The sequence below is a fragment of the Coptis chinensis genome, chromosome 3, assembly GCF_015680905.1.
Source record: "Coptis chinensis isolate HL-2020 chromosome 3, ASM1568090v1, whole genome shotgun sequence".
Lineage (NCBI taxonomy): Eukaryota > Viridiplantae > Streptophyta > Magnoliopsida > Ranunculales > Ranunculaceae > Coptis > Coptis chinensis.
Window position 1 is genome coordinate 28,237,270 of NC_141458.1, and position 144,179 is coordinate 28,381,448.

The following is a 144,179-nucleotide window of genomic DNA, read 5'->3' on the forward strand; positions in this document are numbered from 1 at the left end:
AAGGTAGAAAGGCTGGGGGCAGAAAGGTAATTGCACGGAAGGTGGAAACCGAGGCGACAAGACAGTCAACCAGTCTAAAGGAGACACGTGGCAACACGAAGTACGAGAGTCGGCGAAAAGCGTGCGTGACGAGGGCAATCATCCTTACACGAAAACCGAGGGGCACGCGCGAAGGCGCGTGGGTAACGAGGAGAAAGGGGTTCTTGACTCCAGGCCCGCAAGTAGGACCGCGGAGTCAAGAAAGGGCATTTGTATGGGCTCGGTGGAGAAAAGGGCTGCCAGGTCAGCGGACCTCCTGGAGGAATCAGAGCAAGGGGATAGGGCGGGAGCACTGGAATCGAACCTAGGGTAAGACTAGGTCAGCGGGGCCTCAGATGGGGGGAGTAGCTTAGGAGAGTCCACCGAGTGGCAGGGGATCATAGCCGGGAAACCCTAGAGCGCGGACGTGGCAGGGGTACGGCAGAAAGAGGGATGGTTGGATGGGGGACAGATGGACGGATAAGACGTGCAGGGAAGGGATATAAAAGAGGAGGACGGTCGGTGTCCCAAAAGAGGGAGAGAAGAGTGACCATTGAGAGATCATTGTAGAGTGTGTGTGTAACCACAAAAAACATCACGCATAATTATTTTGAAATATGAGTACTCTTGAAATATCTGCATGACTCTAATCTTGTGATTAATATACTTGTGAAGAGGAGTCTAGCTTGATTTCCAGATTTATTAGTTAGAGATTACAAATAATTTTTACATTGAAACTTACTTCAACAATGACTGATTTCTCTCTTTTTCTTGTTGGTTCCGTTTCTTAGAATGTAATTCCAATTCAAAAACAACTTGAATACTTCACGGAGTACAAGGCAAGACTTGAAGATGTAATGGGAGCTGAGAAACTGGAAAATCACATTAGAAGAGCAGGATTTGTTGTTAGCTGTGGAACAAATGGCTTCGCCGCCAACTATTTTAGTGTCCCAAATCGACGAGCGCAGTACAATGTCACGGATTATCAGAACTTTTTGCTTCAGAAAACTCGTAATTTTCTGCAGGTTCGTTACATGAATGTTCATGAGCAAGGCGTTGAATGCACAAGACACATACTAAAATTAATTTGTTGAACAATTAAAGAACAAATGTGGTAACATCCAAAAAATGGGCAGGGTTTGTTGGACCATGGAGCTCAGAAAATCGGAATAGTTGGAGTACCACCAATTGGCTGTTTGCCCATTGTAATTACTACGAACTCAAATAATGCAATTTCTCATCGTGGATGTATTGAATCCTACTCTAGTGTTGCAAAAAAATATAATGCCAAGCTTCAAAATGTGCTACAAAGCATGCAGAAGAACCTGGGCAATTTTGGTGCTATAATTGTCTATGGCGAAATTTATGAGCCCCTACTTGATATGATCAAAAGCTACAAGAAATTCGGTTAGTAATCATCCTGCATCTTTATACATACGTCTTTTTATATTTGCAAGACTGTCTGTAACTTTGGATATCGCCTATTGATTTGCAAATTTATCAAAAGTTTGGGCCCTCATATTTCTAAAGATTTCAACATCTTGCCCCTTGACCCTTCGCCCAAAGTTATATAGGACGTTTAAATTTTTTTTTTTGCTAAGTGAGCTTGAAATTTTATTAATAAGAAGAAGAAAAGTTACATAATAAAAATGAAGGAGAAATAAAGTGAGATGAGAAAATCAACAGAACATGGAAAAAATCTATATAAACGGGACTGCATCATTGTAATGGATATGATGGAGAGACAGGATCTTGAAATAAGTCTATACTGACTCCCATCGTATCAAGTTGTTTTTTTTTAAAGGTAATTGGTATTATAGCAAAAATGAATTTGTTTTTAGTTTTTTACAGTGACATCAAGTGAGAGTCCTGGTAGTACTCTCCCATCATATCTTTCGGCCAGCCCATTTACAATACAAATTTGTTTTTGAAACATTTTTTTTTTGCTAAAGTTTGTTTTTGAAATTGGCTTACAACACCTTGTTCTCCAGGTTTTGAAGAGTGGAGGAGAGGATGTTGTGGAACAGGCTTGTTCGAGTTTGGCTATTTATGTAATCCCTAGTCGTTGGTCTGCTCCGATCCGTCCAAGTTTATTTTCTGGGATTCAATCCATCCCACAGAAAAAACATACCACTTCTTGTTCACTGCGTTACGCGATTTGATTGATAAATTCACTTAAGAATCCGCTTCGCATACTATAGGTGCAATTTGCATTTTATTTGCCTTCTGTATAAATTCTTATGTATTAACTGCATGCCTACATAAAATTGTATTATTTCGTAGTAACGTCCACAAGATTCGACAATGATTTTATATTTAGCATGAATAATTGGTCTCTTTGATTTCCATGAGATGTAAGCTCTAAAATGCAGATCAGCAGATGCTCAGCGTTTAAGAGCAGTCTTAGAAGTGTGTGATAGTTGTTAGTTAAGTCACTCTTAGGCTAACACAAAAGAGCCTTTCTTTATCAACAGCAATAAACAAAACCAAATAGGGAATTTTGACTTAACCGCCCACAGTTTGGTAGCGTTTTGACTAAACCCCATATTTTTAAAATCATTTGAATTTGCCCCCCCCCCCCCCCCCCCCCCACTCCGTCAATTTTGTGTGTAACAGACGTTGGTATTTTAGCTATTGACCATTTTACCCTTATGAAATAGACGTTACATTGCCCCCCCACATTAACACGTTAAACCTAGCTTTGCGAAAACCCCCCAAAAGTAGTCATTATTTAATTCTTGCACTCTCTCTCTCGTATTTTACACATTGGCCATTTTGCCCTTATGAAATAGCCGTTGGGTTTTATATTTTATTCCTTTTGTATAAATCTCATCTCCTCCTCGACTCTTTAGTCTGAAATCAACACAAATCTCATCTCATTTTTATGGGCGGTGGCACTTGCGAGGTTAGCAATACAAATCAACCATCTCATATTCTATTCTCACATTTAATCTTCTTCCTGACCTTCTTCTTCTTCTGCTTCTTCTTCTTCTTCTTCGTTTATTGTTTACTTAAACATTGGGGGGGTTATGCAAATAGCATATTAACGTTTGGGGGGTTTACACTAACTAATAATAAACCCCAAACTTAATTTGTTTTGTTCTGTTTTCAGATTGCAATGTCATCATCAAAAGCAATCAACTATGGGTCTTGTTTTCTTTGTGGGGATGCAGGGCACTGGAAGGTTGATTGTCATTGGCTTGATTATCCCTGTGTTTTAGGATGTCCAGATATTATGAGGGTTCGCTAGAGTGGGCAAGAACACACTAAAGGATTGAGATTCCTCAGATGTAATAGTGCACCAAGATGCAACGGTTACAAATGGATAGATGTACCAACTAAAGCAAAAGGGAAGGCTGTGGAAGTGGAAGTGGAAAGGAATGAAGTGAAGAACAAAGAGAAGTCTAAAGAGGAAGGGAAACTCAAGTTGTGTATTGATGGTGTTATTAAGATGGATATTAAAGGCAATGTGTCTGATGTAACTGAACTTGTGAGGAAATTAGCATTTTAATGTAATGGACATGTTCAAGTCTATTTTTAATTCTGACATAGTGTTCAAGTCTACATTTAAGTCTGACATGTTAATATGATCAAAAATGCATAACAGCAAACATGCCTTAAAATGATCAAAACACAGCACTTAAGTCATTGAAGTCTTACAACAAATCCATAACACAACACTTAAGCATACATAACACTTCTCTAACACTTAATAGAATAACAAATCAAGTACATTTTATATAGCACTTGACTTAGGTCTGACACAACAAATCAAATATATTTTACACACAAATCATTGAAGTCTTACAGCAAATCATTGAAGTCTTACACATAGCACTTAAGTTAACCTCAGTCTTACAACAAATCCATAACACAACACTTACAAAACCCCATAAAAAATATAGCATTAATGTAGTCAAGACTGCACTTTTGAAGAAGCTTGAGAGAGGATGTTGTACCCCTTCCCGGACCTCTTTCTTGGAGGTGGCATTGGTGGCATTGCGTATGTATGTGGGGGCTGGCCTCAATGGAGCAATACTTTCTTGAGTTTGAATAGGTTCAGACTGGCTAGGTTGTGGACCTTGTGAACTTCCAAATAAAAGTTCAGATAGATGACCTTGATCAGAAACATTTCCCCCCCTCCTACCCCTAGCACCTCCTCTGCCTCTTCCACCCCCATCCTCACTTGAAGTCCCCTCTTGGCTCCCATCTGTAGCATTTCTCCCCCTACCCCTACTCCTGCTTCTACCACCTCTACTTTCTCTCCCACTTGCAGGCAGTTGACTCCCATCTTCACTTGCAGTCACTTGGCTCTCATCCTCACCACTTGTACCCCTACTCCTGCTTCTACCACCTCTACTTCCTCTCCCACTTGCAGGCAGTTGACTCCCATCTTCACTTGCACTCACTTGGCTCTCATCCTCACCACTTGTACCTCTACCCCTACCTCTAACACCTCTGCCTCTACCTCTTGCTGGCAAATCACCTTCAACAACTTGACTTCCATATTCACTTGTAGGCAGTTGGCTCTCATCCTCACCACTTGTACCCCTACCCCTAACACCTCTACCTCTACCTCTTGCTGGCAAATCATATTCAACAACTTGACTCCCATTTTGTGCATTGATTGGTCTGAGAAGAAAGGGGTTTGGGAGTGGCCTTGTTCTTGGTCTCCCAGGCTTTCCTCTTCCTCTATAAGATGCTCTGGCAACAGTTGCAATGACATTATCTCCCACCTGACACTACAAAAAAAACGACTTTACCCGACAGACTCCAGAAAGATTACCCGACGGTTTATAACCATAGGAAGTTACCAACGCCTTTTATCCGTCGGGTATTAGTTGGCCATCCATCCCCGATTGTTTTATTCTGTCTGACGGTTGCACGAGAGTTTTTAGCTATCGGCTAGTTCGACGGGCTTTAACCATTGTTTGTTTCCAACGGACACCTAAACATGGCAGTTCTACTTAACCGTCGGCATATCTATTCAATTATCAGGCGGCAAAGATTTCACTTCCCACGCCCAAAATTTCATGAAAAATTAAACCACCCTAAAATTAAAATAATTAAGCCGACTCTAAAACTTCCGACTTTTCAGCTTCTCCTTCTTCTACTATTCGCTTTCTGCAATAGCCCTGCTGATTACACCATTACCTCATGAAACTCTTGAATTTCATTGGCACCACAGTCACTTCGTTCTCAACCTAAACAGGTAATTTCAATGTTTGAATATTTAGTTAATTTCAATGAGTTCTAGTCAACATAGTAGAAGTAGAAAACCAAATACAAAAAAGTACGTTTCTCTTAATTTCTTTGGTGAAAGAACTTAAGAACAAGATCTTTTTTATCAAAAAAAAAAAAGAATAATATCTTTACTATGCAAGTGATTCTACGAGTGTGCAGTTTGTCTGCAGCACTGCCATGACTCTTGCGTGCCTTTTCCTCACTGGAATTAGAGATCTTTGCTTGAAAGTTTTACTTTTGTGTTAGATGGAGGTATTTGATAATCATTTGGTTACTTTAACACCTTTCAAATTTCTTGTGTAGACAATGCAAGGAGGGTGTAATCATGAAGCGTACTTGTTGTTCCCCGTGTATTTGGATGGAACCTTATTGGACAATGCCAATTCCTTGAAAGCTGATGTTCTTCAAATATTCCGGCAGGTTGGCTTATTATTCCAAGCAATATCGCATAATTGGCTTAGCACAAATTAACAAAACCGTGTTGTGCATACATTTTCTGGGAGGTGTTTGAAGGGGAGAATTTGAAGGCTTTCATAATGGTGGGGGTTTGGTCCTCTTCTAGGTAGTTGAACTTCCTTTTCCTCCGTAATAAATTTGATGCTTATTTTGCATACCTAATGGGTCAATCAGAGCACACGGGGAACTTGTAAACTAAATCTTATCATCCAACAAATGTAGATAGGGGGCAGCCAAGTGTTCTCAGTATTATGCAGGGGTCCATTCTTCGTACTTTCTCTTCACATCAACATTTACGAGATGCTAAAATTGGAAAGATTTGTAATTTTCTCGAAAGTACCTTATATGCGGATGCTTTCCATTAATATTTATGTCGATCTTTGGATTTTTCATTTGCATCGACGATCTTCGCTTCGATTTCAGTTGTAATGGGAGTGTTTAAGGTATGCTCAAGGACACGCTTCCAAACCAAACTAGTATCTAAAAGCTTCCCGACATTACAAGTATCTTGTTCAAATAAGGACACTCGTTAGTCCCGATTAATCTTTGAAGTGGATTTAATGAAAAAATCTTTGAAGTTGATTCAAATTTGAGTAATGCAACTCTAAATATTTTTGGTCTTCAAGATGATTTGTTATTGATCTTTCTGCAGTTACTGATGACAGGAGTAGCTGTCCTAAAAGTTGATGAGCTTGGAAGGCGACCCTTACTGATTAGAGGTGTCAGTGGCATTGTATGTTTCTCATCTCTCTTCGTCATCTTCCTTCATGAAATGTTTTATGCCATTTCAGGATACTGATAGTTGAGAAATCTTGAAAGCTCACTTTATATCCTTCTATGTCACAGACGCTTTCCTTGCCGCTTCTCGCTGCTTACTATAAACTTCTTCAAGGTTTTCCTATCATTGCAGTAATTTCTCTCGCTTCTTTATGTTGGTCGCTACCGGGTAAAATTTTGTTGCGCCCTTCGAAACTTTCCTCTCGGGTGCTCGCCGTAACAAAAAAAAAAAAGTAAGAAAAAAACACATAAATAGGAATAAGAATACAGCTCTCTTGTTTGTACCTCGTCATTTTTGGTGAAGTCACAAGGAGAAACAAAGTAATCTTGATCTCTAATGAATCTATAGATCAATTGCAGATCTCTTTATATTCTCTCGCAATATGTGAAGGTTATTTTGATGACCGGACTTTGTTCTTTAATGGCTTCTTCAGATATCTTTTGGTCCTATTAGTTGGTTAATGTTGTCGAGATATTCCCTATTCGCACAAGAGGTCGTGGGATCAGTCTTTGCAGTTCTCACTAACTTTGGCTCAAATGCACTTGTAACTTTTGCTTTCTCCCCGCCCCATCGTTTTTCAATCCGCACTCCCTCACTATTATTTTCATGTATTTCCCCAAAGAGTTTTTCAAGGCCCGCTTCTTCCCAAACGGATGATATCCCCAATTTGCTCGCTAATGGCATGACCATGTATTTGATCCAATCATGAGAATCATCCATGTTTCGAAATTGTATATTCTTTTGGATACTACTTACTGCAAAAGACGAGGGGGATATAAACTTTCACTCTCATGGAACGACACAAAACAGTTTCACGTTTTGAGTTTTAATTTTAAATATCATAATGAACCAAGTGAGTTAATTGTTCTTAGTTTATCGATACTTGTACTTTTGTGCTTATATCCCTCTCCATGTTATGTAACTGAAATGATTTCTCCTTCCCTCAATTAATTGATTCCACTCTTCTATATGTAGCTACAAGATCTTGGGGTGCTTACAATAAACAAAGAAGTTCAAGCAAAGATGAGTTCTCGAGTATGCCCACATTGGATATTTGGCTTGAGTTGACAAAAACCTGCGCAGTGTGAAACATTATGTGTGAAACCATTTCGAGATGGATGTTCTATCGAGTTCTTGAGATTATGGTATGACCAACGTATATAATTATGACATTTTGATCGATGCTTTGTTGTAGCTCAACTCTTATGGTGATGACCGTCTTTGTTTTTGCAGCTCCGGTAGACTTTGCGGTGTATGCAAATGCTTTGAGGGATTGTCTTCACGGATTCCTTGAACAGTCTATCAAAGGTGTCAACAGCTTTTTTATTTTTAGATCAATTAAACCCGACTTTCTATTAGGTCTCCGGTCATCCGTCTTCACGTATCACAGACTTTCCTTTAATAAACATTAGGCTCCAACTTTATGTTTTTGATAACAGTAGTTTGGCGCAACAATTTAACTGTTTAGTAACTGGAATAATTCATCTTATGTGCGAAAACAAACAAAGAAGTTTAGTCCTCAAATCTACACATGCATTCTCTGTGAGGTCACATATGGATTAAGTGTTGACTTTGTTAGCTTTTTTTATGTTTATGATCAAAATCCGATAATCGTACGCTGAAATAGTTTAGAGCACCTTGATTTTACATGCATTATTCCTACATCATAATGTAGAGATCAGTTATGTGAATGCTTGTTGATTTGAGTTGTGTATTGTATATAGGAAGACACATATTTTGTCTATAATATCTTGAAGGACTGATGTTATGTGAAAATAAAAATGGTAATTTTTCTCTATTGATTCTGAATGATTTTATTTCTCCTCCAAAAACAAATTCTTAGGCACATGGAGTCATTGAGTTGCCAAATCCTCCTCCAGAGCTGCTAATATTTGAACCTTTTGTTGAAACTGATGAGATAATCATTTCATCGAAATCACCAAGTGAAAATTCACACCACCTCATATGGAAAGGAAACAGTAGATGGCCGGGTTGAAATTACTGTTGGTGTTGTTGGGAAACGTGGAGCTATGCAATCTCTAAGTCCCAAGTGTCCTTTGTTATGAATCTGGTGACATTTTATCTCTTGAGGAGAAATTTCAAGGTACTACTTTATGAATGTTGGTTCTTGATTGCACATGTTAAACTGATGCCTTAGTTGTATTACCTTCGTTTCTAATGGATTTGAAACCAAAATCATTGTCGCCTACTTACATATTGCTTGTTAGTCTATGAAAATTAAGGAAAAAGGAGAGAAAAAGCAGAGAAAAGAAAATGTTTGCGTGATAGTGGCACCCATTAGATGATAGGATTAAGCTCGGGCTTCAGAAACTTTGACAGATCTTTATACCTTCACAAATATGTCTTTGAACATATTAGGAGTTTCATCCTTGTCTCCCCCACACACACACACACAATAAAATGGAAGTATTTTTTTTTAATTCTAGAAGTACTCAACTAAGGGGGGAATGTATCCTCACCTCAGCTTGCATGTGCTAAAACTGGAGTAGGCTGATTGGCGTCTTTTTGTTAATTATGAATGTTGTGAAATAATATCTTTTGAAGATCTATGAAAGAGGCATTTAGAATTTATAAAAAGAAATTTTGTTGCGAATGGTCTAATTATATCAATTATGTAAATTTGGTTTTGTTCTATGTGCCTTAAAGTCTGCTGATACTTGATTTTACAGGTGGAACTGGCATCAATCTAACTCCGCCGCCATCCTCAATTATGAGGCTCATCAAGAAAACCCTTGATTTTATGGAAATTGAATTCCTTGTCCATAATTTCTTTTTAATTTAATATTTAAACAGAAAAGTTTGTCGGTTTAAATCTTTGAAACAAGTGCCTAGTGAAAATAATCGAAAAAATTTTCCAACCTGTTAACCCGATAAAATGTGGTGGGATTTGAGCACGAAAGCAGTGTAGACTCCACATGATTCTAATCATGCGTGATTGTTTCTTGAGAAGGCCCCTTATTAACATTTCTTGAACTTTTTGCCAAACACATCCTTTTTTTAGAGAGAAAATAGGAGCTCGATTAGCAACTTGTTCAACTATTCCCGATACTCCTTTGGAAATTTCAAGTTAAAAATTATATTATTCATGTCTACTCACATCCCAGCTTTGTTTTTTCTTCTCTTGTACCAGTAATGAAGCCCTAGAAAGATGTAAACAGAGAATAGAACTTATTGCAAACATTCTCGGACTAATGTAATGTTGGGATACCTGAAACAATTATTATAAGATTTTTTTTTTTAAATAAAGAACTAATACCCGACGGATAAAAATTGTCTAGTAGCAAACTACCCGACGACTAGTAGCTGGCATATCCGACGGTTGGTGACAGCTGGTCTAACCGACGGTTGGTGACAACTGGTCTAACCGACGGTTCATAACAGGAGAACTATCTAACGGTTTTTAACAGCAGCAACTATCCGACGGTTATTGACAGCCGGCATAATCGACGGTTATTAACAGCAGGAATGTCCGTCGGCAAAGATCCTCAACCCCGACGGCCTGTTTTGACCAATAAAAACCGTTGGAAGCCTATGCCGACCGAGCATTTTCTGACGGTCTTGCGGCAGTTTTGGTCTGTCGGGTAATACCTTTCGTGACAGCCATAGTCAGTCGGGTAAAGTCGTTCTTTTGGTAGTGTGACCTCCTTGACAACTTCTGGCATTATTCCCATAAACTTGGCACCTTGAACACCTTACTTCGTTAGATTCATCTGCACCTCTTCTTCTATTCACCCTTGGCCTGCCAGGCTGCCTTTGTCTGATTGGTGGATAGATATACTCTTCTTGAGTAGGTTGTTACAAACGCACTACTACAACTATAACACCAAACATGAAATGGAGTGCAACTATACTTACAATAGGTCATTCATCTTCATGCAAGTAAGGTACAATGTGACCAGCACAAGCTCTTTTGAAAGTTGCTGCAGAGAAATAAAGGCTACAATACCTAAAACAACACAAATGGAGGTATAATGATTCACAGAAAGACAGAATTGATTCACATAAATGACTCACAGAAAGAAGAAGATAGAAATGACCCCTTCACAGAAAGACAGACAGAAATGATTCACAGAAAGACATAAATGATTCACAGTATAGCAGAAATTATTCACAAAAATTATTTATAGAAAGACAGGACATAAATGATTTTAAAAATGGGGGGTTTAGTCAAAACGCTACCAAACTTTAGGGGGTTAAGTCAAAATTCCCCTTAACAGAAAGACAGAAATAATTCACAGAAAGACAGGACATAAATGATTCACAGAAAGACAGACATAAATGATTCACAGAAAGAGAAATTCAATGATCTTACTCAATCCATGGTTGCCTCCTTGGTTTAATGACAGCTACAGCATAAAGGCAAAGAATGTCAGTGACTTGCCATTCATGACAATCACATGTGTGTCTCTTTAAGTCCACATTCCACCATTTTCCAGTAAAGACATTAGTCACTAAAAATGTGCCTTCAATTGCTGAACCACTCACATTCAAATTTCCAATTTTGCTGCTAAGGTCAATAATAATATCCTTAACCCTTGGCACTAAATCATTATCATTCCATGGCTCACATTTCTCTTTCCTGTCATATAATAACTTCATTTGCAAGATCACCACTTGTGAAATCATTTTGACAATGGGTTTGTCCCTAGCCATCAATATATGACTATTTCATGCTTCTGAAAAGTTGTTAGACAAATGATCAGACTTACACACTTCATCAAAGTATGATCTTGCCCACAACCTTGGGTCTTCACCCATCAGATAGTCTTTTGCTCCACTGTCAAGCTTTTCCAGCTCATCCATCAGTTTTGCAAACTTTGACTCTGAATATGTTTTGGCAGCACCCCAGGCTTCAAGCTCAACTCCTCTGTACTTAGTTTTCATGTTCTTGACCATGTGTCTGAAACAATACCTCTAGTTACAATCAGGGAAAACAGTTGCAACTGCATAACACAATCCTTTCTACCTGTCAGAGATAATAGTCAACTTCTGAGGGTGCCTATTTAAGTGTGGTGCCATCTTCTCCAGAAAATCAGTCCATGTCTCTGTATTTTCAACAATACACAAAGAAAAAACAACAGGGAACAATTCATTGTTACCATCCAATGCAATAATAGATAGGCAGACACCTTCATGCTTCACCTTCAAGAAACAACCATCAAGTCCTATCATAGGCCTACAACCTTGCACAAAACCATCTAGACTAGCCTTGAATGCAATACACACAGTCATAAAACTATGGAAATTTTCATGTCTAGAGTGCTTTGCAACACTTCCTAGGTTAGCTTGCAAAAGCTGCCTACACAACTCAGGTAATTTTGCATAAGAAGTATCATAACAACCATGGATCTTCTCCATTGCCATGTTCTTTGCATGCCAAGCTTGCCAATACTTAATCCTAACCTGATATTTATCCATTATTTCCACCATAACATCATTAGGTGTGTATACCCTATGATGAAGCCTCATTTCTTTCTCAAGTCTGGTTGCTATCCAGCCTGCATTTGCCATTGGATTCTTGTCTTCCCTATCAGATTCACATGTGTGTGTGCTCACCAACTTCCTACACTTCATTGTATGTTTATTTGGTAACACCCTCACATAAATCATCTAGGGATAGCCATCAGCCTTGCATTTCCATTCAATCTTATTACTATCATTTCTTGTGTATTCAGCAACAAACTTATTACTAATAGCATAAAGTCTGACATAATCCCTACACTCATACCTATCCTTCCAGCACTGCCCAACCTCCAACTTCAAAGATTGTGGAACCCCAACCACTCCTTCATCAGTTGGTATGTTGTATGTTCTCTCCAATACCTCATTTATTCTACCAACATCCCTTTCATCTACAACATTATCATTTCCTCTCAAGTTTTCTTCAACCAACTGTTCTTCTTCACTATCACTCTCTCCTGCATCAGGTATGTATTCTTCATCTGATGAGAACTCACTATGGTAAGCCTCTTCTGCATCAATTTGATCCACATTTAATCTACCCCATTCTGTATGTGCTCCACCAATTTGGGTTTCATCTACATATGAAATTAAAACCAATGTAATTAGACACTGTAACATAAAAAGGTCACATATGAAATTAAACCCAATCTATTAATATACCATTATCAGTGGTCACATTAGCAGTACCAGCAGCATGGTCATCCACTCCAAAGTTTAGAAAATCCAAGTTGAAGTAGTCATCAACAACTTCATCTAATGAATAAGGGGTAATGAAATATGTAAGAAGAAGAAATGAAAAATAAGCTCAGAAGTAAGCCCAATAAATGAAGACGTACCTGCAACTTGAGAAGAAGAGGCTTGGGAAGTATAGTTTGCCTTACTTTTCTTTTGACTCTGTTTAGAGCTGCTTTGGGACTTAGAGCTTTCTGGTCTTCCTTCAGTAGACCAACTAGGTTGGGTTTCCACCCCACCCAAATGGTCCCCTCCAAGTGATTCACCACTTAAAGTCTGGGGCTGAGACCCACTACCATCAATATTGTATTCTAAAAGTTTTCTACCCTTACATGAACCACTTGTCAAGTCCACAATCCTATTAACTTCTTCCATAGTTGGCCACTCATCGAGATCAAATTCAATCCCCTTCTTGCATGGTTTCCCTCCTACAATTACAACATCATCATCACTTACTTCTTCCTCATCGTCACTTACTTCTTCCTCATCATCACTACTACTCGACAATTCCTCAACCTCAGTAATTTTCACATACAAATTAGTATATCCACTTCTATCAGCTTTTGCATGAACCCATATATACTTCAAATCATCATCAGAAACTAGCTGCTTTAGATTTCCTCGTTCATTCCAATTAATCTCCAATATATGGTTACAGTTACAGTCAACATGTTTTGTGATCCACTCAACTAATTCTGCCATGTTTGCCTTCTCGCCATCAACTAACTCTGTATTTAGTTCATGCCCACCCATATACACATTACGCCTAACACCATCCCTAGTAGCTTCTCTCCATTCACCATTAATATGCAATCTAAGAACTCGATACCTTAAAGCAGTCATTTTCTCTGAAACTACAACATACAACAAAATGAGAATTCCCCTTACAAGTAATCAACCTAAACCCTAAAACATAAAGGGTAGAAACACATAACAGAGAGAGAGAGAGACTGTGTGTGCAAAAAACGAAACAAAAATATAATCTTTTTAAACAAACAACTAAATTAAATGTAGATAAACGAGACTTACCAACAATCTCCACATACAAAGATCGAGAGAGATTCAAAGAGAGAGAGAGAGAGCGAATCGAGAGAGAAAGTGAAAGAATTAGATTAGGGCAATATTTGGGTGGTTTTCCCAAATGGGTATTACGCTTTAATGTGGCGGGAAACCCAACATAAGGGTAAAATGGCCAATATGTAAAATACGAGAGAGAGAGAGAGAGTGCAAGAATTAAATAATGGCAACTTTTGGGGGGGTTTTTGCAAAGCTAGGTTTAACGTGTTAATGTGGGGGTGGGGGGGGGGCAATGCAACGTCTATTTCATAAGGGTAAAATGGTCAATAGCTAAAATACCAGCATCTATTACACACAAAATTGACGGAGTGGGGGGCAAACTCAAATGATTTTAAAAATAGGGGGTTTAGTCAAAACCCTACCAAACATTGGGGGGTTAAGTCAAAATTCCCCAAACCAAATCACAGAAATTGTCAGTACTTGTGCCATCATATCGTTTTCTACGTACACTTTAGTTATTCAAACCGAGGAAATTATTGTCACATATGACATATCTAGGGTTGTCAATGGGTTTCGATAACCCGATAACCGATCCGAACCAAACCGATAAAAAATGGTTTCGGTTTAATAATTTAGTTTACTCTCTACCGTTCCGAAACCGAACCGAACCGATAAGATATTGGTTTGGTTTTGGGTTTGCCCTCTACCGAACCGATATAAATCCAAACCGATAAGATAGCATTTTAGTAATATTTATGATTAATTTTATATGTATTTATCAATTGTGTGGTTAAAATTAATTAATTTAATTTAAGATTTAATTGATTTTATAGTTTTCGATTTGGGTCGGTTCAGGTTCGGTTTGCAATATATCTTATCGGTTCGGTTTGGTTTCGGGTTCCTAATTTTATTATCGATTCGGGTTCGGATTTTTCAAAACCCGACCCAAACCGATCCATTGACAGCCCTAGACATATCTGTACGTTCTCTTAATTACCACACACACACCAAAAAAAAAAAAACGTCCTCTTAGAGCCAGTCCAATGAGAGCCTATAAGGGCTGCTAAAGGCAAATATAACACCTCAACCACAAAAATGTCATTTTAATGGGGCTACTAAAAGGGTCTTAAATTTAGAAGGAGTCAGAAACCCAGCCAAAGTTAAGACCTTCGCTAGCAGCTGTTATAATATGTTTGGGAGACGGACGCCATAATTTTTGCCATCCGTGTATTAAATTTTGACGGGTAGCAGAAACTATGTCATCCGTCTAAAAAAAATTCAACTTAAGTTGCAAAATATTGGACGGACGGCAAAAACTATGCCGTCCGTATCATTTAGCACTTCAAAACAGAAAACGTGATTGGATTGGTTTTTTTATTTTGGGGTGCCAAATTTGGCTGGGCAAGCTAAAAGCCTATGTGGCCCAATTTAGCAACTCTCCATTGGACTTTATAACACCCGACTATTTCTATTTATTATTTTTATAATATATTATTAATATTAATAATAAAAATAAATAAAATAAAATAAATAGGATAAAGATTAGTGGAGAGAGAGGAAACTGGGGAAAAGATGATAAACCCTCTTCCCTGTTTTCGGGGGTTTTGAAAAAAAAAATAAACACAGAGAAGAGTTCACATGGAAAGTTTTATACATAAGAAGAAAGAAGAAGAAAGAGGTGGATTTGTGCATCTCTTATCTAGCTTTCGATCGGATTTTTGGCGTTCTTTTCTATATATTTTTCTGCGGGATACAAGAGGTGAGTAGATTTATCTTTCAATGAATTTTCTACTTTCAATTGAATGTTCTCTCGAAACAAAAGGTTTTCTATTGAAAACAAAAGGTTCATTCCTCTCTGTTCTGGGAATACACATCTCAATAAAAGTGTATTGAATTCATTTAGCTACTTTCTTCGAACTTTTGATGTTGACAAAATCAAGAAAACTTGAGAACTTTTTGTTACTTCAGCAGTTCATATTAGTTACTGCTTTTGTTGTTGGCTGTTGACATTTCGTTTGGCAGTCCATTGGATTGCAGACTTGCAGACATGTCCTTTAGCATAAAACATTTTATATCAATTTGGGATCTTAGTTATTTGATCAAAGCATATTCTACCGCAGAACTATCTGCAGAACTATTGATAATAATAATTATGTGCTCATTAATAAGCTAATCTCGTTATGTATTTAGCAAGATTAAAATTAAAACAAGTAAGGCAAAAGGCCCACAAAATTTCTCTCAAAAAGATTGTTATTGGAGAAAATTACATCTGCTTGCTTAACGACACGGATAGGGTGTACTTCAATGTTCACTCTAAGTATACACATATGCGACAAGTTCTCACTAAGAGCCTAATAGTGCTCCAACAATGTTTGTATAACCTTTGAGCTTTAGGTTTTTATTGATAGCAATATATATCTTGGATTATAGGAGTTTGCTATTGACTTTTTATTTATTTTTTTAATTCTTATAAAGGGACTTAACAACTACTCATGGAATTTGAAGCACTTGTGGGTGCATCACTTTTATGGGCATATTGCCGTGCGAAATTGAGTATGTATGATGCAAAAAAGTTCAATTTAAATGTAAAAAAATAGTGGAAACACTTTTGATTTTTTTCCCAATAAAATTGGGGTTAAAATAATAAATTGACACGATTTTATTTTGCAAAATCCACTCATAATGACTCGAGTGGCGTAGCCACGGGTTAAATTCTAGTTCACATATATAAAACGATATTAATAAATGTATTAGAAAAAAGAAAAAAGAATCTAATCTTAACAAGTACATACTTGTTCATATAGTTGTCATTGGCGGACTTTTTTGTTATCATTCTTCATCTTCTGGAAGTGTTGCAAGATCAACTCGGTATCAATGCTAGCTATCAAAAGTTTCATTTTCAATGTAAGTTATTAAGCAATTATTCAACCATTCATCCCCTATCCAATTGCACATACACTACACCATAACAGCCTATTTGTAACGGATACACATCCGTTACAAAAAATATTAGTAACGGTTATCTTGCGTTGACACAAAAGCATGACAAATATTAGTAACGGATATTTGTAACACTTATTATCCGTTACAAAATTTACTAACGGTTTTAAAGTGTCACTGAAATTAATTTCAGTAACGGATACATAACCATTAGAATTTATTAGTAACGGTTACCAAATATGTTTAGCCTCAATTAGTAACAGATATAAGCATCACTTTGATTTTATGTTGCTAACAGTTCTGTATCCGTTACTAATGATTTTTCATTGTATAAAAAATATTTGTTGCTAACGGTTATGTATCCGATTACTAACAAATTTACTAACAAATTTTCATTATATAAAAAAAAAATTGGTTTCACTAGCCCTTTTTTATATGTGGGCCACCTGTACTAGTCACCTACTGCATCTTGTTCATAGAGCAAAGATGAAACCAAACAATCAAATCTTTTATTATTATTCGGATTTCAGAAACACATAGATAAAACCAAAGGTTCACCCAAATACATTAGGACTAAAAACCAAAGCCAAAACATACACGATACGCTCTGTTCCTCTCCAGGCTTCAAGGGTATTTTAATATCTTATTAATGATGGCTTAGCAGTACCCACTTCGCCCTATTGAATCACTACAGAATCATCCATCAATAAAACAACTGTAAATGAAAGAATGACCAATGCACACTTGCATCTGCGGTATAGTGCATAGATCGGTCAACTGTTTTTGGTTTGGGGATCCTCTTAAGCTGCCAAGGCTCCTCCAGACAATGCAACTGCTCCAGAGTTGAGGATGTTCGTGTCTGGCACTGAAGTTTGGAAAATACCATAAGTTGTTGATGTTACTGAGATATACATAATAAAAATTATTTGGCAATTACAATTTTTTTGAATAAGAATTACCAAGTGGAGCTTTGAGGACGAAGAAACATGCTCCAATAATAACATAGCAGCAAAGAAAAACCAAGCCTTTCAGATAGTGTGAAGTCCCATCCTACAAATAACATCGGCAAATGATGATTAACATATTAGCAACTAAGTCAAAACCAAGTAATTAATTATATTCATGGGAGGAAGCATAAGAAACTATGAAAGTATTAAAGGAAACAATGATTTGTATCACGTCCACAAGTTGCAAGATAAATTAGTATGCCACATATAATGCTCACTGTAATGTATGAAACTATGAATATCCAAATAAAGGAAAAAGAAGGAACATATACACCAGTAAAAAAGGTTTAAATATATATGAAGTGAAGCCTTCGGTGTTCCTAAAGAAAACTCATGCTAAAGAATATGGCACACACAGAGAGAGTCCATTTTTATTGGTTGTTTAAAAAGGTATGCCAATAAATCATCATCATTTTCCATAGTCGAAAGAAATATCATAAAATGCCACTTTCCATTCTTGTCCAACCAAACAAAAAAAAACGGGATTTTTGGGGGGGGGTTAAGTCAATCTACAACTATTAAATCACATGCAATAAATAGTAATCAAACTGAAGAATAAACTCAGTACCCAAAAACAAAACATCCTTCTATTATCTACTTTTAATCCCAGAGAACCAACTGAGACACCAAAGAATATAAAGTCCCCAAAAATGAGAAAAGAGTTTTTTTTTTTTTTTTTCTAATAAGAATTAGAGATGGGGAACTTTTCAATTGAGAAAGCTTTGGAACAGGCTACAGAGATTGAACACAAGAAAACGATGGTATATATGTGAAACAAAGTAAAAGTGGCATTATTTCTATGTTTTGAAAACTTAAATACCGAGATTAATATTGGCAGTCATAGTCTACTAACCCTGAGGTTAAACACTAACTGCCGTGATCTTTGGCTTAAAACTTTGTGCTATCAATAGTAATCATATCCCCGCCATCTCAAGAGCGACTCATCTTTGAACCGCGATCCTCGGCCAATGTATCGTTGCACCATCCTAGTAATGATATTGAAAACAGAATATGGTATCGGCAATAACAATAGAAATAAACCGGTGAACTAAACACTATCACCTGCAAAGAAATTATATCTTAAAGTTTCTTTAGTAATTTTGCCGCCCGGCGAGGTTTTATCAAAATGCAATAGGTTGCTCAAATAAATTAAAACAATTACGTGAAGATCCACATAGGCTAGAATAAGTTGAAATACCAGTGCACGGACACATAACCCCAACTACCTCACACCCCGTGGTATATAGGTGTGACCAAAACGTTATGTACACTACATGTTGATTAACTAATGTTTTTGGAAATTTATTAAAACCGCCATGCCTAGAGCCTAGATTTTAAGTTTTTGGGCGTTCTTACTTCTCTTCCCCAAATCCATCATGGGCTTCAAGTCTTTGGGTAGCCCTCTCTTGAGTACACCCCAGGTATATCCCTAAATCAACATTTGAGTAAAATAACATATTTTCTTATCTGTATCCAGACTATAAGTGCCCTTGCATCTTAATGTCTGATTATCTTATGTTTGTTATCATTTAACTTGTAATGATAACTTGATGATATAAGGCATTCTATTTTGTTATAATGATAACTTGTTACTTGTGAACCAATTCTAATCAATCATACAGTCTATTAGTAGTAATCAAACACGGTAACCACTAATCTAAAACAAGAAACAAAAAGAAAGCAAGAGTTGGTTTGAAGTATGAAAATGGATAGGATTATATAAAACACAAATTACGCGCCACAAGGAGGTGCTAAGTCACAAATTCAGGTTCAAAAGGAAACAAAAATTTTGCATGGATCATAGAAAGAAACAAAATACATGTATCACTACTTTAGATACAAAATATCCACTGACTTACACAGCTGCGAGAACCAACCAGCTAGTACCCTAGCTGGACAAAATATGGCGGTGAATACCCACTAGGCCAACAACAAGAATGGGTATAAGGGCATGGAATAAACTCCTAAGTCCCCATGTCCTAATCACAACCATGTAGTGTTTCTTTGCCATACAATATATTTACTGGCTATTATAAGCTCGAAATTATAAGCTCTTGATTGGTTTCTGCCAAATTACCCGAAAAAATCAGAGGGGAGAATGAAAAAACCTATGATTGATTCCATATTCGACCCCAAGAGAAACACCTGTAATCAAATTAGAATGAATAAGAGACATAAGATATTCACCATTCATTGCTAGGTTGGCAATAGCACCAGCTGCTACTCTACGTATCATCTCATCCTCTGAGCTTTTAAGAAGCAACAACAAGGATGTCAGACCACCAACTTCAACAATCTTCTCTTGATTTGCTTCTGCAGATACACAGAAAAAATAGCACATAGAACACAGGTGAAGGTGAGCAACAAGAGTGGTCTCTAGCATGTCGAGCCCGGCCTGACTTTTGCGAAGGTGAAAACAGGAGAAGCCTGGTACAATAAATTACATCCACATCAGCTTTTACATCCGTTAAATATTTCGGCCAGACCCGGGACTTTGTCAGTTAGCTAAGGTTTATCAGTTTATGTCAGAAACAGTTGGAAGCGTAGGCAACCGTGACTCGTGCCTCTTATGTTTCTCCCTATGTCTGTTCTGTTCTCTATCTCTTCTAAGGAAGTATATTTCTCAGTAACATTATCTGTTTCGAAACACATACTCATCCACAATTTGAAGGTTAGAAAATATTAACAGTTTTTCTGTAGCTGTGTCATTTGTAGTTACTATGAATGTGTACACACATATATATGGTGCATTGGTGCATATTATGAGTATCATTTCCAAGTATCAGGAGTCTGGTAAGAGTAGCATAAACTAGTTAAGTACTACATTGACACAATGTCAAACATAAACCTACATAGTAACTTTGCTACTTACTCTACACAGTGCTGCTTACTCTAGACGCATGAACCTACATTACCCAACCTACAAATGCATGTCAATGAAACATCCAGTGGTGGTGAGAAGTTATTACAAACCTGTAGCTCCTACAAATCCACCATGCTAGCGTGACAACCTTAGGAGACCCAGGCAATGATTTTGGCTGGGAGCTCAGCCTGGATGGGGAAATAGCATTCACAACTCTCTGAACAGAACCCACAATGCTCCTTACATATTGCCGAGCCATGGCTAGCTACCACACTGTCTTGATAGTGGTTCTCAAAAGTGAACTGGAATGCAATGGTCAGCACTAACCTTAGGCTATATATAGTTGTTCAATGTGGTTTCAGCAGCCAGACGTCCTCCACTAGGACCCAATTCCAAGGAGGAAGCCAAATCCAGTGTACGGGCAGCTGCACTATCATCCTGCAGTACCACAAAAAAATGTTAAGTAGCACAAAATATATCACAATCTGAATAACCATAAATTGAAGTTTAAGGCTGGTACTCAACTGTTTTAGGGTCCAATGGTATGACACGGAAACCTGATGGTAACAATGTTACGTTTTCAGCAAAAGATTCATCAAAAGGTGAAAAGACAAGTTGAGCAAAGGCACCCGCTGCATTCTCGTCCAATCCACTACAAAGCTGAAAAAAAATAGGAACTAATAAGACAAGGGATAGCTATGTTTCCAAACATCAGCCCGGATAGCTATGTAACGACTACCAGAGTGTTGTTGCCTGGAAAGGTTTGGAACATTCCTTCATGGGTTTCCTAGGGGAAATCTTCTAACAACTACCAGAGTGTTGCTGGCACCTTATTAGTAAAAAATACCGAGTAAACAAGGTAATGAACCAGATTACGTATTTACTTCAAACCCATAACAAATATATAATGGTACACTCCTAGATTGATATGCGCCAACCTGTAATAAATACGTATCTTGTAGTAGAACATCATCTTGGGGAAAAGAATGGCCTTCAAGGCTAATTTGCTCATCCAAACTTTTCTGAATTTGCTCACTCATTCTACAATAAAACATGTTTATATATAGTTAAGGCATTTAAGACAAAATAAGTAAATAAGTTCCAATCATCTGATTATATGCAAACGTACATGTAACACTTAAACACTCATCTGTAATGTTAACTACCATACTATACTATGTAACCACAAAAAAAAATGGGGAGTTTTTTTCCCTGTAATACTTAACAGTTAAAACTTTAAACATTAAGTGAGACCAAAGGGGTACTACTGCAATTGAGAAAACTTCGGAGTTTGGTTGACTCCGGATTAGACGACAGGGTACACGGCTACGTTATTTGGTAGTGTTAATTTATGTTGTCTTCGCTTGTACAAGGAAATCATTGACTTGGCTAAATCACCTTCAAGTGCAGGATTTTCAAGAGACAAGAAGCATATAAATATTCCTCTCAAGAATGATGGGATTTTAAGTGAAAATCTCCTTTAAGGAAATTGATCGAGCAAGTGCAAAGGTAGACAAAAACTTCCTATCTAACAAAAAATGAGTGTAATTTTGAATTGCCTAACTCATCGATGAGGTCTGTGAACACAATGTGTAACATACAAAGTCCATTTTTATTGAAGGTTGGGAGGTTTCAGAAGTTCAGCAGAGTGTGACATAGAGAGTCCATTTTTATTCACCCAAGCTTTTCATTTCAGTCATATTTAACTTGACAAATGAAAATGCACAGAGTGCATGGTTACTGTGCTGGTGAACAAAGTTGGACTTTTCAATCAAATATAATATATCATAATAACCAGCATTTCAAAAACAAAAGGGGAATGAAACAAACAAACACACAGACATACACGCAGAGAGAGAGAGACGAGTTCTGGACTCGACCACAAAGATGGTTCACTTTCATTGTATTAATAAATTTGACTTGAACAAACCAAAGGGTTACTACTGCTAATTGTAAAACAAGACAAAATATTAAAACAAGTCGATATTGCATTTAAGTTTCAAAAATAACACTATGAACCATTAATAGTGTTAGATAAAACATCGATCTAACACTAGCATCGAAAGTAAATCAAGTCACAACACATGAGAGTAAACAAATCTAATAAAACAAGCAACTTTTATATAAAAATGATTCTTTTATCTCAAAATCGAAAGTTGGACAAAACCCATAAGCAAGAACCTCACTTTTTAAAAAAAATTGATGAGTAAATTAGTTACCTTGAGCAGATCGTGTGACAAAAGCAGTGACAGCTCATTTAATCTCTGAAATAAAAAATTTAATTAGAACCCGAAATCAATCAGGAGAGAAGAGGAACAAGAAGGGGAAGAACATAAGAAAAACAAGAGAGAGGAAGAGAGGACGACTTACCCAGTGAGAAATCGAAACCTGCCGGCAACACCACTCCACCACTCTACTGTTTTCTCTTTCTTCCTATTATTTTCCTTTTTTTTCACTTGTCATTGATTTCTTTTTAGGGCATCGTGATTTAGATGAGCGGCAAAAGCAAAAACAAATCCCGCTCAAGTTTTCGTTATATTTTTAGCAAAGTGATTTTTGTTTTTGACAATTTAATTATCTTCCATTTTGTTTATCAACTTTGTGACGTATACACAAGCGTTAGAAAATATACAACAAACGTTGGATAATATTTACCAACGGATATTTGTATTGCTAACGGTTATTAAATGTTGGCAATTATCTAACGGATGTATATGTGTTGGTAATGAAAAATCCCAATGGTTGCAAAATAGCCCAAATGGTGTAGTGATATGATTCTTTATGATATTCATAGAAGAAAAAACACTCTCTATCGTGATAGTAGCAACATGTAAAATCAGTGTCAATGGAATTAACAAATAAATAAGTAGGTACACAATGTTTTTATTCTTCTCAACCATTTTTTTTTGGCAAGGCCGCTAATTCCATTTACTTTTACCAAACTTAGTATCGGAACGAACATAAATACTATAATTATCATATTAAAAAGTTCGTTCTATTACATCTATCTCTGAAAAATCATCAAGATAAAGTTGAGCAAAATTGATAAACTTTTGCTTATCAAAAGCAACAAACGATGCATTAGGATCAAGACATACTATACAAAGAAGTAATTATATGTTTGCTTCATTAAACCAGTCGTTTAACTCTTGAAGTTGCAAATCAATACACTGATAGAATAATCCGACACAATAGTAATGTAAATTGGTGCTTTATTTTGCTCTTTGCCGAGACCTCTCTTGAGCCACATACATTTCTTTTATGTTTGGAACAACTACATCATGTTTAGCACATAGCTCACGAGAGTATCCTAGCCATAATCTCTCATCATTTGTAGGTGTACTTTTGTTATTTTAACAAGAGTTGCCCATGACATTGACAATGTCTTGATCTTCACGTTGCAAAACTTTTGACAAATTATTGTTAATTCTCATTATTGTTTTTATTAAGTGCAAAGTGAAGACAAATTCAAAAGACTGTTACTGAACTCAATCAACAGTCCATAAGTTATTTCACCTCTTTGTTTTGAGTTTGAACCATCTACAACTACATTATCAAACACATTAATTACTGAATCATAAGTATTTATCATGCCAATAAATGTGTAATAGTATGAGCCTCATCATCGAGTGTCACCAAATCATTTCAGACTAGTCTCTTAATTCAATCTTTTAATTGCCACTTGAAATTTCTCTATTTCTGTAATGCTGCAACAACTCTAGTCTTCGTTGCTTCCCAACAGTATCGAATGACGCTGGGTAGTGTTTGTAACTTTGTATAATGCGTACACTCCTCATGATATCACGATTCACGGCGCATCATAAATGTACAATAAATTTTTGTCATTAAGTAGGACCTGCTGGGAATGTGGACTGCAGATTTCAATCATGCACATTCTCATCAATTTTATGGGAGTTGGAGCATTAGTATTGTGTAAGAAACCAGGGCATTCATGCGAAGCACGTATACTAATCTAGTACATTTTCGTTGTTAACCTTCTCATTCGTCAGCAAGGCGGGCATCATTTAATAGGAATGTGCAGCATGTGGAGAACCGTATAGGCATATACAAACGGATAGAACTAATCCACGTGGTCAGCACAAAAAAACCCTCCGAGAATTCTGAATGGTGTATTGTATTAAAATAATGAGTTAAATTTTCTCTCTTATCTCCCTTCTCTCCTCACCAGCCAATCACAATGATTTCTGAAGTCTTTCTTTGTGCTGGGCTATGTGTGACAGTCGCGCCCTGTACAAACATTCTTTAACAGAAATACAGAGGACGCACGTACAGATATTTAGATGAGCTAAGGTTACAACTGGTAAATCACATTTTAGTATAGTCTATACTCTATACCAATGAAGTGGATAGCATGATGTCTCTAATCTTAATTAACCTGGACAATCACATAGAAATTTTCCCAAGACAGACGAACCACTGCGAATATTCGAAAACAACAAAACCGAAAATATGGTCATTGACCAAGGCCATGACCGTCAAGAATAAGTTTAGTCTCAGTGTTTCAGACATGGTGGCCGGTATCAATTGGCCCACTCTTCTATGTTGATGTGTTTTTTTTTGGGGTGTTCATGTAGCGACACGTTCCCCACACCAAGAAATGGTCCGCGTACATGCTTTCAGGTGCAGTTTAAAACTTCAGTAAAACAAAATTGGAAAAATGAGAAGAGAAAGTGAATCCCTTGTGACAGGTGGGGCGGAGACGTTGCTTTTACGCCTTCGGAAGTTGTTTGTTTTCGTTCACTTTTTTGGCTGCGCATCTCCACTCTGGCTGGCCATGTGCTTTATTTAGCTGATTCATTCATGAGATAGCTTTGAAAGATGGTTTTGCTAACAGAGATATATTTAAATCTGAAGGAGCCACCATGCATATATTGAGTCAACGAAAACAGTCAAAACATCAACTAATTTTGTTTGTCCTCACTCCTCCATGACAAAACTTCATTTACAGTAGCTATTCCTTCAAAGTTCAAACTATATTTACTCAATCAATTCGAATGCACAAAGATTTCATAAATTCTGTGTCCTAATACAAAGCCGTATCCTAACGCAGAAACAAGAGTGTTTCTACAGCAACTCACACTTTTGAACTGAATTTGTGAACACACTGACGTGGCAAGCAGAAAGACTTTGATTTTCAGTACTTCTTTGACCAATACACACGCACCCCCTGCCTGATGAGTGCCACGTCAGTGTGTTCACAAATTTGGTTCAAAACATTCGGTTGCTATAGAATTTTGGTAGAAACAAACTAAAATGTTTTGAAAAAAGGACTTCGCTGAAAACAAGTTTTTGAATCTTGACTGAAATTAATAGTTCTATGGCGGCATGCTGCCAATTCAAGATACGATCAAGACCATCATTATAAAACATGTCGCCAAGATACAAGTAATCATTATAGAAAGAAAATATGTATCTCTCTCAAACTAGCATCGAGGTTTTAAGTAACAATAGAAAATCGCAGTTTATAATTCAATTAAGTCCGGTTGAGTAAGGACAATAGGGATGCTAGTGAGATTCTTGGGACATTGTATATAGAATCTCTGTTTTATTTCAAGATGCCATTCTTGGAACACTTTAATTTTGCTGTTTTATTTCTATTTAAAATTAGCAATAAATTTTTCGAGAGTAACATCCCATATGCATACCAAATGAAATATTTGTCAATTAGCGTGCATCTTTGAAAATTGACACCTGAAATTCTGGACAATGCAAAGTAACAACACTCATTTTCTCCATGGACGGTGGATAAGATTCCACATTCTACACCTAGTCGAATAATTAATTTAGTTTCCTAAATTTGAAAGAAAAGAAACCCCAAATAAAAGTAGTCAGTTAAAAGGTTGGTTGGTGGCTCTTTGTCTTCGCCATATTTTTAGAAGAATAACAAATCAAAGCCTTTCTAGGAAGAAAATCGTTGATGCTTCTTGCAATTTACAACTAAAACCACAGAAAATAAATTTAAAAAAAACCAAAAGAATAAAGTGGATAACACAAATAAAGGTCCCACAAACCTTTTTGGTCCAGCGTGATGGCCGGTGACCGTCCTTCCCTCTACATTTCTGCCCCACAAACCAAAAAAGGCAACTATAACCCGAGCATGGTAAAAAAGTAAAAACAAAAACAAATTTTAGACAGAGAAAAAAATTGTTTAATTACAGAGAATCACAGTTCATATGAACAGTGGGTCCCATATGGGTTTATGTTTTTAGTTAGCTCATTAGTGATAAGCACGCTGGCACTCCATCATTTCATTATCTCTCTCCTCCTTTTTCTCCTCTTCATTCTCTCCCCTTCCCCTTTTCTTTCTTCATTCCAAGATTTTTTTTTTTTTTTAAATTTCCAGCTCATTTTATTACTTTTTTTCTTTTCTTTTTACGTTGGCTCTAACAGCTGATTCAGGAGGTACGTTCAAACACAATTATAATTGTTTGGTCATATATTGAAATGGTGGAAAGAATAATTTAATGGTAATGATGGAAAATGTTTATATTAATTTTGATGTTGTGTATAGGAATTAATGTTTGATCTGGGTTTTTTCATTGATTTTTATGAATTTTTGATGAAGCAGCTTCTTGCCGTATGCCAATATTGTGTTTTTGATTTTTGAAATATTAGTCTGAATTTTGATGTGTTGGACATAATAATTTTTGTTTGCCATTTGCTCTGATTTCAGCTAATAAGTCTTATTACAAGATTTACATAATAGCCGGAAAAATATATATATAAGTTATATATTCTACACTAGGAATCTATTTCAATTTCAATCAACAATGAAATGATGATGATTCGGTATGTAATATATTTTTTCGTGGAATTGGACATTGTTTTCATTACATTCATCTATTATACGGTTTATTGCCATAATGGCGATAAACAGTTTAGTGACAAGTGTTCATTATCTCAAATCCAATAATCCTAGAGCAATTGTATCATTCTTTTGTGAAGGTCCCAAGGTTATGAAAAGCTATACCATAAACCCTTCCTCATGCCTCTTATGTGCATTTTATTGGTTGAAAATTGTTTTATAGGACATATCTACATCGCGCAACAAGCCAAAGTGGGCAGAAAGTACGCCCTTAAAGGAAAAGAGAGATATGGCGGTTTCCATGAGAGATTTAGATGAAGCTTTCCAGGGAGCTGGACAAAAAGCGTATCCTTCACGAAATTTTTTATAGCCTTTCTTAGCATCCTCGCTACTATATTTTTCTGATATATAACGTATAAACTTTCCTTGAGCTTCTTCAGTTGACGTAACAGTATATTCTTTTCTAAATGCGGCATGTTTGATAGTCTTGCAGGATTCATCTGTTTGTTCATTTTTATCACCTAGTTCAACATTGAGATTGCTTTCAAATTGGTAAGATGTAACCCCAGAAGGCTTTCTTAGTAAATTTGTAGTGAGCGAAGGTAATACGATTTTAGACTTAGATTGACTTAATTATTTCCCAAAAGCGAATAGGGTCAGTAACAATGGTGGAATCAATTGCTTTGCTCTAGTAGGATAAAAATTGAACTTGTTTTGGATAAGCCATTGGAGCCAATCTAAAGTAGGATTTCTATACTCTGTTCTTATTCAATGGCATTCAAGATTCCACCCTCCCATTTTCAGGGATTTCTCTTAGTGCAGTACTGCAGTCCGACCAACTAAGCTATGTGCCTAAGATCTTCATGCTGTCGCATTCATTTTTTTTCCTGAAAATTAGAACATGAATAATTGGGAAGGGGTCTGGCCAACTCGTACAAATTCAATACAGTTTACTCTAGCCATGAAGGATGCACTGAGTCTCACCCTCAATTGAAAATGTTTACATTAAAAATTCTAGCTAGGTGTTAAATGAAAATCAATAGAGTTCAAAGACCAACGTCATCTCTACCTAATGTCTTAGTGGATCAAGACCATTCCTATCCTTATACAAACAACTTGCAGCTTCCGAAGAAACAAACATCTTTTAGCTTTCAAACCTTTATGTAAATGCTCACGAGCTGCTGCAAATTTAGGTTAAGGCATCTTCTGCATAGTCATCTTTTGATGGTATGTTTGTTAAACATCATGCGTCTTACTTTGCAAAATTCTTTTTGTGGCCTTCCTATTTCACTTTTCACGAACACATCCTTTTCAAATTCCATGGTACTTTAGAGAGTTTATGGTGTCATGACAATGTACTGGTAGGATATACATCTTTTTTTTCATGCAAAATACTGTAGCATTTAGGTTAGCCTTAATTGATTTTATTAATTGTATTCCACTCAATCAACCACACTGTAACTCATATTGGCATCACATTGTGTCGAGGAGATATACTTGTTGCTGTTGTTGTAAGAGACCCTAGCACATCCTTGTTGCAGCCAATAGGTCTGTTTTACCTAGTAGATCCTAGCTCCAGATAAGTTAGTTTGACTTGGCCCTCGAGCTTAGTTATTGAAACATGGACAATTAATTAAAAGAGGTTCGCACTTCGCAGGATCTTTTCTTCGAGCGGCAGTGAGTTCTGCAAGCTACTAAACCCAGGTACAAGAGTTACTGGGACACTGGGTAACGTAGTAGTTGCTTTCTTACAAATTTTCCCAATTTGATATCATTTAACAAGCTGATATAATGCCATTCTTGAAAGTTTCATTGAAAAGACAAACACTCTTGCTCTCCAAAAAAACCAGAAAAACAGATGCTCAAAGATGTTGTGCGTTGATGCACTTTGTATATTATGTTTACTAATGTTGCTATGGTATTTGTATTATTAAAATTTTCATTTATGTATTGGTCAAATCATCTCCATGTTATATATCCTTAACAATAAACAGTGGAATTGAAATATGGCGCATTGAAAATTTCCGTCCTGTACCTGTGCCAAAATCTTCTCACGGGAAATTTTTTACTGGAGATTCTTACGTGATTTTGAAGGTAAAAGTTCAAACCTTTATCTGACATCGTATGTCTTTGTTTTCCATCTATTAAAATTCAAGTATCCACAAGAATGCTGATTATTAGCTTCACAATTAACAGGGTTAAATACTTAGATGTGTCTTCTGTTTATTTCTTTCTTTTCATTTCCGTATGTTCTTGTATCTTCTCATCATCTTTTTGCAATTATATTGAAATGCATAGGCTTTGCAATAGGTGATTTTCTAATTGTCAGTCATTTGTTATTGGCATCTAACTGGAGTTTCCCCCTTTTGATCTCCATTCACCTTAAAGTCATACTAAACTCCTGTTGTGAGATGCCATTAACCATTTTGTCTTTCCATGGGTTAATTCTCTGCAAAGGTTCTTCCTTGCTCATTATGAGAATAATGGTGCAATGTCCTTGCATGTGTTTAGTTTTTTCTTTTTCTAATAATATGACCATAGCGCAAGGGGAACAGAATGATTTCCTGGCCTTCCTCCTTCTGTTAGTTTGAGTCACAATAGTCTGTTGATACTCTGTCAATCATATAGATATGCTAAACTTATGTAAGTTCTTGACCAACTTATCCCCCTTGTTACAATAGGAACAGATTCTCGGTAACAAGGATCGCAATGGTGCAATGTCCTTGCATGCGTTTAGTTTTTTCTTTTTCTAATAATATGACCATAGCGCAAGGGGAACAGAATGATTTCCTGGCCTTCCTCCTTCTGTTAGTTTGAGTCTCACAATAGTCTGTTGATACTCTGTCAATCATATAGATATTCTAAACTTATGTAAGTTCTTGACCAACTTATCCCCCTTGTTACAATAGGAACAGATTCTGGGTAACAAGGATCGCAATGTGGAGTTCTTGAAAGCCATCCCACCCCCCCCCCCCCACACACACACACACACACACACACACATTTGAGAAGGATTTTCGTTTTGGTTTACACAATTGAATGTTCTTTCTTGAAAAATAAAGTGCAATGCATGCTATCACTTCCTTTTTCTCCTATTTGTATTATATGGCTTTCTCTCAAATTATCTAAAGAGTACCATAGAAACTTCTCAAGAATTGTATAAAGGCTTACTTGTTATTTGCTTTCATCTATCTAGCACACCTGTATTGATCAATATCTAAACCGCTACTCAATTTACAGACAACTGCGTTGAAAAGTGGAGCACTTCGTCACGACGTTCACTACTGGATCGGTAAAGACACTAGTCAGGTTAGTTCCTAGTGTAGTCTCCCCTAAATGTATGACAGAGGATGAAAAAAAAAGTTTATCTTAGTTTTCTGCATTTTGAGAGATCTCTATCACTTAAAATAAATAGGATGAAGCTGGTACTGCAGCCATCAAGACAGTTGAACTGGATGCGGCCCTTGGAGGACGTGCAGTTCAGTACAGAGAGCTGCAGGGACACGAAACCGAGAAGTTTCTCTCATATTTCAAACCATGTATCATCCCTCAAGAAGGTGGGATTTCTTCTGGTTTCAAGCATGTTGAAGCTGAAGAACACCAGACACGTCTATATGTATGCAGAGGGAAACATGTTGTACATGTAAAAGAGGCAAGTCAACATACCATGCTACTTCTCAATTCGGCTTTATTCGTGCTATTAGTAATATTCTAATTTTTGCTGTTCTTTTGATTTCAGGTCCCATTTGCACGATCATCACTCAATCACGACGACATTTTCATCTTGGATACCAAGTCCAAGATTTTTCAGTTTAATGGGTCAAACTCATCCATTCAAGAAAGAGCCAAAGCACTAGAAGTTGTACAGTATATTAAAGATACATATCATGATGGAAAATGCGAGGTAGCTGCTATTGGTAAGTGAGCATGTCATTGAAAGTGCTTATTGCTATTATTTTAACAACTAGCATTGTTGAGTTGTTTTTTTTTTTTTTTTTTAGAGGATGGGAGACTAATGTCTGATGCTGAGACTGGAGAGTTCTGGGGCTTTTTTGGCGGGTTTGCTCCACTTCCAAGAAAGGTAGCCAATGAAGATGATAAAACTGTTGAAGCTTCTCCTGCGAAGCTGCTTCGGTGAGTTCCTTCTACTTGTAGCTGAATCAGGTGTCCTAATTTCAAATTCTTCTGATGCAAATATCCTTGAGATTCTATACTATTCTATTTAAATCTGAACACTTGATTATTCTTGGTAAAATAATTATTAATTTCCTCCCTTTTTTCACAAGGTAATAATTTGTTTCTCTCCAAATATCATTCTAATGATCCTTATAACATTTTCAAATCCTGGTTATTAAAATTATTCATGATCTATTATATTAATAATTTGTAAGAATACTGTTCTTTGCTTCGTCCACTTCTAATTCTCATTGCAATTTTGGAGCAAACATCTCAAAAAACAATGCAATATATTCTGAGCCCCCATTTTTTTTATAGCAAAAACAGTTTTATAGTGTTATAAAAAAGAAATGTATTGTAGCTAAAGATGGTCGATTGAATACTGTTTAAACTTATTATTTGTTTATTTGTAGGATTGAGAAAGGGCAGGGAGAATCTGTACAAGCTGATACTCTGACAAGGGAGTTGCTGGACACAAACAAATGCTTTCTTCTGGATTGTGGGTCAGAAATATATGTGTGGATGGGTAGAACTACATCTCTTGACGAGAGAAAGAGTGCAAGTACAGCTGCAGAAGTAATACACTTTTCATTAATTATAGTTTTTTGTTTATAAAAAAAAAAGAAAAATTACTTGAGAGATACACCTGTTAGTCGAGTGAAAATTAATAATCAAAGAAAAAACTCTTTGCCCGTTGTTTCATGTTATTTTTCTGCGCAGGACTTGAGTCGTGGCTCAGATCGACCAAAATCTCACATAATTCGTGTTATTGAGGGTTTTGAGACAGTAACCTTCCAGTCAAAGTTTGATTCCTGGCCTCTGACAATTGATGTGACTGTATCTGAGGATGGAAGAGGCAAAGTTGCTGGTCAGTAATCAATAATATATAATGCGTGTTTGGCTAATCTGCATATCTGGTTTAGCTGTTAAGGATGTTTCCTTTAGTTTTTGAGGGTGCTCTGTTTCTTTTGATTTTGCAGCACTCTTAAAACGTCAAGGATTAAACGTGAAAGGCCTTCTGAAAGCTGCACCTGCAAAAGAAGAACCTCAACCATATATCGATTGCACTGGCAATTTGCAGGTTCTGTTACAATCCTTCAGATCTTCTTTATTTATTTTGTAGCTTACATCTTTATGTACAACAAATGCTGAATCATAGCACTTCGATTTAGACAAACTGGTAGTTTTACCTAAAACTTAGGATACAAGTTCTAACTATAGTTTCCAGTTTGGATGCACAGGTTTGGCGTGTAAATGGCGAGCAAAAGTCTCTCCTTTCGTCCTCTGAACAGTCTAAATTTTATAGTGGTGATTGCTATATTTTCCAATACTCATATCCTGGAGAAGATAAAGAAGAATACCTTGTCGGCACGTGGTTTGGAAAACAGAGTGTTCAGGTGAAAATTGATTGAACAAGTTATATATCTTCCAATTTGTACCTCCCCTTTGTAATCTTCTACTGAAACCATTCGCTGAACAATCGATAAAAAAAGGAAAAAAAAGAAAAACCATTTGCTGAATAGGATGAAAGTGACTCCAGATTTTATCTTAAAAACCGAGACTTTGAAGAAAGTAACTGATTGCTAAAAACTGTATTTCATTATGATGTTCATAATAGGTTCTAACTAAAATCGATTGCTTTCTTTTTTCTATGATTTCTTTTATTTTGGTTATTTTCACATTATCAACACTATGAGTGCCCTGACATCCTTCATGATCATTTATCAACTTTTCATCAAATATAATATTCGAACCCTTACTAATGTTTAAGAAATGAAATCGCAAGGTTGATCTTCTGATAAGAAGTGTGAGCTAGTATATTTTTTCCCAGTAAGTTCTTGAGATTTGTGTAAAGGACATTGTATACTCATATTGCAAATAACTCAAAGTAGCCTGTGGTAGAAACACCATAACCACTCTCTTATCCTAAGTTACATTGACACATATACATGTCCGTATTTGACACGGATAAAAAGTGTCTGGCACGGTAAAATATCGAAAATTGGGGTCCACATACAATGTCTGACACTGACACGTGGATCCGTGTCACATGGATTATTTTTGCAATAGGGCGTTTCCATGTGACATAGCTCTTATCACATGATCAGTTTTGTGATGTTGGGAATGATATTTCTGTGATAGTAATACCTCTACTTCTTTAGTTTTATATCCTTAATACAGGGAGAATGTATCTGTAGATTTTTTTTTTCTGGATACACGTCACATGGTTTATTTTTGAAACATGGCGTGTCCATGTAACATAGCTCTTATCACATGATCAGTTTTGTGATGTTGGGAGTGATATTTTTGTAATAGTAACACTTCTACTTATTTAGTTTTATTTCCTTAATACAGGGAGAATGTATCTGTAGTTTTGTTTTGTTTTGTTTTTGTTTTTGTTTTTAAATTTTTAAATTTTTTTGTTAATTAAGTTCAAAAATGAATGCAGGAAGAGAGGACTGAAGCAATCTCACTGGCAAATAAGATGGTTGAATCTTTGAAAGGTCAAGCTGTGCAGGTGAGATTTGATCATTTAAACTTTTTTGTCTTTGTCTTCTAGTGGACAAAAACCATACCCACTCTTTTTAGCTCATTTTCTTAATTATGTGCATTTACAGGCTCGCATCTTTGAGGGAAACGAACCTATTCAGTTATTTTCAATCTTTCAGAGCTTTATTGTTTTCAAGGTTGGTCAGACATTCTATTCTTTAATTTGTTAATTTGTAGATTGATTTCTTGGTGTGAAATGGCCTTTTTCTGTTGCTTATTACAGTGGATCTGAAATCACGTTTTTTGAAAATTTAACAGGGTGGTGTTAGTTCTGGGTATAAGAATTATATTTTGGAGAAAGAAATTGCAGATACGACATACACAGAGGATGGACTTGCATTGTTTCGAGTTCAAGGTTCAGGACCTGATAATATGCAAGCAATTCAAGTTGAACCGGTACATATATACAATATCTTATTGCTCTTTGCTTTTTTTTTTTTTTTTTTTCTTGTTCTCTTTTGTTTGTTCTTTTATTCATTTTTAATATTTTTCATGTGAGAGTTTTGTTTCAGAATGAAGGTTTTACTGAATTTTTGTTTGTTTTTATCAGGTGGCGTCATCTTTAAATTCTTCCTATTGTTACATTTTACACAGTGGTTCCACTGTATTTACGTGGTCTGGAAACCTTACCACCACAGAGGACCAGGAGCTTCTGGAGAGACAACTAGATCTGATCAAGGTTTGTCTGCTTACTGTTTTTCACTTTTACCTCTACAATGTTTGCAATATGAACATTTCAAGCAATAGGTATATGGCTATATTTTTTAACACTACTGTATGTCATTGATCTTGTTTTTCTCTTTACCTTAATATGACTGAGTAGCATAGAATTTTACACTCACTCACCTTTTTTTTCCTTTCTCCTCCACAGACACACTCATGCCCCTCCACGCACAACACCACACCCCACCTCACAACCTACCTCACCCCGCAACAAAACTAGGTAATAATAAATAGCAACAACAATAATAAGAAGAATTAATTGAAATTATTATCCCCATCATCATTATTATTCTTATTATTCTGCTTCCCATGCGTTATGGTTCTAGCAATGCTAATATTTCTTGAAATTATTACTAAGAAGAAAAGGAAAAAAGTTTGTCCCGACTCCCTAACAAAGGAATAAGCTGTAATTTACACGGGGTAATAACTCAGATCTATTGTCCCCTTTGTCTTCTTATGTGGGCCCACAGCATCACCAATTTGTAGAAGTGCCCACACTGAAGGATACCATTAAAATTTTCTGACCACATTTATGAGTGGGATCACCGTGTGCCTCTTTCTTTAAGAGTTAGCTGGAGCTTAGCCAAATGAATCATCTCCTAGCTGAGTTAGCTGCTTCTTTTGAAAAAGCTATGTAAAATGTCTTAAAGTCTCCCTTTATCACACGTGAGCTGGTGTAGTACTTTAAACTTTAAAGGGTGAAAAATGTGGTAAATCTGGTGACCTCTGAAATTATGGTAGTGAGGTAAGCCTCTTTAAAGAAGACAGATTATTATTATTCTAATTATAGTTATTATAGCTCTAATAGTTATTATATAATTATTATTATTTTGGTAGCCAGGGCATTTCCTGTTACCTGTGAGTGTGTCATAGTACTCAAGAATTCATTAAGTAACCTGGACACAAGGAAACTCGTGTCAGACACACAGACTTGTTGTGCATACGATTTCAAAGTAGTGTCTATACTCTAAAGACTAAGAAAATAATCTATTAACATAGTTACAACTCCACGATGTAAGGAGGCACTTTGTAAGGTCTTATACCCAAGAGTTGGTGGTGTAACTATAGACAAGTAATAGTATTTTTTTAATTAGATGTATCCCCGTGTCCTACTAATATAGGTCACCGTGTCGAACGCCGACATCTCCATGTCAATGTGACTTAGATTTTACTGTTTGAACTTGAACTAGTTTCGAACTTTACCATGCTGGTTTGAAAATGAGTAGCACATTTGCAATTCTTCATTCATAACCTCTGTGCTAGTCTTGTGAAGTTTTAATTACCCCTGCAGGATCAATTACTGATCGTTATGGCCGACGTCGACACCTCCATGTCAATGTGACTTAGATTTAACTGTTTGAACTTGAACTAGTTTCGAACTTTACCATGCTGGTTTGAAAATGAGTAGCACATTTGCAATTCTTCATTCATAACCTCTGTGCTAGTCTTGCGAAGTTTTAATTACCCCTGCAGGATCAAGTACTGATCGTTATGGCCGAGTTGGGGTAAACAATGTGATTTGGAAATTATTGTAGAAGTTGCCGTCTTCTTAGTTATTTATAATTAACGTTCTTTCATCTTAGGAGAGGGAGAGATATTATTTATTGAATCTATCGTGCTTGTGTTAGTTTTCTTTTATATGTCGGGAATTTTCATGCTGTTCGTGCTATCAGTAGGTATGAGATTTCTTTTGTTCAAGTTTTTTTCTATGCACTGGTTAATTTGCGTGTCAATTTTTTGCAGCCGGATTTGCAGTCTAAACCACAAAAAGAAGGTTCAGAAATTGAGCAGTTTTGGGATTTGCTTGGAGGCAAATGTGAATACCCTAGCCAGAAGATCGTAAAGGAAGCAGAAAGTGACCCTCACCTGTTCTCTTGCACTTACTTGAAAGGTAGATTATATGATATTCCATCTGTGTGAGATTCATCTCATTTCTGTCCTTCACATTTTTTGCACTGCATGTGAAGTTCCTTACGTGGATCTAACATATTTGATTTTCCATCAATCCATTATTGGTGTTGTTGATCTACAGACACTCTGAAGGTGTGTATCTTCCCTTTTAAACTTATTATATTTACCCATTCGTTTGGAAGCCTAACACTGATATCCTGTTGGTGTTGAATTATGTTGCTGTTGCAGGTCACCGAGATATATAACTTTTCCCAGGATGATTTGATGACTGAAGATACATTTATCCTGGATTGCCACTCAGATATCTTTGTTTGGGTTGGGCAACAGATCCTATCCAAGAACAGGATGCAGGCTTTGTCAATTGGAGAGGTATGTTATCCTTTGTGAAATGTTAATTTAGAGACGTTAAGTTGAAATGTAATATTAGGCGAAAGAGGGGAGGTTGTCGGAGTATTTCCCCTCTTCAGAGAATACTAAGAAACACTTGTAAAAAGAGAGCAAGAGTACAAAGCGAAGAGAAGTTGACTGCAAATTTAGTAACTGCTTCTGTCTTATCCCTATACAATACCATGATACACATGATTTCAACAATCTTGTCCCAATTTAGAAATTGTTTTTCTTCTTTTGACTCATTGACAAGCGTCTCAGCCAAATTCGTGATTGATATGACTTTGATATGACACGAATTGGCACAACCTAGTACCAACTATGGTTTGAGGGATCTGGTTATTTGGACTCAGCTTGCCTCCACCTATGACTTGGCTTTTACTTGAGCCTGGTTCTTGTCAGCTTTCAAACATGACCTGACTCAACCTTGACTTGGTATTGTCAGCATTGTGGGATTGTACAGCGACTTGACTTGGAATTGTCTGCATAAAACTGAATCAGTGTCCATTCCTATTATGTTGCCAACTTGTTAGATTTACAAAATTCAATACCCTTTTGTTGTTTATTTTTGCCTCTGATAGTAATCAGGTACAAGTATTTGCTATCTTCCCACAGTGTTGTTTTTCTCATCCACAGAAATTTCTTCAACATGATTTCCTTCGTGAAAAACTTTCTCAAGAGGCTCCAATATTTATCATCACTGAAGGTAGTGAACCACCATTCTTTACACGTTTCTTTTCATGGGACTCTGCAAAATCAGCTGTAAGTAAATGTACTTTATTTGAAGTCGCACAAGTTACCATTTCTTGTGGTTTTACTCTTCTCCCTTTTTTTATCGGTTTCTGTATTTATTTTTATCTTCTTTTATTTTATTTTATCTTTAGATGCATGGAAACTCTTTTCAGAGGAAGCTTGCTATAGTGAAGAACGGAGTCACTCCAACATTAGATGTAAGAACCTTTGTTCCTTTTATGATAAGACACACAAAAGGTCCATATTGTGATATGAAGTAGCCTGTAACAATTGGTTTCTGATATTTTGCCAATTCAGCTTATTACTCTCTCTCTCTCTCTCTCCCTTCTTTTTGTTTTCGAAGGTTCCATTTTCAATAACTATTAGACTGTATGCATTGGTTTATTTTGGTTTCGTTTCATTTTTCCTTTCTCGAATTCCTTCGTATAGAATCTAATTTCTGATGAGATGTCGAATGCATGTCAGAAACCCAAGAGGAGAACTCCAGTATCATATGGAGGAAGGTCTAGTGTGCCAGACAAATCACAACGATCCCGGAGCATGTCTTTTAGTCCTGACCGAGTTCGTGTGAGGGGCAGGTCACCTGCCTTCAATGCCTTAGCTGCTACTTTTGAGAGTCCAAATAGCAGAAACCTTTCAACTCCTCCTCCTGTTGTTAGAAAGCTCTATCCAAAGTCTGTTACACCTGATTCAGCAAAATTAGCTTCGAGATCAGCAGCTATATCAGCCCTAACGGCTGGTTTTGAGCAACCAACTCCAGAAAACAATGTACCCAGACCACTTAAAGGTACATAATTTCTCACCCCCAAAGACGAGGGAATGAATATCCCTATTCTTAAGCTTGTAATTTTTTATTTTTACTTTTATGTTTTATTTATTAGTATAATTTTTTTATTGGTGAAGGGAGCCCGGAATCTCCTAAGCCCAAACCTGAGTCAAATTCAAAGGGGAATTCCAATTCAATGAGCAGTAGAATAGAAGCGCTTACAATACAGGAAGATGTGAAGGAGGGTGAGGCCGAAGATGAGGAAGGACTTCCAACATATCCTTATGAGCGCCTTAAAACAACCTCAACTGATCCTGTTACAGAAATTGATGTGACAAAACGGGAGGTAAAAATAGAAAGGCAATGTTGTTGTTGTATTTTACTACTTATAGTTATCGGTCTAAGATTTATGTGGTGCATGCAGACTTATCTTTCTTCAGGAGAGTTCCGAGAGAAACTCGGGATGACAAAAGATGCATTTTATAAGCTGCCCAAATGGAAGCAGAGTAAGATGAAAATGGCTCTCCAGCTGTTCTGAGTCTCCCTGAATGCTTATCTATCTTCAGCTACTGCAGTAATCTTGCTGATGGAAGAAGGCACGGTTCCAACTTGTATGAAACTTCTATCCCTCATTCAACGTCTCCATTTCATCTCAGTGGAATTTATAAGCATTCTGTTAAGTTATCTTTCCTTTTATATGGTCTTATTTTTCTCTTTTCTGCAGGGGAGCTGAATTTCTCAATACGACAGGGGACAGCATCAGTGCCTTTTTAGCTGCTTCTGCTCCCAAGAAGCTTGTTTTCATTATTTATGGACAGTACCAGGTTTTCCCATTTTTCCTTTGTTTGGGTTTGCATTTTTTTAGCGGCTTGGTATTCTTTACAGTCACAGATTGGTTGTGAGCTTGAAAGCTTATTTTTTTATAGTTCTATTTATCGATTGTTTGTAGTGGAAAGAATTAGAGGGCTTGTTGGTTCAAACAACTTAGATTGCATTGTTTAGTTGAGGGAGAGGTGTGTACAGCAGAGTGTAGAAAAACAAGTTGTTTTGTCTGTTTGGTAATAAAGATTTTTTGTTCTTTTTCGATTTTTTTTAATATCAGAGCTTTGTTTCAGGTGGTTTGAGTTAATAATTCATGCGAGTGTCACAAGACTACCATTACTGTAATTATTCTCTCCCCTTTCGAAGTATAGAATCCCGCATGTGAGAGCCAAATACCCAACACCATTGCATTGCTACTCTGCCTAATTTAGTCCAAGAACGGGAAAAGAAAAGGAACAGGAAAAGTTTACTGAAAGCCAATTTAATCAAAGACAAACTGAAATTCCGATAGCTGGAAATCTTCTGTTGTAATTTTACTAATTTAATCTTTTTGTTTTGCCACAAGCCACAGAAGGCAACATACAGCTCTCTCTCTCTCTCCCACCCATTTGAGTAGTTTTACTAATTTAATCGACCAATTTTTGTTTTGCCACAAGCCACAGAAGGCAACATACAGAGCTCTCTCATTTGATAGCCATAGATGAAAGATCATTCTCTATTCTAAGGTGGTACAATTTGTACCTGGCCTGACAAACATTAGAAATATTATCGATCCACTTCTGGTGTGACAAATTAAGTATAAAATCATGGCCAATTTCAAAAAAGTCTAAACAGAGTAAAATCTGAAAACAGACACACATAAGAATCAACAATTCTTAATTCCAAATATAACTGAGAACTACAATTAGAATTAACAACAAAAAATATTTCACTGTCAAGTACATAAAAATATGCAGTTTAAATACAAGAAATAATCACATAGAGTGGCAATGCATCCTAATTAGAACAGATGTTGGACAGGAAGATCACTAAGAAGTGCTGCGATCTGCTCGCTATCCTCATCCAAGAACTCCGAAAACTGACCACAATTTTCACTATCCTCAATCGCGTCATAAGTATCAACGTTATTTGATTCACAATAAGGATCATCCTCATTGGAAGTTGTCGCAAGTATGAGATCATCCACATCAAAGAAAACGTCGTCGGCGCCAACAAACTCTGCCAAGTCTTCCTCTGTTAGCATAGAGGATGTGTTTGAACCTGATGTACCTTCTTCCTTATCAAAATTACACAACAAAGTGTTGCAATCATCAGCAGCAATGTTGAGAATATACTCAAATTCTTCCAAAGATGGCCATACGAAATCTTCTCTCTCGGACTCATTAGCAACAAAATTACTTTGCTGATCAAGAACCATGGTTGACGAAGTCGACGCCCCATCAAGTTTTTCCAACCGAGTCAAAACATCATGTTTTAGATTTTTTAACCTCATCTCAACCCTACGCAACTCATCCAACGAATTAATTTTCGACGTATCAATATTTTGCCACCATCCTTGCACGTCAAGTTTTTCAACAACATTAACATTGTGGTATCTATCGATTATTGCGTCAAGTGAAGAAGAATTAGAGAAGGAATAGAGTTTTTTGCCAGAAGGTGAGAAGACCACAATACCAATGTCGGCATTGCAAAGAGAGCATAGTTGCTGTGCTTTGCTGAAAAGTCCCTTGCGTCTCTTTGAGAATGTCACTTGCAGCTTGTTTTTACTATCTATCTTCTCAATCTCTATTTTCCTCTTACCCATTATCTCTCTCTCTAGAATTGAACAGCAAGAACTGAAGAAGAAGAAGAAGTAGTAGTGAACAAGAAAACTGAGAAGAAAACAGAGTGTTTGTTATATAGGTTTTGGTTCAAGTGGTTGTTTCCTAAAGCGGCGATTGTGTTTAGCTTAGGACAGCTGTAAGGCACAGTACTTGAAAACAATGGTCACGTATTTAGAAACTTCTGCCTACTGCGGGCTAAAAGAAAACAGCCACCACATACAAGCCCATAACCTCCTACTTGAAAAGCCCAGCACTCTGTAGTTACAATAACCATGCTCCCTTGTTCACCAATCACGTCAAGATGTTGTTCAAGCTAATTATTAGACAGATCGAGAGGCTGCAACATATCCATGATAACAAATACTACACAACTTTGGCCAAATTTATATAAGCTTCACTATATCCATCACAGCCCAGTGGCATTGGTAACCAAATGAAGCATCCAAGTACGACATAGAACACTCTAGGAAAGTTGGGCATGCTACAGTATTTGAATCCTCCAATTCTAGTCATCCATGTTTTTCATGTATTCTTTGGAGAGTTTGTTTTCCATTATCAGCTGTTGTTCTTTGAGGAGAGAGTAACCTGATTCGAGTAGGGCTTCCACAGTTTGCTGTTTCACCATAGCCAACAAAAGAAATTTCAGTCTTACTATTCTGAAAAAAGAGAGTTGCAGACCAAAATTTCAGTTAAACATAACAGAGTCCTCGGCCAGTTTGGCTGGAAAGACAGTAATGTGCATTCCATAGACTAGCTACCCCAAGGCATCATATTCAAACAATCAGGACCCATTTTCTTTAATTAAACTAAATACTCATGATAGAACTATAATTTATGTTTACTTGGGACAATAAAGAATAAAAATAAAAAACAAAATGTAAAAACTATAATAAGATGTTCAATTGTTAACTAGGGGCATGGCCAAGAGAAGGAAGACCTTTACGTATACATTTTAGTTCAGCATCTTAGGATGCTGCTGTTTTCACTAAACATTCAATTGAAGTCCTTTTCCAGTTTAGCACCCTATGCTGGGCATGCGAGGCTTGGGAAAGTGTGCCGTATTTCAATATCATGAAGATTTTAATAGAGGAAAAACTACGAAATTTGGTCCCTTCATACCCTTTTTATTCCCATCAGTAAAGTACATTCAATCGAACATAAGAAAAAAAAGGCCACGGAAGCTACCTAAAATAGGAAGAAAGTTAGAGAAGCGTGACAATGAAAAAAATGAAGAAACGTTGTGGTATTCAATATTTAATCGTTCCCTTCAATATTTTGGGTGTTTGATTGCAAAAAGGAAATTTCACCGCTAAATCCCAATATTAGTGGCAAATCTTCATGACGTAGAAAGCATACAGGAGAAGATTTGCCACCTTTAAGAACATACTCAAAGAATTCTCCCATAAACATTTCTTCCCTATGCTCTCTATGTAGATTCACCCCGTGATATTGTCATGGAAACTCTTGAGGGTGGTAAACCTCTCCGTACCATCCCTATATATGCATTTGAAGATTCTATATCAAAAAGTGGAGTTGCCTAGTAAAAATTCCTTTGTGAAATCAAAGACGCCCTTAAACATAATAATTGCAATCACTAAACCTTGACACACTATAACCAGGAGTAAGTATTGAATAAAACATCGAAATAAGCATTGGAAGAAATGTTGGCACTTATTGCTTATATACGAATGTGAGTAAAGCTTAGTACCTTAGGCGGAACAAAAGTAGTTAGCTGATCATCCTTTCTTCTCTTGAGAAGTGTCGTTCCGAGATTCTTTATGCCACCAATGTCATCTACCCACTAGAAATTAACAGATTTATGTGTTAAACAGTCACCACTTAATGGCACTGAATTACAGTAAGACAGCATGGTAAAGACCTGCATCACAGCTCAAGCGGTACAGGTGAAAATCATACCGGAACATGATGAATATCATGTTAAAACTACTTCCCATGAAAAACTCTGGGCTGCGATTCCCTGGTCTGTCTAATTCAATTTCAGTAGCTTTTAGCAATTGAATAGTCAAGAACTAGGAGCAACAAGTTGCTTATGAAAATATTGGCCTGTTTCCAAAAACAACAAATAACAGGTCCTTCTTCAACTTTTTCGTGTCAAATTGACAATGCCTAAGGGGCATGGTAATATTTTGTAGGCCAGGGACACAGATATACTGCTAAAATGGTTAAGCCCAAGAGGCAATAGAGATACCGAGTTTTGCAATATCTACAAGCATTCTCAGTACTCCCACTGAAAAAAAAAGCTTAGGATCATAGTTAAGTGACTACCTTGGAGACCGATCGATCATATGTTCGCGACCTAAGAGCTCCATAAAAATCCAAAGCTGCCCAATCCAGAGATAGAAGTTGATAACTTAATGCAGACGTTCATTGACTAGTTTAAAAGAACCAGGCCTGCCTCTAAAATTATGAGCTCTAATCTCTACAGGAATGCAACAATGAAGTACCTTGATTAGGAAATGAATCCACAACGTTCACAACGGCCTCCCTTGATATACCATCTTTTTCATACATTTTGCAGACAATATTTGTGATATCTTCATGTGTCGGCTGCCTGATTACAGACAAGTTTCAGAAAATGGAATAAGCTTCATTGCCATTATAACACTGAGGAGGGCATATCACATAAGTACGGGTCAAATCAGAAATTCAAAACAAATGCAAATAACTGAAATGGCAACCAGGAAACTGCATATTAAATATCCCTTCTAGAAGTGGGAACATCTACTTAATAGGCAATGTTGGCACATAGTAAGTGTCAAGGTATAAGAACTTTAAAAAACAGTATCATGTACAACTGTTCAAAAGTTTTTTCACTCTGCACATGCGGACTATATTGATTTCTTATCCATACACTAAGCCACCATGATGTCTCAGTACATGAACTGTATTGCAGAAAAGTAAACAGGAATACATAAGGTCCTAAATAGGCTAGTAGCCTACTAGTCATGAAAAATAAGTATCTAAAATTCAAATTAACAATAAAATACTATTGATATTTCGCCCTTTACTTCAAAACCCCATGCATCAGATGATAAAACCTATAAAATCCTCGTAGTTAGTTTAGTGTTCTAAATGCAACAGACAAAGATGCAGATGCTACAGATAAAGATGCAGCATAATGAAGTTTTGATAAGGTATCAGAATCTGGGTACAACATTTTTGTCAACAATTTTTATATTCAAGTTGCATAAGATTCTCCTTTGGAAGGACTGGTGGAGCAGTCTGCCTTCTCCCAAGAATGAACTCATGATTTTCAACTATTGAATCTGATAAGCTGATAAGGTCTTTAAAGTTAGACTGTTAGTAATGTAGTTCTTACTGGCTGAAGCTTTAGTTTAATAGAATCTACACTTTAATTGAAACACAATTTAAAGAAGACCTAAAATCACTCTTTTATTGAATCTCTCAATCACATAAACTTCAACACTGAAGAACCCTAAATTACAAGCCCTTATTTAAACTAAACCTAGAAAGCATAAACCAATAGTAACACGACACGTGTCACAACTAACTAATGGACTCGAACCATGGGCTTGGAGTCAACTAAGGGGCGCACGCCCTCAACATCACAGCAGCATACGAATGTTCTACATCACTCTCCCCATGTTGAAGAAGCTTGTCCACAAGCTAAAGCAGTGGAGCGTCTGAAGCTGGAAACACGGACAAAGCTTCATGCAGGAAATCTAGGAGAAGATCAGGTGGCTTGGCAGTAACATCTTCGATCTCATCTTCACCTTCAGCTAATAAAACAGGGCGCTTCTTCTTCCGAGGACACTCGGCAGCAATGTGCCTCATAACACCACAATCAAAGCACTTTCTAGCAGCACTATGTCCCAGCAGCCGACACAGGAGTAGCAGCTGTAACTACACTTGCAGAACCAGTATAAGGTGCAGAAGTCGTACCAGGTGAAAGCACTCTTTCAACACGCAATGCATACTTAAACGCGGTAGCCATGTCCTCAATCTCAAACATGATAAGTGCTTCACGAATTGACTTGCGCAGGCCATTCAAATAACGACCCACCCTCTGTTCATCAGTTTCAACCAACCCAGCACGAGTACACAACAACTGAAACTGCTCAGTATATTCTTGAACCGAAGACAACTGTTGTTTCAAATTCTGTAGACGAATGAACAAATCTTGCTGGTACTGTTTAGGAACAAAATACGCATGTAACTCTCGGCGCATACTAGCCCAAGTACAAGCACGCCTGTAACCTTGATTAACCCTCCTCAGATTTAACTCATCCCATCACACCAAAGCATAACCCTTCAATTTAGTAGCAGCTAATTTAACCTTCTTACCATCTTCTAGGTTTTTATAATCAAAGGCCTTTTCAATTTGATTAAGCCAATCAATAAACTCATCAGGATTGAGTTTACCATCAAAAGTAGGCAGAAGTAGGCACATCAATTTTAATATTACCCGCCTGACTCCTTTCCAATATGCGGAGGAAACGATTAACATCAACAACCCCATTATCAATATTCTGAATACCATAATCTTCATCAAATAATTAAAATGGTCATACCTTTCAAAATCACCTGCCTGACGATTAGGGTCACGATCTGGCCTACGACCACTTCGATCAGTAGAAGGAGAAGAAGGAGGAGATGGAGACCAGCCCCTATTCTCTTGCCTTGCATTGTGAGGAATGGGTTGTTCCCAAAAATTCCTATCACCGTCAACCCAGCGTTGTATAGGACGTTGGTAACCTCGACCTCTACCTCGAACTTGATTACCACGCGGGTTTTCACACCCTTGTTGAGGAATATGCACACCTCGAGGTGCCTCTGGCATGGGTATCCCTCGGTTTTGGCCATTAGAGTTTAACCTTGGCTAAACAATCGGATCTTGTGGCCCTTGGGGGCGCACGACAGGTAGCTGTTGGATTGGTGGTGGCACTATGGGTGGAATACGCACAGGGAGTTTTCCAATACCTTCATCACCTTGACCATCACCAACAATAGGTGGTATACGAGCACCTACTTCATCCTGGGGATGAACTTCATTGTTGTTATTTACTCCAACAACTCTTTCCTCGTCATTATTTTCTGGATCAATAAGCACAAAAGGGTTTCGAAGAGGGACTGCACCATCACTCTGCGATGACGCATCAGCAGTACTAGCCACTGAACCATTATTCTGTGGCGGTGGTGGCTGCATCTCTCTTTGTACTGTGGCCATTGTTGCAGTAAAGTTCTGGAACATCTGTGTCATGTTCTTTATGTTTTCCTCTAAACGAAACATGCGAGTATCCATGGATGGAGGACGACCTCGAGTTGCTTTGTTATTTCACCATGATAACAAAAATTGACTTTTTTTCAAGAAATAATTCGTCGTGAACAGTAACCGGGTGAACAGTGGTGTGGTAAATAGTATCCGATGAACAGTGTTTAGTCAACAGTATTTTCGGTGAACAGTAACCTCTGGAATTAATCTGCTCTGATACCAAATAACGTAGTTCTTACTGACGGAAGCTTCAGTTTAATATAATCTACACTTTAATTGAAACACAATTTAAAGAAGACCTAAAATCACTATTTTATTAAATCTCTCAATCACATAAACTTCAACACTGAGGAACCCTATATTACAAGCCTTTATTTAAACTAAACCTAGAAAGCATAAACCAATAGTAACACGACACATGTCACAACTAACTAATGGACTCGAACCATGGGCTTAGACGCAACTAAGGGGCGCACGCCCTCAACATCACAGCAACGTACTAATGTTCTACAACAGTTAGAGCCAACATTTTCGCAATACAAAAAATTAAGTAGCATTTAGCAATTTACGCACCAATAGAACTTGTCCATCCTTCCATCACGGATTAGTGGAGCATAAATTGTTGACAAATCATTCCCTGTCACGATAATAGGTATTCTATGTGAAATATCTGAATCTCTCCAGTCTTGCCCAACGCTAACTCGGGTAGGATTATCTGACAAGTTCATCAGCGTCCCAACAACTATTTGGTTGTTGACTGTCATTTGAGTGTTTCCTACATAAACACAAACGGTAAACATGTGAACAAAAAATCGTGGTGCACAAATCAATTGTGAGCTAAGATTCATTGAATTCACCTATTGTCTATGTATCTTAATTAAAACATGGCATTTCAATATAAGTACGATAATCTAGCGTAGTTAATCAAAGATCTTTCAAGAATTCTTCAATTCTCTTTTTCATCTACTATGACATCACAAAACAATTTTCTGCATGAAAACCATCCATTGGGTAGAAAATTCACGTGAAGCTTGCAGAATACAGTAAAGGGAGTAGGAACTAACTCTAAATTTCTAACATGCTTTTTGAGCGGATGTATGAGGCAAAACTCACCAAATCTGCCTAGCCCAGCATCAATATCATTGATCATCAAGCAACTCATCTTTCCCTGTATTCATCAAATAACACCAAACGTCACTATATAAATGCCTTCCAACAGCAACCACAATTTTAAGATATGTTTCAGATCACAGAGAAAGATGAACATCAAGAGCTTCACAAAGATTAATTGAGAGGCAATCATGATTCAGCACCATAGTACAGAACATCTGCTCGTGTATTGCTCACCCACAAGAGTTATTTGGATCAGATTTAAGGATGAATTAGTACGCAAATCCAGCATCTTTAGACTGGAAAGGCAACATCAAATCATGGGGTTAAACTGGGAAGGCCAGCATCCTTCAAGGATAAATGCTTAATTTTTATAAGAAAATGCTAGTAAGTGGCAATTGCGTACTCTAGTGGGCCTTTAAAAGGATAGCAAGAAAGATATTTGAAGAGAAGCAGCATTCATAGGATCAGACACATTCAAATAAAACAACAACGCAGGTATTGGTGCTGTCTCAAAGAAAAGACGACGGACCCAGGATTTGAAACTCTAGTTTACAATTTGGGATGTTTCATTAATTCTTGGCGTATACCAGCCTTGCATTGTATCATGTACAGTGAAATTCCATCTCTCCTCTTCTTCTATTTCTCTGATAAATGCGATTTTTTTTAACAACAAATAAGACCAAGATGCCAATATGGTTGATTAGGAATTCAATAGTGAACTACTTAACAGCAATTAAACACACAATCAATAATATCCATGACCAGAAGAATATGCCAACAAAATCAGCTTGCATCTATTTGTCTAAAATCACATCCCACTTCTAATGTTTATCAACTACCATCAGAAAGTAACAATATGGCACTTTTCTTCTTTAATATAGGGTACAACAAGAATTCTCTCATTTTGGACTTTGCATCAGAGGATTGGAATGTCTGATTTAAGGACTATATATTAGATGGCTTTCAAATATTATTCATCAAGCTTACTTTCTTTTTATGACACCAATACCATATAAATTTTCCTAAAGAAGAAGTTCACAATGATGTCCTTCTATGAAACATTGACACGGCACAAAGGAAGCACTTCAAAACGGGGTCACGGATGGGTTTCAAAGTTCAAACTAGTCGACCCACTCCTATTCTTCCAATTTAGCATGGAACACTTTTGATCTCAAGGCCAGCTAATTATTGACTATCTTTACATTAACCAAAAATATTGTTAAGCTCAGTGGAACCATTAGTTGGATGGAGAGAATGATGTTTCTATCCTTCACATTTCGTTTTTACTCTTCCAAATTCCACTAGATATATTTCACTTTCCTATGAAAAATATGAAACCTAGTTTGAAGGGGAGGGACTTGTTTCTCACTTATTTTTTTCATCTTTTTCCGGTTTTTATTCTCTTTTTAGATTGATTAGCTTACTGCATCAGCATGCGCTTGTGTGTCCATGTGTCAGTGTATCAGACACAAATTGTTTCTCAGAATATGAACTGTGGATGTTACATAGTCCAGAATCTAATATGTAGATAATCCACAGCATGTGCAGCATAAATCACATCAACTGTCGTCGGATAGATGAAAACACAAGCATTGAGCAACAATATTACCCAAATGAAGGGAAACTTGCTAAAACAATTTGTAGTCACTTGATCAAAGCATATGCAACTTTACATATTAATCATTTAGTAGTGATCAATAATCGAGGAGGGGCATCAAATTACAGTATAACGTCTACATCCAAAGTGTTTCAGGAAGCTTGCCTGCCCATCTTTGACTGGAAGTCCTTTTGGTATACATTATCTGTGCCTCCCTATTTGAGCTCAATCTGTTTCAGTAAATGTGTAGTTAGCATGGTAGTAAAGAGCGAGGTAGGTCTCAAAATCCCGGGTTTCAGAGTCTAATCTAGCAGTAGCGTTATAGCAAGAAGGATGGTAAGATTGGGTGTGCTTACGCCCAAGGAAGTTGTTAGGTGTATGTCTGTTCCTTGTTAAACACGCAATCACCTAGATATAAGTTATGCCTCTGTTAAATGTTTCAGGCTTAACTGATATAACCTCTCATAGAAGTACCAATTGTAAGGACATCAAGACAAAATCTTCAAGCTTCACCTAAGGACTAAGCACAAAAGATCCACTAAAACTATTCACTAACATATTGGGAGTAATTTAGCTTTCAAATAATGTTAACATGGAAGGCCAGGGTTGTTTGGCAGAAAAAAGATTAACAGGGAAAAACAAAATGAAATGAAAGTACTTACTACAAAAAAAATAAAAATAAAAGAAGAAGCAAAACACACACACACCAAAACATGAGCCATCACTACCAAAAACATACATATATGTGGAATGAAAGTAGTAAAGACTTCTCACTTGGTTCTGGACCACTTGAGAAGCTGTTCTATACCGTTCCCTGATGAGCTTCCCAGGTTCTCCTGAAAATTCAGATGCACACATCCCCGTAAGAAGCAATTTTTATGCCAATGGCGCCAGTATGACTAGCTATGTGAAAAAACAACTACTTCAGTCACGGAGAAAGCATAATTGGTATAATTACAACTTAAAAGGATGCTATGGACTCACGACAAGTAAGAGACTCCATGAGATACTGTTTTTTTTTTAATTATTATTATTATTGTTATTATCCTCCCGGAAGATCAAGTAAAAGCTGTAGATCCTAAGTTACGATGTAGTAATTCCAAACTACCAAAAATTTCACCAATAATGTTGAGATGTTTAGTCTAGTCCCACATGTCATGTTAAATTCTTCGCACAATAGTATACAAATTATGGGGCCTCTCCACTTAGCTCCAATTGGCTTTGAGTTGGATGCTCCTCAAACTTAATATGGTATTAGAGAAGCATTTGCATTCGGCCCAAATGATCCGTTTACTCCAAGTCACCCAAGTATGGTGTCCATGTGTTAGGCTCAAATAACGCCACACGTAAATGAGAAGGGGCGTGTTGAGATGTTTTGTATACTTACTAAGGTTATGGGGCTTCTCCACTCATCAGCAATTGGTTTTGCCACAAATTTAATAAAGAAGATATGGTTCCTTGTATAAACTTTTTCTTTCAGTAACTACAACTTAGATAATAATGAACTAGGATACCAAATTGCAAACAACGTCTCGGTAGACAATAACTACAGTAAAATACTGTTTTTTTTTTAGAACTAGCTGTACAATCAAGATGATGTCCACCAAAGATATATGTTGAGAATATAACACTGCGGAAACAACGTTACCCACTACAATAGATCAATCCTACACAAGGATCGATCCTTCTTACTAGACAAGACTTCAACACCCTCCAAAGTAATCCCAACACTTCTCAATATCAAATAACAAGTATCTAAAGTAAAACAATTAATATAAAAGAAGAACAAACCACAAGACGAGATATATCGTAGTTCGGCAATTTGCCTACGTCCACACTGTGAGTTCCAAGTTTTACTAGATGTCCGGAGTAACAGATTACAAGTCTCTCAATTCACTCACAAATAATGAACACTCAACTCACAAAGAATTGCTCACTTATAATCTCTCTCTTTCTTTGTTTTGGAAAAGTTAGGTTTCTACAGAAAAAACATATATTTATCCTATTTCAGAAAACTTCCGAAAAAAGGCAAATTCGTCTTTGAAATACGGTAGAAGCTGGTCACCCTCCTCGACGGTGCAAAAAGTTGAGCACGGTATTTGAAGAGCCTATAAGTCACCAAATGCATGAGCGCAGGTCGCGCCTTGTCCAGGTGTAAATGGAGCGCGGGTCGCGCCCGTCACACCAGAATGAGAAAACATCTTTTTTCTCTACAATTCTCCACCTCGGTAAGGTTTTAACACATAAAACCAAGCCGAACACATCCAGCAAGAACGCATCCATCCAAACTTCATGATCCATCCGCCCCTAAGGGCCATGCCCACAAAGGGCTCTATCAAGCATGTAGGATTTGGAGCAAGTCCAAACAGTGTTGGACTTAACTCCGGTGACAACCTTAGTCAGCATATCAGCAGGATTGTCATGGGTGTCCACTTTCTCAAGTGCTATATCACCATCCTCAACGACATCCCGTATAAAGTGATAACGGACATCAATATGCTTGGTCCGAGCATGATGAACCTGGTTTTTCGCCAAATGAATAGCACTCTGACTATCACAATGCAAAGCAACACTGTTCCTGCTCAATACCCATATCATCGTAATACCTCGAAGCCATAATGCCTCGCCATCGCCATATATACTCGCCTCAAGTAGTAGATAGAGCAAAGAGTAGCTGTAGCATAGACCTCCAACTAACCGGTGCACCATGCATCATAAACACATAACCAGTAGTCGATCGTTGTCTATCTAGATCACCTGCATAATCTGAATCCACATATCCACAGACATAACAAGTGCCTCTACTATAAACTAATCCTACATCCAAAGTACCCTTCAAGTACTTTAATACCCATTTCACTGCCTCCCAATGCAGCAATGCTGCTTCCCAGGATTAGCCATATACCTGCTTACAACACTAAGCGCTTTGCGGAAATGTCCGGGCGTGCACACCATAACATACAAAGCGCCCTTCAATCGTGATTAGCATAAGGAAAATGTGTCATATGCTTTTGTTCCTCCATCGAACTAGGAGAGAACTTAGCTGAAAGCCTAAAATGCCCAGCCAAAGACGTAGAAACCAACTTTGCATTCTCCATACCAAAACGCGAAAGTACTTTCTGAAGGTATTTCTTCTGAGATACAACTATCCATCGCTTCTGCCTATCTCTGTCAATCTCCATGCCTAGTATCTTCTTGGCTCCACCTAAGTCTTTCATCTCAAACTCAGAGCTAAGTTGAGATTTCAATTTGTCTATCTCCACCATGCTTTTGGAAGCAATAAGCATGTCATCCACATAAAGCAAGAGATAGATGAAGTCATTACCACGAAGCCTACGAAAGTAAACACAACAATCATATTTACTTCGGGTGTACTCATGTTTTGATCATGAGCGTGTCAAAGCGCTTGTACCATTGCAGGCGATTGCTTTAACCCGTACAGTGACCGATTCAATTTACATACATGATCTTCTTTCTTAGCAACGACAAACCCTTCAGGTTGTCTCATATAGATCTCTTCCTCCAAGTCCCTATGCAAGAAAGCAGTTTTCATATCAAGTTACTCTAACTCCAAGTCGAAGTGAGTAACTAAACTCAATAATACACGAATGGACGTATGCTTGACCACCGGGGAAAATACCTTATTGTAGTCGACTCCTTCCTTCTGTGAAAAACCCTTTGCTACCACTCTTGCCTTGTACCCAGTACTATCGGACTCAGGAAGGACCTCTTTCTTTCTAAACACTCATTTACTGCCGACAGTCCTTTTGCCCTTTGGCAATAAAACTAGGTCCCATGTGTGATTTTTATCAAGAAATTTCATCTCTGCTTGCATAGCTACCAACCAATTTCTGTAATGAGCATCTCTAACAGTTTCCCTGAAGCTATCTCGGCTCATTATTTTTCGATATTCGATGCATGTCCCACTAAATCCACGACCATAGTGTTTCACCGACTTCCGTGCCCATACTTTGTGCACTTCTTTAACTTGTCTCTTTGCCTGTGGTCACCATTATATGTTGCGGATGCTCTTTGCTCTTCTTCTTGTGTTCATGTGTGGTTCTATGATTTGGTACCTCATCATGATCTAACCGGTCATCTCACGCGATCGGACAACTCAAACTTAGTAGCTTGAACTTCTATAGACTCACCATTCTACCCGCCTACCAGAACCATCAAAGATAACACCTAAGTCTCATTAAAGGTAATATCTCTGGCGACCGGGGAACTTGTGGTCTTCTAGACACCACAATCGTATCCCTTTACCCCATTTGCGAAGCCTAAAAAATATAACTTTTTAGCTCACAGGATCTAGCTTGTTTTCCCCTCATATGGTAGTAAGTCATGTCGATCCAAATACTTTCGCAAAATACTATAATCAATGGGTTACGACCACACCTCATAAGGTGTCTTGCAATCTATAGCTGTAATCGGTGACCTATTATGCGATTAACACGCCATGGACATTTGCATCGCCCAAAACTCTTTGCCTGGGACCGGCATTAGGACAACAAACATCTCGCTTCTTTCAAACAAGGTTCTATTCATCCTCTCTGTCATTCCATTCTATCGTGGCGTGCCCGACCGATTAATGCGGCAATTCTGTTGTCAGGCACAAAACTCTTGGAAATGTCCATAAGTATACTTTCGATTACCATTGTCGGGCCCGTAATGTCTTTACCTTCCTATCTGTGCGATTCTCAACCCTTGCCTTCCACTTCTTAAATGTCTCAAACACTTCATCTTTCGATTTCATCATATACACCCACACATAGCGAGTATGATCATCAATAAATGAGACAAAATAGCGGTTACCTCCCTTTGAAGCCACCACGGAGGTCCCCAAACATCCGTATGCACATAGTTAAGGATGCCTGTTGTCATGTGCTTGCTTGACTTGAACTTGACTATGACCGCTTCCCATAGAGCGCAATGCCCACGTAACCCCATACTTAGCTTCTTCAAATTTTTTCAAGAACGCTTCACAGACAACTCGGACAAACCCTTTTCACGATATGCCCTAAACGATATACCATATCTTAGTGCACTCGGAATCATTACTACATGCACCCATCGCTACATCGCTTATTATCCGTACTACCTATCGAGTATACAAGGTTCCATGTTTTTTACCCTTCATAACAACTAAAGAGCCATTAATAATATTTAGGACTCCACCTTCGCCCACAAACTTGTGGCCTTTGAAATCCAAGGTACCAAGAGAAATAAGACTTTTCTTTAGCTCAGGAACATGTCTCATATCGGTTAAAGTCATCACTACACCATCATACATCTTGACCCGTATAGTTCAAATTCCTACCGTCTTACAAAGCAACGTCATTACCCATCAAAACAGAACCACCATCAATGCTCTCATAAGAAGTAAACCACTTTCTATTCGGGCACATATGATAGGAACATCCAAAATCAAGAATCCACCTTTCGGTCATATAGTCTTGTGTGGACACCACGAGATCGCGACTAAATCCCCCCAGAGCACTGAAGCATAACTTGCCTCAATTTTTGCCTTACCTTTCTTCTGACCATCTTTCTTGTTCTCTTTCTTCGGGTGAAGACAATTGCTTGCGTAATGTCCCTTTTCATTGCAATTGTAACATTGTACATGTTTTAAAGACTTCTTTGACTTGGACCTAGAATTCTCATTGCTTGTAGAATTCTGTTCATACGAATTTCCTCTTGCCACTAGTCCCTGTCCTGCATCAATGCTATTCTCAACTCGTGTCTTCTTCATCAACTCATAAGAAAGAAGCGTAGTTTGAACTTCGTCGTGATCTACATCTTCTCTATTCATAAAGTTAGTCATTAGATGCTCATAACTTTCTGGCAAAGAGAATATTAAACATGTCGCTTGATCCTCATCATCCATTTTCATGCCAACATTCAAATAATCCGCTAGGCGTAGAGATCTACATCTTCTCTGCTCATAAAGTTAGTCATTAGATGCTCATAGCTTTCTAGCAAAGAGAATATTAAACATGCCGCTTGATCCTCATCATCCATCTTCATGCCAACATTCAAATAATCTGCTAGGCGTTGATGGAACTCACTAACGTGCTCTTACATCGTTAAACCATCCACCATCATGTACCGATAAAGACGTTTCTTAAGGTACATCTTATTAGTCATGCTCTTGGTCATATACATAGACTCTAGCTTAAGCCAAATACCGACAGCAGTATCTTCTCCCATCACACTATACATAACCTCATTAGCAAGACACAACCGGATTGATGAATAAGCCTGTAGATCGAACTCTTCCCAATCATCATTACTCATACTCGCCGCCTTAGATTTGATCCCCTTTAAAGCCTTATGTAAACCTTGTTGGATGAGGTTGTCCCTTACTTGGATTCTCCAAATTTCAAAATTATTCTTCCCATTAAACTTCTCTACTTCAAACTTAGCATTTGACATCTTGGGAGCCATTTATTCAAGTTACACATAATAACCCAAAAAAAAAACTTTAACTCAGGAATTTAATCGAACACCTTGTCTACACAAATTCCTAGGTCGTAAACCTATGCTCCGATACTAATTGTTGAGAATATAACACTGCGGAAACAACGTTACCCACTACAATAGATCAATCCTACACAAGAATCGATCCTTCTTACTAGACAAGACTTCAACACCCTCCAAAGTAATCCCAACACTTCTCAATATCAAATAACAAGTATCTAAAGTAAAACAATTAATATAAAAGAAGAACAAACCACAAGACGAGATATATCGTGGTTCGGCAATTTGCCTACGTCCATACTGTGAGTTCCAAACTTTACTAGATGTCCGGAGTAACAGATTACAAGTCTCTCAATTCACTCACAAATAATAAACACTCAACTCACAAAGAATTGCTCACTTATAATCTCTCTCTTTCTTTGTTTTGGAAAAGTTAGGTTTCTACAGAAAAAACCTATATTTATCCTATTTTATAAAACTTCCGAAAAAAGGCAAATTCATGCTGAAATACAGTGGAGCGCAGGTCGTGTTGAAGAGCCTGTAAGTCACCAAATGCATGAGCGTGGGTCGCACCTTGTCTAGGTGTAAATGGAGCGTAGGTCGTGCCCTTCACACCAGAATGAGAAAACATCTTTTTTCTCTACAATATACCATCTTTCTTGTGACCTTATACCTTAGGATTTGGGTAGCACTCCTTTCAAGACTTCAATAATAGACATAGAGATGTGTGCATGACCATGATGGTATGAGATCCAAACTTCACATACTTCTTCCAAATATTCTTTAAGAACAATCTTAAGATCCTTATTACCATGTACTTGTTTCTAGTCTTACATCTTAATGAAATCATTCGCTTACATATCAAACTCGAAAACTATAGTAATTCCATCTATTTGAAAAGCAATATACCAATTAAAAATTTCACAAAGTGAGTCACAAAAGGTTGAAAGATATCTAATAACTTCCATGAGCCAATATATGTATGGATCAAAGATACATGCAAAAAGCTATTAAGTAATTTTACCTGCTCGGTCTGATTCAAGTTCCCCAGCCGACATAATCACTGGTTCAACTCCCATTGCCTGAAAAATGAGTTCTGTCTGAAATGATTTTCCTTGCCCTTTTCCTCCCCAAATACCTGAAAGAACAAACAGTGCTTAAAATTAATTTATGGTTGACCCAGAAGGATCTTCACAAGAGGCAAAAATAAAAATCCAGGGCCAGCAAAGAAGAGAAGTACTTTAATGGTTTCGTTGCACATAAGTATAAAGCAAAAAATTCCAAAGAAAAACTGGCTGACTGTGTTTGATAAAACCAACTAAGTTTCCTAGAAAATCAAGTGCAATTTTGTAAAGAGAGAATCCAAAAGTGAAATTATGGGTAGAATGTGAACAAATTTATGGGTGGATTGTAAAGAGAGTACACCAGATTGATAATCAATTTAAAGGGTACGAATTTCAAGGAAATAACGGTTTTCTAAAACGATGGTGCTCATTTTCCTTAAAAAATTGGAGTAGGTGGAGTAACTTTCTCTTCTTCTCTCTTCATTTTCCTCTTCTTCTCTCCTCGCCTCTCTTATTATTAAGGAATCTTTATTAGCAAGTAATTTGTAAGTAAGGAAAAAACAGAGATGATTCCAATTTCCAAATGCTTACCCAGGATAAGAGGAACTTTGACATTGAGAAGATGAGTAATGTAGTTTTTCACAATGTGGCATACTGCACAAGTAACAACCTCATATTAAAAGACGTAAAAGGAATGTTTCATTTAGATAGTAATGAAATTTCAGTGAGTTGTGTGTGTGCATTTCATCCCTGAGAAAATATACAAAAGAAGAGGTTGTACTATGATAGTATGATTACTACTAAACCAACTTCCCTCTAAATATGCTGCCTGGCATATTCTAAGAATGGTACTTTGTGTTTGCAAAGTTCATGGAACTTACCAACTTTATCCTGTAGAAAAGTACAAAACAGGAGTGTCAAGACCAGAAAGTAGTACAAATAGCAAAGGAAACAAGTATATGCAAGTACATAACTAATTATTTAGATATGTAACATTTCTAAGTATAAGAAAAACAGAATGATAAAGCACCTAGAAGATGGCATGAGGTAAATTACTAGATAACTGCTAAGCAGTGGGGGCGTGAGCGGAGGGTGGAGAAGAGAGAGGGAGAGATGGGTTTGTGGGTGGGGAGAGAGAGAGAGTTAGGGTTTGGTTGAGAGGGAGAGGGATAGGTGAGGACAGACAGACAGACAGAAACCAGCCAACTTAGTTTTTGTCCCCATAACCCCCCTTCTGCCCAGATCGTTTGCTCTGCTCACTTGATTAACACAAAAAACATCTATTTGTATCCTCTAAAGTTTGGACGATCATTTTTTACATCTTTTTGATCATTTTTTACTTCAATAGAGATGGTGATCTAAAGTGTAGTCACACTAGCTTTCTTTTCCGATCTTATAATATCGATACCAAAAGAGAAACAATATAACAGATGCAGGAAGAGATTTGAGTTTCAAATCTTTGTATAGTTAACATCTCCATAACAATGTGAAAGTTATCAATCTCTCTTCGCATTATTCCGAAAAAACCTAAACCTTGAGGAGAAATGATAGATGTAGATTGAATCCCAATTTAGTTTCTTCTTAAAAAATTCACATTTCTTTTGAAACAATGCAAATACATTGATCACTTACTACATTTCTAACCAAAAAGTAAAGAAAACTCACCATGAAAGCGGGCGCAATGTAATAATCTCCTTGAAGATACTCAAACGACCTAGTAACCTTTTGTCTATAATCAAACACAATATCCGCTGCCAAAAAACAATAATTGAATCCATCATTAATTAATATATTTCATTTTAATATTAGAAGTAAAAATATATACCGTCTCTTCCAAGAAAATTTCCGACGAAAAGATGATCAATAACACCAGGCTTGGCACCAACTGAGATGTTCATATTATCAGCTTCTTTACCCAGCCTATATAAATAATCATTCCCTTCCGCATCTTTCGCTTCCCATGATGACTGTTCTGATATTTTCTTTGTCCTTTTCTCATCCGAAGCAGAAGCACAAGCACAAGTAGGAGTTTTATTAGTGTTCTTGGAGCATAGGGAGGGAAATGACGTGTGAATTATTTTTGGAGATATAAAAGAGTGAGTGTTATTAGGAGAGAGAATGAGATTATGCGTGTTGTGTAGAATCATATTTTTATTTGCTGGAGAAATCAAACTGCTAATTAGTAGTGATAGATTGTTTGGCGCCACATATATATGAGATAGGACAAATATTATCTCTTTCCTGATTCAATGCCACGTCAGCTTCAGATGAGAATGTCTGAAGTCCAAAGCATAGTTCAAAATATCAATACCGGCTTAAATGGTGATAATTTTAGACCAAATCAAAGGCAATGTTTTGAAAACAAAAACCTTTCCAAGGGCATTCATCAAAGTAAGGAGCATTGGAGACAATGTAGATCTTGCCTATGAGGTGTTCCACAATATGAAAAACATGAAAAAAAAAAAAGGGAGAGGGATGGTGTGCCCTTAAACTAGACATGGCTAAGGCCTGCGATAGGGTGGAATGGACCTTTGTGGATAACATCTTTGAACAACTTGGGTTTACTAACAAGTGGAGAAGCATGATTCACCAGTGCTTATCCACTGTTTCCTTCCAAGTTATGCTTAATGGCTCTCCTTTGGAGAAGGTGATTCCTGAGAGAGGGCTGAGACAAGGGGACCCCTTATCCCCATATATCTTCATCTTGATCTCGGAGGCCCTCTCTAAGATGATTGCTAGAGCTGAGGTCAACAATGAGCTTCATGGTGTTCGGATAAGGAGAAATTCTCCGGCCCTAACACACTTGCTCTATGATGATGACTTAATCTTATTCATTAAGGCTAATCTTGCTGAAAGTGGGCACCTCAAAAAAATCCTTGAGGATTACTGTCATGCCTATGGGCAGAAGATTAACTTTGAAAAATCCAGTGTTTTATTTAGCAGAAATGTCAATTATAGACAGAAGATTAAGCTTAAACGCTTCTGGAAAATGAGAAACTTTGACCCAAAAGAGAAATACCTTGGTGTCCCCATTATGCTATCTAGGGAAAAAGCTGAGGACTTTGACTTTCTTGTGGATAGAATACATAGGAAAGTTAAAGGTTGGAAAGTCAGAGTGTTGTCTCAAGCTGGGAGAACTACACTCATCCAAGCTGTTATCCAAGCCACCCCCCTATATGTTATGTCTACTTACTTGTTGCATGTCTCAACATGTAACAAGATAAACAAAGCTTGTAGGGATTTCTGGTGGAATGGAACAGAACTATCAAAAAGTGTTCACACCATAGGCCGGGTGGGATCAGAATTGTAAGAGCAAACTTGAAGGGGGCCTGGGGCTCAGGAAAACAAGAGATATGAATGTGGCTATGTTAGCCAAACTACCCTGGAAAGCAGCCACAGACATTCACTCTCTGTGGACTAGAACTATGTTCAGTATTTATGGAAATAAATGGATAGGAGATGTGGAGAAACCTCCCAACCAAGCCTCCTACTTCTGGAAGGGTATACATCAAACCTTTAATTCCATAAGTGGGGGGCTGATATGGAGAATAGGACAGGGATCTACCATTTCCATTCTGAAGGATCCATGGCTAAAGTGTCTTGATAAGCCTGTGACTCTAGAAGAATTGAGAGTAATGGATGATTCCCTGTCCAATTTGCATGTGTCTGACCTCTTTTTGTCAGATAATAGTGGCTGGGACTCGGCCAAACTTAATCAGCACTTCCACCCTTTCATATGCCAGCTGATTCAAGAGATTGTTGTCAGACTTGAGGGGGCAACAACTGATAAAATGATATGGGCTATGGAAAGGTTTGGGAAACTCACTGTTAAATCTGTCTATGATTTTCTGAGGAGAAATAAAAACTCTGAGGTGGGGCAAAGTTCTGGTATGAACTACATAGCTCTTAAACAAATATGGAAAACCCCTTTGCCTGCCTATATCCAGATGTTTGTCTGGAAAGTGTATATGAATGTGCTCCCTCTAGGAGACAAGCTGGCTGAAAATAATATGAAAGGGGACTTCACATGCCCTTTTTGTTACAAAGAGCTTGAGACAGCTGAGCATTTATTTTTCAACTGTGACTGGACTAGAGCAGTATGGTTTAGCTCACAAGTGGGATTGAGAATCAATCACGTACTTCCAGCAACATCAAAACTTGAGGGAAAGAATTGATATGTTCTTGTCCTGGTGCCATAGTAAAAACAGTGAGATAGCCTTGGCTGGGACACACATCATGTACCTGATCCAGCATATTTGGAAAGCTAGAAATGAAGCCAAATTTGATAACAGGAAGGCAAATAGGGACCGCATCATTAGACTGAGCAAAGGATTGGCAGACAAGTGCTTCGAGGCTTTCAGAGAAGCTCCTCTAAACCCTCGAGAACTTTCTCTCTCTAAATATGATTTGAATAATATGTTTCCTATTATATCAAATGACTGTATTGTGATGAGATTTGATGCATCTTTCTGCAGGAACACAGGATGGGCGAGGGAGTGGAGCAATCGCCAAGAGCCGGGGGGATATAGTTGAGCTGCAAATGGAGATTCAAGACTAGGGAGCCAGGGGAAGCAGAGATGGTTGCAGCTGAAGTGGCAGCTCTGTTGGCTAAACAGCTGGGACATAGTAATTACATTTTGGAAGGTGACAATCGGGAAGTGATCAAAGCGCTTCAAGGGATGACTGCCCTTGGTTCCTAGAGACGCTGAAGACTTCTATCTCATATAACATTTTGGGTTTGAATTCATGTATTTTTGTTTGGAGAAGTAGGACTTTTAATGGGGATGCAGACACCCTAGCAAAATTGGCTAACCATCAGCTGGGTGGGTATGATCTTCCGAAGTGTATGCTTGATCAGAATTGTGTTCCAGTTCACCTTTAGGTGGTTTTATCTAATCCAAGTAGGTTTATATCGAAAAAAAAAACAAAAAAAACAAAAACAAAAACCCTTTCAAGCACCACTTTTACAGGAATAGAGAGTCCCACCTAAAAACAGGAGAGCTGAAGCTGAAGCCCTCAAGACACTTTCTTTTTGGACGTACAATATAGTGTCATAGTTTTATAGCAGGAAATTAAAATAAATATTTTGATTATGGAAAACACCTGCTTTCAAAGATAAGAGTGATGACCCTGTTAAAATTCGACATCATAATTAAAAACCCCAAAACTTGGAGCATAATGAGATCCTTGAACATATCTGTCTCATCCTTGTTGGTTGAAGAGCATTATCGGCGACTGGTTCGAACTCGTGTGTTGACATTTGCAACTCCTTGAATCTAGCCTTGTTTTGATGTCTTCTCCATGCATGTTTCATGAAGAACAACCTTGACGACTTCTGCTAATCTGCTTAGTAACTCGGGTTGAGAAGATTCTACTGACCTGATGTTGATTGGCCTCACTCCCGTCCAGAGTATACTCACTACTTTGTAATGTGCAACACGAATGTATAACAGCAATCCTTATCACTGTCTTTATTGCTCCTTTGCTGCCTTTTAGACCCCTGCAATAGCATTTATGGCTTCAGTTCTTTGAATCCATGACATGGATAAAGGGGTCTGCCTACAAGCCAATTATTCTTAATAATAATAATTTGATAAATAAAAAGGTGTGACCAAATCACCAAAACCATGGAAGCATATGGCAAGGGGTGTGTCATTGTGTCAATCGTCTTACCGTCTACCTACGAATGGTGGAGCTCAAAACAAGCTTCATCACATGGTGATGAAAACTTGCCTAGTAGTCGAATTAGATGATATTTCTGGACTGAATAAAAAGAATTGTCAGTTTAAGGTCCATGTAGGCTCTGTTAGTCAGATAGGAAATCAAATCTAATCAAATTAGGAAAAGTATACACTTTGAGTTGGTCGAATTAGTAAGAAAATCCCGAAAATCAAATTAGGAAAATAATACTTTGATAGAAACCCTACACCTAACCCTAACAAATTTCTCATCGACCAAACCTAATTCTCCATTCAAAATCAAAACAACCACCCTAGAAGATGGGAAATAACAAATGTTTTGAGCAGTGCCCCCGTTGCGGCTACCAAGAGACGGAGACAGAGAATATTATAAGCATCATCCCTGAAACCGAATTTCCTGAGAAGAACTTGTATCTGTGTTGCAGAATATATGGACAAGAAGTTGTTTGGTACAAGATGAACCCTTTCAAGAGCACTAGCACCGCCCAATTTAGCACACTTTCCCCGATTTGCACAGGTCCTGAGGAAAACCGTTGTAGTATTGTTGCTTTAGGTACGAAGATATATATGATCGGTGGTGATTACCCTACATCAGTGAGGGAGGCCAACGAGTAACATCTAACGATATCTACTCCTTGGACACTAGGTGCAACGACAAAAGTTCAAGTCAGCAGTGCCCTTTAGTATGGCAAAAGGAATCCACTCATTTGCTTGCCAACAGGTATTATCCCACAGTAATTGCTGCACACGGCAAAATCTATGTATTCGGAAGTAACTATTCATATCCCGATTTACCGAAACCCTTTGCAGAGGTTTTCGACCCAGTATTAAATGTATGCGCTTGTCTGCTCGTAGTGCTGTTGCTAACGGTGATAAGATTCTTTTGACAACGGAAAGGTGGAGCTCATCGTTGTCACGACAGTTATCATTGTTCTCTTTTGACATGATAAGTAATTCTTGGAGTAGAATCTCCACAAAGAAAATATATGGGGAAGGTGTAGTGTTAGATGATATATTCTTTTCTTATTCCCTAGGCCGTGTAAATGCTTTTGACATGGTAAAAAAGAAATGGTTAGAGGTCCAAGGTTTGGATATTGCATCAACTAGTATGAGATCTCCTGATGGTGACCCTTACCATGCACATTTAGTTGACATTGGAAACAAATTGTTATCCGTTGTGTGGAGCGACTTCAAAGGAATTGGAAGATATGAAGTTGGTTCTAACCAAGACTGTGTTCGTTGCCTGACATTCCTAATTACTAGGGATGAAAACTCCGAATGCAGAAGCTATTTGCGTGCTGATGTTCTGGCCCAATCAGCTTATGATCTTAGTAGTTGGGGCGACCTTTCAAAATGTTTCGCACTCTAACTTATCTTGGTCGCAGCACAACACTTTAGTAATCTATGATACATATTAATTTGGAAACAACAAGACATGCAGATGGACATATATATCTGTGCTGGACTACAAGTTACACTTATAGTTAAGGAGTTTTTTGTTTAAACATGTTATGTTTTGCAAACATGGTTAATCTGCAAGAAGCTATTATTTGGTAAGTGACAATCGTTTGTCCTAATATCCATTCTAAGATTTAGAGAGCCATGATGATGTAGGCTGGTACTGCTTGTATAATATAGATGGTGCGTAATGTCTAATGAGAAATAGAGAAAATTTCATTTAGACTGTTATAAGACCAATAAAACAAAGGGTTTACTTAGTATTACCCTCTACTAGATGAGTAAATTAGGATTACCCCTCTAGTTTAGGGTCTTCTCCCAAAAATAAAAAAAAAAAAACTTGAGTTCACCGTGTTTTTTTTTTCCGTGTGTATTGGGGGGAGACCCTAATTTCCCATCTAGTGGGAGGGGAATCCTAATTGACTCATCTAAGGGGGTAACACTGGTTAACCCTAAAACAAATAAACTGTTGACTGTACATGTAGTAGAATTAATGATTTCAAGTAAATCGACCGTTACTAGCGGAAAAGAGGTAGTAAATCACATACAGCCATACTGCAGGGCCATTCCAATTGTTGACATAATTGTTGACATGATGAGTCCTATCGAAATACTTTGCAAGCTGCTGAAACCTGTTGTAGGTACAAGAAATCACTGGTTAGCATAAAATGGTGCATACTTGCATTACTGACATTTTTCTTTCAACCATACCATGTTTTCCTTTCCATTTCTTCCAAAATGGCATGATCAAACGGTCATGGACTGCAATGGTGATCATTATGGCTCCCACAAAGAAGGCAGTAAGTGAGCCTGCTGGAATTTGAAAATGACCAATTGATCTCCGCGTAGTAGTAGCATGTTCTACAGAGAAGGTGATCATTTGTGCATATGTTGTCCAAAATATGATTGTCGTTGCCCAGACCGGAAGTAACCTGATCACCATTTTCACTTCTTATATCTTCGTAATTGAACAGAGTCTCCAAGGGTTTAGGGATGATGAACCATTTCTTTGAAAATCCTCTTCTGCAGTTATGGCAGCCTTGTCCAAGAAACAGAAAGAAAAGCTTCCAGTCATCAGTTGTACAATCCTCAGAAAATGACTGATGATTGAATTGGATATTCATATGCTGTCCAAGAGTAGATCTTTTTTTTTTTTTTTTTAAACTCTTCTTTTTTCCCTTGTTTATTAGGAGGCTTGGTACATGTCAACCAAACTATTCATGCTGTAAAGGAAGTTTTGTAGGCCTGTAGCAGAGTCTTGATTTTTTTTTCCCCTCTCCCTTGGGTAACACGTCTTTTTTGCTCGCAAAATGTACCCAGACTCTGGAACCAGACAATCATCCAGACGCCAGGCCAGCATTCCCTATAGCCTGGGGTCCCAAAGGAGGCCTGTACTTGCGTCCTCTTCTTAGGTCTGGTTAATCCTAATCTGCTGCCCCAGATGTTGGTTACATACTACTTACTGGAGCAGTGGTATCTTAGTGTACAGACTCATGCAAAGAAATCTACTACTCACCTAAACTAATCCGTGTGATAGATTCTTGAGGCCAGTGGACAATGTTCATATAATAAGCTGATATTTGAAGGCATGTTGAGCTTTCTTTTCTTTATAGAAGCTACAATAACTTGAAAATTTTGGACCATAGGACTTCCTGACCCTTTCTTGTATCTGTATCTCTTAGTCCCAGATAAGAATATCAACACTGCAATAAACATTGAAGCAGAACAAATTCCATATGCCAACTTCTCCTTAGCTACTTCATCCTGAATGTACACTAGGACTGTGACAGCAGTTATGGTCCCCATACTGATAAATAATAAAAACCTATTGAAGAAATAGGCCATCCGAGCCTTTTCCTTCTCGTCTTTGTCGTCAAATTGGTCTGTTCCAAATCCAGATACACTAGATTTAAGGCCACCAGTTCCCAGAGCTATCACATAAAGAGACATGTAGAAAATACTCATTTGGAATCCAGATGCCTGTATGCAGGTTTCAGATGTTATTTTTTTGCAAGGGGGTGGGTGTAGGTCTGGTAGTCTTGTAGATATTGCTAAAATTCCAGTGCCCTGATTCACCATGATTAACACCATTATATTCATTAGAAAATAAGATAAAATGTATAATGGAAAATGTACTAGGCTGATGTTGGTCACTTTGTTGTAACACTTACAACTGACTGCACCACAGCAAAAATTGCGATAGTCTTGTATCTGCCTATAAAGGAATCAGCAGGGAAGCCCCCAAGCAAACACATGAGAAATGAAGTGCCCATGAAATCTGTTACAATGTTGGCTGAAGTTGCACTAGGTAAGTGCATGCATTGTTCCAACCAAGTATGTCACAAGGTTCACTGCTATGCCCATCGTTGACAATCTCTCGCATATTTCAATAACTGGAAAATTTCATTTAATAATAATTAGCTTGATGTGAAAAGAATGAAGAAGCTATTCTTATGTTTTTGCTATGCTCAAGGGAAATAGCAGACTGATGTTTTAGTGATGTAGAACATTAGCACATTGTTGTCATGTTATGGGCGGGAGCCCCTTAGTTGAGTCCAAGCCCATGGTTCGAGTCCATTAGTTAGTTGGACACATGTCACGTTCCTATTGGTTTATACTTTCTAGGTTTACTTTAAATAACGGGCTTGTAGTTAAGGTTTCAGTAGTTGTGTTTATGTGTGTGATTTGTGATTTGTGATTGAGAGATTCAATAAAAGAGTGATTTTTAGGTCGTCTTTTAATTGTGTTTCAATTAAAGTGTAGATTCAATTAAACTGAAGGTTTCGCCAGTAAGATCTACATTATTTGGTATCGGAGCAGATTAATTCCAGGAGTTACAATCCACCGAAACACTGTTCACGAAACATTGTTCATCGGGAACTATTCACCGCATTACTGTTCATCGTGAATCCAATTTTATTCTTATAGATTAAGATATGTCTACAACGTCAGAGATGAAGAACTCATGGAGAACTCATGGATTCATATTAACCCCTAGAGTTCGGGTTGCTCAATTAGAAAAGTTGAAAGAAACGTTAATGCAAAACAGGTTTGATCGATTAGAAGAAGCAACTAGTCGACTGAGGGAGGCTATGGTGGAGCTTTTGCAGCCCAAACCCCCCATCGTTGGTGGAGCTTCTATAGCCCAACGTAAAACACCGGTTGTTATCGATGACAACAAAAAAAAGGAAGGAACTTCTGAAGCCGTTGTATTGTGTCTTGAGCGTGATTACAAATGCCATTAGCAGCAGTGCTCACCACGATAGGTTTGTGACAAACAGGTCCAAGGAAGCCCACACACAAATTCTTTTGGGACAACTTTTAGTGAACATCAATTAGTTGCTGGAACGCCAATGCGACATTCTGGATTTGGGCCTCCTATATCGCATGGGTTAGTACTCTTTGACAGTGGTTATGTGGATCCTTTTCTGCCTAACATTGAGACATTTTTTCTACGGCAAAGCAGAGAAATACAGTGCACATTTGTGACATCGTGGTGCATTATTCCCTTTGTGAGTAGATACAAAGCCAAAACTCGAGGTCGAATTCCTCCGAACCCCAGGACGGTGATGTATACAAGAATGAAGAACTTTTGCATATTGGTGGATTTTCATGTCAACAAGCTTGTGGACAAGCTTTTTCAACATGGGGAGAGTGATATATAACATTAGTACATTGCTGTCATGTTATGGGCGTGAGCCCCTTAGTTGAATCCAAGCCCATGGTTCGAGTCCATTAGTTAGTTGGACACATGTCGCGTTCCTATTGGTTTATGCTTTCTAGGTTTACTTTAAATAACGGGTTTGTAGTTAAGGTTTCAGTAGTTGTGTTTATGTGTGTGATTTGTGATTGAGAGATTCAATAAAAAAGTGATTTTTAGGTCGTCTTTTAATTGTGTTTCAATTAAAGTGTAAATTCAATTAAACTAAAGGTTCCGCCAGTAAGATCTATATTATAAAATCTTGTAACATTATGAGAGTTGATGTAAGAATCATAGGTTTAACTAGATTGTTCAGGAAGTTGACCAATATTCACTAGGTGCTAAGTGAGTGGAGAATTTGGTAAGCTGATTGGGAATATGGAGATCTTGAATATTAGAGCTGAATGAAAAAGTTGTCAACCATAGAAATATATTCAGGAATCTGATGATGAACTAACCACACATGTCCACCTTTGTTGAGAATTTGGGACTTCAAAATAAGTGACCATTTCAATGGAAAGTGATGAAAAACCCTCTACAAAACTATATATCCCTTCTGAATCTTTCGCTTCGCATGACAATGTTGCCCAGTTGTTACTTTTTCTTTTGCACCTTTTGGTCTACCTTTTCATCTGATGAAGAATTAAAATGACGTAGTTGTGAGATTTTAAGGAGTGAGTATTAGGGAAGAGTTTGAGATGATGTGTGTTGCTGTCTTGCAAGTACGTGGAATCATACTTACTAATTTTCTGCTGCTGAAGAATCGGAAATTGTAGAAGAGGTATGAGCATATTATTCCAAAGGAGTGTTTGGCCTTTGGCGCCACAGATCGATGAGAAAGGAGTCTATGACAAAGTTCTCTAACAGAAACAAAGCTATATGTTGCTCTGTCAGAAATTATTTGAGAAATGGCGCTGCAATCTGCTAAGTTACATACCAAGTTCGACCTATATGCAGTTATGTCGGTCTACTGCTGAACAAACTAAGTAGTTTGGAAAATAAAACACGAATATAGACCTGCAAACAGATAGCATAATAGTAAATCATCACAAACATACAAAACCCAGAATCCAGTCCAGGGAACCAGAGAACTCAGGAGATAAACAGTTTTCTATTCTGAAGCTAATTAAGTGAAGGGGAGGGATAGAGGCACATTCTTATGCGCACATTATAGCCACATTTTTCACATACAAATGAATTAAGGCCTGGTTTTTTGTGGAGATGATCTCCCCACCATAAAGATCATTCTCACAAAAAATTATAATATTGGGATATGTCTAACCATGTAAAAATTAGTGTTCATTTTTTAGCTTTTTATCTAACGGTCCAAAAGTTTTGTGAGCATGTTCTAAGGTTAGATTTCTTTGAATGAGCTAAATTTTTGTGAGCATGTTCTCCATGGTGGGGAGATTATATCTACAAAAATTCAACCTTTAATTCAACTTTTAAGTCCACAATTTTGTTTGGATTAATTTACAATGTGGCTAGAATGTGGCTACAGTGAATGTGCCTCTATATATCAAACTGATCATCTATATATGAACAATACAGTCTCAAAAACCCAACTTTAAAGTAGTGAATAGACTAATGACATGAAACAAACTGATTCCATATAACAACCACGCCATACGCAGATGAAGTTTCACTTATATGAAACCTGGACATTAAAAGCCTCTTCCTATACATTACTAACAGTCACAGTATTGCTGGTATTCAAGCATCTGATCATTCCAGTTCCTCTCACTATCAGTGAACTCCATGTCATCTATGTCCTCACCAGTGTAACAAAGTAAACAAGCCTTCCATGTGAACCGAGTTATGATTTGGTCACTGTCCCTCTGGAACATCTCTGGGATAGAGGTCGAGTTTCCAGTAATTGTTGAAGCCATCTTAAGAGCCTTTGGAGGGATATCACATACACATGGTTTCACATTGTTGAGAATCTCCATGTCGTATATGCCCTCACCAGTGTACCAATGCAAGAAATCCTTCTTCCTGAACGTCATTGTGATCTGTTCACTGTGCCTCTGAAATCTGAAACATCTCTTGGTTAATGGTCGAGTTTCCAATAATTGTCGATGACATCTTAAAACTTCCGTTCGGTGAGGCGTCGCATATGGTTTCACACGGTTGGGTATCCATTCACCAATGTAAGATGAGTTCTTGTTTTGGACATCAATCATCTGTTCATCAGCCTCTTTTTTGCTCATCTTACTGTTACTGGACATGGCTGAAGCAGCAAGGTAAGTGCCATACAAAGAGGGGAAGGACTGGCATGCCAAGGATCCGCAGCACACATCATACTCTTCAAATCTCATATCTTTTTGGTGAGCTCCTGAACAGTGAGGGTGCATTATTTTTGGGAACCTGTGGATGTTAATGCTGCAAATCCGACCACAAAGAAGTGGAGACCGCCGGGACGACATGAGATCAAGTTCACCTGTAAGCTTAAGCCAATCAGAATAAGCTGTCCAGGTTTCAAGGAAAACATGTTACACTGACTGACTGACTCTGGTACAATACGAGAATAGGGCAGTGATAAAATATGGAGACACCATTATACTAAAAGTTGAATAAAGAGTCCACATTAGAAACTGGACACAAGTACTAGAAACAGCAAATATTGAAGATTACAATTTGGAAACAGTGCGCTACAGGTGAGTGTGGAAAGCTTAGGAGTGCGTCAATGACACTCGTGTCACGTCTGTGTTCCTAGCTCTTAGCCATTTAGTCAAGTATTGAACAACAACCATCAAAAAGACAGAAATAAGTAACTCGTAGGAGAACCCAATAAGCCTTCTTAACTAGCCGGCCTACACCACCAGAAGAGTACAAAATTCCACAAATTGTTTTTGTTAGGTCTTATTGAAGCCCTACACCACCAGACTAAACAAGAGTTACGTTGAACAAGGTCCTAATGTATAAGATGTCAAATGCATATGGCTAACAAACAAGCCGTTCACGGATACATATTTCTTAGTCGTCGTCCCAAAAAAAAAAAAAAAAAACTCAAAGTTGCAACTGTCTCTCCAATAGCAAGGACGCATACAGTGCAATGCGTTACACACCCTAGGTATATTTTAAGTTTATCGTCCCTATACCTTTTCTTGCTTACTGATGAGGGAATCTAACACAATCTAGCAAACTACAGCAGAATTACAAAACTGACAATGTGGGGACATCGATATATCCCAATACAAACTTTCGTTGAGCATCCTGAATGCTCTTTGGAATCGTAACTACGTACCATCAATAAAATGTGAAACCACTTGGACATTCTTTCTACAAATCTAGTATTTTCAACTGATCTTACCAGAAAAGGAAACAAAAACAACAAGAATTGAACATAGGAAATAATGTTACCCTGCAAACAATTGTAATCCCCTGCTTCTTTACTAAGAACATAAAGAGCAGAATCAGTAAGCTCGGCACCTTCAGTATCATGACCTTTATCCCAATTATTCCCAGCATTAGATTGACTGAAAGCAAATATATCACCTTGAATGTAAGAGAGTACACTAATGGTTGGAGATGTTTTGATGGGGTGATCATTTGAATCAAGAACAAGAGAACTAAGAACAGAATCCATAAGCTCTACATTTTCAGTATGATGACCTTTAACGAAATTACTCCCAGCAGCAGAATGACTAAGAACAAATTTATCACCACTGTATTTCCCTATTGCATCGATTTCAAGTTCATCCCAAAACTTAGCTCGATCTGCTTTCCACATTGTCCACCTTGAATGTGATGAAGAATTACTCTAATGGGAATATTAAAATCAAGAACAAGAAAAAGAACATTAAAAGAAATGCAGAAATGAGTTGAGGGGTTAGTTGGTGCTGTGGGGGTTTACCGCTTTTCAGGTGCGTAGGGGATTAATGAAACCGAAACTGTGAAGCACCAAGAAGAACAGGAAAAACACAAGGAAAAGAACAGGAAGAAGAAGAATAAAAGACGTTATATTGAGCGAGAAGATGAAAACTAAGGATTAAAGATTAGTGGAAAAAAGGAAAACAAGGTTGGTGATCAAGATGAATACAAGAAGCACTTAAAGAACAAGTGAAGAAGATAGAAGATAACAATGATGTCGAGATTAGTTAAGAACCAGTGGATGTAAATAATGAATTCAAGAAATTGAAAGAAAAGAATAAGGTTGTAAACCAAAAGAAGAAAGTCTACTCTATCCATCTTCCAATTTTGATTGTAGAATCATGCACATTGATTGAATGATCTGAAAATGAGAGAATGTTAGCTAGAAATGATGTTTTTGTGTTTGTGAATTTATAGACTAGAGAGATAGAGGGCAAGAAGCGGACTTGAAATTGTGGTAAAGAGCCAATTTTTTGGTTACTTGGTGCACAAGATAAAACGCTGGTGCTACTGCAACTGATTGGAGTGAGACAAGAAAAACAAAAAAACACTATAGTACGCGTAAGGTTATGGACGCGGCGTTGTTGTTAAAATATCGAAATTAATGCAATATAGTTACTATGAAAGCTGGAATTATGGAATTTTTTGGAGCATTGTCTGAAATTTCATGTTTTGGGTGTCACTCATTACTTTACTCCGTTGCGACATATATTTCCAAGTTTCCTAAGAACTCTGACCTATTCTGATGAAACTTTGGCCTATGGCGAACAAAGGTTTCCGATGAAATCCGACTATTTTAACGAAATCTTGATCTATGCGAGGCTCATATGTTTCAACAATTTTGCCATATTTTGATATATTTCAGCGAAGTGCGTGAGAATTCTAGCTACCACGCTTATATGATGAGTGAGCGTGGAAATTAGTCTGTTCAGATATTATGGAGTTTATATTGTGGCTTTCTGGTGAATCAATGTGCATGACACTATGTAGTGCTGTTAACGGTTGAGTTACTGAAGCTTAACAAGTTTGTAGTGTTAAGTTGTGGGAGCGGTTTTTATATCGTGACCTATATGCAAGAAATACGCCTCACCTCTCTAATTCAGATCCGGTTCCACTTATCCTCTTCCATTCCGATCCACGATACCCACAAAACCCCCCCTGTTTTCAATCATTCACTAAATAACCTCCCTCTTTTTGTTAAAATAACATAATCCTAGTCTAATTTGGGATTCTCATAGACAATTTATATCCTTTTCTAATAACCTTTCCATTAAAGAGTGACATTTACCATTTTCTTGTTTTAAGGATGGAGAAAAACAATGTTTCAAAGAATCTCTCTCTTAATGAACTTCGATCTCTCTCTCAATCACCTTTGATTTTTATCTTTAATCAATTTCGATAGGCTTGGTTTGAAACTATATTTTATCTTTCTAGACAGGAGCTTGGTTTATTTGAAAGATTGGATTTTGAATCTATTAACTAATTTTCTTCAACTGTTTTAGATCTTCTTCAATTTCATCTTATTATTAGGTCTCAATCTTTTTCAAATTAATCGAATAGATTTGATGATGTCATCTCAACTTGTGGGTTTGAACAAATAGTTCCATTTTTTCTCTTTTTCTATCTTTTTTTCTTTTCTTCCTTCAATTTTTCAGTGTGCAAATGTATTCTCATTAGAAATTCTACTATGTAGATATATTTTTACATGAGTTTTTGTAAATTTATTTTTGCATACTCGTTTTTCTATGCAAATATATTTTTGTATACTCGTTTTTCTATGCAAATATATTTTTGCATACCAATTTTTCTATGTAATTAAATTTATTTTTGCATAGTATTTTATATTCAAATTTAATTTTTCAAACAAATTTTTCTATGCAAATTTATTTTTGAACTTTAATATAAAACCACGTAGAGACATAACATTTTGGTTAATTATATGTGTAATAATAATGAATTAATTGTATTTTCGTGCTTTTACAAGTTTTTGCAATCAACGAAAAAATGATGATAAAACCAATATTTAAGTACGAAATAGTGTGTCTACATGAAGTATTCAGATTTAGCCCATGTGAAGCTCAATGAAGTTTGACCAAAGCCCGAGACTCAAATAGGACATTCCCATGTCTGAACATGATTAACATGCCAAAAAGCATCAAACTTCCAACACGCATATCTTCTGAACCTGGACTCCAATTTCGACAAGTGAACCGTCAGAACGATTAGTGCCACAAGCTCTACACAATGCGAGACTTTATAAAAAGTCGACTTTCGGACCCACCACTGGTTGAAACATGTGGAGCCACTATGCGGGCCTACATAATTTGGTTCTTCATTATTGATCAAGCTCACTCAAACTCTCATAATGTATAATCAAGTCAAGCTCCACTATTAATTATGGATGACTTTTGTGCACTTTGACATAAAAGTCTTGATTAGGTGGTAGAATTAAAAAGAGGTAGTTGATTTTAAAGCCAAAAATTTCGGACGACAAATTGATATATCGTCGAAATATTTTTGTTTCGGCCCCCACAAATGTGGCCCAATTCAATACAAACCCATACTCAGAGCCCAAAAAGCCCACGCTCAGAGCCCATGCTTAGAACTTATCTATAATAAAGTCCATGCTCAGAGTCCAAAAAGCCCACGCTCAGACTTAATTTATAGCCTACCTACCTACATAACGCAAAGTCTATTCAATTAAACATGTGTCTTGAACATTTGCAAGGAAGTTGTTTGACTGAATCAATCAACTTCCACAATTTCGTCCACAACTTTCACAACTTCGTCCACATTCAAGATTCACTTCCAACAACTACATATCGTGTGGCAGTTCTCCCACCAATTCTCCAACTTCATCCCACGATTGGCCAGTTCTCCCGCCAGTTCTCCAACTTGATCCCACGATTGGACAGTTCTTCCACTAGTTCTCCAACTTCATCCCACAATTAGCCAATTCTCTAACTTCATCTCACGATTGGAATATTAGAGAACGAGAAAGTAACTATCACTAATCCTACCTATAAAATCCAACCTTCATCATTTTTCTAGAACTACGCAATCGAGACTTGATCCCAAGCAATATCTTTGGGTACGTAGGGAACTTCAAAACCGAAGTCCAATCTCAACTCTCCCCAACAACCATCTCCTTCGCAATCTCCTCCGAAAAAGATCACTTCCGACCCAACTAGTGTGTTTAGGCAAATCTTGTCGAAATATATTTGGCGCCGTCTGTGCTCCTACCCTCAACCACAAAACAAAAGTTACGTCAATGGCTTCTCGAAAAACAAACAACGGTGAAAGTTTCCCTCTTATCGCACAAGTTCAGCACTCACCTTCTGCTGGGAATTCACTTTCCAAATCCGATGGTCCTCGGCCATCTGCGACTGAGAGAGTGGGTATTCATGTATCTGATCCATCAACTCAGGTCGACCGTCGTCTCCGACAATTAGAGCGCAAGAATAACAATCTGAAGTAACAGCTGCGTCAACTTCTCGAAGATGATTCAGCGTCAACTTCTTCGATTAGTGGAAATTGTTTTATGAGATAACGAGTCTAAACGTGAAGAAAATCTTCTGCTAACTTTGCAGCCAATCACTCAACGGAGTGGTTGACAACTCATTGAAGATATCAAGAAAAATAATGTTGGTGTAGCCGATTATAGCCGAAAGGCTATAAGTGGTCGGCTCTCTCCTAGAAAAAATTATCTGGATTCATCAAAGATATGAAGAAAAATAATGTCGGTGTAGTCGATCATAGCCGAAAGGCTATAAGAGGTCGGCTATCTCCTAGAAAAAAATTGTCTGGACTCATCGAAGATATGAAGACAAGTAATGTTGGTGTAGCCGATCATAGTCAAAAGGTTATAAGAGGTCGGCTCTCTCCTAGAAAAAAATTTATGGACTCATCAAAGATATGAAGAAAAATAATGTTGGTGTAGCCGATCATAGCCGAAAGGCTATAAGAGGTCGGCTCTCTCTTAGAAAAAATTATCTGGACTCATCGAAGATATGAAGAAAAATAATGTTGGTGTAGCCGATCATAGCCGAAAGGCTATAAGAGGTCGGCTCTCTCCTAAAAAAAATTATCTGAACTCATCGAATATATGAAAAACAATAATGTTGGTGTAGCCGATCATAGCCGAAAGGCTATAAGAGGTCGGCTCTCTCCTATAAGAAATTATCTAGACATCCGAACCACTATATATATAGCAGGTAGGCATGACAGACCACAAATGGAGGGTCGACATGCAGTCTATTGCTAGGATGCCGATTTTAGTTACCACATATTAGTAGTTCAACGTCTCTGGAGGGTCTCTTTGCAAGTAGTAGTTCCAACCTTTGAGCTCTCCAGTTGACTAAGGCATGCTCCAGATAACATGCATGTCAATTGACGGTAGTAGCTTTGTATAAGGTGACTCACTTACATAGGACCACGAAAAGAGTGATTGGATTCCAACCTTCCGTCCATATTCTCTAGATGTTCGCCCTATATATGGAAGAACCGATCTCCATAGTTGGCTCTCCTCTTCATTGACAATTTGCAATATCTGATTTTGCCTACCTTAACACACACACACACACACACACACACACACACACACACACAAATGTCGATCTAAAATTGGTTTTCACTTTGCCCGATCCAAGTGGTCGGCAAGAATATTTTTGTCTTAATTGATTTTTCAATTTTGACACTCCAACAAATTTACTTCAAAAAAGTTTATTCAACTTAATTGGTCTGCAAGCAAAAAGAATATTGATTAGATCTCATTTTTATTCTGATCATCTTAGATTGAGTAGATCAGAATCTATATTGAGCATATCAATCATTTTGAGTAGCTTGATGATAGAGATGAAACTTCAGTAACTACGAGAAATTGGCATATAACAAGGAGTGGTTGACTTCATAATGGAACTCGCACAGTCGATAGTAGGTCAAACCTTAGGGCTCATCGACATGTTGATATGTCCATATGATGATGTCAATAACTTTCTATTTGTTGTCTCACTAAAGAAGGGATCGACATATAACAAGGAGTGGTTGACCTCATAATGGAACTCGCACAGTAGATAGTAGCCCAAACCTTAGGGCTCATCGACATGCTGATATGTCCATATGATGATGTCGATAACTTTCTATTTGTTACCTCACTGAAAAATGGATCGACATGTAACAAGGAGTGGTTGACCTCATAATGGAACTCGCACAGTCGATAGTAGACCAAACCTTAGGGTTCATCGACATGCTGATATGTCTATATGATGATGTCGATAACTTTCTATTTGTTGCCTCACTGAAGAATGGATCAACATATAACAAGGAGTGGTTGACCTCATAATGGAACTCGCACAGTTAATAGTAGCTCAAACCTTAGGGCTCATCAACATGCTGATCTGTCCATATGATGGTCGATAGCCCTTCTATTTGTTGCCTCACTGAAGAATGGATTGACATATAACAAGGAGTGGTTGACTTGTCATGGAACTCGCACAGTTGATAGTAGCCAAAACCTTAGGACATATTGACATGCTGATCTGTCTATATGATGATGTCGATAGCCTTCTATTTGTTGCCTTACTGAAGAAAGGATCAGAGCTAGAAGTGATTGACCTCGTCATGGAACTCGCACAGTTGATAGTAGCCCAAACCTTAGGGCTCATCAATATGCTGATACATCCATATATATGATGATGTCAATAGCCTTCTATTTGTTGCCTCACCAAATAATGGATTGGTATACAACAAGAAGTGATTGATCTCATCAAGGAACTCACACAATTGATAACATGTCAAGCCTATGGCTCATTGACATGCTGATCAGTCTAATATGATGATATCGATATTCTTCTGTTTATAGCCTAAATAAAGAATGGATCAGCCATACAACAAGAAGTGTTTTACCACTGCTCAAAGAATGATGATACTTAAAATTCTTCTGCCTCAAAGTCATATTGATTCATTGCAAAAAATATTGCAATTTATAAGGAATGACAACATTCAAAAGTGGGACAGAGTTGCACATAGTCAAAATGAAAGACCATATATACATAAGGGCATCTTAAATATCATTTTACATTTATAATTTATCTAATCTTCATACATGTATACATTTAAATTAGCATTTCATTCAAAGTATTTTAATCATTGTACTATGGGGGCGGCGACACTCCAAAATTTCATTATGTTATCATTACACTATGAGGGCGGCGACACCTCAAATTTTTTATGTTATCAGTACACTATAGGGGCAGCGTCACCCCAACTTTCAATATATAATCATTACAATCTGGGGGCTTCACCTCAACTTTCATTATCATTATACTATAGGGGCGGTGACACCCCAAATTTCATTATGTTATCATTACACTTTGGGGGCGGCGATACCCTAAATTTCATTACGTTATCATTATATTATGGGGGCGGCGACACCCCAGATTTAATTACATTATCAATACATTATGGGGACGGTGACACCCCAATTACGTTATCCTTAATTCTTATATCTATTTTGCCAACCTACCTCAAGGCCAGATTACCCAACTCTTATATATTTTGACCGACCCTATATTCTAACCATTGGTTTGTCGATCCTTTGCTTAACAAGAAAAACAAAAGAGAATCCCATCTTTAATTTTAGCTACCCGGTCCTCTAATCATTTTACAAGCCATATCTAATAAATAACACCTATCTTAAACCCGAACAATTTATAAAATCCATCAATTCTCTCAACCCGACATGTTTTAAAGCTGGAAAATTCGTTTTCCCGATCTTGCTTATAGCCGATCAATCATTCAATTTGCCGATCAAATCACTAATTGTGTCTCCAATATTGTATTGAATACCAATTCCTTTCTTTTAAATTATCAATCAATTCTACTTCCAATCAACTAGACGATTGTATAAGTGTTAGTCCTAAAAGATTCACTTCCTAATCAGTTTGAACTTGCAGTTCAATACTGTTGCAAATCACTTTGAATGCTCAATTTTGAGCTTTGACAAGTCAACTTGCCGATTGATCAATTTGCCAATCAAGTTCGCTTAGCCTTGTTAAATTGTCCATCAACCTTGCAGATCCAATTCCAACAAATTAAATTATTTCCCAAACTCGATCAATCAAGAGACAAAAAAAAATCAAAAAATCAAAAAATCAAAACCGATTCTATCAAGTTACCGATCACAGCCCACCTACTTATTTCAAATCAATTCATTAATTGTGTATTGAATACCCAACAGTTAGCCCGATCAATTCACTAATCCATTAAAATATTTACTGATCAAACCAATTAACTTGCTTACCCATTGAAAAATCTAACAGTTTGTATAGCCTCAATCACTTTATAATATTGCCGATGAGTTGGTCAAGTTGCGATCTTACGACTCAAAACCGATCGAATAAATAAACTATACAAATTGCCGATAAATAACAATTGCATATCAATTACAATTTCCAACCCGATCTCTCAATCGATTTTGATAACCCAATTTTCCGAAAAAGTTGACTTTCCTATCAATTTACCAATCAACAATCTCCAATTAACCCCATTTGTTTGCTTCAACATTACCTCCTTTACAACTGCTGTTGCCATCTTTGCTACTAAAACATCTAAAACCAATTAACATGCCGATCAATTTGGTTTAAATTGAAATCATTCGTTTTGAACTTGTTCATGCCGATCAGTTTTCGACACGATTCAAATCGATTGAATACCAATCCTCCCACCACGGCTCCTGCAAATCCACCACCAGGCAAGAAGCGAAGAATGAACAAATGAACGGTGATAAGAAGGCTGTAGAAGATAGCTGATAAGAAAGCAGAACAACAATAGAGAGAGCGTATTCTCTAGCCTGATCTATTTTTTGCCGATTCGTTTGCTCTAAGCTTGTAATGTTCTACTCATATTCTTTCCTTTTTGCCGACCCTCTTGGGTATAGACAAATCTAAAATTTTCATGTGCTCATCACCAAAAAAAAAACCCCAATTCCAATGCCAGCTATATTTTCTTTAAACTTACCAGATTTTTGAACTCAAACTTCTAAATAGCCGATGGTTTTATTTTCAATCTAATAACCTGTTTTACGAAACTACCCTTGCCATTTACTAAGACACATTATATTTGCCGCACCTGCTTCTCTAAGCAACTAAGCAATGCCGATCCTTTTAATTTTTAAAACCCAATAAAACACCCCATTTTTTTTAAAAATATAACCTAATAGGCTTTAATCAAAGCTTTAATTTAAACCCAATCACATCAATTCAAACTGATCACTCAAGCCGATCAAATTCGCAAGTATAAACCGATCAGTTTGAACTTGTCGACCCTATTCAACAATAAAAGAACAAGAAAATCTATTCTAGCCTTTGAATTACCGCTAGAAAGAATTGCCGCTGAATGAGTTGCCAGTCCTATTAATCGCCGTTGTATGCCGTTGAATGAGTTGCTTAATTGCCGCTGTATTCCGCTGAATGAGTTACCAATCCTTCAGATTGCCGCACTTGCCGATGATCCTTTGATTGCTGATCTTATGAACTGCCAATGCCGATTCTTTGAACTGCCGATGCCGCTCCATATTTTAAACATTGTAGGCAGAAGTGCAAATGGAAAAAAAATAAGAAGAGTCAGTGTCACTGAGTTGAGCGAGAAAAATCAACAAGGTAACCAAGGCTTTCTACTGCGAAATCCAGAAATGATATCACATGCCATGAGTATAACGCATACCGAAGTGGCAAATGATATGTATAAGCCAATTAGAGGAACAAGAGAAGAGTACTTGATATCATCTAAGGTTCCATTGGCACATTCATGGTTTCCCATCCTTTCTTTATCTCACAATCTACAGTCCAGACTCTTAAGTGGCTCTCATTTTATATTGGCCGAAATGAATGTCTCATATCCATAAGTTCAATGGATCTTAGGGATTATCAGCTCCAAACAAAAAACAACTATAGATAGTTTGTTTGTCTCGTACTCCTTCCGTGATCTTTTGATCAACATAAGCAAAGAAAAATGTTTAAGAATGAGTCTAAGAATGTACTTCACCTTCGACTGATGTATTCTAAAGTCTATGGTGCTTATATAGGACAATTAGTTTGGGAGCAAGGTCCGATGGAGTCGTTACATAGCTCGAGTTTATTCACGACAATTAGTACGTCAATTCTAGAAAATAATTCTGAGAAAGAGAAACCAAAATCAATGGTGATAGACTCAGGTGTATACCCAACGGCACCCCCTTTGCCATGGCAAACACGAAAGCATTTAAGATTTGTAGACATGTCACAATTATGCAAAGGGCCACAAGACAGCCCTGGGTACTGGATACTCACTGGAGCTAAACTAGATTTGGAGTTAGGAAAGATTTGTTTACATGATTACAGAAAACGGAAAAAGAGAAATGCACGAGAATCTCAGCTACACACAAAACCAAACCATTATGTTAGATACTCTTTGTGTTCCTCCCCTGACAGTCCACTAGAAGAAGCTTCGAACTTCCTTATTTTTTCAGTGGTTGAATAGCCCAACTCACAAGACAATCTGGATTGCATTAAATCTAGCAGTCGTGATCGCAAGTGCTTGTTCAAGTCCATCATGTCCTTAGCCATGCTTGTAGCCCAAACTCGCTTTTCCACACTTGTATCCACCTTCATTTGTTATGCCTCAGGTGTGCGTTCTTGCTATCCAACAGTTGCAGAAAACAAAATTACATGTTGTTTACTATTTTACCAGCTTCTAGATGGTAACTTAATGTACCTCAAAAGAAACAATATATAACAGTTTACAAACCTACAAAAAAAAAAAAAAAAAAAAAAATTATTTCTTTGCCACACAGGCTTTGCCCATGTAACAAAGAGAGGGCGATGTTTTGGCCCCCACAAATGTGGCCCAATAAAAGCCGAATTCAATACAAACCCACACTCAGAGCCCAAAAAGCCCATGCTCAGAACTTATCTATAATAAAGTCCATGCTCAGAGTCCATGCTCAGAGCCCATGCTCAGAGCTTATCTATAATAAAGCCCACGCTCAGAGCTCATGCTCAGAGCTTATCTACAATAAAGCCCACGCTCAGAGCCCATGCTCAGACTTAATTTATAGCCTACCTACCTACATAACGCAAAGTCTATTCAATTAAACACGTGTCTTGAACATTTGCGAGGAAGTTGTTTGACCGAATCAATCAACTTCCACAACTTCATCCACAACTTTCACAATTTCGTCCACATTCAAGATTCACTTCCATCAACTTCATATCATGTGGTAGTTCTCCCACCAATTCTCCAACTTCATCCCACGATTGGCAAGTTCTCCCGCCAGTTCTCCAACTTGATTCCACGATTAGACAGTTCTCCTACCAGTTCTCCAACTTCATCCCACAATTAGACAGTTCTCCTGCCAGTTCTCCAACTTCATCCCACGATTGGAATATTGGAGAACGAGGAAGTAACTATCACCAATCTTACCTATAAAATCCAACCTTCGTCATTTTTCCAGAACTACCCAATCGAGACTTCATCCCAAGCAATATTTTTGGGTACGTAGGTAACTTCAAAACCGAAGTCCAATCTCAACTCTCCCCCAACAACCATCTCCTTCGCAATCTCCTCCGAAAAAGATCACTTCCGACCCAACTGGTGTGTTTAGGCAAATCTTGTTGAAACAATTTCATTTTTTAAGCAATCCAAAATTGAAATATTTGAAATTTCGCAGCCAAATATTTAAGCCTTTTTATCTCGATATATATCGACAAAATCAAAATATATCTTTATTTCGACGATATAATCGATATTTCCGACTTATTCGACATATATCTTTTGATTTTTTGGCCGATATTATCTATTAAAATTGCGATATAAACGATAAATTCCGATATATATCGGCGATTTAACCGATATATATATCTGATATGGACAAATTGTGAATAAAAATGAGACGCATGTGAGTGATGTGGCGAGGTCAAAGCTTTCAACTTTCTCTGTTTGCTAAAGAAATAATGTGATGATGTGATGTGATGTAAGGTGACAAGGGCGTGGCTAACAAAATTATGTGCACAATGTAATGAGATGCATGTGATGAGAACTTAGTCACTTACACATTAGTCATTACAATTTACAACCAACTTTTTTTTTTCGATAGAACATTACAACCAACTGAACCAAGTGAACCAACTCTGTTTTGGTGTTTGAGAATTGAGATTGAAGTCCTTACTCCTTAGGGCACGGTGGAATAAAACTTGGAGAATAGTCCAAAGTCCAAAGTCCAAAGTGAAGTCCAGGCGCAAATCGATACATCTCTTTCTTTGAATCTCGCGGCATAGTAGTGAGTTTTTATTCACCACTTTGTTTTGATCTTAATTGACATCTTGTAGGTTAGATTTTATAATTAAGTTCTAGTTGATTTTTGTTTCTAAGTTCATTTTTAATTAATTTTTAACTTTTTTGTTAAAAAGAAATCTAGTTGATTTATTTATTCACTTCATATGTGTAATAAATTAATGACAACTTAAATATTTGATTTATTTGGAGCAGACTATTATCAACAAAACCGACAGAACATAATTTGTGCGCATCTCGAATAATTAACGATGTATGTAAATTGATTATTATATATGAAATTATGAACTATACTCAACAATAATATCACTTGCATTAAAATATAATACTTATAATAATGTACAAATTAAACATAGACTAATGAAGAAATATGTTGAACGGTAAACACTTACTTGTACATCGACCAATTATTCACACCATGCCAATTGAATAGAAGGAACACATCTTAAGTAGAATTATTGACCGTTTTGTTCAAGTAGGATTTGACTTAAGTGTCCAAGGGGTCGTTGGTGGATTAGAGCTTCTTCTTTCCTTTTGTTGTGCTTAGCTAGCTACCTAGTGATTAGTGTTGATTGCTTTTACCGGAATAGATTTGATCAGTATTCTTTATGGGTATTGTTCGTCTTGGTTATCTTCCTACCTTTTGGACAAGTATTTTGTAGTGGTTTTGATTGAGATTCGATTGAGGTTATAAGGGTTAATCTGGCAGTGAAGATGACATCAGCGGTGAAACAATGAAGAGGTCTATGCGATTGTTTAGATAAATATCTGCCGACTAAGGGCGGGTTGGGTTCAGTAGTGATAAATATAGAATCTTTCTCTACCTTTTCTATTTCCAATCATTTTTGTTATCAGTTTGATGGTGGTGCCTGCCTAAGGTGGTAGTATATACCCAAAGTTACGGCAGATCAAAACAATTTCTTTCATCAATTGTTGGTATTGGTATTATGTGCTGAGTTGAGGAGTCTATATTCCAATGTTGCTGGCAATAAACTGTTGTGGTATGGGTACTGACTCAACAGTTAAGGTAGTACTAGATCTCATAAGGGATCATTTTGATGGGGCATATGATAGGATCACAAAGAAAATTTAATTAGTTTTCCTACAAGACCTTGTAGACTGACCATGTTCTACTTTTATGTCATGCATATATTTTTTAAATGCATGTCCTACATTTTGATTAATTAGTTATATTTGTCTACCTACAGATTCTAGGTTATATATTTGTCTAAGATCAAAATGGTTAGGAAACCAGATATTGGTTAGTCACATGGTACGCCATTGGATAACACCAAGCAAAAGTTTAGATGCAATTATTGTCAACTTGAATTTCAAAGTGGTGGGGTCAGTCAACTTAAACAACACTTATCTGGGGTTGGTAACAACATAGCAAGGTGTCTTGAAGTCCTTGGAGATATCAGAATTGCAATGCGAGATCAACTACAAGAAGGCACACACAGAAAAGTTAAAAGACAACAGTTGGAGACTCGAGTCCAGGACAGAATGTGTGCAAATTTCGACGATGATTTTAACGATTTTGTCACAGAAGAAGAAAAATCAAGAGCATACTCAAGTAGGAGTTAGGAGTTTCAGGGTATGCAACATGCACGAAGAAACTATGTAGCTGACCAATGGGAAGAGGGTCAGCTAGGAAGCTAGGGAAGGTAGTGAAGCTAGAAATTTTCGGCATCAACCTACTTTTGAGTCAGGAGGTGGTTGTGGGGTTGGTTTTGGATCAAACAAAAAAGGAAAGAGTTTCCTGGGATTTCGGAGGTCCAAATCCATGAGATAACAAACAATTGATCCATACACTGTTAGACAGTCGGGACACGGCCAGCCTAGTGTTAAGAACATTGGTGAAATGAAAACATGGGGGAAGAAGTTGGGTAGATGGCTAAGTACATGGTTCAATTTTGCTGGAGTACCTCCACATGCATTAACGACAAACAATCCGTACTACCAACCAACGATTGATTTCATCACGACGTGTCCTACTGGAGTGAAAGGACCAACTGCTCAAGAGATAATGGAAAGATATTTAAAGATGGAAAGTGATGATATCGACCAATTCGCAAGTGAGGTGGCAGAGAAGTATCCAACTTATGGATGCACCATCATGTGTGATGGTTGGTCTGGGACAAGAAAGATGTCTCTCGTTAACTTTATGGTTTATTGTGATGGAGAAATAATTTTTCAAAAGTCTTTTGATGTTACCATTGATCCGAAAAATCACAAAACCATATTTAATTTAATGAAGAAGGTTGTAGATGAGATAGGTGCACCAAATGTGGTGCAGATAGTAACTGATCAAGCTTCTGCTTACAAAAAGACTGGAAAATTGTTAATGAGGACACCAGGATACAATTTATTTTGGGCACCGTGTGCTTGTTATTGTATAGACTTGATGTTAAAGATATTGCCAAACAAGAAAGGGTGGCCGGGTGTATCAGTAAGGCTCATGCGGTTACAAAGTTCATCTATAATGCATCTAGGGTCTTAGCATTAATGAGGTTGTCATATGGTGGTGATATAGTTAGACCTGCAGCAACTAGATTTGCCACAAACTACTTGGCTCTCAAAAGTCTCCAGCAGAAAAAAAAAAATATTACTCAGGCAAATGTTCATGTGTCAAAGATATCTCGACACCCCATTAGCTAATACTATAGAAGCTATGATGATTGTGGAGCAAGTCACTTAAGAACACTTTTGGAATGATGTTAACTATGTTTTACAAATTCTTGAGCCCCTGTACATATGCCTAAGGTTGTTAGATGGTGACAAAAAGGCAACAATGCTATATGTTCATAAAGCTTTTGATGTAGTGAGGGAGAAGATATCTGAAATCCCTGGATGTGGTTAGGTCCTTGTAATTGTAAACAAAAGATGGACAAAACAATTATTGCATGTGCTACACACAGTCGGTGAGTATAATTGATTCAATTTAAATTATTACTATTTCAAATATTCCTAAAAGAGAGTTTTTTTTTTTTTTTTTTTTTTTTTTTTTTTTTTTTATAGCAATGTATCTAAACCTAGAGTACCAGTACACATTAAAGCTCAGATTCTCTGATCCCCACATTGATGCAGTTCGAGCAGTAGCAAAAGTATTGTTTCGTGATGATGGTCAAAAGCAAGCCAAAGCATTGCATCAGGTAAAAATAAGAATATTGATATTCTCAAGTTATAATTTAAATTTTACATTCACTAACACTTTGGTCTATTAAATGATTTCGTTCCGAGATTACACTGGAGAATTTGGCACACTTGCAGCACAGGCTGGAATAACAATTTTAGAACCTGGTAATTAATTAAGATTTGCTTGGCATACTCTCAAATCTCAATCACACTAATGTTTGGACCATAAGTAATTAAGATTTGCTTTTTCGGTTTAAATAATACAGTTGAATGGTGGGAGTTGTACGGTGGTGACACAAAAGAGCTAAGGGAGTTGGTGATAAAAGTCCTTTCTCAAACCGCTTCATCATCTAGGTGTGAGCGCAACTGGAGCACATTCGGCCTAATTCACACGAAGCTTAATTAGGAATCATATTGGTGCGCCAAAATTGATGATGTTGGTGAAAGTTCACTATAATTTACGTTTGAAGCAAAGGCATGCACAAAATGCAGAGAATGAGCAAATTATTGACCTCACTCAAATATTTATGGATAGTGAACAAGTTGATCACTTGGATGACTGGGTTAATTATTGATAAAAATCTTTTAGCGCCAGTGTTGGATACGGAATCAGGTAGACCTAACCCATATGTTGAAGATCTCATCGACAGAGTAATTGAAGAAAGTGGTGATGAACCTACTTTAAGTTTGGGTCCTGAATTCGACACACCTTTCCAAATAGAAAATAATTTACCCGAGAATATCTCCGATGATGAGACACAAGAACCTGATTCTGTTGATGATGATGATGACGACGATGATGATAGTGGTGGTGATGGTGACAACAGTGGTGGTGGTGGAGGTGGTGGAGGTAGAGTTAATTTAAATGTTGAATTGCATGACTCGATTGATTTTGAAACTCCACTTGAGCCACATGTATATGAGGTTGCATCCAGAAACAACCGTGATAGAGAAGTTCTTAATGACAATTCCCAAAGAAGGTACGAGCCAGGGCGTGGAAGTGTTGGTCAAAGAAGACAAGGAGGACACATTAGACAAGCTGATGTTGATCTTGATTCAGTTTCATCTAATTTTGAAGCAATGAGTACGAGCTCAGGGACACATGACCATGACAATGAGAGGGTGTATTGTCACACCCCGAATTTCAACAGAATTCAGAAAAACAATATTTGTTCCCGACTCTTCCATTTTTGAGGTGTGATGCACTCTCAACTCCCAAAAACCAATAAATAGTTTAAATATGCAGATAATTAAAAACCAATAAAAATGTTAACTTAAACAAAAGTCCTCTTCATTACAAAAATTCACAACTAAGATTAGGTTACAAATCTCTTTTCAATAACTCTTTATTTAAAATTACAAATGAAAATACAAATAACATTGTCTCAATTGAAAATCTATTTCACCTCAAGGGAAAACAAAATCTATCTTGAAATGCGACGCTAACGCAAACCACAAGCAGCAACCAACCTTCTTCAACACTAAACCTGTCAAGACTTATCAACTATGTTCATTTAATGAACACACCCGATAAGCAAACATGCAATTCGGGTCAGCATTATAAAAATGCTGGTGTGAGTAGCTCTAAAATACAACATATATTTATACATATATATACACAATCCATAAGGCAGTTAGTTCCTCCACCGAGGCGCCTTAACTTCCAACAACTAATACGACATCCTTAAGTATAATAATTAAGGCAGGTAGTTCCTCCACTGAGGCGCCTTAGCTTCCCAACAATAATACAAAGGCATTTAGTTCCTCCACCGAGGCGCCTTAGGTTCTAACTAAACTAATAACCAGCCAAGCATATTTTATACTTACTGTATTTCATGCTCAATTACAGAGTGGGTCGTCTCTGCACAAGTAATTAGTTTGACCCACCCTTCTGCAAAACCATATACTATCGTATATTTAAAGGTATATCATTAACCAACATATTACCATAATTATATTATTTAAGGCTTTCTTTGTGTGTCCCTAAAATCACGTCGTATCTATGTCTTAACTAGTTTTCCTGGCTACCACAATCGCTTTCCAACGCCGAATATGTACATCCACATGCATCCCCTCACATAATGAACCACTCCGTGCATAACTACCCCGGGATGCGCGCACCACCGTAACCCTCACACGAAAAGCCATTATGTAAGTATCATCGCCACTATTCGGCATAAAATATCGCGCTTCTCGTTCTAATTTTGCGAACGGAATAATCAAGCTACCATTCGGCTAGGCCAGAAGGGCCATTCAGCTTCACTAAAACGCCATAAGGGCCAATCACATTACTTACGCCAGAAGGGCCATTCAGATTCACTGAAACGCCCGAAGGGCCAATCATATCACATACGCCCATCACAAAGGCCAAATCACATGAGTTGTGGTAGCTAGGTTCTAGGATTTTCGATACGTAATTTATTCAAGTGTCATATATTTATAACTCATAATCATTCCACTATATCACGTGCAGGTCAAATACCTTATTGCACTAAGCCACAATATTTAGAAATATCTCAATATATCTCATAACCACTTTCATTCTTTCACGTGCCAATATATTATTGCACTACGCCACAATCCCATGGGAAATATCCACAAATACTCTACTACCTCCTAGTAGCATCTCACAGATAAAATAATAGAGCGTTTATACATTTATTTCTCCAAAACTATTGCATTTAATATATATATATCCCAACATATTATATAATGTCACAATTGCTTCAAACGTATCGCATAACATTTTTATAGCGTTTTAGGAATATTATATCTCCTAAAATTTCTATCTCGTCACATGTCAAAATATACACAATATCAACGTCAAATCTTTCTTAGATAATGACAACCAAATTTATACAAGCTTCCACAACATTTTAGCATTTGATTTGTCCATACAAAGTACAACATAAAACGTAGCACAATTAAACAGTCCACAGTCCACAATCAAAGCCCAAAACCAAAACCCAAAAGTCTACATATTTAAAGACCCCATTGGATCTAATTTAAGTTATATGAACCGGCCCCAAAACAAACTTAGAAACTGGCCCAAAGAAAACACTAGTTAGTTTTGGCCCAAGCCTAAAAGTCTAAAACCAACTTATTTATTCGACCTGACCCAATTGGGGACATAAGGACCAGCCCACATAAAATTATAAACCGGCCCAAAGAATACATGAAATTTTGTCCCAAAAACTAAACTGAAAAGACCCAAACAACTAACTTGTTTCGGCCCAGCCAAACAATAGAATCGGGCCCAAAGAACTAAACCAAACTGGTCCAAACAATTTAAACTAATATGGACCGGCCCAAGTAACTAATTGGTTTGGCCCAAGGCCCAACCACAGCAATAGTCGTCTTCCTCATCTCCCTCAGCTCACCAGCTTCTTCCACCACCAGCCACCACCGTATTCTCCTCCTCTTCCAATTCCATTCCAGCAGTTTGACTCATGATGAAAAACCCAACACTTTGGTACCAAAAAAAAAATCAAAACCCTCGCTGCTCCAAAACTCCATCGCACCGCCATTAACGCCTGTCGAAGCTTCATCCGCACTACTGCCAACCTCCAACCACCACCAATCGGTGCGGGTTTTGATCTCCACCCAAACACCTAATTCTAATCCAACCCAAACATCCTCACTCCTCACCAATTGATCTCCACACCAATTAATCTCGACGCCATTACAACCCCTTTTTAAAGCTTTGACAGCCCCCTCACACACACTACACCACCCCACTACAACCAATCATAAAACAACCAACACAATCAATAGAATAACAGTTCAACACATATTACAGGATTATATTTGGGCGAGCTGCCATTAACAGCTTCTACGAGCTTCGATAGATTAAGTTCAGAGTTTCAAAACCACAAACAAAAAGAGTTTAAACGAAACACAGGCCGAAATCTTGTTGTGGGGCTTGCACCACCATTAACAGCCTCCGGAGCTCGAGCAACAGTTCCGACGAATCCTACTTCCAAAGTTTTAGAAATTTAAGTGAAAACAACACCTCACATTTAACGAGTTAACCATTTAACAGGATGAGAGAAAAACAACCTAGAAAAAATAGTACAAAAATGAACAGAAGGAAACAGATCAAACATATATAGCTCCTGTAGCTTCGACGAAAACCAAAAACTATAACTACTCACCTGTATTAAAAAGTACCACAAATCCCTCGTAGTCCGAATCGTTGGCTCCAACTCATTTTATCTTCGCCTCCATTTTTATTTTATTTTAATCCCTAAACCCTATTATCTAGAAAAATATGAATATATACTTGGATTTGAAACCTAAGCCCAACACAGACTCGGGCCCAGAAATCAAGCTCACATATCCCAAATCCAATCCAATGAATTTTAAATAAATAAATTAATTAATTAATAAATAAATAAATATGTATTTTAAATACGGGCGTTACATGTATGGTAGTGGTTGGGGATACAACCAATCAAGAGAGAATGATGCTTATAGTGGCATGTTTAGTCACCCTGCGAGTAGTGGGTCATATAGTTCTGATTTCGGACAAGCGCCACAACCTCAAACTATTAGTGGTCCTCCTTCATATAGATACTAGATGGGGGTTTATGAACAACCTTATGGCCCACCTCAACCTGAAGCAACATTTGGACAAGTCTATCCAAGTTATGTACCTGTTGGAACTGCACCTGGATATGTTGTGTGGCGCTCAACGTATATTTGCACCAATACTCCTCGAATTGGAATCATGTTACAATTTCCACCAGAAAAATATGAGGGGCACGTTCAACAATTTCTTGACGGTGGGTTTAACTCTGTATATACTTGGGTACAATATTGTGAAGCAATTAGGATTCAAGAAGAGGGTATGCGAGCTGAGCAGCCACGTCACTCATTTATGTATTGATACAATCTATTTCTCATATGTTTTGTAATTTAGGGCTTTGAGTATATTGTATTATGGTTAATTCTTTGTCAATAATTTGATAGTTTTCATGAAAAATTAATGTAGCTATTATGTTATCTATAAATTAAGGTAGCTATTATGTTAAAATAAAAGAAATCTCATAAATTCATAAGAACTAAATTGATCTACATTGAGAAAATGAATAAACCTAAGTCGAGAAAATGAATGATAAATTGAGAATGTTGGACTTTTATGTTGTTATATGCATAGCTCGATCACTATTGTTTACGTTTCGGTGTATGTCTATCTTTTTTTATGAAGTTCAAATTGGATTGGGTTGTACCGTTGTAGTATTTGGAGAGTAGGCACTTTTATCAAAAAAAAAAAACACTACTACATCAGTTTATGTGGGCATCATCATCTTCATTTCATTGACTCCACAATAGGTGATCGACTTGGATTTAGTGATTTACCATTTATTATTATATATCGTCATCTTTGTGTTTTGTTTCTCAACAATTCATTACAAAAAAAATCAAGAATACACACAAGTACAGTGGCTCTATTGAGTATTGAATTATTGATCACTCTCAAAGAATTACATCACTGCTAAGTACAGTTGCTCTATTGATCACAGTCAAAGAAAAGCTGTAGTTAGTTGTCAAATCTCAAAAGTCAAAACTCAAAAGATTCCACAATTTCATAACCGACATTACCGATATTTCCTACTGCATCCGATATGAATGATATTTCGCGATATAACGATATATTGTACTGGTCACCAAAAAGATATATATCTGCGATATCTCGATATATTCAAAATATTTCGGTTTTTTTACCCTCTGAAATTTCAGCCGACATGGAAATATTGTGCCTTGGTTGATTCACGTGGGTGGAAGAAAAAAAAGAAAGCACTCTCTTATGCTTAAGAGGGTGAGAGTCTTCGTTGGCAAGGGAGTTGGGTAGAGACACTCCATAGTTTTACTTTACTGCATGTTTTAGAACTTAGTCTTTTCCATTTTTCTTCAAGCAAAATTCTATTTCCATTTTCTAACTTTATAGTTGTAATCTTAAACTTGTAATATATTTCAATTCTAAGTTGCTAATAAAAAGTCTTTTCTAAAGTGTAAATTAGAATTCTCTTTTCTTCTTCTATTTCTTATAATTTTCATTAGATTCACTTTTAGGAACATGAGCTTAAACCCTCATTGGTGGAGGGTTAATGAAGCTCTTGTGAAAACCAGGCTCCGTTTTAGGAGACTTGAATCATTGTTTAAAGGTATAGGTTATCACAAAATGACAGTGATCGACCAAATTTGGAGTCTGGAACTCTATATAAGGTTGCATGCGCGACCCAGGTGACACTGGGGCTAGTCCCTATGGTAAAACCAGGTTTTGAGAATTGAACGACTGGTGTAAAATAGAACCATGAATTGAAATGGCATTTAAGAGATGAAATATCAGTTCAATTTCTCATGCTAGCAAGATGAACTTAGAGATAGGTGCATGTTGTTAGGGATCAACGCTCTAATCCATTTTGGGTTTGTCTATGAACCCAAAACAGGTTAGAGACAACATGATAAATTAAAGTCTTCTTAATTATGGAAATAATTTCACATAAGTAGATTTAACTCTATACCATTATTTCTCTCTTTTGTATTAAGCAAAATTAGGATAACTAAACATGCATTTTTAGTAACTTGATATCCAAGTAACTTAGTAAATAAGTTTAAATCACCAATCAAAATCTTTCTCACATCAGTTCCTTATAGAGACAATTCTAGTGACGTAAAGTAAGTGTCTATTATTTAGGTGTGAAACGAAACTCTTGCTCAAAGTGTGTTTCAACGTGCACGTGAGTAAGGTACTTTAAAAAAGCTGTATTTGAGCGTATGTGAGAATGAAATCCTACGCATACAAAAGTCCAGTACTTCAGTAGTTTTATATGAAAAGTTGTTTTTGCATATGAATCATACACTATACAAAATTATTTTTGCGTTATGAATTTTACGTTTTGGCTTCTTAATTCATTCGTTGAGGGAAATGCATCTAACTCTTTTTGGTTAAGGGAAATCATCATCAATTTCTTAATCACAACCTTATTAATCTTTTCTATATAAAAACGTAAACAAAATTATTTTGAAAGAAAAAAAAAATGAAAGACCTTCTTTGTTTTAAGATTTGGTTTTTGAGAAGGTCTGTTGTTTTTCATTTTTAGTTTCACTTTTAGTTTTTAGTAAGAATAATTTGCAAGTTGTCTTCCAAAAACAAGAAGAGAATATGGGTGTAATGTGTTTTACTCGGGAGGTTTTATTTCAGAGGCAATTTCGTTGTTTTAGACAATTAGAATTGGGGTTTAAAAAATAGGGGTGTTTCATGAGTTGATATACTTAGAGGGGGTTTTAATGTATCATTTTTTGTATGTAGCAGGGAGATTAAATCCAAATCCTGGACCTATATGGCTGTGGGAGCTAGTCCCCCTCCTTAAAACCTAAAGGCTAATTCTCTTGAGCACCCCGTTGAACAAAGCATAGAGTAGTAGCATGTCTTGCTGACATCGTATAGAATATTGTCATGTCGATCTCGGATAACTAATTTTGTGATTAAGTGTCACATTACATATGGCGGAATGGGAATGGGTAAATGGACGTAGAGATGAATGTAGCGACGTGTACATTAAGTCCATAGCTCATTCAGATGGCACACATCTGTGTCTCAACTGTATATATAGAGAGGCAAATGAGAAGATTTGTAAATGGGGTCTAGGTATAGATCCTCAAGGAGCTCCCTTCTATATGTCCAATCCCTAGAAGCTATGATGTTGGTTTATTCTTATAATGTCCATCATGTTTTTTCCCCTGATTTGTTATTCTTTGTTGTGAAAAGGTAAGATAAATATTAGAATATTTGTTATGGTTTTTGTTGCTTGATTAATAAACACAGCCTCGTGTGTGAATGTAGCTTAGATCTTTTGTTTTTAGTGTATGGCTTACGGTTATATTTTGATGTGCATTACGTGATACCTAAATCAGTACTATCAATCTTCAAATGTGTTCTAGCTTTACTACTAATGATTGCAAGAAATTAGTGAAAGCTCTCCTCATTTTTATGTGTTCATGTCTGAGGAGTGAATTGGCAAATTGCTACAACATTCCTTGAGAAACATTTTATTTAGTTCTTCACAAGATATTTGTATCCCGATTTTATACAGTAAACCATAATTTAATTAAGGGTGAACTATAATTGGTATTATACCATGGTAATTAGTATCATATATTTAATCAACTTTGAACGATTAGAGCTAGTAAGATGTTTCAAAAACAATTGGACAATTGGACTTTTTGCATCTACAACTCTCCCAATTGTGTATAGCAATGTAACAAGTGTTAATCCCTTACATCTCATACTTTTAAAAAGTTTAATTCTTTCTACAAGTTTTTAAACATTACAGTAGTCATTAATCAAATAGCTATTAATCAAAGTGTTAATACCATTTCCATCACTTTTTTTATCCATGCATCAAAAACATGTATCACTTTTACTTTAGTTTGCAAACAATACTCATCCTAAAGTATCACTTTAACCTTAGGTTGCAAACAATACCCATCCTAAAGTATCACTTTAACCTTAGGTTGCAAACAATATCAATATCCATCTTAAAGTGACAATTTTACCTTAAGTTGCAAATAATATACATCGTAAAGTAATTGTATGAGATTGAGTTAGGCGTCACATTTCTTTGAATTTTTTTGCTATACAAACTCGTGAGCACCAATAACAATTTTATCCCCAAATCCATTCAACCCAAGTGGCAATACCAACCTATCTAGATAGTCAAAGTAGTACTTTAAGATTGGATCCAAACGGGATCCCAAACGAGATCCAACCTTTCTACAAAGAAAACACGGAGGAGTATTGTTCCATCATGACAGAGGAGTATTTTTTTCCTTTTTTTTTATAGGCCATGTCTAGTATTCGAGTAGGCAAAATGACCTGATTGATTGATGCAGTTCGAGGCCGGGCCTTTTATTGGACGTGGCTCAATAGACTATGGACTGGACTATGAACACAAAAATATCGGTAAGAAATTTGGATATCATTTGTTTCTTTGTGGCGGGCCTTGTTCAAAGTACAGTTCCAAATGTCCGATGTGTGTTAATCAGAAATCCACCTCTTCATTGGTTGCATTTGACCAGAGTGACCGAGTAAGTGAAAAAAAAACCCCAAGGAGCCACCCCTAGGATTGAATTTGATTTTGTTTTGCATTTTTTCATAATGTGCGATAACAATATATGGATGGGAAAAAAAATAACGAGAATTGCTAGCATCCTACCTCTTTAAAAGGGTAGGACCATCCTAACCCATTAAAAGACAAGACATTGTGACCTGTTACTTGTAAACTTTTTTAGAGTTTTAAAACTAAACAAGTCAAGTCTCTTCACAGTTCACACATCCTCCCACTTCCCTCAAGCACCACCACCACCTACCACCGTCCACAACCACCCGCCGCCATCAATCACCACGGCTGCTACTCTTGTATTGTTTCTTTTCACCTCTTTTTTTTTCAATGCAATTCTTTTCACCTCTATATATATATTTATTCACCTTTTTTGTTTTGATTTTTCTTCCCCTATTTCCCTCTCAACCATTCTTCTCCATCTCCACACCACCACCACCACTTGCCAATATCAATGCTTCATAGATGGTTAATTCCGAAATTGAAAAGAAGTAGGAGCTTCTTAATGGTTCAATTGCTCTAAACTCAATGAAAGGGTTTTCTATAGTTGTGCTCTTACTATGCTTTGCTTTTAGGATTTAAAACTCACTTGAAGTTGCTCAAAATGAAGAGAGTTGTTATTTTCAAATATATTGGCTCTTTTTTTGGATGATTTACATCTCAATTTGGTGGTAGGCATCTTAGTTTGATGGATATAATTTCAAATGAATAGTATTATATGGATAAAAAAACAAAAAAACTCGTTTGATCGGAATCCGGCAGCCGGAGTTATGGGTGGCGGGGCTGATTGGGACTTGGTTGGTTATTAATTGAAAATGGGAGGAAAGTGAGACAACTCAGATTTGATTTTCTTTTATCAAGTAAATAAGTTGAACTTTTAAAACAGGTGAACAAGTATAATTTTTTTGTCTATAATGGGTCAGGATGGTCCTGACCCTTCAAAGGGCAGGAGGCTAGCAATTCTCAAAAATAACACTTTCACATAGTTTCTAGATGCCTCGTTCGATTTAAAATAAAAGTAGCAACACCTTAAAACGCAATGAGAAAAAGCAAAAGACGAAGATCGCTGTTGTCAGAATCCGAATTTGTTGCACATGGGCTTGACCGTGTGCTTGTTGAGTGTTCCACGTGTCCCATAGTCCTCTCTCAATCCTCTCATACTTTGACCCCACATTAAAAAAAGAGAGAATAATATATCACACACTATAAAACCAATCGAACACTTTCATCTTTTGTTTGACTATATATAATATAATATAATATTTATTACTGCTGGACCCTAATTTGTATTAGGCAGACTAAAAAAAACGATTATTATAAGTATGTCATTAATTTCAAAAAATCCAAAAAAAACAATTATTACAAATATGTTATTGATTCTCAAAAAAATTGAATTCGAAATCCCAAACTTAAACGATCCATTTTGCCAGTGTCGTTTAGAATAGTCCCAAAACGACTTGCCGTGGATTTAGGACTTAGTCAAAACGACCACGTGGCCGTTAAGTTGTTAAAAAAAGCTTTGAATTTTTTAAAAAAGGTTCAAATCTCAATCGGCGTACACACATGCGTGCGGGTGAGTCGGTCCGCGGTATATATATTAAGGATTTGGACTTATAAAATGGCACACCGTTTGGACTTAGAAAATCCCCAACGATATTCTTGGCGTTTGAACTAAGTCTCCAATGATATGGTCAATTTGTTTGGACAGTTAGCTTGAAAACGATAATGTCGTTGGGATTGAAAAAAAAAAAAATTTAAAATTACGTTTTTGGGGCTTGACGGCCCGGTGTGGCGGGTCGTTTGACTAAGTCCCAAGCGGTGTGGCCTAAATCGTTTGGGACTTAATCCAAACGACCGACCGAATCGTTTAAGTTTGGGGTTTCGAATTCAATTTTTTGAGAATCAATGACATACTTATAATATTTTTTTTTTTGTGGGAGTCCGCCCAACACAAATTGGGTCCGGCAGTAATAGGACCCTATAATATTGACACATCTCTTCCTAACAAGTAAAAACACAATTTATTTGTCTAAGATCAACCAACTTTAGAATTGACCTTTTGAAAGTTATGTTTACTAGAATTGACCTTTTGAAAGTTATGTTTACTGGTTTGATGAAGCAAGTGTTTATAGAAAATATCATGTGAGGTATGAACCTAATGGAAGTATAAATATAATGATTTCGATTATGTGAAGTCTTGAGCCATTTTCTAAAATGGGTTTTGAGTGAATGGGGTGGATCGCGTTAAATGATAATATCAATATTTATTTTGTGGAGAGTGAGAATTATTTTATTCAATTCATGGAGTGAGGGGAAGCATCAAGCATGAGAAATGAGAAGACTAGTTTTCTATTTTTCTTCTGCTTATGATTTCTTATTTTCTTCACTCCTTAAGTCCTTATTTATTTTTTTGTCCGTTTTATTAAATTGGGTCAAAACTTAAGAAGATGAATGACACGTGGAACACTCCTGGCGAGTGTCAACAAGCACACGGTCAAGCCCGTATGCAACAAATTCGGACTCGGGCATATGTGATTTGTAGAGAGAGAAAAGAGATGAATTTGATGAGAGAGAGAGTTCGTTGCTTGGTGCTAAGAAAAAGTCTGGTTACTGTTGCTGCTGAGCTGGGGACATGGTTTTGTTGAAAGTCTTGAAACTTTGAAATATAGAAATGTCCGGAATTTCACCTCAAAAATTATTAGGCTCTTCTTCAGCCAAAAGATTTTTTTTTCCTTGTGTAGTAAAAATGAGTGAAGCCATCATCGAACACATTGTCCTTGTGAAAATCAAAGATAACACTGATCCATCCAAGATCAACTCTATGATCAACGCTTTGCACGCTCTCAACTCTCTAGATGGAGTGCTCCACTTAACAGCAGGACCCATTCACACAATAATCCGTTCCCCTTCCTTCAATTTCACTCACATGTTACACGGCAGGTACAAAAGCAAAAACGACTTACGCAGCTATTCTCTGCACCCGGAGCATTTAAGCGTAGCGAATGATATAGTTAACCCAATTTGTGACGATATTATGGTTCTAAATTGGGTTGCTCATCTCCATGGTCCAATTGTTCCTCCAGTTGGGGCGGTCATGCGTGTCAGTTTCTTCAAGTTGCAGGAGGATGTTTTGAAAATAGTTGGTGGTATCAAGGATCATTATTCTGGATCAAATGTTCAAATTACATTTGGCGAAAATTTCTCACCAGCGAAAGCAAAGGGATTTTCTATCGGGTCGCTTGTGATATTTCCTGGATTCAGTGAACTGGAAGCATTTGATTTAAATGAGAAAGTTAGTGGTTTGTTAGAAAGCGTCATCATCCTTGATTATGTTATTCATCCACCACAATCGACTACTCTCTCTAAATATTTTTCGCCGAGGTTATAATGATTATCAGATTATTTTTTTAATGTTGACTTATGGAGTTTAATTGGTAATTTTCATATCAAATTTTTTGGCACAGAGATTGCATACACTATTCTGAAGCTAATTAAGTGAAAGCCTATCAAACTGATCATCTATATATGAAGTTATGAACAATACAGTCTCAAAAACCCAACTTTAAAGTAGTGAATACACTAATGATATGAAACAAACTGATTCCATATAACAACCTCGCCATACGCAGATGAAGTTTCACTTAATTATATTCCAGTTATGTCTGCTGACTGACCAAGTGACGAAGTTAGACCAACTGCTGAACAAACTCCATAGTTTAGAAACCTAAACGTGCATGTTGACCTGCAACAAGATACCATAGTATCATCACAAGCAAACGAACGAAAAACCCACTTCCAGCCAAACAGACAGCTCAGGAGACAAACTGTTTTCAGTTTTGAAGTCAAGTGATCAACCATAAACCGAACATCTACGAACAATATAGTCAGAAAAATCTACGTCTAATGTAGGGATCAACCCATACAAACTGATTATATATAACACAAGCCAACCCAAATGAAGTTAGCCCCATATGAAACCAAGAAAGTTCAAGCTAGTCCCAACCACCTCTTCCTCATACCGGCAAACACATCTTCATCACCAGCAGTCCCTTCCTGGTATTGCTGGTATTTAAGTTAGATTTGTATATGTTCTGAAAAGTACCCACATTTGAGAAAATGAAAATCATAGATAATTTAGATGGCGCCAACCCCATATTACGCAAAGTGAACCAATAAAGAGTGCGACAACAAAGGCATATAAATAGACAAAATAGTACAAGCACTCCATTATAATATACAATTAGGGTGCTAATATTATCACCCCTCAAGCTGAGAACCTCCCTGCCCCAAAACTAAAATGCCCCGTATGCCCTTTTATCAAAACACCACCACAGTCCACGGCTTGCTAGTCCTTTCTCTTTTAGCTCTCAATCATCTAATTGTAGCATAGTATATTTATCAAAAGTGAAATTGCATTGATTGGTTTTAATTTTGTAGATGTTAGTATTAATTAGACAACGACCTAATGATTTGGGTAATAAGGAATGACTGCACTTTTCTTGGGATAAGAGTTGCCTACGTATCAAGTTTTTTCGGCTAAACTTGAATCAAGTCTTACGTAGTTCATCTCTCTCTATATATAGATGTGTGTTTGGACCGTTATGAATTGTAGATCCAACTTGTGTGCTATCTTGATGATTTGCCATTAATCTGTTGTTACAAAGTTAATGCTTTCTTGATTGTGGCGTTGATTGAGCTCCAAGATTGCGCTAGTTGATATCCTTCCATAAATGGCTGTAACTGATGCTTCGAACGACCTGGGTGTTGGGTCGTTGAGTACAGTCTGATGGTGTTGGACGACCTGAAAGAGTACGACCTGTTATGTGGACACGTGTACTGTAGTGTGGAACGGAGAGTACTTACAAATTTGAAACCAATTTGACATCAATTCGATAAAGTAATCTAAAAACTTTGGTTGGTTTTGAAACCAATTTGACGCTAATTTAAAAAACTAGTCTAAAAACCTCCTCTTCCCAGAACAAACGACGACGGTTACATAGCTACCAATCCTGCTGCACATTTATAATGCTCTTATTCTAGCCGGAATTCATTGACTTAATCAATCACTAGCACAACCAATATTTCGTTTTTTAAATTTTTTAGACAAATCAAAACATTTTAGTTAAATCGTAACTTTACAATTATTGGGGAGCGAAATCATAGGTTTTCATTGGCAGAAGCATTAATGGTGCTCTGTTGAAAGAGAAAATGGTTACTGTTGCAGAATAGAGAGGTATTTCGGGTTGCAGAATAGAGAGGTATTTCGGATATTATGTTTTGGGGAGGGAGTCGGGTATTATGTTTTGGGGAGGGAGGTTATGCAGGACGAGGGGGTAAAAATATTAACACCCGACAATTATACATTATAATTCTTTTGAGAAGTAGACAGAACACAGATGGATTACAAGACCATAGTTGCGAAGTAAATATTGTATTGAAATGGTAAAAGTACAACTACATGAGAAGCTGTTTCAGACTACATTATCAGGCTTTCAGAAAGACCTGGACAATCCTATTTATAGAGGATGGGATGTCTTTTCATAAAAAAACGATAGGTAAAACCATACAGTTTAAGGCGTCTACCATTTCCGAGTGTCTCCCTAGGAGGTCTGGCTTCATGTGAGAGACATACGTTACATTGCAATCTTGCACCTGCTTTAGCTGCAGATGACGAGTTCTAATTGACTAATTCTTCATGTCTGAACGTAGCTCCAATTGCAGAAGGACCAGGTAGATTAAAAATGTACCATCTTCACAAGTGGTGCCTAGTGTATGAAGATCCAAAAGCATTTCCTTCCATTAGAAGCTGGCGGAGGCCTTCGAGATACGTTCCACGCCTCTTTTATAACTATCTGTCTAGTGGTGTTGAAAATAGTTCCTTTAGAGAGGTGAGCCGCACACCAGACTTGCATTGTAATGAATTCCATTCGTTCCCTGATACTACTATGTAAGTTAATTGATCTTGTTGATGTGTTTGCACAAGATGACCATCCTTGCTTTCCAAAAATATTTTAGTATTGGATTCTCCATGTCTTGGAAAATTTGTTTGCAGGCAGTAGCTAGCTTGAACTTGGCAGCCACTAATTTCCATAAGTTGATATAGATGTAGCACTCCCAAAGGATATGTCGTCGTAGACTATGTCAGCTTGGCAAACTGTACAGAAGGGAATAAAGTTATAAGATTCATAACTTTCTCTTTAGTTCCTGAAATTGAACAGAAAAAAAAAAATTAAAATTAGAATCTTATGTTCAATATACTATCCTCAGTCCCCTTCCCCACAAGAGAATCCACCATTGCCAATATCAAAGAGTTCCAGAAAAAAATTAGACCATGGCGTATACATTGGACTGCTAAGTCAATGATAAAGTTCAGTAAAACCTCTAGAAGCACTTCCAACCGAGCCTTTGAGTAGTGATAAAATGACAAACAACGCTATTATGCAATTGTACAGTTTAGTGTTACAATACTATAGTTTTGTTATAGATATTAATTAAACAAATATAATACTACAGATAGACACAATGAAGAAATACCATTAAAACTTCTATAGGTTGTTAAACTTCATTAAAGAAGATTAAGCTACCTTAAGATCGAAAATTATGCTAGTCAGTTAAACAAAGATTTCAAAGAGAAAAATCGGAAACATCTATACAGAGAAAAAAACAATATAATGTTCTCACTTCTAAGCTCTAAGCTACTAACAAGGTTCAAGCCATTGATCATGTTAGGGGTTAATGCTACGACTGCTTATATTTCTCCCCTAAAAACAAGTTGGATTGTAAAAACAGCACCAATTGTAAACCAAACAAATGTTGCATTTGACACATTAGAATGAACTCAAAGGAGATCTTCCTACAATTCATTATTCTAATTCACTTCCTTAATAACTAAGGAGAAAGAATTAAGAAAATGGAGTGCAAAAAGTATCACCCAAGAAATGAACTACAACTATAGAATAGCCTTGTCTTTATTCACTTGAAGACAATTTCAAAGTAGCCCCCTTCATGACATAACGGACTCTACCTCCATACAAAATAAAGAATGGCATATTGTGGTGAAGTATAGATATAATGTCTAAAAAACTTTCAATTTTACTCGAGTCTCGTTAATATAAGATCTTTAACATACAAGTGGATAAAATATAAATACTAAACACATTGAAGTACTTACATACTCCCTTAGACTAATTGATAATATCATATACTAAAATATGACGTTACTATGGAACCATAATACCTTTGTCTTCGTCTTATGGCGGGAACTTGTGAAGCATCTTCGCGAGTACATGATTGAGTTCGCCATTTGCAAGCAAATCCACTAACATAGTCATAGTTTTTGCAGTAACCGAAAACCCTCGCAAACAATACTTTTAGAAATTGTATTGCCTTCAGGAATATCATTTTCCTTGAGTAATCCTTGAATCATGATATTGAAAATGAGATTATTCCGACACAATTGGATTTTTGCATCCACAACTCTCCTAACCGTGCGACACAATTGAATTTTTGCATCCACAACTCTCCCAACTGTGCGATACAATTGGAATTTTGCATCCACAACTCTCCCAACTGTGCGATACAATTGGAATTTTGCATCCACAACTCTCCCAACTGTGCGATACAATTGGAATTTTGCATCCACAACTCTCCCAACCGTACGACACAATTGGATTTTTGCATCCACAACTCTCCCAACCGTGTGACACAATTGGATTTTTGCATCCACAACTCTCCCGACCGTGCGACCACAATTGGAATTTTGCATCCGCAACTCTCCCGACCGTGCATAGCCATGTAATTTTTTCTACAAGTTTTTAAAACTTGCAGTAGCCATTAATCAAATAGCCATTGATCAAAATGTTAATACCCTTTCTATCACTTTTCCATTCATGCATAAAAAACATATATTGCCACTTTTACTTTAGGTTGCAAACAATACCCATCCTAAAGTAATTGTATGAAATTGAATTAGGTGTCACATTTATTTGAATCATCCTCTATACAAATTCGTGAACACCACAAACAATCCCATCTCCAAATAGATTCAACCCAAGTGGCAATACCAACATATCTAGATAGTCAAGGTAACACTCCAAAACCGGATCCAAATGAGATCCAACCTTTCTACAAAGAAAACACGGAGGAATACTGTTTCATCATAACAATGGCTCCTACTAGTTTTAAATGATTGAAATGGGAAATGGAAAGCAACTGTCGCATGTGATATTAGTTGACTGGATAAAATCACGGCCTCTAGGATACCAGATGTGACTATATTAATCGGGTCTGATGGGTTTTGTTGATCTGTAGTAGTTTTGGAATGAAATACTGAATGACAAACAGAAAGTGGAGGAGTTACCTTAGACACAGCAGCTATTTTTATTATCGTCATCGCCATTGTTGGCGGAACGAGAATGACTGCAGACTTGTTTGGAATTAATCGTTTTTTCTTTTTCTTTTTATAGGCCGAAAGTCTTCGAGTAGGGCAGAATGACTGATTGATTGATGCCGGTTCGAGGCTGGGCCTTTTATTGGACTAGGCTCAAAGGACTACGAACACAAAAATAATACCGGTATGAAATTTGGATATCGTTTGTTTCTTTGTAGCGGGCCTTGTTCAAAGTACAGTTCTAAATGTCCAGTACAAATATCGTCTCCCACTCTCCCCAACGTCAAACTTGACACCTGAAAGACCTCATGTTTTTTCACAACAATGTCGAAATTTTGTCAAAAAGTGTTGACAAACCGAAATAATTTCACCAAAAAACCACCCTCTTTTCTAAAACCTTTCCACTTGTTCAACACCACCTCACAAGACGACAAAAACTCATCATCAGTTGAAGAAATAACAAACATTCTGAAACACCATAACTGGAAGTATCTAATGGAATCATCACACATACCCAATAATCTAAACCCAGAAATAATCCAACTTGTTGTCCAACAAAACAAGATAACTCATCTCAAACGTCTCCTCACTTTCTTCTATTGGTCATCAACTCAAATGGGTGGTAATAAACCTCAAAATTTTAACTCTTTTTCATTTCTAGCTGTTTATTTATGTAATGCTAAGTTATATGGACCTGCTAATGATTTGTTAGATACATTTATACGTGCCCATTCGCCCCTTTCGGCCATTTTGAGTTCCATTGTGTGTAGTTATAGGCAATGTGGTGGTTCATTACACTCTAATGGTATTGTGTTTGAGTTGTTAATTGATATGTGTTTGAGAAAGGGTATGTTGGAAGAGGCGTTGGATGTGTTTTTTGTTACGAAAGAAGTTCAGTTTGTGCCTAGTTTACTTTGTTGTAATTCTTTGTTGAAGGATTTAATAAAGGCTAATATGATGGATGCGTTTTGGAATGTTTATGAACGGATGGTGGAAACGAATGTGGTGCTTGACGTTTATACTTATACGAATGTGATTGGTGCGTTTTGTAAAGTGGGGAATGTGAAAGAGGCGAAAAGGGTTGTTTTTGAAATGGAACAAAAGGGTTGTAAGCCTAATGCGGTTACCTATAATGTCGTTATTGGTGGGTTGTGTAGAGTTGGAGCTCTTGATGAAGCATATGAGATGAAGAGATATATGGCTAAAAAGCTTTTAGTCCCTGATGGATTTACTTATACAATACTGATTAAAGCGTTCGGCAAAACGAGAACGCCAAGAGATGTGAAATCGATATGGGTAGAGAGGGCACACGAGCTTTTGAATGAAATGGTTGAAGTTCGATTGAATCCTGATTCCCAAACGTATAACTTGGTGCTCGAAGGGTACTGTCGAGAGAATAGTATGGATAAGGCCTTCCAGCTTCTTGATGAGATGAAGAGGAAGAAAGTAAGGTGCACAATGGTGACTTACAGTGTAATAATTGATGGACTATGTCGTTGTGGGGATTTCTCACGAGCTAATGAAGTTCTAAAGGAAATGGTTGCAGGTGGTCTGAAGCCAAATTCTCAGATATACACAACTCTTATCGCAGGTCACTCTCGTGATGGTAAAGTGGAAGAGGCTAGAAAGATTTTAGAGGGAATGAGTGATGAAGGGATTTCACCAGATGTTTATTGCTATAATTCTCTTGTATTTGGTCTCTGTAAAGCTGGAAAAATGGCAGAGGCAAGAACTATCCTACTTGAGATGGTAGACAGGGGATTTACCCCAAATGCTTTTACGTATGGGGCTTTCATCCACGGGCATAGTAAGGCAGGGGAAATGCAAGATGCAGACAGGTATCTGGCAGAGATGATAGGTCACGGTTTAGTTCCAAATGATTATATGTACACGACTATGATTGATGGGCACTGCAAAGTAGGAAACATTGCGGGAGCATTCTCAACTTTTCAGAGCATGCTTGGACGAGGTGTGCTTCCTGATGTACAAACATACGGTGTACTAATTACCGGTCTCTCGAGGAATGGGAAGACTCAAGAGGCTATGGGAGCCTTTTTGGAACTTCAGGAAAAGGGTTTAGTTCCTGATGTTTATATATATAGCACTCTAATCTCTGGGTTTTGTAAGAAGGCTGAGATGGATAGAGCTTTTCAACTTTATGACGAGATGTGCACAAAAGGTATCAAACCAACAGTTGTTACATTCAATGTCTTGATTGATGGTTTCTGCAAGTCAGGTGATGTTGAAAGAGCTAGGAAAATGTTTGACAGTATCTTAGGAAAGGATCTGGTACCTAATACTGTGACATACACTGCAATGATACATGGGTACTGTAAATCAGGGAATGTAACTGAAGGATTGAATTTGTTTACTGAGATGCTCTCAAGGGGTGTCCAATTGGATGGTTTTGTGTACAATGCCCTTGTTGATGGGTGCTGCAAGGCAGGATACTTGGAGAAGGCTCTGGAATTGTTCGGGGAAATGGTGCAGAAGGGTTTTGCAACTGTACTCTCTTTCAACACTTTAATTGATGGATACTGCAAGTTTCAGAAACTGGATGAAGCCAACTGTTTGCTTCAAGAGATGGTAACTAAAGGAATCATGCCTAATCATGTGACTTTCACTACTGTGATTGACTGTCTCTGCAAAGCCGGATTTATGGAGAAGGCAAACCAGATATTTTTGGAGATGCAGGAGAGGAATCTGATGCCGAACACTGTTACCTACACATCTCTAATACATGGTCATTATAGAAAAGGAAACACATCAGAAGCATTGGCTTTATTTGAGGAGATGCTGGTGAAGGGCGTTAAACCTGATGAAGTTACTTATGGCATTATCATAAATGCACACTGTAATAAAGGGAACCTGGTGGAAGCCTTGCGGTTGAGAGATGAGATATTGGTGAAGGGGATACCAATTAGCAACACTGTGTATGACACGTTGATTGACAGCCTTTGCAAGAAGGAAAAGTTTTTCGAAGCATGGAGATTGTTTTATGATATGGGAAAACAAGGGCTTAAGCCTACTCTTACTGCGTGTAAAACTCTTGTCTGTGGCTATCATGGAGCAAACAATATAGAAGAAGCTAGACAGGTTTTTGAGAGCATGGTTAGACTTGGATGGCTGCCAAATACTATTTGTTTAAGTGATTTAATTGATGAGAAGCAAAACGATGCTAATACTGAAGATTCCAATAGTCTCTTGAAACAAATAGCATAGGGAGCTGCTTACGTGCAAAGCTATTTCAACGGATAAAATGTTCTACGTGGCACTGAATCAAATATGTAGCTCTTAAGAGGCAAATGTCCTGGTGGTAGAAGGCAGAGCATGTCTCTCGTATTAGTTTCGGCTTATCGAGTGAATTCCTAAATGTGGCTACCAAGTGCAGGACATACAAAGACTCAAGAGCATTGTTCTGGGGTGCACTTGATGCTACTTCAGCCAATACCTAAAGAGGTGGTTCCTTCCCATCAAGGAGGCAGTAAAGGCGAACAGCTTGAAAAGGTGACAGGACATGGTGTTTTGAGATTTTACTTACATTGATGAGAATATGAGATCATCCTAGTCTTATAGTTATGTATCAGCTGTATCATCTGGCTTAAATCTTGTTATATTTTACAGCTTTGACTGGTACTGCATTCTACAACGGGAAGGTACACTCAAGGAGGTAAGAAGTGAAAAACCAAGTTGAATAGATCCTACTTATGTAGGAAAGCTCTTCTAAACTTTTTTTTTTAAAATGTCAAATAAGCTCGTTTTACTTATATTAAAGTATTTCTGTAAAGGGACCAACATACTTGACAATTCATTTTGTACTTAATTGCGTCCAATATTTAATATTTGATTGTATTGGAAAATATTGTGAGCAAACTTCATGATGGCATGTCTCACTTTATGAGCTAAATTCCGCCAGTTGTTATTATTATTACTATATTATTTGTTATTATTATTAGTGTTATTATTGTTATCATTATCATTATTATTAGTATTATTAATTTATTATGATTATTATTATTATTATTTCAATGATCTGGAATCTCACAAAAGTGCCTTAAAAGTTAAAACGTCTTCTTTGAGTTCATAAGATTGCTAAACTGCTTGACCTTGCTGCCTGGACAAGATTCAGGTGTTGTTACAAAATAAACAAGTGATAGGTTTTCTTTTTCCGCAGTTGATAGCATGACAAATTGTTTGCCCATAATTGAATATGTATCTACTTGTGGAACAGAAGCTTGCATTTACCGGTCTCATTCATCTGTGATCTTATATTCATATTGTGTTCGTGCACAGACTCCGCCAAGCAAGATCAACTATATATAAATAGACTTGAGGATGCCATGACTGGAAACGAAAATCTTTGCGTGAATCATTGTGATTGGGCATGTTACATAAGGATTCAAGGGGTCTCCATGAATTAGCGTCTCAAAGCAATGGTTAGGGCAACAGGTGTTTCTACGGGATACATCTTTCTAGAAGAGTAAGCACCAATTTTGTTGCATCTTTTACACTTTTTGTGTATGATAAAATTTTACAGTAATCGTGTATAGCCTATAGTGAACGTCTAATTTGTACGACAAATGTTTGTGTATGAAGAACACGTGAATTGTCAGGCATGCTTTGTACTTTTTGTGTATAACGAATTGTGAAACTTTATAGTTTTATGTTTTATACTTTTTTCAGTTATTTGTGTATGAAGTAACATGAAATTTTATATTATAAAATAGTAGGTACTGAGCCATTATGTAGATTATAATCCTTCAAGATAATAAACGAAAGTAAAGACAAAAATGAAGCTATCCGGCTATGATTAGTACTTGATATGTAAATTATATAAAGCTCCCAAAATAATAGGAAATGTCAGAATATGATAATACTAACGACATCTTTGACAAATGAGATATCTAAGGCTTGGTGGTTGACTTATCATCAGCTCTTATTTAGTGACTAATTTGATGCAAGAACAAATTAGAGATGACGTCATGGTCCAGCATTCAAAACTGTTTCCTAATAAATTAGTTTGTTCTCAATTTTAAGTTTCTTATTTGTTTGAGAACTAGGATATTATCAGGTTTCTTTTAATTTTGTTAATGAATTAGGTATTAAGGTTCCAATTAGAGTTCCTCTTATTATATAAAGGTCTTGAACCCTCCTTTGTTATTTGGTTGTTCCTGATATTTAGGATAAAATTCTTTCAAAGAATTGTGCTCTACTAGTTGAAGATTGAAACCTTAGTTCTCGGTGTTACAATTGGCATCAAAGCCAAAGTGAGGTGGAGGGTACGCTGGAAAGGCTAGCCTAGTGAGTGGAGATGGTTGTGCTATGTGCTTTAGTCTTACATCGAACAGGTAACATTCAAGATCTTGGGTGTAGGTAATATATCTACCACATTCTAGTTTCGAGACCTTCTGAAGCACGAATGCACCAGATGATCCCATAAGAGCTGTGGTTAAGTACGCTCAAGCAGGACTGGGAGTAGTGTTTGATAAGTTACTTCCTGGAAGTTTGTCACTTCTAAAACCCTACATTGCTAGAACAGAATAGTGGCTAAGTGGGGTGGGTTTGGTAATAAAAATAAGGACTTCAAATTTGAAGAGTATTTGCCTTCTGGAAAGTTCATTTTTTTTTTCCATAACATAGGAGAAATGTTTTATATGCTTCTAAGTAGGGCTGTCAATGGATCGGTTTGGGTCGGGTTTTGGAAAATCCGAACCTGAACCGATAAGAAAGTTAGGAACCCGAAACCGAACTGATAAAAAAATTGAGAATCCGAAACCGAACCGAACCGATAAGAAATATTGCAAATCGAATCCGAATGAACCCGAACCGAAAACTATAAAATCAATTAAATCTTAAATTAAATCAATTAATTTCAATCACATAATTGATAAACATATACAAAATTAATCATAAATATTACTAAAATGTCATCTTATCGGTTCGGATTCATATCGGTTCGGTGGAGGGCAAACCCGAAACCAAACCAATATCTTATCGGTTCGGTAGAAAATAAATCAAATTATACCAATCCAAACCGTTTTTTATCGGTTTGGTTCGGATCGGTTATCGGGTTATCGAAACCCATTGACAGCTCTACTTCCAAGTATCCTAACTTGAATTTTGATCAGAAACTCGTCTTCAGAAAAAGACCCAGACCTGTCAAAAGAGGTACACAGAAAATAGGTGACTTGATTACCTAACCTATATTCAAGTGACGGAGCGAACGTTCTGGGCAGAAGGGGGATACGCGGACAAAAATGTGTTTGGGTTCTTTCTGTCTGTCTGTCTGTCCTCATCTCTTCTCTTCTCTTCTCTTTGTCCCTCTCCCTTTCCCTTTCCACGCACACTCAATCTCCACTCCTCCCTCTCCCTCTCCGCTCACGCCCCCATTGTTTAGCAGTATACTAGTAGTTTTATAACTTTTTGCCTAAGCTAGATTCTCGTTTCAGCTTTTTAGCATTGATGTGATGCAATCCAATATAGTTTAGGGTTAACGAGTATTAACACCCCCTCCTCCAAACTAGATGAGCCAATTAGGATTTCCCGCTAGATAGGAAATTAGGGTCTCCCCCCTTTCTCCCTCTCCCTCTCCGCTCACGCCCCCACTGCTTAGCAGTATACTAGTAGTTTTATAACTTTTTGCCTAAGCTAGATTCTCGTTTCAACTTTAGCGTTGATGTGATGCAGTCCAATATAGTTTAGGGTTAACGAGTATTACACCCCCCCCCCCGCAGTATACTAGTATTTTTATAACTTTTTGCCTAACCTAGATTCTCGTTTCAACTTTAGCGTTGATGTGATGCAGTCCAATATAGTTTAACCCCCCCTAGATGAGCCAATTAGGATTTCCCCCCACTAGATGGGAAATTAGGGTCCCCCCCCAATACACAAAAAAAAACACGGTTAACTCAAATTGACTTTTTTTTTGTGTGTGTACTTGGGGGGAGGGGGAGACCCTAATTTTCCCATCTAGTGGGGGGGTGGGGTGGGGAATCCTAATTGGCTCATCTAGTGGGGGGGTGTTAATACTAGTTAACCCTATAGTTTATCCTCTACGAAGTATTGGATTGTGTCCAAACATCTTTTCTTGTTTGTTCTGTTAAGAAATTTGCATTTTTTGTATTAAAATGCTAGCGAGTTTAATTAGCAAGCTTACATATGATTAACAACTAGTGTGCAGAATATGCAAATTTTTATGTACTATTTTATTGCTTTATAGGAAATTTTCTTCAATAAATATGAGGAATGCTAGCAGGCAACACACACCATGCCTGTAATTATTGCATGTATGTCACTCATTGTTTGTTTTGTATTTTACCCCGTTTTGTTTCGTATTTGTGTCGATCACATATTACATTATATTTGTATTATTTAGGAACATGTCACAATTTTGCTTACTTTTTTTGACATTTTATATTCTTGTTGCGTGCCAAATCAATTCTACTGTCTTGCGTAGATTCGGAGGCTCCGGAGTTGTACATTTTTTTTTTGGATAATATTCTGTTGTACATTCATATTTCATATGCACCTTTTGGTGCAATTTATTAACGTTTCTGATTCATCTAAATTATCTCTTGCACCCGGATGGGTTCTAGTTTCATGCGGTTCACGCCATTGACAGGTCACCCACTTGTCTTCTAGCATGCTTTTCCCTCCAATTACCTCCAGAATAGGCTGGGTGTCAGGCCTTCAGTCTTGGCTAACCCAATTCAAATGCCGCTTTTCAAGTCTTCAATACCTGAGAAAATGGTACATATTTTGATTGATAAAAGTTCAACTTTCCCAGTGAATCAGCTTTATTGAAGTTCAAGTGTTTCTTCTGCATCCAAATCATTAACTCATCAAGGCATCATTTGTTCACACACGAATCACTTGCCAGATGAGGCCCCTGTACTTTGGATAAAGCTTCATCCCTTCTTTCTGCATTGGATTCTGAGAATCTTGATGGTAGATTTGCTTTGGTTGGAACTTGGAACAGTACTATAGTAGTTCGCTGCTACGTTCAGCGAAACTTCTGGTCTAGAGTGTTGAACGTTCAATTTCAGATCACGAACTTCATCACCATGGAAAGTAGCCGACATTGTGTCATCAGCATTCTTTAGTAGCTGATGAACTTCTTGGTTCAGTTGAAGAGGCCTGTTCTCCCATATCCAATCTATTGCCATGTCTTTTGATAAACGAAATATCTTTTATCTGCTTTCACTCCCTCCATCCATTCCCCTTTCAGTAGTCTCCTCGGTAATATTGGATCATCTAGCAGTATACCACCAGTAGTAGAGATACCGTCTCATTGACTTCGACTTCAGAATATTTCTACGAGTCTGTCACTGGTGATAGAGGAGCAGATCTGATTAGATTTCTCAACAAGCATATGCCCTTTAACTGGTGACTTTATTGATCAATGTGAGCATAGATTAGACGGAAACGATCAAACAATAATGAACATTCACGATTTCATGACCTGCATGTTTGAAGAGTGGTATATTCATGATTAATCTACCTCAAAAGCATGCTCTCTTGCATCTTAGTCCATAATGAAAATTTGTACCTCATCTTATTAATGTAACTAGTTAATACCCGTGCCAGTCGGCACTCGAGACACATTGCGTTTAAATAACTCCCTAAATGACCATCTCCATGCCATAACCATTTCTAGTAGTTTTACACTTTAAAATCATTTTATGCATACACTAAAGTGAGTTTATGACAATCCTATGCATTTCATTTCTCACAAACCAACTCATTACACATACCCTTACACCTTGATTAATTTAATCCGTATAAAAATGAAGAACAAATGAGGGGAGAGAGACTGGAATTAGAAGCATCATTATTTTATCTTATTTTTAAATATAAAATCCGACAGAATCTCTTCTGTATTTTCAACATTTTAAACTCTTAAATCCTGTCATAGCCCGAAAATCAAAACAATACAATTTTCATAGATCATAAAATCAACTCTACTCATATTTATAATTTTACATTTATACATAACACAAATTACTTTTGAAGCTAAAAAATAACTCATTAAACAGTAAATAAGAGTCCACCTAATATTTCATCTTGGACTAATTCTTGTAACCAAAGGAAATATATATATATATATATATATATATATATATATATATATATATATATATATATATATATATATATATATATATATATATATATATATATATATTCTCTTTCTCTCCTCTACTGAGCTCCTCATTTCTCTCTTTCTCCCCTTTACATCTTACTTGGTACTAACTTTAAATTAATTTGGAGGTCTTGGAACAACTTCAGATAGTTGCACACTACTATCCTCCGTTATATATAAAAATGCACCACAGACCAATGACTGTACGAATTGATACACAAAGTTAAAGAATGTCACAACTGAAATGATGGTTTAAGAGAGCTCTAGGAAATGATGGTTTATGCACTTTTCAGTGTTTTTAGAAATTTACTTACTACGTGCTAAAACTCAATAATTCCTTACTCACTGTTTTTCTTTTAGAATGTCAATCTAGTTCGAGTAGGGATTTCGTTCCAACTTCTAAGGCAAGAATCTAAATAATCACAACTGAAATCTACACCTTGGAGAACTAAGTGAGAAGGATTTGATAGATATATTTTGTTTTTACACAAGTTATCTAAAATTTGTAATTTTGTTTTATAGTTAAATGAAAGAGAGAGAAAGATAGGGAATGATTAATCCTACTCATGCAAGGCCTAGGTACAAGTCTTTTAGAAATAGGTCACTACCATCTCAAATCCCTAACATAATATACCTATCTCTAAACATATCATGCTAGCATGTGGAATTGAAATGATATTTCATCTCTGAAATATCATTCCAACTCCTAGTTCTACTTTACAACAGTTGATCAGATATTTGTCAATCTCTGTCATTTTGGGACAGGATGAAAAATAGAACCTAAGTCCGTTAGCGATTGATTCGGAATCCTAAATTTGTAGCTGATCCTCACATGAGCATTATTAACCCTCCCCTTGGGGGAGAGTTTTAGCTCATGATCCTAGGATTTGATTAAAACTACAAGTAAGATAAGTAAAAAGAGATAGAAAGAAGAAATGAATACAAAGCCAACTAATTACCTAAGGAAAACAGAAGTTTTTATTCAAGAACTAGAAGGTGTAGTCCTCCATTAACAAGTTACAAGTTTTTTTTCTTAAAACTAAAAACTAAAAGTAAAGACATGGAAGTAAATGAAAAGTAAAAGTCAAGGAAGTAAAAGCTAGCCCACTCTCAAAATCAGCCCCCCTTTACATAAGAGAGCATTTTTCTCTTCTCCCACGTGAAACACTCTCCTCTCATTTATTTTTCACTTATCCATAACTAACCCCCATTTGACACCTTTCATTTTTTTAGATAATCATCACCTAAATCCAACCAACTCATTAACTTCATGCAAGGTGTCAAATTTGCACCAATTATTTGCATTTTGTCTTGACTTGCATGATGACTCATCAAATCTTATGGGCCCACCTAGTGGGTCCACGTGTAGTGTCCAGTGGCAGTCCGGTCTTTTGGCATTTTTACAACTTCCCGCCTATACGTAAAGTTCGTCGCACTGATCGTTGGAGCAGCTCACTCGTCGCATTCAGAGTCCTGGTTCAAGAGATATGAGCTTCGGAAGTTTGACGCTTCTATGCACGTAATCCCGTTTCTGGCTGGATTCTGTACTATTTGAGTCTTTGGGCTTTAGTCCGGATTTGTTGGGCTTCACATGGGCTTGATCAGAAGGCATGTGTATACTTTCTATTCTGTGCTTAAATGCTGGCTTTATCATAATTTTTACATTAGTTGCTCCAACCTGCAAAAAGCACGAAGATGCGATTATTTTATGATTATTAAGCACAAAATTGACCGAAATGTTATGTCTCTATGGGTTTTTATAATACAGTTTTGGGTGCTTATCAGGGTACAGTGTGGAAAATAGGATATGTGAACGTACTGGTGGGTACCAGTATATTGTTTGATTCCTATGATGACACATATGTTGATTTTGTACTGAAAATATTTCTTTGTTGTCTGCGCAGAGCTCGTTATAGAGAGGGAGACTGATCGGCAGGTGATCGAGAAGTTCGCGAGGTTGACTCGAGATCAGAAATAGGCAAAACTGCCTGAAGTTGCACATTTCTTTGTGGAACGTGGAGGGCCTGCAATTAGGGAGAAGAGGAGGGTTCATATAAGAAGAGAGCTCTGGAGAGGTGATCGGTGGAGCATCTAGAAAATCTGTAATGGAAAAGCGTAAGAGCGACTTGGTGACGAAGGAAGATAAGAACCGAAGTTGTGCTGGGCCAAAGCGACCCTTTAGAGGTGCTGGTACCTCAGGGGCTGGAGTTGAGAGGGGTCAAGAGAACGCCCCCCTCAATCTGGATGAAATCACCTTTGAAATTCCTGAGCGACGTCGCATGCCGAAGAGGAAAGGCGACGAGCCTGAGGCCCGACATGCCAAGGTCACAAGGATAGTTGAAGCCGCACTAGGGAGTAGTTCTGAAATTGGTGGTGAAGGGCGAATCGGGGGGAGGTCGGCTCCCAGTTTGAGGTCTAGGCCACTACCTGACTTCAGCGTGCTGGGTGAGGAGACCACGGAGGTCGTTCTGCCTAAGGTCACTGGAGATACTTCCGGGAAGATGAAGGGGAAGGCTGTTGTGAAAGAGACTAGCAAAGGTTACGCCAGTGGTGGGAAAGATGAGCTGGAGCGCAACTTAATGTATGTAGATGAGGTGTCTAGCAAAAAACGCTTTGTGAAGAGGTCAGATTGTAGCTACAAATCCGCACCTATCGCTGCTTGTTTGCTGGAGGGAATGACGCTGGATGGTGACAGGAAGGACTTGGATTCCAAAGAGCTGGAGTCAAACTTAAAGGGAATGGATAAGGCGTTGTACCTAGTAAGTACCTCCTGTATTATGATTTGTCTGCCTTGTTACGCCTCGTGTTATTACTAGATATTGATGTGGTGCATCAGGCTTGCTTGCCGCAGACTTATTCTTTGGGTACCCGAAATTGAAAACAATTTTCGGTTCGCTAAGATAGAAAAGACTGAGGTCGAGTCTTTGAGGGACGAGCTCTCGACTCTTCGAGAAGTGGAACAATCTGAGAAGAAAGAACTGGACGTTCTAAAGACACATCTCACTTCATTGACTTTGGAGAAGACATCAGCTGTCAACAAGTCGGTCGAGCTGAGGCATGAGGTGGACGACCTGAAGAAAAAGTTAGCTGCAGCGAATGCCTTTGCTAAAAGATGCAAAACTGCCACAGTGCAGGCGAAGGAGGCCTATTTTGTCATTCGTGTTGAGGTAGAGGAGCTGGAGAAGAAATATGAGGATTTGCAGGAGGAACATGAACGTGGGGGCTTTGGGTGACCGTAGGAACGAACCACTCGAAGATGCTAGTAATGTTGTTGAGGTCGTGCCTCCCTCTGCTACTGGTGTATTGGCGGATCAGCCTCAGCCTTCGGGCGACCTGGATGTGACCGTTACTGATGCGGGTGTGGCGACTATCGGCGACCCTAGTTCCTCCACAATGCTGGATGCACTCCTCTCGGAAAGCTTTGATAACATCGTTTAAAGATGGTGTTTGTATGTGGCCTTTGGCTTAAAACAATAGAGCTGGTTTCCTGTGGTAACCTGGGCAGTTTGTCTTTCTTTTTGTTTGTGACAATGATGAACGACTTGGCCTCCTTGAATGTGCTGGGGAGTTCAAGTAGTGATAACTAGTGGCTAACTGAGTTGGATTTCCTGAGTAGACTCAGCAGCTCGGTTAGCCTGCGAACTGCGGCTTAACTGTGGTCGTTGGTTCGCTCTTTTGCTTGTATGGAATGCATGTCGCTTTATTTTGTTCAATTACTTGATGCTTTGCAAATGATGTGTCGGATTGTGCTTTATAAATGTGTGACTGTTGTTGCGACCTGTGGTAAGAATGAGACAGGTTATGCGACCTGTGAGCTTGTTGACATGTGATGCTTGTTGTTCGATTTTAGCATTGTAGGTTGCGCATATCTTTAGGATGCATGAAGCGTTCTATATTCTGGAGCAACCTGAGCTACAGTACGTGTGTGGCACGTGTAGGAATATGAGCGGTCGGGAGATATAAAATGATGGATGTCAGGTGGTCTGACGTTTGGCGTCTCGATGCAATTATGACGTGCCTTGGGAAGGTACGTTACTTGGGAATAAGTAGAGTTGTTAGGGGAAGTTCAAGGGTATTTGTGTTGTGTCCTCTCCAAGCTGTTCTGCTCCAAATTTCTTGCACTCTTACCTTCACTGATCAGCTGAGGTACGTGCTCTTCTTTACTTAGTTTGTCGTTGGATAAGAATGCTTTGTTCTTGTAGTAGCTCAATGATCTTTTAGTTTCGTTTGTAGACTCGAGTATGGCCAGGCGACGTGGAAATGCTGCTGGTGGTAATGAGGGGACGAGGGAACCCTCTCCCCTTGTGATGGAGGAGATGGAATTTAGACCCCCTCCTCATGGGAACCATGGTAAGTGCAAAGCTGTTGACTCTGATTATGAGAAAGACAAGCGTGCGAAGGTGGAGGGACGTGGGCGACCTGGAGGTGTCGTGTTCAGGTCTCCCAGTCGTGGAGGTGGCAGCAACCTGAACTAGGGAGAACATGGCAACTTGGGGTGAGGTCGCGATGCTGCAGCTGATAGTTCGTCCCATCGTTCTGGCGATGTGGGAAACGACTTCTTCTACATTGGGAGTACGGGGAAGAAGCACATGGTTAAGCGTTCTGATTGCAGCTTCCATTCGGCCTTTATAGCGAGCTGCCTCCTGGAAGGGATAGTGCTAGATGGTGATAAAGCTGAGCTGGAGAATGAAAGTTTGGAAATGACCCTGAAGACCACAGACGCGGGCACGCGGCTTGTTGTTTGGTGAGCTTTGTACTTGTGCCGATTTGTTGTGGTGTGAATGACGATTATTAATCATTAGTGTTCTCTTTACAGTTTTTGGCGGGGTACAATAGATTGAAGCGAACTATGCAGCATCCTGGTAGCGGCGATGGTGGCATGGTTGAGCTGGTTAGGATGCGTACTGCCTGGGAAGTTGATAAGAAAAAGATGAAGTCCCTGAGGAAAAAACATCAGGACACGCTGGAAGAGAAAGTTGTACTGGTTAAGTCAATGATGGACCTGCGGGAACAGCTGGCATCCGTGACTAAGTACGCCAAGTAGTGTCAAGTGGTGGCACGCAAAGCGCAGAAAGAATATGATCGAACTTGTGAAGATCATGCTGCGCTGGCGGAACTGTACATGGAATTGTTGGAAAAACAAGATTGTGAGGCTGGAGAAACTGCTACACTTGTCGTTGTGCGCGATGCAAGTAATATCCCTTCTACCAGTGCCGCTCCTACTGATAAACATGTTGTTGGTGTTGCTTGACTGTGATGTTAGTTATCCTCTCTGTAAGAAAGTTAAACAATAGAACTGGTTTCTCAGGTTTGCCTGAGCAGTTTGCCTTTTGATACACTCAACGAGCTGGTTTCTACGAAAGTGGCAGTTCGATATTTTGCAACACTTGTAAGAAATACCGATCTGGATTTCCTGGGTAGACCTAGCAGATCGGTGCATTTGCGAACTGGTTTTCTGGCCTTGGGCAGGCAATTCTATGGAATGCATGTTTTTGCTTATGCCTGATTGCTTGTAGCTAGTGTTTCGTTTATGATGCTTGTAGTGTATAGTGGCTAGGGAGCCTGAGATTTAGCTTAAGAAAGCGTTTTGCTCGTTAAGTATTGCTCAAGAGAGCGTTCTGCTTCGCAGAGAGTGTGCAGGCTTATAAAAGCGTATTGTTCACTGAGAGCATGCGAGCTTATGAAAGCATATTGCTCACTGAGAGCATTCTTATTTAGTTGATCCTAGAAGTATATGTCCTCAACTAGTAAGAATTGGAGAGGTTATGGAGCTTGTTAGCTCAAGAGAGCGTTTTGCTCACGGAGAGCGTGCAAGCTTCTGAAAGCGTATTGCTCACTGAGAGCGTTCTCACTGAGTTGATCCTAGAAATATAGGTCCTCAACTAGTGAGACTTGGAGAGGCTATGGAGCCTGTTAGCTCAAGAGAGCATTCTGCTCAGCTCACGGAGAGCGTGCAAGCTTCTAAAAGCGTATTGCTCACTGAGAGCGTTCTCACTGAGTTGATCCTAGAAATATAGGTCCTCAACTAATGAGACTTGGAGAGGCTATGGAGCCTGTTAGCTCAAGAGAGTGTTCTGCTCACGGAGAGCGTGCAAGCTTCTGAAAGCGTTTGGCTCACTGAGAGCGTTGAAACTCCTCAAAGTGTTAGAAATGTGCGTACATTGGTGGTGCTTTCAGTGCAATGTTCGGTGTTTTGTTGATGAGATTGGGCGGAGTAGATTGGAATACAAACACAAGTAACCTAAACCTGAAAAATAAAAACTATGGAATGTATAACAAATGCATTTTTATTGATAAAATCTCTTTAACAAATAAGTGTTCCAAGGGCGTGGCAATGGTTTCCTTTCTTAAGTCTTGATCCAGTACGCTCCGTTGCCAACGACTCGCTCCACTATGTATGGTCCTTCCCATGTTGGTGCTAGCTTGGAGTCATCTTGAGTCTTTTTCAGAACTAGATCACCAGGTTGAAAAGAGCGAGGATGTACTCGCTTGTTGTAGGACTTTTTCAGAGTTTGATGGTACGATGCCACTCTGATGGCGGTTAGGTCGCGCCGTTCTTCCAGCAAGTCAACCTCACGAGCTAGGACGGAGTCATTGTGTCCAAATTCGACGAGTTCTGATCGAGTTGTAGTGACTGTCAGCTCGGTGGGAATGACGGCTTCTATGTCATAGCATAGGGAGAATGGTGACTCGCCAGTGCTGGAGCGAGTTGTGGTGCGATGAGCCCACAGAATGTTCTCTAACTGATTTGGCCATTGACTCTTATTCTTTTCGATCTTATTCTTCAAATTTTCTAACATTGCTTTGTTGCTAGCTAGCCTCAGCTTGACCATTGCTTTGAGCGTACTGAGGAGTGGAGAATGCATGGGTGATCTTCCATTTGGCCAGAAACTCCTTGACCGTTTTTCTCTTGAACTGGGAACCATTGTCCATCACCAATGTGTGTGGTAAACCAAATTTGGTAATGATGTGGGCCCAGATAAAGTTTATGACGTGTGATTCCTTGATGTGAGCTAAAGGAATTGCTTCGACCCATTTAGTGAAGTAATCAGTTGCAGCTAAGACAAAGCGAAAACCAGTACTTTTCTGTGGGATGAAAGGCCCCATGATGTCCATTCCCCACATGTGAAATGGCCAAGGGCTCGCAATGTTGATCAACTCGCGAGCTGGTTAATCAAAGGTCTGGCATTTGATACACTTCAGTACATATGCTTTAACATCGATCTGCATTCGAGGCCAAAAGTATCCTTGGGAGATCGCTTTCTGGGCCAAAAAGCGACCTCTGACATGGTTTTCGCACTATCCCTCATGAATTTCTGCAAAAATTAACTGACCTTGTTCCGAGCTTATGCACCTCAAAAGAGGTCCGCCAACGGATTTTCGGAATAACTTGTTATTTACTAGGCAATAACGGCAAGCCAAATATGGGATTTGCCTGGCTTTGGCACGCTCTTCTGGGAGTGTACCGTGCTGGATGTATTCGATGATGGGCTGCATACATGTTTGACTCATCTGATCTTCAGAGAGTGGGCATAGGTCGCTGACTTTTAAGACGTGTTCAGCTTGGTAAGCAGGTCGGTCGACTACTTCAATAAGTAACTGCCTAGGGCCGCAGTTCGGTGTTTGGGTAGCCAAGTAAGTTAAACTATCTGCATGACGATTTTCGTCTCGCAAAAAATGGTGTATCGTGGCTTTCTTGAAAGAAGGAAGTAACTGATAAATAACATGAAGGTATTTAGAAAGGTTACCTTCGTGGGTAGTGTACTCTTTAGCAATCTAGCGAACGACCAGTTGTGAGTCATTAAAGACCTGCAGTTCTTGTACACCGAAATGTAGTGCCATTCTGAGCCCCATGATTAATGCTTCGTACTCTGCCTCATTGTTGGAGGTCGTGAAGTCAATGCGAACTAATTTCTCTATCATTGCTCCATCTGGGGATACTAGGACAACTCCGATTCCACTTCCTCCGGGGTTGCTAGATCCATCTACAAAGAGAGATCGACCAGACGACTTTGTCATTCTTCTTTGTGGATGTGATAACCGTTTCTAGTTCCCAATTTAGGTCGTCGATAGGGAAGTCGGCTAGGAAATCGGCAACGACTTGACCTTTCTGAGAAGTACGTGGGACGAACTTGATGTGGTGTTCCCCGAGTTCTTCCGTCCACACTGCCATGTGAGTTGTCTTGTTCTCCTTGTGAAGGATCTTCTTCAGTGGAAGGTCAGTGAATACTTTGATTGAATGTGCTTGAAAATAAGGCCTAAACTTTCTTGGAGACAATGCTAGTACAGCTCTTTCAATGTACACTACACCATAACAACATTTTTGTGACACTGAGTTTTTCTCATTAGTGACGCCAAATTGGCATTAGGAATTTTGTGACGGCACTTTGGCGTCACAAAACTGTTAAAACCGTCACTAATAATCTGATAATTATTTTAATTAAATTTTGGCAAGTTTTAAGAAATAATGTGACGGCAAGAGAGCGTCAAGATGTCTAGAATACCATAAATTACCAAAAAGGGACCGGTCTGCCTCTACTAAACCAACTCTCATATAAATTACAACTCAAACACTTTTCTTCGATCTAGTTCCCATCTCTCTCGATTTCCCACCACTAAACCAGATCTACCTCCAAAAGTTATACAGAAATCTTAGAATTGAAGGTTGAACAAACTATATAAACGATTGAAGTCACGAAGATTCTTTCTACTAATACCGAAACCAAAGACGCTGAAGGAGATAGATCTGGAAAAACACTCATAAATGTTGTAGATTTTATGGAGAGGTACGCAAGCCATGAAATTTGTGATTCAATATGAGACACTAGATTGTTTCGGCCATGAAATTTGAAATTTGTGATTAATCAGGTTAGAGTTTTGAAATTTCCCCCTTTTCTTAACTTGCTAGGATTTGAAGATGACTTAAACTGAAAAATCGACTCATTTCATTCAAAATTTTATTTTTTTAGCTTTAAATTTCTTTGCTCTGAAAATTACTTCTCTACATTAATTTTTGGCCATGGCGATTGTTAAATTCTTTAGATTTCGTTCTATACTATGCTGAATATAGAGAGTGCTTCACCATCCTTGATGAACAAGTTTTTAGGTATGGTGACTTCAAGAGGAGTTGTTTTTAGGTAATCGTTCTTGCTGCAAGGCCTAAGATTTATTTTGAAATATGTATTTTCTTCCTTATTTCAAGCACCTTAACCCGTCTTCAACCGGACAAACTCTTATTGCCTTGGCTGTGATTTGTAATTTATTGCAATTTGATAGCATGTCCGGCTTGGAAGTACCGATGTGACGGGGTTGAGGGTCCGCTTTTATGCGAAAGCAATCGTTTGTAAAATAATACTTCTGTTTTGTCATGGACGTCTTCTTGTCATATTAATAACTTGTTTAGGATTTTAGTAGGACTTGTTGTTTGGGGTAAGATATTTTGTTTTGCTATATTTCCATGTTTTGTATTTAGAATGCCATGTGTAGCTGTGTTCCTGATTTAGAAAACAAGAAATGTAGGAGTTCGATTTTAGTCTCCTCGCAATTGGATGGCAAAAGCAGGGTGATTTCTCAATAAAAATAACAAGGAAAAGTAGAACGTAGTGCACAAATAACCGCCCATAGGACATTATATTCAAACTCCCCTTGATCTCTATTCTGTGTTGTTGTGAACTTGCAATTCTTAAACAGTGTTGTCCCTCGGAGATCTTCTTTTCGTGTCTGTTTTGGCACATCTTTACTTTTGCTGGTGTTAAAAAAACTCAATTAGTTGATGATCGAGTTGGTTGTATAACAAATTCTCACCCATTGTTTATTGGCGGCAGGTACCAGAAAATTATGATGTTGTTGATTTTAAAACTCAAGCACGTACTACAACATAGCAATATACGCCTTACTTGGGATGAGGATGAGCCTAATCGAAAGGCCCTGAGGCGGAACATCACTGATAAGCATGTTGGTGAGCTAACTAGTAAGTACCTTTTGCTTGAAGGTATATCATCTACTAATTCTACAATCATAGGCTGAACTAAAATTCATCCTCTTATTAGAGGTAAAAAAAATACTAAAGTTATTTTTTATACTAAAAGATCAGACAAAACATACTACGTTTTTGAGAAAACGTATGAAAAAGGTAATAGTTTATGATTTATGTATATCTAAAATACTTACCTTAGTGTGAACATTTACCATAAGATTTTTCGCATTTTTTAAGGCGGACAGGGAATGAGGTTTTCCCTTTAGTCTCCTTGTTTCTCACCTAAATCCATTGTTAGTTCATTAAAAAAGTTGCAATGCAACCATTTTTTGTTGCATATTCAATCACAATTATTCAGTGAAGTGTTTGGGTCCAGCTATCTTATATGTTTGTTTTGTCGTCTCAATAATAATGGCCAGTCAAGACTTACTCATATTTTAGAAAACAGAATAATTGGTTGTTCTATCAAGTTTTAAATTTCTAATACTTTGAAATTGGGGATGAATTGTCTTGATATTATAACTAATGTTAGAGTGAATGTCAAAAAGCTTTACTTTGTGCTGTACTTAGTGTTAAGTGTACTCTTCAACTGTTGTGCATTTTCTCTTCAATTGTAGATGTATAGCCAAGTCCCAAGGCTCAAAATCTGGTTAATTAGGATCTTTTTTCTCTGATATTCTGATTTGTCTGAGAAGGAATTAGGTGGATGTCTTGTTTCTTGTATGCAAATGCGATGTTGTTTAGTGTAAGAAGAGGGTTGAAAACTCAACATCTTTGTGAAGACCAAACACTTCCTTACACACATTTCATAGAACATTATTTTTTTAGTGATAAAATAAGTCACTGATTCATATGTTGAGTGGTAATTTTTGCTATCAACCCACGTGAAACCACTGGTTTTCATATGTGAGTTTATTGTGATGTTTTAAATGCTTCACACAATAAATCCTAATATGTACTTGTCCCTTTGCTTTGGATTCTTGTGAAGTTCAAGTGCAAATTCTGCTTGATGGAATGCTATTTGCTGGCGAGCAAGAAGGCTTGGGATTATTTAATTTTTCTTCTGCTTATTAAGAAGTATGGGACAATGGAGAATTTGGATGAGGCATTATCACTTTATATTTCTACCTCAAGCAGTACCATGTCGCTTCCATTCTACCTCAAACAATTTTCATTCTTTAAAACTGATAAATTGATCTTGTACCAAATGGTTTATGAGTTATCCCCACATGAGTAAATAGGATTTATTAGGCACTTTTATATTTTGTTAGGGTTTTTTAGCTTGAGCAATTTATCAAAGACTACATAATCAAGGCTATACAGGATGGTCAAATATACCTGGGATACTAAAGAGTAGATAAGAACTGAAGGAGTACTTGAAAATTCTTGCTTGACTCGGTAAAAATTCGTCTTGAGTTTGATAAAGGCTAGCATGATTTTGTATACAATTGACACTGTTTTACACAACATGTTTTCTCTTTGTTATAAGTTTTCTGGTACGCAGTTAATTTTATCCACTATCTTTCGACCTTTTTGGCGGGATTAATTTCTGACAACTCATGACATTAGTATGATAGAGTAGTATGTTGATTTTCTAAAAGTTGGACCTCTTGAACATCATTTTATCAGCCGCAAGAAAGTGTCTATTAAGTTTTCAACATATCTTATGTCTTATCCTTTTGTTGTTTATAATGGATTAACTCATCTTTCTGTAAGGTAATTTTGTTGTTTTAAGTGGCCCTTTGGCCATGTGTAGTTATTCATTTACCATTTCCTTGAGCATGCAGGTTGTCTGTCACCTTGGTCCATGCAACTACGAAGTAACAAACAATCGCTTGGTTGGGCAAGTGGAGTCTTGAAGCACTCCTGTACAACTTTTTTTGTCTATGTAACTTCTAAATTCTCACTATTTGGCTTTATTAATGACACCGCACAATTCGTAGGAACAATGTGTAAGTTTAGTGGCACAAGTATGTTCTTTTAATTAGAATTGAAGGACTTATTAATTGGCTGAGCATATGAATTAATTTATATAGAGTTATTAAGATATAGGATAGGGGTATGTCTAAAAACTTATTTGATTATGACTGTTGAACAAATTATGTGTTTCTCTAGGTCTATTATATTCTTGACCCTTTAATCTATTTTGCACTGTTTCGAGAGTGTGTGCTCCACTTTGCGTAAACTCCAAATGTAGAACCCCGTATATTTGGATTAGGATGTAAACATCTTATGGGCTTTGAGGGGCCTTAAGTTGGTTTTAGTTAAAAGACCCCCATTAGCATAAAATGTTGAGTGATAGACAGCCCAACTAATTGGGATTAACTTGATCTTTCGAACCTAATCCGGAGTACAAAACGGATAAGGTAAGAAACCCCTAGACCCATCTCATTATCTATCTTCTTTTAGAAGATAGACCCATTTCAATTCATTTAGGGGGTGAAAACCATGTGATAACCCTGTCAGTATTAAGACAGGACCAGTATTAGGACAGGACGAGTTTTGGAGCTTTTGGATGCTATAATATACCTTTTCTTGCTGTAAATCTCAGGCAAATCTCCTCTACTCGTTAGTCACATTCTTTCTTGTCTTGTAGATTTGTAGTAGTAATTATTTCGTTCATTTTTATGCACTCTTGAGATACTTTGTTGAATTAGATTTCCTTGGTTTAAGTAACATTTTTATTGGTTGAATTATTAACTATCTTAAGTTGTTGTATACTGAATTATGAATTCATCATACTATCTTAGGTCCTATTTCTAGGTATGGCAAGATCTACTAGAAAGCAGCCAAGAGCAGTTTGGAGAAAGGTTCTGACTATGCCAAGAAAGAGATGGAGCGTACTCAACGCATTGTTGAAAATGTGACATTCCAAATCTTTGTGTTTTTTAAAACTTTCAAGAAATGCTCAACATCCTGAACAACCCCTAGACTTTAACCTTCTTTTCTTTTTATTGGTGCTGTCAATCAACTCTGCCAACGTAGATGAGTTCACTCTCAACACTATTCGGTCAAGCTTATGTGGTGCAACAATACCAAAAGCTTGAGAATTATATGTACAACGCTGTTATCTGTCTCTTTTCTTGAGTCAACGCATTATGGCATACGCGTACAATAATGAGGAGGAGGAGGAGGTGGCAGATTATGTCATAGCAATGGTTCTTTTAGTTTGTATCTAAGTTAGTATGAATATGCTACAAGGAACTCTTTCAGGTTAGATACAAGTCCTAGAGTTTAGTGTTTGACCATCTTTTCTTTTTCCAAGAAAGTTTTGAATTGACGAGGCGTGTGTAATGTGCAGGTATTTCTAGAGGAACTGGCTGGCAGCATCTGGGTGCCTATGTCAACCTCCGAGCATTTTTTCTATTGTTGTGCACAAGAATATCAGCCACAATTCCTTGACCGAGCCAATTGGTGTTATATGTTCACTAGTTTGCAGAATATAAAACAAATGTATGATGAATTTTTTTTGTATTACTTTTTGCTCATAGATGAACTTGAATACTTAATATGTGATCTTGAGTTGTAGTCAAGTGATTACATTAATTGAAATGGTATGTTGGTAGATTTTTTGATATATTTTTTGTGTTAATCATTTTGTGACATGCTTTGTCAAATTTTGGTGTTTGGGGTTTTTGTGGTTGTATTTATGCAAGTGATTTAAGAGGGAGAAAAAAGAAAAATAGGATGGCAACCAAAAACAAAAATTATTTTTTTTTCAATTAAATGATATTTTGTGACGCCTGTCAGGTGTCACTAATTGCAAAGGGCTGTCATAAATAACTGACGGCAACAAGCCGAAATATTTGTGATGCCAGAATGCCGTCACAAAAAAAAGTGACACCACAGGGCCGTCACAAATTACTGATGCCAAAATGACGTCACAAATATTTACTGACGGCAACAAGCCGTCACAAATATTTGTGACGCCAGAATGCCGTCACAAAAAAAAAAGTGACACCACAGGGCCATCACAAATTACTGATGCCAAAATGGCGTCACAAATATTTGTGATGCCAAAGTGCCGTCACAAAAAAAAGTGACACAAATTGAGACGCCAAATAGCCGTCACAAATTTGATGTTTTGGTGTAGTGGTAAGAGTAGTTCTTTTCAGCTGGAGTTAGCGTCTTACTTGTAAAGTAAATCGGTTTCTCTGAGTTGTTTTCGTCTTTGAAGAGAACCGAACTGATAACAAAGTCCGATGTTGCTAGATAAAGTCCCAACGTTTCTCCGTCTGTTGGTTTGGTTAGGACGAGATGTGTTGTGAGATACTCTTTGAGGGTGGAGAATTCTTGGTGACATTGATCGTTCCATGAGAACTGCTCACCTTTTTTTAAGAAGTTGTAGGAACGGTCGGCACTTGTCTGACCCCCTGGATATGAATCGGTTGAGTGCAGTGACCATTCCTAACAGCTTCTTTGTCTTTGGGTCAGGCATGTCCAAGAACGCTCGGATTTGGTCTAGGTTAGCCTCGATCCCACGCTGTGATACTTGGTACCCCAGAAACTTCCCTGAGGACGCTCCAAAAAGGCACTTTTCTGGATTTAGCTTCATTCGAGTTCGGCGTAATCTGGAGAACGCTTGCTCAAGGTGAGTGAGGTGGTCACTTGCTTTCTTGCTCTTGACGACCATGTCATCTATATAGACTTCCATGGTATCTCTTAACATGTCCTGGAACATGTCAGTTACCAGTTGTTGATAAGTCGCTCCCGCGTTCTTGAGGCCGAACGGGAGAATGTTGTAGCAGGAAATTCCTTGTTCGGTTATGAATGACGTTTTCTCTTGGTCTTCTTTAGTGAGTGGGATTTGGTTGTATCCACTGTATGCATCCATGAAGGATAGGAGTTCGTGGCCGCAGGTCTGGTCCACAAGTCGGTCGATTCTAGGTAAAGGAAAGTTGTCCTTAGGTGTCTCTTGGTTAACATTAGTGAAGTCAACACAAAGGCAAACTGTGCCATTCTTCTTTGGAACTGCGACTATATTAGCGATCCATTCGGGTTAATCGACCTTCCGGATGAAACCTACTTGTTTGAGTTTGTCGACCTCGTCGTTGATTGCTTTTTGAAAACGCAGTGATAGTCTCCTAGGTCGCTGTCGAACTGGTCGAGCGTTAGGGTTGACATTTAGTCTATGACACGCAACTTTAGGATCTATACCCTGTACATCAATATACGACCAAGCGAAAACATCTTTATTCATGGATAGAAAGTTTACAAGCTGGGCTTTGAGTGTAGGATCAAGGTTAGCCCCTACATAGATGAATTTAGGATCGTCTTCTATCCCTAAATTCACTTTCTGTCTTTCTTCAGTTTGTACTGTGGCTTGTGGTGGTGGAGTGTCCTCTGGGGGACTGCGTTCTGTAGTTTCTTTGTCGATCGGATAACTAATGGGAGTGGCCGCAGGAATTGGAGCGTCTTCTGTGGTTACGACAACAGGGTCTGGTAAGACTTCTGTGGTCATGACAACAGCGGTTGAAGTGATCTTCTGAAGCTGTAGTGGTTGTGTGAGACATGGTGGGGAGATCTCTGGGGTTTTGATAAGAGGATCGGCAATTGTTGGAGCGACTTCTGGATTCCTGACTGGTGGGTCGACAACTGCTTTAGCGACCTTTGGGGTCAATACAGGCGAATAGACCTTCTTGTTGGAGCCCCTAGCGCTCTGTTTAGGTGCTTTGGCTCTAACTTCAGCGACCAAGTCTTTGGCCATTGTGTAATTGGTGGGCTCGTTCCGTGCACTGACAAGTGAGTCAGCGGTCTTGTTTGCTGAGAGGATTTGGTTACAATGATAGGCCTCGAGCTGGTTGCTTTGAAGCTCCATCATGCCCCTAGGGCCTGGAAAGTGGAGAACTTGATGCAATGTTGACGGTATAGCCTGCATTTGATGAATCCAACGTCGCCCTAAGATGACGTTGTAGGACGACTTGATGTCAAGGACGCTAAAATGTGTATTGAAGCTGACTTTATCTTCTCACGATCCCACAGAAACTGGGAGTATGATATCACCAATTGGGTCGGCTCTGGAGCCATTGAACCCGTAAAGAGGAGCAATCGGATCTATGAATACTGACTTAGGTAAGTTCATCTCCTGGATTGTATGGTAGAACAAAATGTCGCATGAACTACCAGGGTCAATCAGAACATGCTTGACTGTCCAGTCGCTGATTTTGACATGGACTACGAGCGCGTCATTGTGCGGGAGGCAAACCTTGTTGAGGTCGGCCTCTGTGAAAGTGATATCCCCTGTGTTGCGACCTTAAATTCGCGAGGCAGGTGCCGCTTGTGAAGAAAAGTGGTAGACCTCTTGAAGGGCCCCCACAAGCCTTATTTTCTCTCTAGATGAACTAACTGAGTCATCTGGGAAAGTGATCATATGAATAGTTCTTTCATTATCGCGATCGGATGAGTGTTGCGTCGCTCATGACGGGAACGATCTCTGGGACGCCCTCTGCTATAGGGGATTGTGGTGATCATTGCGAGGTGGAGATCTATTGCGCACCCTTCGAGCCATAAGTTTGTGGCGCACATCGCCATCAGCAATGTTGGTGTATTGCTTGATATGGCCTGTTTCAATGAGGTCCTGGAGGTAATGCTTTAGCCCCCAGCATGCGTCAGTTTTGTGACATTTTGCTCGGTGGAAAGCGCAGTAAGGCTTGTCAGGTCGATCTGCCGGTTGCCGCACGTCAGGTCGGTAATACGCAGCTCGCTTAATCTTATCCAGTATGTAGTTGGGAGACCGTGTGAGGACAGCGAACTCGCGGTCATTGTTTGTCATGTTCCCCAGCTTCTGCTCCTGCGGTCTGGACCCCTTTTTGGTAGGTGGGGAATTGCGGAGATCGCTGCTACTTCCTATTCCTCTGTTAAGCCATGAAGTTTCAGGCTTTCCTATAACTTAATGTACTTGTCCACTTGAGCGTATAGCTCGGATTGCGTTTCTGGACGTTCCTTCATCAACGACTTGGAGAGGTTTGTGTTGCGCACTCGACAGGCGTTGGAGAATGCCAGTGTGGCAAAGGATTCTTTAAGACCACTTTCCATGCATAACAGTTCAGCTTTGAACCGTCCTAGAAACTGGCGAATGGTTTCATCTTCACCAAATGATAGCTGGAAGAGTGAATCAAGATCAGCTTTTTTACGTCTATTGTGGACATACTGACTGGCAAACAGATCGGTGAGTTGCTCGAAAGTCTTTATCGAGTCTGGCTCGAGTGAAAAGAACCAATCGAGTGCGCCATCTTTAAGACTGGCGGGAAACAATCGAAAATGAAGATAATCAAACTCTGGTACACTATAGAGTGCGAGACTTTGAATGTAACGAGCTACGTGCTAACCAGAACACGTGCTGCCATCATACATTGGAAAATGTGGTTGTACGAAATCTAGAGGAGATGCTATGCTAAGTACCTCAGAAGTGAACGGGGACGAGCGGTATGTCTTCAGCATTTTTTGGACAATCTGGGTGGCGTCCTTCTTGACTGCACTTTGGTCGATCCGTTGTGACAGTTCGTTAATCTGTTGATTAACTTCATTGATGCCATCTTCTGGTAAGGTACCTGGCGGATTTTGCGTGTCCACTTGAGCACGTAGCGTAACATTCTCCTACCTGAGCAGGGTGATTTGCTCATTCATCATTCCTAATTGATCAGCTAAACCTTGGATTTGAGCTTTGAGGCTTGCCATGCTTCGTGGGCTTGAGAACTTTGCTTTTTGGTTTTAAGATTGTTTAAGTGGTTTCTCAAGAAATCGAGCCCACAGACGGCGCCAATGTAAAGGAGCGTTTTAGTCTTCCTTTACATACAAGGGAGGAAGGAGAATGGGATTGAATTTAGGAAAGACCGAGTTCGTTGATGAGCGAACTGCCTACGTATCTTGCTCTCGATTCTGGGGGGAGAGAAGAATCAGGTCTGGCGTAGTTCATATAGGGAGTATTTATAGGCGATGAAAGTGAATCTTCTCCCAACACGTGTAAAGATCAGTACAAATGTAGGGTGGAGATTGCTGAGTCGTGTGAGAACTGTGCTAGTAGGTCTGCTGTAATGATGGGGATTAGTAGCATGGGTTAGTAGCTTGCGGTAGTGGTTAGTAGCCGGCGGCAGTGATTTGCGTACGTGTAGTTTTATACATGATTGCTTCTAGAAGGTAAGCTGAGTCATGATATAAAACGATCTGTGTAATTACACGAACTGTTCTAGAGCGATCTCGTAGCTTGTGGATGCGATCTAGTGACATAGGTTGGCAAAGTAAGTCAGAGGTCGGTGTGGTATTTCCACCATGCTGAGCACGTGCTTGATATTCCTGAAGGAGAATATCACTCCCTTATAGCACTCTTGCTGTATAATCTTTCCAAAGGCTAGTAAATTCTGGACACAGTTGACATTAGATGGCAGACTGCAGTCACATGCGTGGATTGGCCAAGACTTGACCATCAACTAACTCGTCTCCAATCTCCACCATAAATACACATTATTTTCAAGTCAAACATTTGTCGTTGCAAGCCATAAATGATGTCCAAGTATATGTTTTTGCAATGGAACACGTGAGGGATCGAACTGAGAATGATCTCAGCTTGCCGCAGATGATCAAGGTGATCATATGTATTGTACTTTCAATGCATGTTAATTGACTTATTCATGTCCATCAGTCCATAATTGTTCCAAAGAAAGCATCAAGACATCCATTTCAGTCAATAGTCATCAACTAATAACTAGTGGCGTGACCTGACCTGACCTGACCTCTATTATTTGCAACTGTATGTGGAGGGCTTTTAAATGGTGTCCAATTCTTAGTTTCTGCCATTGCATATTTTCATCTTTGGCCATGGTTGCTCATGGACATTCCTTAGACAGTGACACTACTGTCTTGCTGGAAGTTGTCAAAACAATCATGTTGGTTGTTGTAGTGGGCAAATATCGTGCATAAATGCATTATATCTGATATTTCAAAACTGGAAACATTGACATAAGGGAATGTTTCGGTATATTTTGAGAATATGTTTAAATATTTGCAAGTATTGAGCGGGAAAGAGGAGGAGGAAGACAAGGGACACGTGTCAAAGATTGACTAAGCCGAATCAGGACACTAGCTATATAAAGACTGGAAGATATCAGAAAAAGGATTCATTCATTATCCAAAAAATCATTTGTAAAGAAGAGAGAGAAGCAGAGAGAGAAATTGTAAACTGTGATCGCCATTTTAAAACGCTTATTCAATTCATCTTATTCTTCAATTCTGTTCCTATCATTCGTTCTATTGAGGTGATCTTAGAACATAGGAAAGAAAGTGTTCTTAGACATCACATTGGCGCCGTCTGTGTATCAAGAACAAGAAAATTTTATGTTTTCTTCTTCTTCGATATAGAATCCATAGTTGTGTTCTTTGTTTGAGAGGTACAAGAGTGAAGAAAGGTGAGTAAGACAGTGAGTTTTGAAGCATAATGGCTCCAAGGAAGAAAACAAACAATAAAAGGATGGATAACGATAATCAGTCGCAAACAAGAAATACAAGAGCTTCTGGAAGTCGGCGATATCAAGAGGAAAATAAGGAAGGTAGTAATGCAATAGAGGAAATTCTGAAAAGGTTGGAGGAAGTGGAAAAGCTAAATGGGATACTACTAAAGGAGAACCAAGAGATGAAGAAAAGAAGTCCAAATGTGGTTGTAAAAGATGTCCAGGGAGAGGAAGAAGAGGAATGTAGTTCTAGATCAGGTAGTCACTTTGTGGAGAAAGCATCGGAAAAACCTGAAAGAACTACAGAAGCATCGCCGGTACTGGAAATGCCGATACCACAACCCATCACTAAAGAAATGATACAGGAGATGATGCAAAACCAGCTTCTAGAAAAGACTTCTGCTTCAATAAGAAAACTGGCGGACGATGTCAGCAGAAATCCAATACATCAGAGTGTTGAGATGATGCCCATTCCACCAAAGTTCAAATTTCTGAAGTGCACCCAATATGATGGCACATCAAATCCGATGGACCATTTATTTGGATATCGACATCAGTTTTCGATATATAAAGGTACAACTTACCTGGATTCATTATTATGTAAATCTTTTTCTGCAAGCATGAAGGGGAAAGCGTTGAAGTGGTTTTGTTCACTACTGGAAGGATCGATATCATGTTATCTGGAGATTGAAGAAGAGTTTTTGTCAAATTATGGTCATCAGCGAGTAAAACCAAAGCAGGTGTCAGTCTTGTTCCAACTTAAGCAAGGAAAGAAGGAATCTCTAAAAACGTTCTTATCTAGGTTCAAGGTAGAGGTACAGCTAGTGGAGCATTTAGATCAGTCAGAAATGACGGCAGTAATGGCGTTTCAGACAGGACTTATTCTAGGTTCCGACATGCACAAATATATGCTTCGGAAGGAGATTAAAACTCTGAGAAAGTTGTATGATAAGACTGAAAAAGATGTGCAAGTTGAGGAGGGAATTATGGCGGCATCAAATCAGTTAGTACTATAGGTATCGGAATCAAGTAAGTCGGCTAAGGATGATAACTACAATAAGTCTGATAAAAGGAAGACAGCAGATTCATATGCAAAGGTGGAAAACCAACCATCGCAGAAGAAGAGGTTTGAAAGGTTGCTGAAAGAAGAGTTAGACCTGAGCAATTACATCGCCATTAATACAACAGTAGAAGATATCTTAAGGAGGGTGGGGAAAGAACCTTATTTCCAACATCCAGTTCACAAGCTTAGGGAAATAGCAGATAAACCTTTTTGTAATTTCCATAAGGTCAAAAATCATGAAACAAATAAGTGTTTACAATTGCTCAGAGAAGTGGATAGATTAATGCGAGATAGGAAGCTTCGCAAATTCAGGGCAGATGCTCAGCCAGAAGTAACAGTGATGGTGAATGATAAGCCTTTGGGAGTGATCAACATGATTTACAAAGGAGTTATCCCACAGAAGAATATTATAAGGGATAAGATCAGAAAAATATCAACAGTAAAGGAAGTGCTTGAAGTGAACATAAAGCCGGTACCAGTGAATCCATCATTAGTAGCGGCGAGTATACCTGGAGCTATTATGCTTGTTCCTAATGATTTGTCAAAGGTGATGCTACCTCATGATAATGCATTGTTAATTACGTTAAGGATTTCTGGCTATGATGTGCAGAAAATATTGGTGGATTGCGGAAGTTCGGTCAATATTTTGTTCTGGAAAGCATATACAGGTATCGGATTTGATGAGTCGCATTTGAAGGAGCCGAAGTTTAATTTGTATGGTTTTAATGGGACTTCAACTAGACCAACTGGAGAAATAAAGTTGCCAATAAGGGCAGGTCCACAAACAATAATGACTAAGTTCATAGTCATCAAGCATCATTCGGATCATAATGCTATATTAGGAAGAAAATGGATACATGCTATGAGAGCAGTTCCCAGCACCTTTTACCAAGTTATCAGATTTCCGACTGCTTATGGACCACATGAGATATGAGGTGATCAGTCAGAATCTAAAAAATACAATTTCGTCATTGTAAAGGGGCTGATGAAAGAAAAGAAAATTGATACTGGGGGCGTCTCGGAAGACACCAAATAGCAATTAGCCAAGGAATTATCTCTAAAATCCGATACAATGAAGCATCAGCAGGATTTTAGATTTATATCAAAACTGGAGATTGAAATGGAAGTAGTTCCAAGCAAAACAATGGAGGAGGTACAAAAAGTTATTATTAGTCAAAATGATGAAAGTTGTTTCACTTTTATCGGAACAGAGATGAGTGCAGGAGTCAGACAAGATCTGATAGATTTCTTAAGGACAAATAAAGATATATTCGCATGGTCGATGGCAGACCTTCCAGGTATTGACCCTCTTATATGCTCTCATAAGTTGAATATGCGAGAAGGAGCAGTTCCTATGCATCAGAAGCATAGGAAGGTTCGGCCGATATATGCAGATACGGTGCAAAATGAGATAAAAAAAGATGTTGGAATGTGGAATCATCAAAGAAATCGATAACTCCGAATGGGTGGCAAATATTATTGTCGTCCCCAAAAAGAATGACAAAGTTAGGATCTGTGTGGATTTTACAGATGTTAACAAAGAGTGTCCGAAAGATTATTATCCGATGCCCAGGATTGATGAATTGGTCGATAGAACAGTGGGTTTTGAGTTGTTAAGTTTTTGTGATGGGCACTCAGGATATTTTCAAGTTGTCATGGCAGTACTAGATCAGTTAAAAACAACGTTTGTTGTGGAAGGAGGTCTGTATTGTTTTGTTCGAATGCCATTTGGTTTAAAGAATGCTGAAGCAACGTATCAGCATTTGGTGGAGAAAATGTTTAGGCATTTGATTAAATAGATTGTGGAAGTATATATCGATGACATGGTAATCAAATCGAAAAAAGTCGAAGATCATGTTAAAGACCTCGATACAGTGTTTCGAATATTCATACAATTTAATATGAAGCTCAATCTAGAGAAATGTACTTTCGGGGTTAGTTCAAGGAAATTTCTGGGGTATATAGTCACAAAAAGAGGAATATATGTGAATCCAGACCAAATCCGAGCTATTCAGCAGATGCCTTCTCTGAGTACTAGAAAGCAGATATAGAAGCTAACAGGAAGAATTGCAGCTTTAAATAGGTTCATATCAAGAACTTTCGACCGATGCAAACCTTTATTCAAATTACTGAAGAAGAATACAAAGTTTATATGGGAGGAAGAATGTGAAGAAGCTTTCTCAGAATTAAATAAGTATCTCCAAGAAGTGCCAACTTTGATAAAGCCGGAGGAAGGTGATACTTTATTTTTATATTTAGCAGTATCGGATTTTGCTATTAGCTTGGTATTAGTAAAAATGGAAAATAGGTCTGAGCGACCTGTTAATTTCCAATCTAAGACCATGCTCGAGGCTGAAATCCGATATTTGATGTTGGAGAAATACGCGTTAGCTCTTCTTTATTCCACTCAAAGATTGAAACCTTATTTTCAAGCTCATTCAGTCATTGTTATGACAAATTTGCCGTTGAAACATACGTTGGCCAAAACAGCCAAGTCAGGGAGAATGGTGAAATGGTCGGTTCTTATAGATGAATTTGGAATTGAGTATCGGAATAGGGTTTCAGAAAAGAGTCAAGTGTTAGTGGATTTTCTAGCAGATTTTCCCTCTGAAGATGAAAATTGGAATATGGAAGAAGATAGTGGTTTACAGTTGAAAGAACCTGATGATGACATGGATGAGGATGATCCATGGGCTGGTACAAATGGGTGGAGACTTTTTGTCGATGGGTCATCAAGTCAAAAGGGATGCGGTATCGGAGCGGTACTGATAACACCAGACAATCAGAGATTGGAATCAACAGTTACTTTAGGATTCCACGCATCGAATAACGAAGCAGAATATGAGGCATTGCTTACAGGTTTGGAAATGGCTACATCGTTAAATGTCAAGGAGTTATCTGTATTCAGTGATTCTCAGCTGGTGGTAAGTCAGATCAATGGAGGGTATTCAACTAAATGCGATAATATGATCGATTATTTGAACTTTGTGAGAAAGAAGCTTCAGAATTTCAGTAGAATCAAATTTCTGCACCTCGATCGAGGAGAAAATTGACATGCAAATGTTTTAGCATATGTTGCTGCTATGTTGGAGAATACAGAAGGACGGATATTGCAAGTGGGTGTTCAGCAGAACCCAAGTATCGATATAAAGCATCCTGAGATTATGTAAATAGATACGCTGGGGGCATCATGGTTAAGCAATTATATTTTGTTTTTGTCTAAAGGTGAATTACCCAAAGATAAAAATGAAGCTAGAATAATAAAATCTAGAGCTGAAAGATATCTGCTAATAGAGGATCACTTGTATCGGAAAAATCCTGGGGGACTGCATTTGAAATGTATATCAGCCGCCGCTGAGGCAAATCAAATCATCGCAGAGATACATGAAGGGGAGTGCGAAAATCATTTGGCAGGGAGATCCTTGGCTAACAAGATAACAAGGCAAGGATATTTCTGGCCACAAATGAGAAGAGATTGTCTTCGTTACGCAAAAAAGTGCATTCAATGTCAAAAACATGGTCATGTTATTCATGTTCCAGCAGAGGAGTTGCATTATGTGTCAAACCCATGGCCGTTTGCTTTATGGGGAATGGACATTATGGGACCCCTAGTACCTAGGAGAGGCAAAAAAAGGTTCATGCTTGCTGTGATCGATTACTTTACTAAATGGGTGGAGGCGATAGCTTTGCAACATATCAGAGAACAGGATGTGATCACTTTTTTATTTGAGAGAATGGTATGTCGATATGGTTGACCGTACGCCATAATATCGGATAATGGTCCTCAATTCATTGGAAGCAAGGTGAGAGATTTCCTAGAATCATATAAGATCAAGCACTTCACATCAGCACCTTATTATGCTCAGGAGAATGGGTAAGCTGAGGCGACAAATAAGACTATTATGGATAATATCAAAAATAAATTGGAGGATAAGAAAGGTTTATGGGTCGATGAGCTAAACAATGTGCTATGGGCATACCGAACAACTCCAAGAGTAGCTACAGAAGAGTCGCCATTTACTCTAGCCTATGGGATGGAAGCAGTAACTCCAGCTGAGATGGTAGTATCTACATCCAGAACATTGCTTGTGGAAAAAGGTTTGAATGAACAAGGAATGCATACAGAGATTTTAAACTTAGAGGAAAAACGGGAGCAAGCAAGAATTCAGCTTGATTGTTATCACAGACAGTTAAGGAAAGCATTCAATAAGAAAGTCAGAGGAAGAAGTTTCCAAGAAGGCGACTTAGTGTTGAAAGAAGTCACTCAAGTGACAAAAGAGAAGGGAGCAGGAAAGTTATCAGCCAACTGGGAGGGGCCCTATATCATACACAAGGTGGGAATAAACGGAGCATATTACTTGAAAAATGATGATGGTGATCTACTTCCAAAACCTCAGAATGTCAATAATCTGAAGGTATTTTATCAATAGTGTAATTTTCAACTTTATCAGAGGAATGATCTATGTAGCAAGAATTTTTGAGATAATAAAAGGTTTGGATTCATAATGAAATGATGTTATAATATTATGTATTAAAGTCCTGTTATCGGCAGAAATGTTGGTATCAGGCATATCATCAAAAAGACCTGGTATCAGAAACAATGGCAGATACCGGGCACAAAAAGTCATGTTATCGGCAGAAATGTTGGTATCAAGCATATCGTCAAAAAGACTTGGTATCAGAAACAATGACAGATACTGGGCACAAAAAGTCCTATTATCGGCAGAAATGTTGGTATTAGGCATATCATCAAAAAGACCTGGTATCAGAAACAATGGCAGATACCAAGCACACAAAATCCTGTTATCGGCAGAAATGTTGGTAGCAGGCATTAGGGGTGGGAATTTGGCCCTAACGACCCTAACCCGGCCCTGACCGACCCGACCCTAAGCCCTATAAAGCCCTCACAACTAAAGCCCTTACAGAGTTTAGGGCCGGCCCGGCCCAGCCCTAATGCCTTCTAGGGTAGGGCTAGGGCTAAGATTCTAAAACATAGGCCCGACCCTAATTCAGCCCTCATTAACCCGACCCTAACCAAGCCCTAACCAAGCCCTAACCGGCCCTGTTTCACACTTTCACTATAAATACACATACCATAATTGTCCAACTCTTTGTTAAATATTTTCAATTAAAATAACATTGTCCTTTGTAATTTATCACTTACACCCAAGGGTACTTCCAATAACTTGTCTTTATATAACAAAACTTGTCAACTTAATGTACCATGAAGAACAATGAGCACTAGCCTAATAAAAAATAAGACTTTATTCCTTTGATCATCAAGTCAAAGTCCATAACTTATTATTCTCAATTTCTTTTCTCACTTATTTCTTATAAATTATATTTTTATTCACATCCAAGCCAAGTCTAAAACTAAAGATTTCATTCCACACCATTAAAGCAAAATACAGAGCAGACATTTGTAACATAGAAACCAAAAAACAACCTTTGTCAGAAAAATGACATTTGTAATCTCAAACCTTTCTCCATCACTTGTTCAAAAGCCAATATTTTCATTTCCATATACAAAGCTTGAATCACTTTTAAATTAGAAGAAATGTAATATTATATTTGTTTGAATCTATTATAGAAATAATTTATGATATTACAAATAGTTTAACAACTTCCATGACCCTTAACCAAAACTATTATGTTTCTTCTTTATATCTATTACTTCTTCCTTTAAAATGATCATATAATTATTTGTCTATGTATTTCAATTTAAAATGTAATTTTAGTGAGGTTTGAGTACAAGGAAGAACAAATTCCGAACTCTCGATGTACTTCAGTTCATTAGATTGTGGATGTGCATTTTAAATTTTTGGACTTATACAAGATTATTACTAGATTGGTTGGACTTTGAGTTTGTAGATTATTGTACATTTTTGTAATATAAATGAGTTTTAAAACTGATGTAGTAAAAATATATATATATATATATATATATATATATATATATAGGCCCGGCCCTAAAGCCCGGCCCTAAAGCCTTTAAAGAGGGCTTAGGGTAGGATAAGGGCTTGAGGTTTAGACTTGTGACCCGGCCCGACCCGGCCCTATGCTGACTTTAGGGTCGGGCCGACCCGACCCTAATATTTGAAGGGCTTTAAATGTTTAGGGCCGGGCTAGCCCGACCCGGCCCATTGCCCACCCCTAGCAGGCATATTGTCAAAAGTCCTGGTATCAATAGACGTATTGATATCAGGCACATCGCCAAAAGTCCTGGTATCGATAGACGTATTGATATCAGGCACATTGTCAAAAGTCCTGGTATCAAAAACAATGGCCGATACCGGGCATATAAAGTCTTAATATTAGCAGAAATGTTGATATTAGGCATATTGTCAAAAGTGCTGGTATCAAAAGCAAGGACCGATACCAGATTACCATGCACATAAAGTGGATCGTATCGACAACATGGAGGAGGTATATCGTGATTATGAAGGTGCGTTGTTTAAATTATTAATTTTGGCAATATTGGCATGTATAATTCTGATGATACAAGTCTTAGTATCGCTGATACTCCAGTTTTGATGGAGTATCAAAAATTTAATTTTTTCTATTGATACAGATCTTAGTATCGCCGATACTCTAGTTTTGGGGGAGTATCAAAATTTTAATTTTTCTGATTGATACAAGTCTTAGTATTGCCGATACTCCAGTTTTGATGGAGTATCAAAATTTTAATTTTTTCTAATTGATACAGATCTTAGTATCACCGATACTCCAGTTTTGGGGGAGTATCAAAATTTTAATTTTTTTGATTGATACAAGTCTTAGTATCACCGATACTCCAGTTTTGATGGAGTATCAAAAATTTAATTTTTTCTGATTGATACAGATCTTAGTATCGCCGATACTCCAGTTTTGGTGGATCATCAAAATTTTAATTTTTCTGATGATTCAAGTCTTAGTATCGCCGATACTCTAATTTTGGTGGATGAGAATGTTGAAAGTGAGATTTTTCTATTTAATATAAGGCTAAGTTTTCAATAATACTTGTCCTAGTTAAGTTTTATGTTATTTTATAAGTTTACACATCGGCGATATGTGAATCCTGTTGGGGATGGTGAGAAATTCATGTTTCTAGGTAATGAAAATCTACAAAAGTGATTGATAAGGAAAGAAGAAAATTGTAGCAGTATTGCAAAATCAAGGAATATTGTAGCAAAATGGGAGTAGTTACATTATTCCAATATTACACAATAAGGCGGGCAGAATATCAATTTTAAGATGGAGGGGTACTAAGGAGACCATCTATTTCAGTAAATTCATCTTATGGGAGAGCATCAGTAGTGGGGTAAGTTGTTGTTGTGGTGGTAGCAGCAGAAGTAAATGGAACAGTGGCAGGAAGTTCATCAGTAGAAACACTATCGGCGGAAAGCCCATAATTTGCAAGAACATCAAATGGAACATACGGTCGGAAAACTTCGATCAAGTCGGTCAGCAAGAGAATTCAACTGTGTCATTACATCATTAAATTCATCATCGGCAGCATCCAAAGCGGATTTATACTTTGCCTCGATGATAGCGAAGTCTTCAGTAAGTTTATTCAGGTGCTCAACATGTTCTTTCTTCAAAGATGTCATTATGAGCGACAATCTTACATTTGAAGAGTTTGTTCGCCATTTCGAAGATTCCGCTTTTAAGTCGTGCGTCAGTTGGCTGTTCTCTCGCTTCAAGCGAGTTACTTCTTGGTTCAGTTTCTCAAGTTCAAGATTTTGATTCTCAACTGTTTTTTTCAAGCGACCAATGTCACGATCTTGTTGATAGAAAGAATCAAATTGGGCTAGAGTAGCAACCTTAGCCTAGAAAAGCAACGAAAATGGATAAGAATCAAATAAGGAGAAATAAAGCAAAGAGTATGTAGTTAAGAGAGGAGAAGGAATACCCTTTCAATAGCATCACAGAAGTTTGTCAAGCGTTGTGAAGGAGATACAGCGCGCATAGCAAGCTTATCCTTTGGAAGAACACAGCCAGAAGACAGCGACACGCCTAAATCCTCAGGGGGATTATTGCCATAAAGCGAGGCAGGCAAAGGGATAAAGTTCCCATCGCATAGGCGGAATGTAGGCTTGAAAAACTCATTGGCATCATAAGACAGGAATTCGAGGGTTTGTCCTTCAGCATGCCCACTCTCCCCCCAGGTGGGGTTACATTTCTTGGAGCTAGAATGAGTATGGGTAGATTGTGAGGAAGTACGAGAGGTCTCTTTAGGAGGAGGAGCATAATGCTTATCTTTGGAAGAAGAGGGTCGAATGTCTGATGGGGGAGCAGGACGCTTATCTGGTGGGCCTTGGGCCGATGTAGTGTCATCAGCTTTCTGTTTGTCTTTAGCAGGAAACTAGCGACTAACACTTGGGTTCCCTGACAAGCGAGGGGCCATATCTGTATACAATAAACGATGTTGGTCAAATATAGCTTGTAAAAGCGGATATTCATAAAAATCAGGAACTTCTTTTTTAATTTGTGGAAAAAGATTTGGAGTCATGGTAAGGTTATTATCTAAGTAATCAAAGAAACTTTGGGGAAGACTAGGAGGTAGTTCATGCAAAGCGAAGGACGACATAAGAAAAGAAGGATCGAAAAAGGGATCTGTTGAAGGAGATTGAGTTGGGATCAGCGACTTACCCATTTTATGAAGAGCTCGAATCTGAAGAACATAAAGAGGAGCGCGATAATGTTTGATATCAGGAAAAGCAACAGTAAGGCGAGGATTCCCTTCTTTGTCAGCCTCAGTTCTGATATCGATGTCTTCCTCAGTTCCTCTTAAAAGTTTAAGCACTCGGTCAGAATTCTCATGAGCCTTTGCAAAATAAGGAAGAATAACTGAAAATATACAAAAAGTTTGATGTTAGAATGGGATTCCGTTATATATCGAAGTTATCGAAGTTAAGAGGAAGGTATACCTGAAGGATTGAAGACTTGATATTTCAGAGGAGGGTTTGCAGGAGGATCGGAACTTTCCCATTCACCCAAAGCAATGATGGGATACTTTGTCCATTCTTTATCTCTTTTTCTGTTTTTTCGGATGATACCTTTGATGTTTGATTTGTTGTGTTTCCGAGGGTAAAAATAACCAGGAAGCTTTTCAGCGAAGGTATAGTGTTTAAGGATATCGGATAAACGGATTCTATCAGATTCATATTGATCTTGGGAAAAATGACTGTTGTAATAGTTGCAGATAAACATTAACCGCCAGAAATTACCCATTCCTTGACCAGGGGAAATATTTAGATGGTTTAATACCTCGCGATCGAGATTGGTCAGAGGTAATCTCAATCCAGTAGCGAATTGGCCAATAGTGACAATGATCACTCGTCTAGTGCCACTCTGACATCTAGTGAAAGTCCGAGTTCCAGCATAGTATTGCAGATACAGGGTAGAGGGAATTTGATAAACAATTTGAATTAACATTAGATTGGGTCTTTTAATGAAAAAACTGCTGAGCCCATCTCTCCATCAACTGGTATCTTCAACAGTGTCGCGTTCAGATTCAGAAGCAGTGGTTTCGAAAGAATGACAAGGAATCCCTTCTACAACATAAGAAAACTCCCAAGACATTTGGAGCCGATAACGCCTCGAAGAAGTAGAGGTACGGTTATGACTACGAAGTCTATCGTCAGAAGGAGTTCCTTCACTACTAGTATTATCATCGGAGAGGGTATCTTCACTTGCCATGGGGATGACTATATGTAAAGATGTGAGGACAAAGGTATGGTAAGAACGAAAAAGTTAATATATATATATAATATAATGATCAGAAATTGTGATATAGATAATCTTATTTCGGAAAGTTCGATATGCGGATATAAACAATAGATATATCCGAGGGGCAAAACAGTACGATAAAGAATATCTAAGTCAAAAAAATTTCTTAAAGAAATAAATATATAAACTTTTTAGCATGGTCAAGCATTCTATAGTGTTGGGTACAATAGTGTAAGTGTGAACACACTCAAGCTTACGGCATTCAGATTTTAACAATCTCTAAAAAACTCTAGCGATAATTATGAAGGTGTGAGTTATATTGGTAGGAGTTATAGCAAAACTAACAAAATGCAAGAGGTTACAAACATACCTGTAAGAGTTGGAAGTATGTCTAAAAAGTGGAAGGCAAGAAGGCAGTAAAGAAAATCGATTTTCTGAAGAAGAAGTAGCGTATTGAAGACGCTGGAACTTGTGGGAGAGCCGAACGGTTGGTTTTAAATTTATGTCTTATAATATGGACCGGGTTGATATTTGGGCCCAAAGTGATATAACCGCTTCTTGAAAAATTGAAATTGTTGGGTGAAATTTCAAATTTTCGAGAGGGGACGATGTAGTGGGCAAATATTGTGCATAAATGCATTATATCTGACATTTCAAAACTGGAAACATTGACATAAGGGTCAATGTTTTTGTATATTTCGGAAATATGTTTAAATATTTGCAGGTATTGAGCGGGAAAGAGGAGGAGGAAGACAAGGGACACGTGTCAAAGATTGACTGGGTCAAAGCCAAATCAGAACACTATATAAAGACTGGAATTCATTCATTATCCAAAAAATCATTTGTAAAGAAGAGAGAGAAATTGTAAACTGTGATCGCCATTTTAAAACGCTTATTCAATTCATCTTATTCTTCAATTCTGTTATTTTCATTCGTTTGATTGAGGTGATCTTAGAACATGGGAAAGAAAGTGTTCTTAGACATCACAATTGTTATGCATCCTTCTAATAAACTCACCAAAATCAAGCTCAGCACAAGTCACAGTTTCTTCAAGAAACGAATCTGACCGTCTTGCATTACTCACTGTCAAGTCTCAAATAAAACGTGATCCTTTGGGAGCACTGAGTTCATGGAATGACTCACTCCACTTCTGTGATTGGCACTGAATAACATGCAGCCAGCGACACCGAGATAAAGTCACAATCTTGGACCTACAATCATACACGGATTGAAGATTAATAATAGAGTCGTGATGAGGAGAGATCATTCTCTCTAAATTTTGGAGAGATCAAGGCAAATAGCCGTTGGATGGAGAAATTCCTTCTCAAGATCGAGGTTGTTGCATGGCCCACA

General features: G+C 37.8%; 9 protein-coding genes, 2 long non-coding RNA genes and 3 pseudogenes across 23 annotated transcripts; 7 read left to right on the forward strand and 7 right to left on the reverse strand.

Annotated features, from left to right (window-relative positions):
• LOC147508981 (GDSL esterase/lipase At5g45960-like) overlaps positions 1–2,315 on the forward strand; it is a 13,321-nt pseudogene extending 11,006 nt beyond the window's left edge.
• A 9,164-nt stretch (positions 2,316–11,479) lies between these two features.
• On the reverse strand, positions 11,480–12,091 carry LOC147508982 (uncharacterized). The gene has a single exon (XM_086597687.1). The coding sequence runs from the start codon at positions 12,089–12,091 to the stop codon at positions 11,480–11,482; it is 612 nt and encodes a 203-aa protein (XP_086453813.1).
• Positions 12,092–17,158: 5,067 nt separating this feature from the next.
• On the reverse strand, positions 17,159–23,302 carry LOC147508983 (homeobox-leucine zipper protein HOX32-like). Of its 6 annotated transcripts, none has more exons than XM_086599187.1 (9): positions 22,910–23,302; positions 22,759–22,803; positions 21,478–21,580; positions 21,065–21,199; positions 20,650–20,977; positions 19,864–19,920; positions 18,530–18,662; positions 17,629–17,719; positions 17,159–17,534 (listed from the first exon to the last, which is right to left on the reverse strand). In XM_086599187.1, the coding sequence occupies exons 2-5, from the start codon at positions 22,794–22,796 to the stop codon at positions 20,873–20,875; spliced, it is 381 nt and encodes a 126-aa protein (XP_086455313.1). In that variant the 5' UTR covers positions 22,797–22,803; positions 22,910–23,302; the 3' UTR covers positions 17,159–17,534; positions 17,629–17,719; positions 18,530–18,662; positions 19,864–19,920; positions 20,650–20,872. The 6 variants fall into 6 exon arrangements, 4 of the variants coding, with proteins under 4 accessions (XP_086455313.1, XP_086455315.1, XP_086455312.1 ...); XM_086599189.1 differs by having other exon boundaries at positions 19,864–19,925; XM_086599186.1 differs by lacking the exons at positions 17,159–17,534; positions 17,629–17,719 and having other exon boundaries at positions 18,626–18,662; positions 19,864–19,989.
• Positions 23,303–26,740: 3,438 nt separating this feature from the next.
• Positions 26,741–39,715, forward strand: VLN4 (villin 4). The gene is made up of 24 exons (XM_086601306.1): positions 26,741–26,962; positions 27,589–27,710; positions 29,360–29,459; positions 30,606–30,674; positions 30,781–31,017; positions 31,105–31,282; positions 31,367–31,499; positions 31,955–32,117; positions 32,262–32,409; positions 32,522–32,622; positions 32,783–32,938; positions 33,991–34,059; positions 34,160–34,228; positions 34,350–34,487; positions 34,642–34,770; positions 36,558–36,705; positions 36,847–36,857; positions 36,954–37,094; positions 37,749–37,874; positions 37,997–38,062; positions 38,331–38,652; positions 38,769–38,977; positions 39,056–39,242; positions 39,356–39,715. Exons 2-23 carry the CDS (start codon positions 27,655–27,657, stop codon positions 39,167–39,169), a joined length of 2,883 nt encoding a protein of 960 aa, XP_086457432.1. The 5' UTR covers positions 26,741–26,962; positions 27,589–27,654; the 3' UTR covers positions 39,170–39,242; positions 39,356–39,715.
• Positions 39,716–41,325: 1,610 nt separating this feature from the next.
• Positions 41,326–59,183, reverse strand: LOC147508985 (P-loop containing nucleoside triphosphate hydrolases superfamily protein). Its single transcript, XM_086601307.1, has 12 exons — positions 58,610–59,183; positions 58,450–58,535; positions 57,666–57,675; positions 57,376–57,438; positions 56,745–56,858; positions 50,015–50,076; positions 47,644–47,698; positions 47,104–47,305; positions 43,742–43,848; positions 43,563–43,618; positions 42,985–43,077; positions 41,326–41,889 (listed from the first exon to the last, which is right to left on the reverse strand). The coding sequence occupies exons 1-12, from the start codon at positions 58,929–58,931 to the stop codon at positions 41,782–41,784; spliced, it is 1,278 nt and encodes a 425-aa protein (XP_086457433.1). The 5' UTR covers positions 58,932–59,183; the 3' UTR covers positions 41,326–41,781.
• Positions 59,184–64,380: 5,197 nt separating this feature from the next.
• LOC147508986 (protein NRT1/ PTR FAMILY 6.2-like) lies at positions 64,381–66,326 on the reverse strand (annotated as a pseudogene). Its single transcript, XR_015218307.1, has 4 exons — positions 66,113–66,326; positions 65,464–66,008; positions 64,653–65,005; positions 64,381–64,573 (listed from the first exon to the last, which is right to left on the reverse strand). The product of XR_015218307.1 is annotated as a protein NRT1/ PTR FAMILY 6.2-like (transcript).
• Positions 66,327–69,329: 3,003 nt separating this feature from the next.
• LOC147508987 (tubulin beta-5 chain-like) lies at positions 69,330–71,374 on the reverse strand. The gene is made up of 2 exons (XM_086597688.1): positions 71,005–71,374; positions 69,330–70,108 (listed from the first exon to the last, which is right to left on the reverse strand). Exons 1-2 carry the CDS (start codon positions 71,372–71,374, stop codon positions 69,330–69,332), a joined length of 1,149 nt encoding a protein of 382 aa, XP_086453814.1.
• Positions 71,375–97,848: 26,474 nt separating this feature from the next.
• Positions 97,849–98,490, forward strand: LOC147508988 (stress-response A/B barrel domain-containing protein UP3 pseudogene; annotated as a pseudogene).
• Positions 98,491–100,516: 2,026 nt separating this feature from the next.
• On the reverse strand, positions 100,517–103,597 carry LOC147508989 (uncharacterized). Of its 2 annotated transcripts, none has more exons than XR_015218310.1 (2): positions 103,462–103,597; positions 100,517–101,306 (listed from the first exon to the last, which is right to left on the reverse strand). It is a non-coding gene; the product is annotated as an uncharacterized LOC147508989 (long non-coding RNA). The 2 variants fall into 2 exon arrangements; XR_015218309.1 differs by lacking the exon at positions 103,462–103,597 and adding an exon at positions 102,340–103,455.
• A 115-nt stretch (positions 103,598–103,712) lies between these two features.
• LOC147508990 (Pentatricopeptide repeat (PPR) superfamily protein) lies at positions 103,713–115,043 on the forward strand. 5 transcript variants are annotated; one of them, XM_086601312.1, is made up of 4 exons: positions 103,713–106,998; positions 107,116–107,161; positions 107,785–107,971; positions 114,538–115,043. In XM_086601312.1, exon 1 carries the CDS (start codon positions 103,816–103,818, stop codon positions 106,711–106,713), a length of 2,898 nt encoding a protein of 965 aa, XP_086457438.1. In that variant the 5' UTR covers positions 103,713–103,815; the 3' UTR covers positions 106,714–106,998; positions 107,116–107,161; positions 107,785–107,971; positions 114,538–115,043. The 5 variants fall into 5 exon arrangements, with proteins under 5 accessions (XP_086457438.1, XP_086457436.1, XP_086457437.1 ...); XM_086601310.1 differs by lacking the exon at positions 114,538–115,043 and adding an exon at positions 111,087–111,965; XM_086601311.1 differs by lacking the exon at positions 114,538–115,043 and adding an exon at positions 111,113–111,965.
• Positions 115,044–120,216: 5,173 nt separating this feature from the next.
• On the forward strand, positions 120,217–126,174 carry LOC147508991 (uncharacterized). Of its 2 annotated transcripts, none has more exons than XR_015216483.1 (5): positions 120,217–121,501; positions 122,458–122,603; positions 124,397–124,497; positions 125,360–125,822; positions 125,911–126,174. It is a non-coding gene; the product is annotated as an uncharacterized LOC147508991 (long non-coding RNA). The 2 variants fall into 2 exon arrangements; XR_015216484.1 differs by having other exon boundaries at positions 120,217–121,419.
• Positions 126,175–129,057: 2,883 nt separating this feature from the next.
• LOC147508992 (uncharacterized) lies at positions 129,058–130,286 on the reverse strand. The gene is made up of 3 exons (XM_086597689.1): positions 130,210–130,286; positions 129,508–129,849; positions 129,058–129,463 (listed from the first exon to the last, which is right to left on the reverse strand). Exons 1-3 carry the CDS (start codon positions 130,284–130,286, stop codon positions 129,058–129,060), a joined length of 825 nt encoding a protein of 274 aa, XP_086453815.1.
• A 5,126-nt stretch (positions 130,287–135,412) lies between these two features.
• On the forward strand, positions 135,413–136,168 carry LOC147508993 (uncharacterized). Its single transcript, XM_086597690.1, has one exon. The coding sequence runs from the start codon at positions 135,413–135,415 to the stop codon at positions 136,166–136,168; it is 756 nt and encodes a 251-aa protein (XP_086453816.1).
• Positions 136,169–137,017: 849 nt separating this feature from the next.
• On the forward strand, positions 137,018–137,545 carry LOC147508994 (uncharacterized). Its single transcript, XM_086597691.1, has one exon. It carries the CDS (start codon positions 137,018–137,020, stop codon positions 137,543–137,545), a length of 528 nt encoding a protein of 175 aa, XP_086453817.1.
• Positions 137,546–144,179: the final 6,634 nt, after the last annotated feature.

Excerpts from the sequence above, each read along its gene's own strand:
- LOC147508982 (XM_086597687.1), bottom strand. The coding sequence starts at position 12,091 with ATGAAGTGTAGGAAGTTGGTGAGCACACACACATGTGAATCTGATAGG.
- LOC147508983 (XM_086599187.1), bottom strand. The coding sequence starts at position 22,796 with ATGAGCTGTCACTGCTTTTGTCACACGATCTGCTCAAG. Across the intron at positions 21,200-21,477 it reads AAGATACGTATTTATTACAG|CTTTGTAGTGGATTGGACGA; the intron begins GTTGGCGCATAT and ends ATTTTTTTTCAG. Across the intron at positions 20,978-21,064 it reads TACCATTGGACCCTAAAACA|GATGATAGTGCAGCTGCCCG; the intron begins GTTGAGTACCAG and ends GTGGTACTGCAG.
- VLN4 (XM_086601306.1), top strand. The coding sequence starts at position 27,655 with ATGGCGGTTTCCATGAGAGATTTAGATGAAGCTTTCCAGGGAGCTGGA. Across the intron at positions 31,018-31,104 it reads ATGTTGTACATGTAAAAGAG|GTCCCATTTGCACGATCATC; the intron begins GCAAGTCAACAT and ends TTTTGATTTCAG. Across the intron at positions 31,283-31,366 it reads ATGCGAGGTAGCTGCTATTG|AGGATGGGAGACTAATGTCT; the intron begins GTAAGTGAGCAT and ends TTTTTTTTTTAG.
- LOC147508985 (XM_086601307.1), bottom strand. The coding sequence starts at position 58,931 with ATGATTCTACACAACACGCATAATCTCATTCTCTCTCCTAATAACACT. Across the intron at positions 50,077-56,744 it reads ACTTGAATCAGACCGAGCAG|GAGAACCTGGGAAGCTCATC; the intron begins GTAAAATTACTT and ends CTGAATTTTCAG. Across the intron at positions 43,619-43,741 it reads GGATTCATTTCCTAATCAAG|CTTTGGATTTTTATGGAGCT; the intron begins GTACTTCATTGT and ends TGGATTGGGCAG.
- LOC147508987 (XM_086597688.1), bottom strand. The coding sequence starts at position 71,374 with ATGTGGAAAGCAGATCGAGCTAAGTTTTGGGATGAACTTGAAATCGAT. Across the intron at positions 70,109-71,004 it reads GGATTACAATTGTTTGCAGG|CTTATTCTGATTGGCTTAAG; the intron begins GTAACATTATTT and ends AAACCTGGACAG.
- LOC147508990 (XM_086601312.1), top strand. The coding sequence starts at position 103,816 with ATGTCGAAATTTTGTCAAAAAGTGTTGACAAACCGAAATAATTTCACC.
- LOC147508992 (XM_086597689.1), bottom strand. The coding sequence starts at position 130,286 with ATGGCAAGCCTCAAAGCTCAAATCCAAGGTTTAGCTGATCAATTAGGA. Across the intron at positions 129,850-130,209 it reads GAGCAAATCACCCTGCTCAG|TCTTAAAGATGGCGCACTCG; the intron begins GTAGGAGAATGT and ends GTTTCCCGCCAG. Across the intron at positions 129,464-129,507 it reads CTATACGCTCAAGTGGACAA|AGGAATAGGAAGTAGCAGCG; the intron begins GTACATTAAGTT and ends ATGGCTTAACAG.
- LOC147508993 (XM_086597690.1), top strand. The coding sequence starts at position 135,413 with ATGGAAAATAGGTCTGAGCGACCTGTTAATTTCCAATCTAAGACCATG.
- LOC147508994 (XM_086597691.1), top strand. The coding sequence starts at position 137,018 with ATGGATAATATCAAAAATAAATTGGAGGATAAGAAAGGTTTATGGGTC.